Genomic DNA, 144,179 nt, shown 5'->3' with positions numbered 1-144,179 from the left:
AAGAGACTATTCAGTAAAGCCCTTGTATTTATTCTACTGGGACTCAGTCATCATTACACCAGCACCAGCACCTACACATATCCGTTACACTCCTTGGGTCATTTTCCCCTTTCTATGGGTGGCAGAACCAATAGTCCGCGTGGGTCATTTTTCCACTCCTGTAACAGGAGCCCAAGGGACCCATCACAGCCCGGCAGGTCACCGACCATTGGGGGACAGTACAAACTGGCCATATCTAAAACCGGTATAAACATCACACCTGTGTGCTAGACTAGCACTGGCGTCACAACAACCACCATCACTAGCAGTACACCACAGAATTGGCGTTACAGTTAGCTCAACTACTGGCCAAGTACCACACTGTCACTTATTTTCTCACAGAACATATCCTTACCTGGTCCTACAGCTGCTGTTTTTTTGATGATGGAAAACCTGTATCCTCATCTAACACATACAGCTCTTTGGCATTCATCCTCTCCTCCAACCTTCCAAATTTTGCAATTGTCTTAGGTTGTTCTGGGAGCAGTGGTGCCAAGGAGTTACCATCAATGAGCTGTAGGAGGGTGTTCATTCTTTCTACATATCCTCCTACAGCTCACTGCTGAAGGGGGGAGGGGCCTTCGATTTTATATTTTAAAGGGGTTTTCAAGCTAAAGCTTACTGGTGAACTATCCACAGGATAGCTCAACAGTCATTGATTTGTGCGGTGCAGACACAGAGCATTTTCAGCTGTTTGGCGCCACACTACACTGTGAACAGTTTGTCTCCATTCACTGAGTAGCAATGGTGACTTGTAACTGCAGCTCATCTCCTATTCACTTGAATGGTACCTGAGCTGCAGTTACACATAACCACCACTACATAGTGAATAGAGACAAACTATGTGAACTGTGTGATGTGGCACCAAACAGCTTTTTTTGATTTGCCCCTGCTAAAATCAGGGGGCATCTTATCAGGTGCATCTTAAAATGCGAAAAAATACAGTATATCCCTGTAGTAAAATATGTTCGAAAAGAATTCATAACCTATTTCTACAGTCACCGATCTCTTAGAATCCTATTACGCTAATATATAGAACAGCACATTTACAATATTAGGTCATGTTTACACAACTTATGTTTTGTTTAAATCAGGGCCGTTGTTGCCATTTGCAACAATGGCCGTGATTTATAGAAAAGATATGTTGTAGTTGAAAGAAAGGAATTTCATCCAGAGCGTATACTGCAGTACCGTCTGGGATGATCTTCAGTAACACTGGCCGGTCTTTCACAATGTGTGAACATGGCCTAAAAGAGGGACCGCCATTGTCATTGTGATTAGTACATATAGGTAGAATTCCTATTATGACAATGGGGTAAATTTTTCAAGCAGTCCTACTGTAAGAAAGTTCTTTGTTGACATTGCCAACCAATCCCAGCTCAGCTTTCATTGTACCATAGCTGGGGAATATTTGAAAGCTGAGCTGTGTTTGGTTCTTACTACCCACCCATTAGCCGACATAATAGCTAGCACGGATTACAGAACAACTTAACCATACATAGGAGGTTAGGGACCTGGTCCAGGGTGTAATTGGACCAGGCAGAAAGAACACAGGGCAGGATGTTATTCACAAGTAAAACAAAGGTTAACAGTTATAGTAAATGACCAGAGGGAACTCAGTAGGGAAGAGATGGGTGTGGTGGAGAATCAATTACGAAGGCAGAAGGAATAGAGCTATGTTCAGACTGGCGTAACTGAAACCTAGAATGTAAATACAAAATAATGACAAAGACCATAGTCTCGGCTGTATACCACGAGCCAAGGACTGCGCTGAGGTCCAAACAGGCACAGGCATGGCATGTATATTGAATTTTTTCTTTCCGCTGTCCTTAGTTGTGAACAGCACTCTTTTCGTTCTGTCCCTAGCTATTTGCTTCCAACTTAACCTTTTCTTCATTCTTTCCTTTCTCCCCTTCTCTTAATGGCCACTTTATAGGTCACTTCAAAACTTTAACTAACCAGAGAGATGCTCACAACTGCTCTATCATATGCACAAACAGAGAACCGATATTCTATTATTACAAGAAAGTCACTTCAAGACTGGACATATCCCTTCCATGCTTACCTGATACTTACTATACATAGTTATGCACTAATCCAGATGCAAAAACAAAAGGGGTTAGCATAGCTATATATACATCACTACCAGTGTCTGTCCTTGCTTTTTCTAAGAGTACTCTAAATGCAGGGCACCATTAGCTAATTTCCTCTAGCCTATGATTCCTCTACCTTACCCAATATTGTAAATTTCTATAAGGAATTTTATAATGTCCTGTACAATCTGAAAGGTCACTTGGCAGACATGGGCTCAATTACTTTTAACAATAGAGTAGAAATGTATGTAAGGTCTACAGATATCCATAGCTGACATAGCAGGACCTAGCAGTGGTTATCAAACACACTCCCAGGGGAAAAAGCCTGTTATATACTCCACAGTTTTTTCCACAACTGGTACCTTTTCCAAAGCAATATTCTACTCAATTTCACCTTCCTGTCCTTTCTTGCCCCAATATCTGATGGCCACTATCACGATAATACTAAAACTAAGTAAAGATACCTTTGTATGCTTTAACTATTATACTATATTATTCATCAATTAAGGGCGCTTTAATAATAATAATAATAATAATAAATTCAGACATCATATTTTTTTACAAACTAATCACCAATAGACTGCCCCCCTCATTGCCAGATATTACACACACTGAACAAGTGAGCTTCATATCACAACTTGAATAACACTCTTCTTTTATATCCGATGCCCAGAAAACTGGTGCCCAGACTGAATTTTTCTCAAGCCTACCATGACACATTCTTTCATTTATACTAATGTTATACTATAAGATTTTTTTTCTCTATTGGTAGCCTACTTTATATGATATATATATACACTTTATATGATATATTACAGTTTTATGCAACATATAGAAGTATAAAGGTAGTGAATTTTAAATATCAAACTTCATATGCATCAAAAATACAAAAAAAAAATCATATACTTTTTTTTAATAACTAAGCAAAAGCATATTAAATGAAATACACAGATTTGTCAGATTAGAAACTATATAATGCGGAAAGTATCAGTGCTACAGTATTTGATTTCGGTTAGTGTTCTGGACCAAAACTATTAAAACATTTTTATAATGCTCCACTAAAATGACCTATTTGAGAAAAGACATGAACCAGCCAGGTACATTCTTAATAACATGGAGGAACCCCCCACAGCTATCATGTAATTCATGCTTTTTTCATCCAGAGCTTACAGATGTCTCTTGCAATTTGAATTCCCCTTGTGTCCTCAGGGAGTCTTTATATTATTATATAAGCAAAAATAAATATATGCCTTTCAGTGTTCCAGCCCCTTCTTGTAAGAAGGGTTAATTTGAAAAATAAAAGGTGCAAGGCAGAATTCATGTGGAGAATGACAGAACACTTTGTCCAGCACAGCTTTGGCTGGTTGTTACAAGCGTCAGGACATTAGACGCAACAAAAGCTGGATTGGCAGTATCATCAATCACCTGCATGACAGTCAACTTCAGTTTGTTTGTTCCACTCTGCATAATAAGTGATTGGATCAGGTTTAATTAGATATTGGGTAATCAATCATTGCCAACAAGGCAAACCAGCGTGGGATCTAGCTTCCAGAAGAAGGGAAAAATAAAGAGCTTCTTGTCATCTTTATTGGGAGTAATAGGATTTGAGTGTACAGTATAGTAATATTAACTGAAAAGGTGGAAAAATTATTTGCTAAATATTGCAATTTACACCTAGAGGGTTTGTTTTTCTGATAACAACTGTATTATAGGTATTTTTCTTTGTACACACACACACATATATATATATATATATATATATATATATATATATATATACACACACACACCCATATTTGTCAATCTGTTGGTGACAACACATTTTTGTCTTAGATTCTAGGGGGCATAATCAGATAGCTCCAGAGGCTCCTTTCCCAGGGGCATAGTGGGTAAAGCTCCCTCACATGGCACCATTTCAATATTTTATTTCAGCCTCCTTTATTATGCCATTGCACCTTTGAACTGCTAAAACACCCCTTCACCATGCCAACAGGGACAGATAGGCTGGTTACTGAAGCTCTATGCTACTTGATTTGTACACCTCTCTCTAGCAAGACATACAGCCCACCATGCTAAATAAAAGTAATTCTAAATACATTGAATTACATAAAAAAAAACTGTTCTTCCTTTTTCCATATTGCTAGAAGGCTGTCCATTAACCTAACATGTGCAATCAAGGTTCTCGTGAGTCAAATACAATAAACATACTTGTGATTACTATATCGAAAAAAAAAAGCCAACCATAATGATACAAGCTAGAACAGCAATTGGGTGAGAACTTGTACTTTTGTTACCAAACCAGCTGCCGGTGTAGATTAGACACAAGTTTATAACATCTGCCAACTATTGTTTGATCAGGGATAAAATATGCCGAGGTGACAACATCTTGCTGCCCTGCATTTCAGGGACCTTCATTAAAAATTCAAGACTTCTCGTACAGGCCCAGAAGGTCCCGTTGTTCTCTCAAGATACAAGGGAGAGAGACAACTTCACAAGATGTCAAGAACAATATCCATTCATGTTTACTATTCAGATCCACTGAGTAATCTTCTCTTCCGCATTTGTTTTACGATAAAGGATTGGGGTACATTTAATTGGGACAACAATGACACTGGGATAAACAGCTCTGTCCTGCTAGGAGTATGACATTAGGTTGGAGATAAGAGGCAGCTGGGAAAAAATGAAAATATTTAGTTCAGTTTTCTTCTTGCTTGTTTGTTTTTTCCCTTTAATAATATATTGCTGTGAGCAGCTTGGTCATGCCAAACAAATTTTGTACATAAAAAACCAACTGTCGGAATGCAACACATCAATCTGGCAAAGTGCACTCAGGTAGAATGCCTCTTGGGGAGATTTCCCTGGCAGCCATATTGTTCAGAGGAAAGGGACTACTCCAGCTGACGAATCTCATAAATGTTTATTAAACAGTGCTCCTGCCAGCCTAAAAATAGCAGCTGTGCTGACTAACAGCGAACTCGGTCATTTACTTTTCAGTAATGGTGTCTTTGCATGAAGTAGAGCAATTCAGCACTGAAGGTTTTCAGTGGATTCTAGAATTAGAAAAAAAATCATGTACAAGTTACAAATGTGCTGACTTTTCATTATCTTTGTTGTTTCTTTGTTAGTAAATAGTCTTTTTTGTCACTTATGGGTCATTTCTTCTCACCCTGCCTCATGCACTGATCATTCCCTGTGAAAATCCTTCTTGAGAAACAAATCAGGTTACCGAGGGATCAGATGATATGCTGCCCATAGAGGTTTGTAAGAGGGGGCAATGAGAGAGAGAACTTCTGTAACTCCTGTATAATATCCTTCATGTTCTGTATATTATGTGTAATACAGTAGAATGGAGGAGCAGGATCTCCTAGTCTTTTCATATTCTGTGTGCAGGAGACAAGCAACTAGTGTCACTTACTGCGTAGCTAAGCTTAGGAAATCTGACAATTTCATGTAGAAGAAAATTGTTGACAAATTCCATATCAAGTAATATATTGCTATGTTCTAATATTTTGTAATAATGATCATTATTTACGGCTGTTGTTATTATATATATGTTGGCAGATGGCCTTGTCCGTTACCCCCTACCTGCTCTGGGTCATGCTGTGCTGTGATCACCTCCCTCCCAGGACAGCAGTGGACATTGGTGAATGAGCACCCAGTTATTAACCCCTTAACGGCATCGGGCGTAAATTTACGCCCCCGCGCCCTGGTACTTAGCGCAAATGGACGTAAATTTACGCCCGATGTTTCCCCGATCGCTGTGTGTTCACACACAGCGATCGGGGAAGATGGCCTGCTATAATGTATAGCAGGCCATCTCTGCTGGTCGGCACGGGGGGTGATTAACCCCTCCCATGCCGACGATCGCTGATATAGGCTGATCAATACAGATCAGCATATAGCAGCTAAATTCAGCTTTCCGGGTCATCGGTGACCCGGAAAGCACTGGCGATTGGTGCTGTCCGAGACAGCACCAATCACCGTTAGTGTCCGGGGAAAAGATGGCGCCGATGTCACCCCCACGATCGCCGTGATAGGCCGGCCAGTATCGGCCGGCCCATCACGGTGATCAAAGCGTTAAAAAACAATGTCCCCGGGTTCTGCACCCCTCAGCTAGGTAGCTGAGGGGTGCAGAACAGGTGTGTATAGTGTAGGTGCACTATACTCACCAGATCTGGGCGTCCAGAGCAGCGATCGGGTCCCGCGCGTCCTCGCGTCTTCACTTCCGGGTTCGGTCGGGTCCCGTCGGCAATTTCCGGCTCTTCGGGCTTTTCCAAGGCCCCTATCTTCGGCAGTCTTTGTCAGCTTCTCTGTACTGCCCCCTAGCGGCTGATCAGTGAATATCATTCACTGATCAGTTGCTTTAGGTTAAAAAAAAAGTTTTAGTTTTTTTTTTTTTCAAATTTTTTTTTTTTTACTTTTTATCCGCCCTAACGCCGCTGAGTGCTGATCAGCATCGCACGTAAGTGCGCCGCTGATCAGCAACTCTTCCTTTTTGGCGTAGGGGCGTTTTCCCCCCCTATATCCTACCGCCACTGTCTGCTGATAAGTACCGCACATAAGTGCGGCATTTATCAGCAGCTCCTATCTTGGCGTAGGGATATTTTTTTCTTACTGTCAAAAAAACGTAAAAAACACTACACTACATGAAATAAAGTTTTACACTACACCACTACACATTTACATACCCCATATACTAGTCCCTGTATAAAGATGGCCCCCAGGGTGTTTTCGGCGTCTGAGGCATACATTATTTTTGCCTCAGACACTGAAACAGCCAGTGAGGATGAATGGGGGGATCCTTTCCTCCATTCATCCTCATCATCCAGTGACGTGTCTGGGGGTAGCGTAGCGTACGCTGCCCCCCCAGACACGTCTTTTCCGCCAGTACCGTCGCAATAAGAGATCACGGTATGGCGTGAAATTCTACAAACTCTGTAAGAGTACCTCAGGGTACACTTACAGATTTAGGGTATGTGCACACTGCGGAATGGCAAAGGATAACCCTTTGTGCATTCCGCTGCTGGCACCTGCCGGCGGACTGATGCGGGCGCGTGTCTCCACCCGTGTCATAGACTACATTCTATGCACGGGCGGATTCCGTTGTCCGTCCAAAGAATGAACACGTTCATTCTTTGTACAGAGGGCGGAATCCCCCCGTGCATAGAATGGAGTGTGACATGAGCAGAGATGCACGCCTCCATCAGTCCGCCGGTGGGTGCCAGCTGCGGAATGCACAAAGGGTTATCCTTCTCCATTCCGCAGTGTGCACGTACCCTTAGAGTGTATGATGGAAGGGACACCCGAATCCAGCCCCCAGATGACCCCCCCCCATCCTCGGAGTTAGTGGGAAGATCGTTCGGGAAGTGATCTTCCCACTGCTGGATAAAGGTTACCACCTGTACGGGGATAACTTTTATACCAGCACTCCCCTCTTCCGGTCCCTCGCTGCCCGAGCTACTGTAGCTTGCGGCACGATCCGAAAATATCAGAAGTAGTAATAGAGCCCTAATATTTAGCAGCCATGGAGCGGACCAGCGCTTCTGGATATGAAGGACCCCGGATCGCACCAGGGCAACATTTTCCAGGTGACGTCCCCCACACTGGAGAATGGGAGACCCCAGAAGAAGTGCAGAGTGTGGGGTAACAGGGGGATCAGGAACGACACCATTTTCCAGTGTGACACCTGTCCTGATCACCCTGGCCTCTGCATACTGGATCGCTTCAAGGCGTACCACACGTCATCGAAGTTCTACATTTTCTAAATTCTGTCCCTTATTTATATTTCAGGGGTCACATTGATCCAGGGATTATTCTGATTGCCAATATGGAGTCAGGAAGGAATTTTCCCCCTGTGATGAAGCTATTGTCGTCTGCCTCACGAGGGTTTTTTGCCTTCCTCTGGATCAACACAGGTTGAATTTGATGGACACCTGTTATTTTCAACCTTATAAACTAATAATTGGCCTAATACCCCCAAATAAATTAGAATTGTCCCAGCTAAATAGGTATGGCCGCCATTCCCATTAGAGGATGCCATGATGCAATTACAAAGCCTCTGTGCGTCCAGGACAGTAGAAATCCCCCACAAGTAACCCCATTCTGGAAACTACACCCCATAAGGAATCTAACAAGGGGGGCAGCGGGGATATGACCCCCTGGTGACGGGCACATTTGTGCCGTGAAATTGAAAAAAAAATTTTTTTTTATTTTCACGGCACATGTTCTACACATGTGCCCATCACCAGTGGGGTCCATATGCTCAATGCACCCCTTGTTAGATTCCTTATGGGGTGTAGTTTCCAGAATGGGGTCACTTGTGGGGGGTTTCTACTGTCCCGGCAGCACAGGAGCTTTGTAATTGCGACATTCCAGCCTCTAAATGGCGCTCTGTCCCTTTGGTCGCTTGCCCTGTGCCCATATGGCACATTTTGTCCACATGTGGGGTATTTTCGTACTCAAGGGAAATTATCCTACACGTTTTGCATTCATTTTCTTTTTTAACCCCTTGTGTTAATGGAAAAAATCAAGGTTAGACCAACATTTAGTGTAAAAAATGTTTAATTTTTACACTAAATCATTGATCTTGTCTGGATTTTTTCATTTTCACAAGGGGTTAAAAGATAAAAAAAAACACAATGTGTAGAGCGATTTCCCCTGAGTATGGAAATATCCCACATGTGGACATAAAGCACCATGCGGGTGCAGGGTAAGCCTGCAAAGGGAAGGAGCGCCATTTGGATTTTGGAGGTTGGATTTGGCCAGAATGGATGATGAACGCCATGTCGCATTTACAGAGCCCTCCTGCTGCCAAAACACTGGAAACCCCCCACAAGTGACCCCATTCTGAAAACTACACCCCTCAAGGAATCTAACAAGGGGTGCAGTGAGGATATGTACCCCTGGATGAAAGGCACATATGTGCCGTGAAAGTGAAAAAATGAAAAATGTCACTTTCACGTCACATTTTTCTACATTTGTGCCCATCACCAGTGGGGTCCATATCCTCAATGCACCCCTTGTTAGATTTCTTAAGGGGTGTAGTTTCCAGAATGGGGTCACTTGTGGGGGGTTTCCAGTGTCTTGGCAGCACGAGGGCTCTGTAAATGCGACATGGCCCTTGAAATCCATTCCAGTGAAATCCAGCTTCCAAAAGCCAATTGGAGCCCCTTCCCTTTGGAGGCTCGCCCTGCACCCAAATTGCGCTTTATGTCCACATGTTGGATATTTCCGTACTTGGGAGAAACTGCGCTACACGTTTTGTGGTTTTTTTCCCTTTCATCCCTTTGTAAAAATGAAAAATTGAAGGCTAGAACAACGTTTTAGTGTAAAAAATATTTTTTTATTTTTTCACGCCATATTGTTCGGAAAATCTGTGAAGCACCTGTGGGGTCCAGATCCTCACCGCACCCCTGGTTATATTCCTTGAGTGGTCTAGTTTTCTAAATGGTGTCCCTTTAGGGGTGTTTTTTAGGTTTTGGCACCCCAGAGCCTCTGCCAACCTGAAGTGGTACAGTCAGAAATGACCAAATATAACGGAGCCATTGAAATTCACTAGGCGCTCCTTTATATCTGAGGCTTGTGGTTGTGTCAAATAGCGCAATAGGGCCACATATGGGGTATTTCTATAAACTGCAGAAACGGGGCAATCAATATTGGGGTGCATTTCTCTGGTAATAAGTTTATAAATATGAAAAATATTGGATTACAATAAAATCTCTGCACAGAAAATTAAAACTTTCAAATTTCTTGCACACTTAGCTTTTATTTCTGTGACTCTCCTAAAGGGTTAAAAAAACTTTCTGGATGTGCTTTTGCAGAGTTTGGAGGGTGCAGTTTCTGAAATGGGCTGCTTTGTGGGGCTTTCTAACATACAGGCCCCTCAAATACACTTTTAACGTGAACAGGTCCCTAAAAATATCTGATTTTGAAATTTTACAGAAAATTTGGACATTTGCTGCTTATGTTTTAAGCATTCTATTGTCTAAAAAAAAATGAAAGAGTTTAATAAATGCCGCCAACATAAAGTAGACATGTTGCTAATGCTATTTAATATATAATTTATGTGGTATAACCACTTTCTGTATAAGCAAAAAAGTTTCAAATTTGGAAAAATGCATTTTTTCAAAATTTTTCACATTATTTGGGTTTTTTTCATAAAGATTTGTATCGACTCCAATTTACCAGAAATGTAAAGTACAATATGTCAAGAGAAAACAATCTCAGAATCAGCCGGATAGGTAAAAGCATCCCGAAGTTATTATTGAATAAAGGGACACTGGTCATATTCATAAAATTTGTCTCTGTCATTAAAGGGAACCAATCACCTCAGAAATGCATATAAAGCTAAGTACATGTGCTGTTAGACCACACAGCACACTTCCCACACATGTATTCATAGCCTCCTTGCCTCCCCCGTGTAAGCCACAAAGTCACTTTATAAAACTGGCGCCCTGTATGCAAATTACCTGAGGTAGTCATCGGGGCGGTGTGCGGATAGCAGGTAGTCACGGTCTCCTGGGCGTCTCCTATCGTCCTGGGCGTTCTTCCACTTTAATCACGCCTCTGTGGGCGTGACTCAAATTGCACAGTAGCTGCAACGTCACTCGGGAGCGCGCCGTGCCCGACGTCGGCGTGCCTACGCTGTGACGCCGCCGCGCATGCGCAGTACAGCTGCTTCCATTCCGGCGGTACTGCGCCTGTGCAGAATAGCCTCGAACTCAGTGTGAGCCGGAGTTCGAGGCTATTCTGCACAGGCGCAGTACCGCCGGAATGGAAGTGGCGGTACTGCGCATGCACGGCGGCGTCACAGCGTAGGCGCGCTGACGTCGGGCACGGCGCGCTCCTGAATCACGTCACAGCTACTGTGCAATTTGAATCACGCCCACAGAGGCGTGATTAAAGCGGAAGAACGCCCAGGACGATAGGAGACGCCCAGGAGACCGTGACTACCTGCTATCCGCACACCGCCCCGATGACTACCTCAGGTAATTTGCATACAGGACGCCAGTTTTATAAAGTGACTTTGTGGCTTACACGGGGGAGGCAAGGAGGCTATGAATACATGTGTGGGAAGTGTGCTGTGTGGTCTAACAGCACATGTACTTAGCTTTATATGCATTTTTGAGGTGATTGGTTCCCTTTAAGGCCATTAACCCCTTAAGGTCAAAGCCTATTTTCGTTTTTGCGCTTTTGCTTATTCCATTTTAAGTTTAAAAGTCCATAGCGCTTGCATTTTTTCACCTAGAGACATATATGAGCGCTTATTTTTTACGAAACCAATTGTACTTTGCAATGACAGGCATTATTTTTCCATAACATATGCTGCGAAACCGGAAAAAAATCATTTGCGCTGTCAAATTGAAAAAAAAAACAAATTTGTTTTGATTTCGGGGAGTTTTGCATTTACGCCGTCCGTCCTATGGTAAAACTGACTTGTTATGCATGTTCCTCAAGTCGTTACGATTACTATGATATATAACATGTATAACTTATATTGTATCGGATGGCCTGTAAAAAATTCAAACCATTGTTAACAAATATACGTTCCTTAAAATCGCTCCATTCCCAGGCTTATAGCGCTTTTATCCTTTGGTCTATGGGGCTGTGTGAGGTGTCAGTTTTTGCGCCATGATGTGTTCTTTCTATTGGTACCTTGATTGCGCATATACGACTTTTTGATCGTTTTTTATTACATTTTTTCTGGATTTGATGCGACCAAAAATGCGCAATTTTGCACTTTGAAATTTTTTTGCGCTGCCGCCGTTTACCGTGCGAGATCAGGAATGTGATTAATTAATAGTTCGGCCGATTACGCGCGCGGCGATACTAAATATGTTTATTTATTTATTAATTTATATTTATAAAATGGGAAAAGGGGGGTGATTTGGACTTTTATTAGGGGAGGGGATTTTTTATTAATAAAAACACTTTTTTACTTTTTTTTTTACTGTAACTAGAAGCCCCCCTGGGGGACTTGTATATAGACAGCACTGATCTCTCATAGAGATCAATGCTGTGTATATACACAGCAAAGATCGATTAGATCGGTCATAGATTACTATGGCCTGCTGCAGGCCATAGCAATCTATTGCCGAGCCGGGATCAGCGTCATTCCGACGCTGAGGCCCGACACGGGCAGAAGAACGGATCTCCCCCCCGCGATCGCATCGCGGGGGGGAGATCCGTCCCACTAGACACCAGGGATGTGTTTACCTAAGCCTCTAAGTGCAGCTGTCAGGTTTGACAGCTGCACTTAGAGGCTTAATTAGCCGGCGCGGCAACGGGACCCGCGCCGGCTAATAGAGGCACTGCCCGGCTGCACGTGTCAGCCGGGATCAGCGCCGTTCAGAGCGGGGTCCCGGCGGGACCCCGCTCTGAACACCCTGAGCGGCACCATGACGTATCAGATACGTCATGGGTCGCTAAGGGGTTAAAGGCTCTGTCTTTAAGGGGTTAATATAGACACTATGGGGGAGATTAAAGTGAAACTAGCTCAGTTGCCCCTGGCAACCCATCAGATTCCACTTTTCATTCCTCACAGACTCTTTGGAAGATTAAAGATGGAATATGATTGGTTGCTAGGGGCAACTGAGCCAATCAGATTCCACCTTTCATTTTTCAAAGAGTCTGTGAGGAAAGTGAAATCCTGGGCAAAAATAATCGTGGGGCCCCAATTAAATGTACCATGTTTGCTGTGGATTTGATGCGGTGTTAATCATTTATTTACATTCACTTAGGGTATGTGCACACTTCGGAAAAGTGACGTAAAATCCATTGCGGAATCCACCCATGCATAGAATGGAGTCTATGACAGGGGCGGAAATCACAGTCTGCGAGTGGGTGCAAGTGGCGGATTCAGCAACAGATAGTCTGCAGCGTGAAATCTGTAGTGTAAACACAGAAACAATGGAGAAGATTCATCAAACATGGTGTAAAGTGAAACTGGCTCAGTTGCCCCTAGCAACCAATCAGATTCCACCTTTCATTTCTCACAGACTCTTTGGAAAATAAAAGGTGGAATCTGATTGGTTGCTAGGGGCAACTGAGCCAGTTTCACTTTACACCATGTTTGATAAATCTCCCCCAGTACATGTAAATGTCCCCTTAAAGTAGCGTCCATATGAAACAAGTTAGAAATGGATTTCATGCTGCATGTTTTGCAGCAAATCCGCTGCGATACTTGGTATGATTATGGTCTATCACCCTACATTCTGAAAATCCACTATGAGAATGTAGTGGCAGTGATGTTTAACTAATTAGCTGCCAGTATAATTAGCAGCAACTGCTTACCTGCCTGTGCTCCCTCATCACGCTCCTCCTTAATGCTGCGTTTACACGAAACGATAATTGGCCCGATCATACAATTAACGATATCGGAGTAACAATTTTTTTTTCATAACGATCAGTGTTTAGACGGTACAATATATCGTACGGAAAATTGTTTTGCGACCGTTTTGCGATCGCTTAAGCCTATCTCACACATTGGTTAAATCGGCGAACAACTGTTTACACGGAACGATCTGCGAATTTTTTGCGAAGACGATTTGAGAACATTGTAAGATCAAAATAAACGATTTCTCGTTCGTCGTTTGATCGTTCGCTGCATTTACACGTACGATTATCGTTCGAATTTGATCGTTATCATGCAAATTTGCACGATAATCGTTACATGTAAACGCACCATAAGTCTCTGCACTCAGTGTGCTATCCCGCTGCAGCTTGTGATTGGCTGAGTGGCCATCAGTGAGCAGGGACCCGGAGACTCAAGCAGGAGCGCGGGCAGGTAAGCATGGGTTGGTTATTATTTTTACTGGCAGCTAATTAGTTAAATATGGCTGTCACTACATTCTCACAGCAGAATGAAAATCCGTTGTAAGAATCCAGGGCCATTGACTATAATGATACAGAGTATCGCAGTGGATTTTCTGAGAAACTTGCTGGGTGAAATCCCCTGCAAACTTGTTACATGTGAACGCACCCTAAGGGTAGCTTCACACATACCGTATCGCAGCGGATTTTCTACTAAATGACTAAATGAATGAACACATGAATGAACAAAGCCTTAAATCTGCACTGTTAAATCTGCTGTGGATCTGCTGCTGATCAGCAGCAGATTTGATACGGTGTTCATTCATTTAGTCAAATCCGCTGTGATACAGTACGTGTGAAGCTACCCTAAGAGTGCGTTCACACGTACAGGATCCGCAGCAGATCTTCAGCAGATTTGATGGTGCAGATTTGATGCTGTGTTCAGTTATTTAGATCATATCAGCTGCGGATCTGCTGCGGAAAATCCGCAGAAAATCCGCTGCGATACGGTGTGTGTCAAGCTACCCTTAGGCTACAAACCCACTTGCCGGATCCGCAGTGAGTTCCTCGCTGCGTATTTGCAGCGAGACTCACTGCGAATCCCCGCCCTATACCTTCAATGGCAGACAAACATGCAGCAGAGATTTACATCCCTGCTGTCAGTTTGTCTGCAGCCCGCCCCGTTAACCCCCGGCCGCCAGAACTGATACTTTACCTGATCCCTGCCCTGGCTTCCTCCGGCGGCTCCTGATGTCTTCACGTCTCGCTCACCCAATCAGTGCGCTGCGGTGGGGCAGCGCACTGATGGGACGTGCCGGGAGCCACTGAAGCAAGCCGGGGCCAGGATCAGGTAAAGCATCAGCTCCGGCGGCCGGGGGTTAACGGGGCGGGCTGCAGACAAACTCGCAGAGAGAGAGACAGATGTTGTTAGCCAGGTGCAATCTGCATTGTACAATAGTCACTAATGATCGTGATTAGTCATGAGCGAGTACTAAAATGCTTGGGTGCTCGTTACTCGAGACAAATATTTCCCGATACTCGGGTGCTCGTTTCGAGTAACGAACCCCATTGAAGTCAATGGGAAACGCAAGCATTTTTGCAGGGGACCCAGGCTTGGTAGAGGGAAGGTCGTGTGAATACCTGTCAACCTCAGAAAATGATGGAAACACCACAGAAATGGACAGCAAACAGCAAGGGCAGCAGTGCCTCTGAGGCTGCCTAATCGCACTATTATGCCAAATTATGGGCAACAGTATGGCAGTAATCACACAGTGAAGGGTTAAAACAGAAGTAGCATATGAACCACCCCAAAATTTAGCCTGACACAAAATAGCAACATCCAAAGAAGGTAGAAGGTACTGGTGAAAGGACAGCAGAGGACACCCATAAAATGACATCAACAGATAATATGGTTCAAAATGGACAAGACATGGATGCTAAATTGGATTTGACTTTGAATTTGACTCTAGCAGTTGTGGCAACATTCCCTGCATCATGTGACTTACCACTTCTCCCCCCACCGCTGTTTTAAATTTGAATTTGACTGTAGCAGTTGGGGTAACATTCCATGCATCATGTGACTCACCAACTCTCCCCCCACCGCTGTTTTGAGTTTGAACTTGACTTTGACTGTAGCAGTTGGAGTAACATTCCCTGCATGATGTGATGTTCATGGGGTATGGCTGTCTCAGCACAATACTCAACATAACTGCAGAACGGATGTGGCTCAGGCATCCTTGTTTTAATTCCTTGAGCATCTGGCAATTGTCTCATGCAAAGGGATCATCACTTGAGGTCCTGCCTTACTAATTATGTGCTGCCCAACAACTAGAATTGTCATTTGTTTCTTTAGTTTGAGCAGGGTCTGATTTTTTTCCTTTTTCCTCTTTTGTTTTGTATCATTTTATGCCAGCAGACAGACACACAAAGGTCTGTATACAGACACACACTTAAGAACAGAATACTGACAAAGTTTACCACTCAGTTTCCAAATTGTACAAAAAAAAAAGAGTGAGTGAGAGAGAGAGAGACAAACACAGAATTAGACAGCAAAGTTTGCAATGTTCATTGTAGCACTATTTGGTAATAAAAGAAACAGGTTTGTGCATTTTTATGTGACAATCCTTCTCGTATTTCATTTGTAAAGATGGGCTTTCTTCATTTTATTTCCCGTTTTTGAAATGCAATTTTCTGCCATGTTCTGCCCCTTTTCAGCCAGAGGAGTATGTATCTCCTTGCAGTGCAAGGATCTGCAGGCCCCTGTGGCAGGGAATGGGCAGACAAAATCAATAATCCACTCTTAGGTTACAAACCCACTTGGCGGGTCTGCAGCGAGTCTCCATGCTGCGTTTTTGCAGCGAGACTCGCTGCAGATCCCGGCCCTATGCTTTTAATGGCAGACAAACACGCAGCAGGGATGTACATCCCTGCTGCGAGTTTGTCTGCAGCCCTCCCCATTAACCCCCCGGCCGCCCGATCGCCCCCCCGCAGCCCCGGCTGCCCGATCGCCCCCCCGCAGCCCGATCGCCCCCCCCGCAGCCCCGGCCGCCCGATCGCCCCCCCGCAGCCCCGGCCGCCCGATCGCCCCCCCGGCCGCCCGATCGCCCCCCCCCCCCCCCCCCGCAGCACCGATCGCACGCCCCCCCGCAGGGGGGGGGGGGGGGCGATCGGGCGGCCGGGGCTGCGGGGGGGCGATCGGGCGGCCGGGGCTGCGGGCGGCTGGCTGGAGCATATACTTCACCTGGTCCCCGCTCCAGCTTGCTGAAGACATCGGGAACCACCGGAGCCAGGATCAGGTGAAGTATCAGCTCCGGCGGCCGGGGGGTTAATGGGGTGGGCTGCAGACAAACTCGCAGCAGGGATGTACATCCCTGCTGCGTGTTTGTCTGCCATTAAAAGCATAGGGCCGGGATCTGCAGCGAGTCTCGCTGCAAAAACGCAGCATGGAGACTCGCTGCAGACCCGCCAAGTGGGTTTTTTAACCTTAGGGTACGTTCACACTTACCGGACCCGCAGCATATTTTCTGCTGCGGATCCGCAGCAGATTTCATTTAAATAACTTAGCACAGCATCAAATCTGCACCATCAAATCTGCTGCGGATCTGCTGCAGATCTGCTGCGGATCCTGTAGGTGTGAACGCACCCTTAAGGAGAAAGATATTGCCGCAACCTTTGGACAATTTGCAGAGCTGTGTATCACTGAGCTTCATCTTTTCGGAATGAGCAAAACACTGTGCAGTCTTTGTTACGATTTTGTAATAAATTTGTAATAAATTTGTAATAAATGGGCTCATATTCCGGTAGGCGTCCAGAAAAGAGTTCCTGGGAGCAAGGTGGTGGTGGTGGATCTGAATCCCTTCTTTCCCTCGAGGGGCCAGGCTGTGGGAAAGGAGGCTGAGCTGATGGAGCAAGGGTTCCACTCCCTTGGGTAGCGTGGGTGGACTGTGTGGAAGACTGGGTGGTAGATGGGTTACTGGACACATTATCCGCTATCCACGTGATCACCTGTTCACACTGCTGCGGTTTTAATATCGGTCTATGAGACCCCATAAGTTGGGCGAAGAAGCTAGGGAGTGGACGTCTGCATTGTGCCACTGCTACCTCCTCAACGGGTGCTGCTGTGTCACCCTGCCCAGAATCACTGCCTCTGCCTACTGCATCACTTGGAATCCCAAGTCCACACCCTAGTCCTCGAACCTTACCCCTGGGGTTCACCATTTTATGGACACTGCACAGTATGGAGCTTAAATATGCCTTGCGTAAGAAATACAGAAATCAAAAAATATAGTAGAGGGCCCACTAGTTTTTGGGGGACTGTGGGATACAATCTGTTGGTGGCTGCACCTCTACACACTCTGTGACACCCCCTGTACACTGAACAAGCAGTAGTGAACTTAGATATGCCTTGTGAAAGAAATACAGAAATCAGAAAATATACTAGTGGTCCCAATAAAATAGTACTGAGCGCCTCTTAGGGGTCTGTATGCAACTCCTAATGTCCCCTTTCTGCCAGCAGCCAATCACCACAGTGTGCTGCTGAAATCGTGGTAGCTGCACTGCAAGTCCCAGCCAGCAGTCTGTAGTAATACAATTTAAAAACAATTTGAAGCCCTTACAAGGGCTGTTTGGTTGTTTCGCTAGTATTCCCTGTCTACTGGAACGCAAATTCCCTCCCTAACGCTCTCCCTGACCAGCAGCAGCTCTGTCCCTAATCTCTTCCAGCATACATGTGAGCCGAGCCTTGCCGGCCACCCTTTTTTTATGGCAGGGTAATCTGATTTGGCCAACCAATCGCTGCTATAGACATGTAGGGGTCCCACGTGATCTCAGGATGTACCAAAGAGTCTCTTGCATGTTTATTGGCTAAAAAATAGCACCCAAACTTACAGGAAACGGATGATGAGATTTCCTCGAGTATCGCGAGATGCTCGTCCAAGTAACGAGTACCCTAATGCTCGAACGAGTACCAAGCTCGGACGAGCATGCTCGCTCATCACTAATCGTGATGTTTACTTGTACATGAACACATACACACATATACTGTACAATCTCACAGATACTTAAACGCATTAATATGCATAAACATCCAGTAAACACACATACACACCGTACACATTGACAATCCATCAATACACACACCCCAAACACATCATATAACAGTACACACACTCCCCATACGCATCATATAACAGTACACACACTCCCCATATGCATCATATAACAGTACACACACACCCCATACTCATCATATAACAGTACACACTCCCCATACACATCATATAATAGTACACACACTCCCCATACGCATCATATATCACAGTACACTCCCCATTCACATTATAATACAGTACACAGTGCATAGTTGCTTTCGAGGGACACTTGGTCCAGGGGCGTTGGTTAGGGGTGTGGCTTATTGTGGGTGTGGTCTTGTGAGGGTGTTGCTTATTGTGGGTGTGGCATGTCTCCAGTGTTTTTTTTTTCCAGAATTTTCTAGTTAGAATTTTACAGTCAGAACATAAAAGGAGCATTACACACCCCAATATCAGGACCCTAGTATATTACACACCTCAATATCAGATCCCCACTATTTTACACACCCCAATATCTGGTCCCCACTATATTACACATCCCAGTATATTACACACTCCAGTATCAGGTCCCCAGTATATTGCACATTGTATATACTGGTAGTTTGTGCCCATATGATGCAGCTGCACTCCATATCATCATACCACTACCCCCTTTATCTTCCTGCCCCTGCATTATCATACTACTACTCCCTTCCTTCTCCTGCCCTTGCATCATCATACTACTGCTCCCTTCCTCCTCCTGCCCCTACATCATCATACTACTACTACTAATACCCCTTCATCCTCCTACACCTCCACATCATACAGCAGGTGAGGTGTATGATGAGGTTCTGCAGCAGCTGAGGTGTATGATGAGGTTCTGCAGCAGCTGCTCCAGGGCCTCATCTGTGGTGCACAGATCAGTATTATCTAAAATTATGCTTTATACCCCCAAAAGTCAGTAACATGCAGTACATAAATATTCCTAGAGATCAGTAATAACCATTAATTCTAATAATCTTGAGATCACTCTGTATATTGTATACACCAAGAGATCAGTAATAATTATTAGCTGCCCCCATAGGACTAGTGCGTTGGCATCTTTTGAAGAGTAGTGGCACAGCACAGGTTAGGGTTACTGTATATTATACTGGCATACTGAGCAGTTACACTACAGTGCGGAGTGGCAGTGGATGGAGGTTACACTACAGTGCGGAGTGGCAGTGGATGGCGGTTACACTACAGTGCGGAGTGGCAGTGGATGGCGGATACACTACAGTGCGGAGTGGCAGTGGATGGCGGATACACTACAGTGCGGAGTGGCAGTGGATGGCGGATACACTACAGTGCGGAGTGGCAGTGGATGGAGGTTACACTACAGTGCGGAGTGGCAGTGGATGGAGGTTACACTACAGTGCGGAGTGGCAGTGGATGGAGGTTACACTACAGTGCGGAGTAGCAGTGGATGGAGGTTACACTACAGTGGGGAGTGACAGCATATTTTACTTTTTCAGCTGTAGAAACATAAGAAGGAGGACAGAAAGGAGGAATGTCTACAGTGCTGAGCAGGGCCGCCGATAGGGCAGTACAAGTGGTACTGCCGTATGGGGCCCGGACCCTAAGAGACACGGTAGGGGGCCCGGCGGGCCCGCCGGCCGCCGCCCCCCGACCGCTACGCTAGGGGGGCCCGCACGGCCCCCCTTGCCAACTGTTTTTGAGCATCCCGAAAAGCTGCGGCCACGCAGCTTCTCGGGATGCACTGATCGCTTTAAAGCGATCAGAATACAGGAGAAGGACCTGTCAGCGTCCTCCTCCTGTATTCTCTCCCATAGGCTGCCGGCACTTCATACCAGCAGCCTATGGGAGGCCGGGCCGTGGTCATGTGCCCCTCCGGCAGGCGTGATGATGTGACGTCATCACGTCTGCCGGAAGTCCCGTCCCTGCGGCTCGCAAGATGGAGCCCGAAGAGGAGGAGGAAGAGTTGCTGCCTGCACAGCGCGGATTAGGTGAGTAGGATGTTTGTTTTTTTTAGGGGCACCTCTGGGGGCATTATTAGTGTATGGGGGCACCTCTGGGGGCATTATTAGTATATGGGGCCACCTCTGGGGGCATTATTGGTCTACAGGGGCACCTCTGGGGGCATTATTGGTGTATGGGGGCACCTCTGGGGGCATTATTGGTGTATGGGGGCACCTCTGGGGGCATTATTGGTGTATGGGGGCACCTCTGGGGGCATTATTAGTATATGGGGGCACCTCTGGGGGCATTATTGGTATATGGGGGCACCTCTGGGGGCATTATTGGTGTATGGGGGCACCTCTGGGGGCATTATTGGTGTATGGGGGCACCTCTGGGGGCATTATTAGTGTATGGGGGCACCTCTGGGGGCATTATTGGTCTACAGGGGCACCTCTGGGGGCATTATTGGTGTATGGGGGCACCTCTGGGGGCATTATTGGTGTATGGGGGCACCTCTGGGGGCATTATTAGTATATGGGGGCACCTCTGGGGGCATTATTGGTATATGGGGGCACCTCTGGGGGCATTATTGGTGTATGGGGGCACCTCTGGGGGCATTATTGGTGTATGGGGGCACCTCTGGGGGCATTATTGGTGTATGGGGGCACCTCTGGGGGCATTATTAGTATATGGGAGCACCTCTGGGGGCATTATTAGTATATGGGGGCACCTCTGGGGGCATTATTAGTGTATGGGCGCACCTCTGGGGGCATTATTAGTGTATGGGCGCACCTCTGGGGGCATTATTAGCTCATGGGGGAACCTCTGGGGGCATTATTAGCTCATGGGGGAACCTCTGGGGGCATTATTAGTATATGGGGGGCACCTCTGGGGGCATTATTAGTTCATGGGGGCACCTCTGGGGGCATTATTAGTTCATGGGGGCACCTTTGGGGGCATTATTAGTATATGGGGGCACCTTTGGGGGCATTAATAGTATATGGGGGCACCTCTGGGGGCATTATTAGTATATGGGGGCACCTCTGGGGGCATTATTAGTATATGGGGGCACCTCTGGGGGCATTATTAGTATATGGGGCCACCTCTGGGGGCATTATTAGTATATGGGGGCACCTCTGGGGGCATTATTAGTATATGGGGGCACCTCTGGGGGCATTATTAGTATATGGGGGCACCTCTGGGGGCATTATTAACTCATGGGGGCATCTCTGGGGGCATTATTAGTGCATGGGGGTACCTCTGGGGGCATTATTAGTTCATGGGGGCCACCTCTAGGGGCATTATTAGCTCATGGGGGCACAGCTGGGAATCCTACATACAGGGGACATCCCACACAGCGCAGTTACTATGGGAGCCTACAGGGGGGAGAAAGGAAAGGAAGTTGCTAGAAATGTGCGGAGCCTAAATTGTTTGTCTCGCAGGTTCTAAGGGGATGAAACGTATCTGGAAGGAATCATCATGGAGGTCTGGGCCGGATGGAGAGGAAAAGGGAAAGTGACGCCTCAGATCAAAGAAGACGTCACCTGTGAGTCCCTGTATGACACTTTTCTTATTTTGTAGAACATCATTTAGTAGGGGCGCCCCGAGGTGACAGCTACTACATTATCTGTACTCAGAGATATCACTGTGTTATCTGTTTGTTACATAGGACTGCAGGTGACTACTACATTATCTGTACTCAGAGATATCACTGTGTTATCTGTAGTGTTACATAGGACTGCAGGTGACAGCTACTACATTATCTGTACTCAAGAGATATCACTGTGTTATCTGTGGTGTTACATAGGACTGCAGGTGACTACTACATTATCTGTACTCAGAGATATCACTGTGTTATCTGTGGTGTTACATAGGACTGCAGGTGACATCTACATTATCTGTACTCAGAGGGATATCACTGTGTTATCTGTGCTGTTACATAGGACTGCAGGTGACATCTACTACATGATCTATACTCAGAGGTATCACTGTGTTATCTGTGCTGTTACATAGGACTGCAGGTGAAATCTACTACATTATCTGTACTCAGAGATACCACTGTGTTATGTGGTGTTACATAGGACTGCAGGTGATATCAGGTGATTTCTCCAGGTTGCAGAAGTTCAAACTTCATCGTGCCCTGGTGTGCTGGTGTCTGTATACATGTGTGCTGGTGTCTGTGTGTGAGATCAATTCTAGAGAACTGGCTCATATACCCCATTTTCCCCAGTGGCTTAAAATGTAACCTCTGTTATACAGTTATAGAATTGTAGAAATTAAATGTGAACAAGGTGCAATTCAAAGAGACACTTACTTGTATAGCTGCCTCTTGTGCTCTGTATGCAGTGCATTATATTCACCCTTGCAACGTACAATTTATAGCGTGTCTACAAGCCCAGCGGGGCTCATTATAATGGAGACTAAAACTTATACAAGAGTGGGGTAGGGGTTCCCCTGTATTCAGAATGCTGTTGAGTGCTCGGCAATGCCCCATCTGGGATTATTGAATTTCGAGGGTCTATGCAGAGAAGGATAAAGACACCTCTGCTGCACAAACAGGATCTCCTAGAAAGCGTTCTCACCGCCATGTATTCGCTATCACTGGCTTGGGTGAGCTAAACTAGTCTGCCTGGGGGGGGGGGGGGGGGGGATGATTTGTATATGCTCACTAACATGGAACAGCCTCATTATATTAGCCTTATCAACATATTCTATGTTAGTGAGCATACCGGGGGGGATATTGGTGAACATATACAAATCAAACAGCCCCCCAGACCCTCGAAATTCAATAACCCCAAACGGGGCATTGCCTAGTACTCAACAGCATTCTGAATACAGGGGAACCCCTACCCCACTCTTGTATAAGTTTTAGTCTCCATCATAATGAGCCCCGCTGGGCTTGTAGACACGCTATAAATTGTACGTTGCAGGGGTGAATATAATGCACTGCATACAGAGCACAAGGGGCAGCTATACAAGTAAGTGTCTATTTGAATTGCACCTTGTTCACATTTAATTTCTACAATTTTATAACGGTATAACAGAGGTTACATTTTAAGCCACTGGGGAAAATGGGGAATATGAGCCAGTTCTCTAGAATTGATCTGAACCAAATTATACCTCCCAGCAAGGCGTGGGTCGAACACACAATTTTTTCTTTTTTTTTTTTATTAATGTGGGGGGGCCCAGACACTTTGGTTGTATGGGGCCCCGAAATTCCTGATGGCGGCCCTGGTGCTGAGGGTGTATATATAATGCAACAGGAAGGGGGTTTATACAATTATGGAGGACAGGGGATTTATACAGCATATACTGTGCTGGGGGAGAGGGGGGTCTCTGATGTGCTGGGGGGGGGACATCCCTAAAGTGTTGGGGGAAGGGATTCTCTAATATACCCAGGGAGGAGGAGCAGTGCTGTGATCATACAAACAACTTGGCAGCATAAGATGAAAGCAAGCAGAGATACTAAGTTTGCTCCTCACTTGCTCAGTGTGCTTGCTGTCACCTCATGAGCCCGGCCATTCTATGCAGCTACAGCAAGGTCTTATCAGATAAGGTAGTCGCTGCTGGGGGGAGGGGGGGGGGGCTCTGAAATGCTGTACTGGGGGATGGGGTCTCTAGTGAGCTTGTGGAGGCTACTTACAGTTCCTTCTCACCTGCTCCATGTGCCTGCAGTCATCTCATGAGCCCCTGTCCTGTGCAGCTACAATGAGGTCTGTACCATCTGTCTGCTATGGGGGAGGGGGGATCTCTGAAGTGCTGGAGAGCCCAGTCATACACTGCTGGAGGGAGGGGGGCTTGTCTGAAATGCGGGGAGGGCTTTTATACAGTACTGGGCAGCATGAGATGACAGCAAGCAGATAAACTCCTCACCTGCTCAGGCTGCCTGCTGTCCTGTGGAGATGTAGACAGCCTGTGCAGATAACACTGCTCCTGCTCCCACACTTGCACTGGGCATTTCCTCTCCCCTGCCAGCAGTCTGTCTCCTCAAATCCGGGACAGTCCTGGCAAAACCGGCTGTTGACAACTATGCACAGTGACACATACACTATGTACACTTACACTAGTAGCTGGTAGTGGATAGTATAGCAGCTGATGACAGGGCAGGGCTGCGACCCTCATGCTGCTGCCTGCTGACTTCCTCCTCTTTCCTGTTGTCCCGACTGCTGAGCAGTGTAATATTACACCAGCTTGCAGCAGCAGAACAGGAGGCCTGCTGTATACGGGACCTTGGAGAAGGAGGGGGTTGTGTCGGCTTCAGCAGCTTTGTGCAGCGTCTGAGGTGGCCTGTGCTGGGGATTAGTTACAGCAGAGCTCACTCTGCCACAGTGCAGGCTGCTGCCGTGTGTTCCTGCACCTGACCCACAGCTTCGGGGGCCCCTCTGGGAAATGGGGTCCCTTGGCAATTGCCCTGTTTGTCCCCCCCCCCTAACGCCGGCCCTTACCATGTTTGATAAATCTGCACCTATGTTCACTGTGACTTCCTATAATGGACACCCAGCAGCCAGTGATTTGGTATAATGAACAACATTTACCCAGTTACTTGGTATTTTGGACAATGGCTGCTCCCACAGAAAACCACCTACAATACACCTCCTCTCTTATCTGTCCCTATCTCTCTGTATTTATCTCCCTAAAGGGTCCATTTACACAAAAAGATTATCTGACAGATTATCAGAAAGATTATCTGACAGATTATCTGCCAAAGATTTGAAGCCAAAGTCAGAAACAGACTAAAAACAGAGAGCAGGTCATAAAGGAAAGACTGAGATTTCTCCTCTTTTCAAATCCATTCCTGGCTTTGGCAGATAATCTGTCAGAAAATCTTTCTGATAATCTGTCAGAAAATCTTTCTGTGTAAATGGACCCTAACTGCCTGCTGCAACCTGCTCTCCACTATACACAGCCGATTGGCTGCCTCCAGGAAGCGAATCGCCCTGTATAGAGGGTGAAGGGGCGTTGCTGACATCACAGTGGGGTTTCCAGCTGATTGGATGGGTGCAAGATATTGTGGATAATCCCTTGCTCCTGCCAAAAGACAGTACTATAAGCTAACATGTGCAGCCGCCATGTTTATCGAATTTGTGATGCGAATGTAGCGAATTTGAGAATCATTACAAAGCTAACATACAGCGAATGTACGATAAGGTACATTCGCTATAAGTATTGCCCATGTATAGAACGGAGCTGGAGCAGGGAAGGTCCTTTTTGTGTATGGTGCCTTTCTATTCACAGGCACCGGGCCGGAAATAAGGCACTGGAGGCGGGCCGGCCTGCCCCAGTGGGAGGAAACCCCCACCCCTCTATGACGCGTCTTCATTTATTCTAATGGCCCCTCCTGCCTGTGCATTTTGGATTTCGTGGGACTCCTTTAAGGTCTCATGTACACATAAGATTTTTCTGTGCGTAAATCAGGGATGCATCAGTGATATATTGTGTGTATCTCTCATACAATATTAGGTCTGTGATCACTATTGTGGCACTATAGTGTCATCACTCAGCTTTCCCAGCTGTCTGGATAAATATCTGTATTGCTGTATACAGGAGGATTTCTTAGTGTATGTGCACAATACAGAATATGCATGGAGACTTTGAATGGATTCCACTGCACGGCCTCCGCTTGAAGTTTCGCCCGTTCCATAGACTCAATGATATTCGCTGTTGAATTCCACTATCTGTTTAAAGAATTGACATGTCAATGTCAGGGGAAATTTTGCGCAGTATATCACAATTTGTTCCGGGACCGTGCTTGTAATCCAAATCACTCTTACACCAAATTTCCCATAAAAAATAATTGAAATGCAGACAATTGGTTCCACATGTGAAACAAATGAAACAAACATGATAGCAATCAGCATGTAGATTATAATGTATAGTAAGTGCATAAACCTGAAAATACAGCAGCAGTTTGGAGATACAGGATGGAGCTGCAGATCCTCATAATACAGTAGTGTAGTACAACAGGCTAGAACAGAGAAGCGGTGCTGCTGTCAGAGCTGTGCAGGAAAACAGTGACAGAAACTTTTCTATACAGCAGCGTGAATGGCTGAGTGTGAGTGCAGGCAGTGGCGTAGCTACCATGGAGGCAGGGAAGGCAGTTGCTATGGGGCCCCTGCACTCTGGGGGCCCGTGCCTGCCACCATGGTAGCTACATCTCACAGCACCCACATCAAGTGTCCGACTAAGCCATGTAGGATATGCTGATGGGCCGACCTCCTAATGTAATTACCTCTGCTGAGAGAGAGATCCCGTCCACCAGCCAGGGCCCAGCGGCTGTAATTCCTCTACACTGCTTCCCATTTCCTTCTGGCACATGTGACCTCACACAGACTCCTCTCCCTCCTCTCCTACCTGTGCGGCTTTCTGCTTGTCTCCAGCAGCCTGGGTCTCTGGTCATGTGATGTGTGCCCGACCCTGTTGAACTGTGAAGGAAACAGAGATGGGAGGGGGAGGTCAGGCTGTAGGTGAAGGAGAAGCAGGAAACTTTCCGCCCTGTCCCCTGCTCATCCTTCCAGTTGTACTCTGGATATGTGTATAGCTTGGCTGCTGCTCTCCTGGACTGCAGCTATGTTTAAACTAGCACAGTATTTGTGTAGGTAAGTGTGTGCATGTCATGTCTGTTCAGTTTGTATGCGATATGTAGAATAGGTGTTTTTTGTGTATGCAGCTTGTGTGTGTGCGTGTATGTGTGTGTGTGTGTGTGTGTGTGTGTGTGTGTGTGTGTGTGTGCAGTTTGTATCTTTGGTGTAAATGTGTGTGCAGTATGTTAGTATATATGTGTGCCATATGCATGTCATGTGTATATGTGTGTAAGCATCTAGTTATCATGTGTATATAAGTGTGTAGTATTCATGTTGTGTATATGTGTGTGCAGTATTCAGTTATGCATACATAAGTGTGTACTATCCAGTTTTATGTATAAATGTGTGCAGTGGAAATGGCATGTGTATATGTGTGTATATATGTACAGCATGCATGTCATGTGTATATGTGTGTGAAGTATATGTGTGTATGTGTGCGCAGTATGTATGTCATGTGTATATGTGTGTGAAATATATGTGTGTATGTGTATGCAGTTTCCCAGTACAAAAGGTTCATATATATATATATATATATATCAGTAGAAAAGTGGACGCGGCACTCGAGGAAAGTAGTGTGGTCGGTGCCAGCAGTATATACCCTTGAGGACCGTGGGTATAAATGCATACAGTAAAAGAAAATCACTGCGGCACTCCAATACAGCTCGTGTTCAAATCGTAAGGTTTATTTCTCCCACAAAGTGCATTAGCGACGTTTCAGCTCAATCCTTATGAGCTTTTCTCAAGCTGTGCAATATACATGTGTAACATCAAGCCTTAAATAGGTACAAAGTGGTTACTCCCACATATCACGTGATCAATCCAAAAAGCAGTGAAAAAGAGTGAAAAAGACATAGATCGCATCTAAAAAGTACAAATATACAAAACTTAATTTATGTGAAATGAGACATGATTTACATGTCATAAGGTATACATATCAGTAATGTGCTATAGTGTCCATAAATGATGAAAGTCCTTTAGACATTCACAATTGAAGACAGGTGGGATGATCGCTCACCAGATCGCGTCAGTGGGCCAAACAGTTGTCCATATGTCTCGTGTTTGGCCCACTGACGCGATCTGGTGAGCGATCATCCCACCTGTCTTCAATTGTGAATGTCTAAAGGACTTTTATCATTTATGGACACTATAGCACATTACTGATATGTATACCTTATGACATGTAAATCATGTCTCATTTCACGTAAATTAAGTTTTGTATATTTGTACTTTTTATATGCGATCTATGTCTTTTTCACTCTTTTTCACTGCTTTTTGGATTGATCACGTGATATGTGGGAGTAACCACTTTGTACCTATTTAAGGCTTGATGTTACACATGTATGCTGCACAGCTTGAGAAAAGCTCATAAGGATTGAGCTGAAACGTCGCTAATGCACTTTGTGGGAGAAATAAACCTTACGATTTGAACACGAGCTGTATTGGAGTGCCGCAGTGATTTTCTTTTACTATATATATATATATATATATATATATATATATATATTTATTTGCGGGTACATAAATGCAGCGCTCTCTGTCAAGGTAGAGACAGAGTCTTGTCCCCTGATACAAGCCCCAGCCTGAAGTGGATCTGTCATGATTTGGAAGGTGAGGGAGACTTCCTAGGTCAGAGTACAGTACTGTAGTTTAAGCTGTGCAGACCATGCCCCTCCCCACTCCCCTTCCCATCCAGTACAGGGAGCTCTTAAACCAAAGCAATGCTCTTACGAACCGAACCAAAAACGAACCTTGCAATAACGGCTGAACAATTGCAGCTACAATAGTGGGAGTGTGATAAGATATAGTTTCGTGTCATTGCAGTTGCTATTACAATGAAAAATATGGAAAAATCAAAGTGCAAAAATAGTGGGGAAAAAAAAAAATTGCCAGCAAATCGGCAATAATGTTTAATATATTTAATTAATAAAACACATTTTCATTGTAATAAAGTCACTTTCGTTGTTCAATAATTTAATTAAAATGAATCCATCATTGTGCAATTAAATATACTGTTAAAATAAATATATATATAAATAATTGTATAATAGCGCACATATAATGAGCAGGTCCGCAGCACAGTGACTTCATTGTGCTGCGGACCAGCGAAGAGGACACATCGGGACATCAGAGGGTGAGCATACAGCTCTCCCCACCCCCTCCCCAGCACTGCACCCATCCCATCAAGAAAGGGGGGTCACTTAACCCCTTCCTTGCTGGTATGGGTGCAGTCTGACATCAGTCTGGCCCCCAAGGGGTTAAGGGGGATGCAATGCATCCTCCCTTAACCCGTTGGGGGCCAGACTGTAAGCAGCGATCTGTAAAGATGCTGCATACTATAAGGTGCACAACACCGCTCACAATGATGGGTGTTGTGCTCCTGTTTGTGTGTTTTTTGTGTGTTTCTCCCTTTTTGTTTTTCAGATATCGGTATCCAGTGGATTAAGTCGGATTCGATGGACTATGTCGATGACCAGCGGTTGTTTGGATTTTTTAAAATAAAATGGTCAATGAGGGGTGTGGGGGTGTTTTTATTTGAATAAAAAAAAATTTCACTTGTGTCTTGTCTTTATTTCTTTACTTTATAGACTTAGTAGTGGAAGCCGTCTAATAGACGGAATCCATTACTAAGTCAGGGCCTAGTGTTAGCCGGTATAAAATGGCTAACACTAAGCCCCCATTATTACCCCAGTAACAAATGCCACCAGGGGTACTGGGAAGAGCCGGGAGCCAGTGGTCCCGGAGTGTCAAAGTTGGCGCTCCTGGACTGGGGCAGCAGCAGGCTGGTAATATTTAGGCTGGGGAGGGCCTAAACCAATGGCTCTTCCCACCATGGTGTTACCAGGCTGCTGTTGCTTGGTTTTTAACCCGGCTGGTTATGAAAATAGTGGGAACCCTACTCGTTTTTTTTTTTTTTTTTTTAAATGAATAAATAATTTTAAAAAACACACGTAGGATTACCCCTATTTTCATAACCAGCTGGGTTAAAAACCAAGCAACAGCAGCCTGGTAACACCAAGGTGGGAAGAGCCATTGGTTTAGGCCCCTTCCCAGCCTAAATCTTCCCAGCCTCCTGCCACCCAGTCCAGGAGCGCCAATTTTGACGCTCCGGGACCACTGGCACCCGGCTCTTCCCAGTACCCCTTGTGGCATTGGGTACTGGGGTAATAATGGGGGGTTAGTGTTAGCCATTTTATACCGGCTAACACTAGGCTCCGACTTAGTAATGGATTCCGTCTATTAGACGGCTTCCACTACTAAGTCTATAAAGTAAAGAAATAAAGACAAGACACAAGTGAAAAAAAATTTTTATTCAAAGAAAAACACCCCCACACCCCTCATTGACCATTTTATTTTATTTTTTAAAAATCCAAACAACCGCTGGTCATCGACGTAGTCCACCGAATCCGACGTAATCCACAGGATACCGATATCTGAAAAACAAAAAGGGAGGAACACACAAAAAACACACAAACAGGAGCACAACACTCATCATTGTGAGCGGTGTTGTGCACCCTACAGTATGCAGCATCTTTACAGATCGCTGCTTACAGTCTGGCCCAAAGGGGTTAAGGGATTATGCATTGCATCCCCCTTAACCTCTTGGGGGCCAGACTGATGTCAGACTGCACCCATACCATCAAGGAAGGGGTTAAGTGGCTTTAATAGTGTTAGTTCTGTAATAATTAATATTTAATTAATAAAACACATTTTCGTTGTAATAAAATTAGTTTCGTTGTTCAATAATTTAAACGAATTCATACTTGTGCAATTAAATATACTGTAAAAAAATAAATATATATATATATATATATAAATATACATTTATATATATATATATATATATTTTAACAGTATATTTAATTGCACAATGATGGATTCGTTTTAATTAAATTACTGAACAACGAAAGTGACTTTATTACAACGAAAATGTGTTTTATTAATTAAATATATTAACCATTAGAGGCATCAGCATTATTGCAGAGGATCGCTAACCCCGTAATGCTGATTCCTGTAATACTGTTTAACCGAAAGTTCGGTTCGGTGACTAACCAAACTTTTTGCAAAGTTCGTAACAAATCTGGTTCGTTACGGTTCGGTTCGCTCATTCCTAATTTCAGGTATTATTAATAGGGGGTCAGGCATAGGCTATGTTCACACAACAGATTTACCTATATGAGAACCCCAAAATTTTACAATCCAACACATTGAGATTACATTATCAATATATATGCCTACAAATAACCTAAAAAAAAAAAGTCAAATCAAGCCTATTTCAATTGATCAATACATTTTATTTAGACATAATCAATCCCCCCATAAAAACACACATGGGGGAGTTTATTTTTTATGGGGGGTTTGATTATGTCTAAATAAAATTTATTGATTAATTGGAATTGACTTGATTTGACTTTTTTTAGGTTATTTGTAGGCATATATGTTCACACAACGTTTTTTTGTTTAAAATGACGGACATTATTTCGCTGTTTGGCCGCCCTTCAGTGCAATTTTGGCTGTTGGTACATTATTCTAGTTTATCGTGCGTTTACACAGAGAGATTTATTTGGCAGATTTCTGAAGCCAAAGACAGGAATGAATTTAAAAAGAGGATAGATCCCAGTCTTTCCTTTATGGCCTTTTCCCTGTTTATAGTCTGTTCCTGGCCTTGGCTTCAAAGATCTGTTAGATAAATCTCTCTATGTAAACGTACCATTGGGTGGACTAATTGGCCTTTGGTGTGTCTTTAATTGAAAAGACATTGACTTTAATAGTAAAAAAGGTCAAAGGACGGTGAAAAAAGAAAAACTGTGTGTGAGCAACTAAAAATTAACGTCTGCTGTTTCCAAAAGATATCCAAAAATTATTGACCTGATCATTATTTTGACGTCCGCGCAGACAACATCTGTTTTTGTTATACACTATTTGCATTGGATGTCCATCATCCAATAATGGAAGTCTTTTTAAATAGAAAAGGAAGCCACCTTTTCTCTTTTTTTGACGTTGTGTGAACACACAGCATACAGTAGCCATAGAGAGAGGAAATTCTATACCAATATAATGCCCAATTTAATTATATTCAGTAATTAAGGGCCTTCTTAGGGTTTGGGCATTTTTATTTTTTTAACACACACACACACATACACCTACCTGTAAAGATAGATGTCTATGATACATACAAACTCCTTGCATCTTTCTTTTTTTCACACTACATTTATTTTCATATGCTTTAATGTGCATCTTTGTTTCAAGCTTGCATTTTTGTCGAATTTTTACATACAGTTTAAGTCTCAAGCAAAGTTACATCACGTTGCTTGTCTCTGTTAATATTTAAATAATATTTTATACATGATATGCTATAAATTCCCAACAAAGGTAGATTTCAATTGCATAGTTGTAGTGTGCGGTATATGTTTTTAACACATTTGTGGATGACAGCTAAATATTGCACAGACTGTTTCAGAATTTTATTGCATTTTTTAAAATAATTTTGTATGTCAAGTTATGTGAAGGTGTACATGGTTGTGTGCATATAACTTTCTGCTTGGGAAATTTTTGATTATGTAATATCAGTTTTATTTGTAATTTAAGTTTTAGATGTCAGAAGTATAAAATTGTCCTGGCTACTAAAGGTGCAATATTTCCAAAAACTCCTGGCAGTGACAGGGTTCAATAACTTAAGCATAATGGCTAGAGATGAGCGAACCGGCCAAGGTTCGGGTTCGTATGAACCTGAACTATCGGCTTCTGATTCCCGCTGTCTGCCCGCTCCGTGGAGAGGGTGGATACAGCCTGAGGACCGTCTAGAAAACTGGGATACAGCCATAGCCATAGGCTGTATCCCAGTTTTCCAGGCTGTCCTCAGGCTGTATCCACCCTCTCCACGGAGCTGGCAGACAGCGGGAATCAGAAGTCGAGAGTTCAGGTTCATACGAACCCAAACCTTGGCCGGTTCGCTCATCTCTAATAATGGCTTTAATGCAAAAAAAAAAATAAAATCTTTCCTTTCCCCTTTTGTTTCTGAAGAAAACTGGTTGGAGCAGACCAGAAATGTAATCATCACTAAACACTAGGGATGGTCCGAACCGTGCAGCGGGCGGACACAGCGGGAGGAACGCCTGGAAAACTGGGAGCCTATGGCTATGGCTGTATCCCAGTTTTCCAGGCGTTCCTCCCGCTGGATCCGCCCGCTGCACGGAGCGGGCAGACAGCGGTAATTATTGTAGAGGGTTCGGGTTCGTACGAACCCCGTCCGAACCAGGTTCGAACCATCCCTACTAAACGCAAGCACCATAAACACTAGCACCACAATCTCTGTAATACTGACTTTTTTTTGCTTATGGCACACTCAAGAATCTGCTATGACGTGGTTAAAAAAGAAAAGTTGATGAGGGAACCCTATTAAAGTTGGAACAAAATGTGTCAAAGATACAACTTACAAAAGCCAAAGAATTTCAAGCTGAACTAGAGACATCTGGAGTGATTATTTAAACCTTTACCATATAATAAACACTAAAGAATATGGTGCTGAGTGGGTAACAATGTTATAAAACACCTTAAAATAAAGGTGCCCAAGCCCCACAGTGAAATAAGGTGGAATTGTTGCTCTGCTGATTCTGGGACTAGCAAATTTGTAACATTGAAATAAGAGAATTATCAGAGTATAAATGTGCTGCTAAATGTAAGAAAACTATGTTTTAGTTGAATAAAATGGCTTCTGAAGCAGGATAATAACCACCAGATATATCAATGTAGCCACAACCAAAATATACAAAAATGTTAGGGTGAAAAAATGGTGTCTTTTATCTGGTCAGTAGTGTTGAACGAGCATGTTAGGATCAAACTCGATGCTGAACCGAGCACCTGGTGGTGTTGGGTCATAGTGCAACGTGTTCAACTTCTGCTGTCTCAGGGTTGTAAGGAGGGGGTGGGCAACAAAGCGACTGGTCCAACTGGTGATGCGACTGGACACAGCTTTTCTGAGGGAGAGAGATCTACAGCACCAGCTGCAAGAGGCCAGAAAGAGGAGGGCCATTCCAAGTAGTCCCACAAATGTTCTCTGGATCACCCTTTTATGCCTGGCATTATTTTGAGCAAAGTGCCAAAGTACACTTGCCACCACTATCAGGCTGACCACCACTAGCATGCGTTGGCACAGCTGGGATGAAGGTCATGTTTCTCAATGAGCACCTGTAAGTCACACCACTGCCTCCTGCCTTACATCCCCCCCACACACACAATGTATGAGAGGGTCACACCAGGCTCTCTCCCCCAAATCTTTTAAGAGGGTCACACCAGGCTCTCACCACCCAAAATTTTGCAAACAAAACTTTCAAGAGGGTCATATCAGGTGCTTACCCACAAATATAAGGAGGGTCACAACAGGGTCTTGCGCAATAATTTTTGACAGGGTTATACCAGGTGCCTACCCCCAATTATAAGGAAGGTAACAACAGCCTCTCATCCACAATTTTAACAGGGTCAAACCAGACACTAAGGCCTTATTCACACGTCCCGTAATTTACGGATCCGTATTTCCGTCTCCGAGTTAGTGCACATTGATGTCTATAGGGCTATTCACATCAGTAGATCAGTAGATGAAACGGATGAAAATCAATGCCGAAAAAAAAAAAAGGACATGTCCTAGTGCGGACCCAGATTTTTTTTACGAATCCTCTAATTGAAATCAATTGTTTACGGATTGTTTACGGATTGCAACATGTTTGGCATCCGTATTTTCGTATTCCCGTAAAAAAATACGGATGACTCATAGGTCACAAGGTTCTGTTTCTAAGCAACCACAGGCTGACAAGCGATCATGTGACTTATTTTAGGGGTTGGGCAAACTGGTGCTATTTTTTTTAAAACCTACTCAACTTTATTAACTTGTATAAAGCAGTCAGTAGTAAAAAAGGATTTACGGAAATATGGATGTACTACGGATGTCCAATCCGTAATTTTTAGTGGGTGGTTTCAGGACTAGAAAATATTACTGAACATGTGAATAAGGCCTTACCCACAATTATAAGGGGGGGGGGGGGTCACAACAGGTTCTCACCACAATTTTTCAGCAAGTCACCACTAGGCTTTTGCACAAACTTTTTCTAGAGTGTGCATAAGGCCCTCCTTTTTCTGTATGAAAGTGAGAGATGGGCCAGCTTTTAGGGGTGTAGCGGATTTTTCTTTTCTTTTCCTTTCTGCTTTCTCTAAAAGGAAATGTACCATAAAAGCATCTACTAACTTTTCTCCACACTTTAAATTGGACTTTATCTTGGGGTGTGTGCATAATGTTGTCAGTCTGTAAAAGTGGCGTAATTGAGGGACCTGTGAGTTTTAATTGCATCCATGCATGTGCCCTCTGTGTGCCAGTTCTATTTCCATGGTGTTTCCATCACTTTTTAAGGTTTTCAGCTGCACAGACACCCTCCCCTCTGCCAAATAGGAGGCCCCAGAAATAATGCTGGAGTCTCCTATTGACTTTAATTCCTTCCCCCAATATGACGTCCAGGGACGTCATGAAAAGCAGTGCCAGAACGCATCATGACGTCCCTGGACGTCATGCTTTTCCTGCCTCCCCCCTCTGTCCCTAGTTGAGATCGAGCAACAGGAGGAGGCTGTGTCACTCAGCCTCCTCCTGCTGCCACTGCCCAGAGAGGAGCCGCGCTCCCCCCAAGCAGTTAACCCCATAGACGCCGCGGTCTGTGCAACCGCAGCGTCTATGGGGAGATATGCTCCCCCTGCCGATCGGGTGCCTGGGAGGAGGCTGCGGCACATGCTGCTGCGCTCCCCCCAGGCTCCCCTTCTCTGCTGTCGAGCCCCCCCCCCGTGTGGCCGCCCCCTCCTCGCGTGGCCACCCCCTCCCCATGTTTCCCCATCCTCAGCCGGCCCCTCCTGTCGATCGGGTGCCTAGGGGGGAGGCTGCGGCACATGCTGCTGTGCTCCCCCAGGCTCCCCTTCTCTGCTGTAGAGCCCCCCCTTGTGGCCGCGCCCTCCCCGTGCTCCCCCCCCCTCCCCCGGCTCCCTCTGCAATCTCCCCCCCCCCATAGCAACCCAGACGCTTTCCAGTGCGTCTGGGCTGCTATGATTTCTAATGATCAGGCCCCTGCACTGAGGCAGGGACCTGTTAATTTGAATGATCTGTCAGTGTGTAACAGTGTGTAATGACCCCGTCTATTAACCCGTTACATTAATTATTCCCCCCGATTAACGATATAAAAAAGATAAATAAAAAACTAACAAAAATGACAATTTATTGTTAATCCCGCCCCCTAAAAAATTAAGGAAAAACCTATCAAAAAGTCACATGTACCCAAAAGGTGTACCACTAAAAACGTCAGCTTATGCCGCAAAAAAAAAAGCCCTCACATAACTCCATTGGTGAAAAAATTTAAATATTACCACTCTTACAATATGCAAGACACAAACAGTATTTATAGTATAAATGCCATAAACTATAACAAAAGCTATATAACATGGATATCACTGTATTCGTACCGACCTGATGAATAATGATAACATGTCATATGTGACGTATAGTAAAGGGCGTACAAAAAAAATGATGAAAAACAGCTGCTAAATTGTGTTTTTTATTCATACCACCTCATAAAAAAATAATTAAAAAATGATCAGGGTATAACATGTGCCCCATAATGGTACCGATGGAAATGTCAACTTGTCTTACACAAATATTTTGGCACTGCAAGTCCTCCGTGACATGGTATAATGGCTAAAAAAAACTCTGAAATAAAAAAGAACCCCAAAATTCCCCAGGTCTCTGTCATGTCTGCAGCCTGTGGTTGAGTCAGGTGACGCACTGCGGCCACATAAGGGGGATTTCTAGAAACATTGGAATATGGGGAATAAATAGTGAGTGGTATTTCTCGGTTAGTATTTGCTGTGTAAGAGGAAAAAAATGGATTAAAATGGAATATCTGCCAAAAAAATTAAAATGTTAAATTTCCCCTCCAACTTGCTTAAATTTCTGCGAAACACCTAAAGGATTAATACACTTATGAAATGTTACTTTGAATACTTTGAGGGGTGCAGTTTTTATAGTAGAGAGATTTATGGGGGTAACTACCATACAGGCCCCACAAATCCACTTCAGAACAGAACTGGTCCCTAATTAAATCAGAATTTGCTGCAAAATTTCTAAGCCCAAGTAACAAGTAAAAGGACAATCACCAAATGACGTCACCATAAAGCAGACATGTTGTAGATGTTGCAGTAGTAATTAGTTCATGTGGCATGACTATCTTTCTTATGAAAAGAGAGTTTTGAATATACAGAAACATACGTTTTTCAAATTTCAACCAAAAATCAACCAAAGTGTGTCAACCAAAGTATACCACTAAAATAAAGAGGAATATGTCAAGAAAAAACAATCTCAGAATAACCGCAATAGTTAAAAGCATCACAGAGTTACCACTACATAAAGAGAGACAGGTCAGATTTGAAAAATAGGCCCTGGTCATTAAGGCCAAAACAGGCTGCGGAGGCAAGGGGTTAATGTTAACTTTAATTGTTACTCGTATCGAGCACTTGAGCATTGCAAAATACTGAACTCATGTAACGAGTATTCGACCATTTTAGTACTTGCTAATCTCTAATCATTAGTGTTATTTCTCCCAAAAATGTCTTTTTGTACAAATGCCTTTATAACATATAAGATTTTATCATGCAACATTGTAGCATTTTAATGTAATATACAATTACTATTTATTTTTATATAATGCAATGTTCATTATTTTTTTAATCTTTCTGTAAATTAAAAAAAATATTTATTTTACCAAAGCAGACATTTTTCACAGCCTGAAATCTTTAATATGCTCTCTCATAGTGTATTAACTATATTTATTTTATTTTTTCAAATATAAGCCTAATGCTTGTTCAGCCAGAACCCATGCATTTCCTAGCTTCAAATAAATAGCACATTGTTATGGATCCATCAGCCTTGTTGGTGACAAATGTGTGTACAGAGTAATGTGAAGTGCATTAGTACAGCATCCAGCTTTGTCAATAATGCATGCTCACTAGCATTTAATTATTTTGAAAACATCTGTTGATGTAAAGTTTTCTTCTAAAGGGAATAAGGAAGTTAAGCATTAGTGACTAAATTAACCACATTTCACTCTGCAATGTAAAGAGCCTAAAGGGAACCCTTAGTCAATGAAGGCTTACATAGTTCGCCAAGACTGGATAAAAACAAAGTGGCTGATTAATTCATATAGATATTTGCTGTTTTAACAGCAATTCTGATTCTACTGTTTGTGACAAAAGCTTTCGGAATTTTAGGTTTGACAGTTAGGGCAGCTTCACACATAACGGATTCGCAGCACACTGCGAGTTCGCAGCAAAATCAGTAGCAGTAGCAGTTTCAGTAGGCTTACATACTTGCAGTGGCATTGTCATCCTGCTAAGAGTATGTAAGTGTCAGCCGCCTTAACCCCTTATGACCTGGTGCATACATTATCCAGTCCGCACTCCGGCTTGTTCTGTGGCTCGCAGCGTCTAGACGTCCCGCTGAGCCAATCAGTGTTCTGTACCGCCGCAGCCACTGATTGGCTGAGCAGGACCTCCAGACGCCAGGAGCAACAGGACAAGCCAGATTGCGGACCGGGTAATGTATGCACCAGGCCACAGGGCGTTAAGAGGGCTACTGCGTGAAATCCACTGCGATCCTGTTACGTGTAAAGCTACCCTTAAGGTACCCTTCTGTGTGTTTGCTGAGTACATGGTAAATTAAACTCTCATGTCAAAGGGGTACTGTGAACCCTATCTGAGCCCAGACCTCTGTCCCTACCAACTTGACATACTGCCCTAAGCAAACCCCAACTAATTGACGGTCACTACACTGCTATGTGCTGGGAGCTTCAGGAAAGAATTGTCAGCAGTCCGCCTCAAAGCCACTGGTAACGTATAAGCCACAAACGCGCCAAAGGGTCACAAGCCAGGAAAGACAATGCAGTACAAAGTAAGAATCAAAGGAAATACTGTAAAACTAGCCAATGCCAGGAGCGAGGTACAAAATTAGAAGATGAAGGTCAGGGAACAAGTATCATAGGTCATGAACACAATATAGCAAACACAGTAATAACGCTGGTGAAGCACAAAAGTCTAAACTATCAGGCAGCTATGGAAATTAGATGCCCATTTAACTTGCTCCCCTTGATTTGCATGGAACGCCGGGCCACTTATGATTGGCCTAGAGCTCCTGCACAGATGATGGCCAGCTGCCACCCACATTGCTAGGCCAATTGTACATTTCACATTTTCAACAACAGTGAAGAATAAGCTGAAGATATCACCTTCTAGGAGAGATCAGGAGGTACTAATAAACATCAACTGGTAGGAACCTCAGGAGGCTTATCAGTAACAGCTAAGATAAAGATTGGATTGATGATATGGGCCGAATCCCTAGCAAGAGAAATAAATAGATAAATAGAATATTAATAATCTCCTATAGCTTAGATGCATATATTTGATATCACCGCAACTGTAAAGACTAGAGATGAGCGAACCGGGTTCGGGTTCGAGTCGATCTGAACCCGAACGTTCGGTATTTGATTAGTGGGGGCTGCTGAACTTGGATAAAGCTCTAAGGTTGTCTGGAAAACATGGATACAGCCAATGACTATATCCATGTTTTCCACAGAGCCTTAGGGCTTTATCCAAGTTCAGCAGCCACCGCTTATCAAATGCCGAAAGTTCGGGTTCAGATCGACTCGAGCATGCTACAGGTTCGCTCATCTCTAGTAAAGACCCATCTATTAACCCGTTACATTAATTATCCCGCCTGATTAACGCTGCAAAAAAAAAAAACAAGCCAAAATGACATTTTGGTTAATTCCACCCCCTAAAAAATTGCGAAAAAAAGTTATCAAAACGACACATGTACCCAAAAGGTGTACCACTAAAAACATAAATTTTATGCAAAAAAAAAAAAAAAACGCCCTCACATAACTCCATTGGCGAAAAAAATATCACTGTTCTTCCAATATGCAAGACACAAACAGTATTTATAGTATAAATGCCATAAACTATAACAAAAGCTATATAAAATGGATATCACTGTAATCGTACCAACCTGACGAATAACGATAACATGTCATGTGTGACGTTTAGTAAACGGCGTACAAAAAAATTATTAAAAACATCTGCTAAATTGTGTTTTTAATTCGTACCACCTCATAAAAAATGAAATAAAAAATGGTTAGGGTGTCACTTGTCCCCCTGAATGGTACAGATGGAAATGTCAACTTGTCTTATACACATATTTTGGCACCCCAAGGCCTCTGTGACATAGTATAATGGCTAAAAAAAATAAAATAAAAAAATGTCACAAAATTCACCAAGCCTCTGTCATGTCAGAGGTCTGTGGTTGATTCAGGTGACGCACTGCGGCCACATATGGGGGATTTCTAGAGACATTGGAATAAGGACAATCAATTAAGTGTTATTTCTCAGTTAGTATTTGCTGTTTTAGAGGGAAAAAAAATAAAAAAATTTGTATGTTGTAGAAAAATGTTGTAGATGTTGCATTAATAAATATTTCATGTGGCATGACTATCTTTCTTAGGAAAAGGGAATTTTGAATATAAAGAAATGTAAATTTTTCTAATTTTTGTGGAAATGTTTTTTTTTTTTTTTTTTTCCCCCCTCAAAAACTACTGAGGGTAGCAACCAAAGTATACCACAAACATAAAGAGGAATATGTCACGAAAAAACTATCGCAGAATAACCTCGATACTTAAAAGCATTGCAGAGTTATAACTATATAAAAACAGTCAGGTCAAATTTGTAGGCCAAAACAGGCTGCGGAGGCAAGGGGTTAAGTATGGTTGTTGATGCTTATATCTAATCTTTTTATTGATTATAGTTAGTGCTCACTATATGTGTTTATTCACTTGATTACTCCATTTCTTTACCATATAGGTGCTAGTGTGGTAACCCAGGGGTGCTAGGTGGTGTAAGCTAGGGCAGGTGTTATGGTACTGTGATATATGCCCTCCCTAGTTCCCAGCACACACCTGTCAAAGACGAAAGTGTAGTCTCTGGTGTCCCTTGTAGTGTGGTGTGTATTAGTAAGCACAAAGTCCATGTTCTTAACTAAAAATGAAGAGTGCAGAGCATGATATTTCTAGTAAGACATCTAGCTTTTCAATAAGCAAGGCAGGGATGCAGACTGCTTGGTGGAATAGTGAAAAGGAGCAGACAGGGCTTCCAGAAAACAACTGAAACTCAACCAACCAGTAAGGGTTACTTACACCAGTAGATAATCTGCCTATTAGGCAAATTTGGCAGATTATCGATTATCCGTGTAATGAAGACAGCGTTCAGCTGAAAAAACGTTTATCGGCTGTTTGTTGTCATTTAAACCTGCTTATAAATCCTCAGCCGCAGTCCACACATCATTACGTGTGGTGGTGTTCTTTCATTAGCATAGTTTATCACAAGATATAAAAAGAGTATGTGGAGCCTCATTTAAAAGTCTCAAAACACGGGACTAGCCAGATATCCCTACAGGGAAGGACCTAGCCAAGGGGTGGCTGCTGGAAGGAAACCCCCAAAACTACCATATTAAGTGGCCCTATAAGTCGATATCCAGCTCAATTTAGAGTCTGACAAGGACATGACGAGGGAAAACTAAAGGCACGTATCCATACAGAGACAGCTGTTTTGAGGTGTTGCCCCTCATCAGTTATCACCAGGCAGCATGCTGTAAACACTTCTCTCTCTCCCTAACTGTCCCAATAAAGATGTGTGTGTGTGCATTTGTGTGTGTTTGTGTGTTTTTATGTGTGTGTGTGTGTGTGTGTGTGTGTATGACAGGGAAATTGTGGTGTAGGCTGGAGAAACTGGTCAGAGATGGTGAGGCTAGACTTCAGAGACATTATCCAGCAAAGCCTCCTGTGACACCAGAGAATGACGCATTGTCTAGGGAGAGAGAAAAAAACTGGGGAGCTGTAGAGAATAAATACAATATATATTATGTAGTTCTTTTGTTTTAACCTCCTGTCAGTGGTCAATCACAAAAAAGCACACTGAAATATTCACTCAATATTCAAGTATTTTTTAATGCTTGAGTGCCCGATTCACGAAACAAACCCCTTAAAGTCAACAAGAGACTTTTTTCAGCATTTTTTCAGTTGTATCCTACTTGGTAAAGGGGAGGGTGTAAGGTGCACCTAAAAACCTCAGAAAGCAATGGAAACACCACAGAAATGGAATTGGCACAGCAGGGAGAGCATACATGGATGCGGTCCTTGTATTATGTCATTTTAAAGACTGACAATAATGCGCACCCAACCCAAAAGAAAGTCCAATTCAAAGTGGAAAAATCGTGGAGCTGGAGCTTCCGGCCAGCCCCTTCCTGACAGTGTCCCTGGCAGCCGACCCTTCCGGGTTATTAGGGGTTAATTAATTATGCCGGGGCTGCCTGTCCCCAGCTGAGCCGCACAGCTGTCCTACGTTTAGGCTGAGTGATTGGTGGCCGACACCGCCAGTTATACTATTGTATTTGTCCTGGAGCTGGAGTCTAAGCCCCAATTACACCTGGGACTCCAAGCCCCAAACGTATCCTCCCATGACTGTAATTCCCTCCCTGCTATAGAGCTTAGTTTACTAGTGTGTCTTGACTAGAGATGAGCGAACCGGGTTCGGGTTCGAGTCGATCCGAACCCGAACGTTCGGCATTTGATTAGCTGGGGCTGCTGAACTTGGATAAAGCTCTAAGGTTGTCTGGAAAACATGGATACAGCCAATGACTATATCCATGATTTCCAAAGTTTATTTTTTAAAAATACATTCTTATTTGTGAATTGGGAAAGGAAGGGGATTTGTAAAAAATTTTAAAACTTTTTTTTTTTTTTTTACACCCCTAGGGGATATTAATAAGCAGTCTTTAGATTGCTTATGCCAAACTATAGTAGCTATAATAGTAGGACTATGAGGCTGCATTCAGACATCTCATGTTCTGTCCATGAAGCATGGTTGACGAATGCTAAGCCTGATCTGTATCCCCGGAAATATCATTCATTACAGTGCCACTGCGATTCAAAGAGTTTCCCCGCTGCTGGCATGATGTTGATACTTCATGCCATCTTGGGAAACAGAACAGGGTTTGCATTCAACGTCTATGTCGTCCGTGTTTCACGGACAGAACATGGGACATGTAAATGCAGCCATACACAGTAGAGATTTTTCAACATATTTTGTTGTTACAGTGTCAAAAATTGGAAAATAACAATTTAAAAAACTGTCAATCTGCCAGTCAATTTCGCCAATGGACAGCAGAGGACATTGGTGCATCAGCGGCACCAGGAGACTGCCAGCTAGAGCACGCTGTCAGCCCCTTAGGCAGGGCCTGGGAGCTGAGAGATTCCCATTTAAGTGTCATTTTTTTCCCTCATGAGCCACCAGGGCTTAAAGGGGAACTCTGGATAAGGAAAACTTGTTTTCTATTAAAAGTACATTAAGGCTATGTTCACACTGCAAAACAGGAGTCCGTGGAGCCTCAGTTGCGAGTCTCAAAACACGGGATAGCCAGATATCACTAGCCTGTTGCCACGGGGTGCCTCCATGATAAGGAGAGCACCACACCACCCTGATAAATAGCCCCTTAAGTCCCACTCGGTTGCGAGTATTGGAACATAAATAGGGAAATACCAGGGTGGCCCCTTTTTGTCAATGTCTAACTCAAGGTGCGAGTATTGCGATCATGACAAGGGCTTGCCAAGGCAGGCTTCCATCCACAGACAGCCGTTTCTGGCTTTTTGCCTCTCGTCAGTGTGGAGTAGGATTCTGGCTAGTTGGGGCAATAGCAAATCGACCAACAAAACACAGTTATCACTGAACTCAAGGAGAACAGTGAAAAAAATTCCAATGAAGTACTCAATCAAGAGTCTCCACTGATGCCCCCAAAAATCTAATTTTTGGGGGCATCAGTGGAGACTCTTGATTGAGTACTTCATTGGAATTTTTTTCACTGTTCTTCTATGTTCACACTGCGTATGATTCTGTCCGTAGTTCGTACGCCGCCGTACGTGTGCGGCTGAAACTACGGGCGTGGGAAAAATAGACATGCGGCCGGATGCGTACGAACCGCGAACATACGCCCGTAGTACAGTTATGCTTCCCATAGCTTGTTTCGAAGCGATCTGAGGCAGGTCATTTACTTGGAAATCTTTGCCCAGCCCCGCAAACCACACAGAACCTTTTGGATCGAAAAATCAAGTTCAATTTGGCTGAAATAAGTACTTTGTACGGGACCGCACTGAAATCCACGGCCGTGAGTTTCAACATTTCCGTCCTCAAACAATGGTCTTGTTAATTTTTCACGGCGCCGTATACGATCCGGCCGTAAGCTCATACGTAGTGTGCACTGTGCGGGCATATATCGTATACTTTAACCCCTTGCCTCTAAAGCCTGTTTTGGCCTTAATGACCAGGCTCATTTTTCAAAATCTGACCTGTCTCACTTTATGCGCTCATAGCTCAGTGATGCTGTAACGTATGCTAGCGATTCTGAGATTTTTTTTTCGTCACATATGGCACTTTATATTAGTAGCAAAATTTGGCCACTACTTTCTGTATTTTTTGTGAAAAACATCAAAATATCATGAAAAATTTGAAAATTTTGCATTTTATGAACTTCTGAAATTCTCTGCATCTAAAAAAGCAAGTCATAGCACATAAATTAGTTGCTAAATCACATTACCAATATGTCCTCTTTATTCTGGCATAATTTTGGAAACATATTTTACTTTTTTAGGGTGTTATGGGGCTTAGAAATTTATTAGCAAATTATCACATTTTGTGAAAATTTCCAAAACTGATTTTTTTTTAGGGACCAGTTCTTTTTTTAAATGGATTTAGAAGGCTAGTATACTGGAAACCCCCATAAGTGACCCCATTTTGGAAACTAGACACCTTAAATAATTAATCTAGCGGTATAATGAGCATTTTAACCCTACAGGGGCTGGAGGAAAGTATTCACAATTAGGCCGTAAAAAAATCGAAAATTTAAATTTTCAAATAATATAAATGTTTAGATTAAAGTTTCTCATTTTCAAAAGGAACATGAAAAAAAAGAATGCCAAAATTTGTAACGCAGGTTCTCCTGAATACAACGGTACCCTAGATGTGGGCGTAAACCACTGTATGGGCACACAGCCGGTCTCAGAAGGGAAGGAGCGCCAATTAGCTTTTTTAATGCAGATTTTGCTGAAGAAGTTTCTGAGCGCCAGGTGCGTTTGCAGAGCCCCTGTAGTGTCCGCAGAATAGAATCCCCCCAAAAGTTACCCCATTTTCGAAAGTACACCCCTCAAAGAATTCATCTTTGGGTAGGATGAGCACTTTGACCCCACAGGTATTAGAGGAAAGTATTCAGAATTAGACAGTAAAAATGAAAAACTCGAATTTTTCCAATAATATGTTTGTTTAGTTTGAAATTTCTCAATTTCACAAGGAACAAGAGAAAAAAAGTACCCCAAAATTTGTAACGCAGGTTCTCCTGAATACAAAGGTACCCCATATGTGGGCGTAAACCACTGTATGGCCACACAGCCGGGCTCAGAAGGGAAGGAGCGCCAATTAGCTTTTTCAATGCAGATTTTTCTGAAGAAGTTTCTGAGCGCCAGGAGCGTTTGCAGTGCCCCTGTAGTGTCCGCAGACGAGAAACCCCACAAAAGTCACCCCATTTTGAAAAGTACACCCCTCAAGGAATTCATCTTTGGGTGTGGTGACCATTTTGACCCCACAGGTATTAGAGGAAAGTATTCAAAATAAGACAGTAAAATTGAAATACTAGAATTTTTCCAATAATATGTTCGTTTAGTTTGAAATTTCTCAATTTCACTAGGAACAGGGGAGAAGCTGCATGCCAAAATCTGTAACGCAGGTTCTCCTGAGTAGAATGGTACCCCATATGTGGGCATAAACCACTGTATGGGCACCCAGCCGGGCTCAGAAGGGAAGGAGCGCCAATTAGCATTTTCAGTGCAGATTTTTCCGAAGAAGTTTCTGAGCACCAGTTGCGTTTGCAGCGCCCCTGTAGTGTCAGCAGAACAGAACCCCCCCAAAAGTCACCCCCATTTAGGAAAGTAAACCCCTCAAAGAATTCATCTTGGGGTGTGGTGACCATTTTGACCCCACAGGTATTAGAGGAAAGTATTTAAAAGTAGAGAGTAAAAAAGAAAAACTCAAATTTTTCCAATAATATGTTTGTTTAGTTTAAAATTTCTAAATTTCACGAGGAACAGGAAAGAAAATGTACCCCAAAATCTTTAACGCAGGTTCTCCTGAGTAGAACGGTACCCCATATGTGGGCATAAACCACTGTATGGGCACACAGCCGGGCTCAGAAGGAAGGGAGCGCCAATTTGCTGGAGCAAAACCGCAGCTAGAAACAGTTATTAGAATAGCGCAGTTACTAAAATACAATAAAAAAATTAGATTACAGGTAATATGGGGTGGTTACGGGTAATTTGGAGGTGGTTACGGGTAATCTGCGGTGGTTACAGACAATCTGGGGTGGTTACATGTAACCTGCTGTGGTTACGGCCAACGTGGGGTGGTTACGGACAATCTGGGTTGGTTACGGATAAACTGAAGTGCTTATATGTAATTTGGGTTGGTTACGGCAATCTGGAGGGGGTCTTTGGCAATTTGGGGTGGTTAGAGGCAGTGTGCAGTGGTTAGAGGCAACGTGCGGCGGTCAGTGGCAACATCGGGCAGTTAGTGGCAACGTCGGGCAGTCAGTGGCAACGTGCGGCCGTCAGTGGCAACTTGCGGCCGTCAGTGGCAACATGCGGCCGTCAGTGGCAACGTGCGGTGGTTACGTGTAATCTGGCGTGATTACGGGCAACCTGGGGCGATTAGGGGCAACGTGCAAGGGTTACGGGTAATCTGGTGTGATTACAGGCAACCTGGGGCGATTAGGGGCAACGTGCGGTGGTTACGTGCAATCTGGCGTGATTACGGGCAACGTACGGTGGTTACGGGCAATGTGCGGTGGTTACGGGCAACGTGCGGTGGTTACGGGCAACGTGCGGTGGTTAAGTGTAATCTGGCGTGATTACGGGCAACCTGGGGTGGTTACGGGTAATCTGTTGTGATTACATGCAACCTGGAGTGGTTAGGGGCAACGTGCGGTGGTTAGGGGCAACGTGTGGTTGTTACGGGCAATCTGGCATGATTACGGGCAACGTGCGGTGGTTACGGGCAACGTGCGGTGGTTACGGGCAATGTGCGGTTGTTACGGGCAACGTGCGGTGGTTACGTGCAATCTGGCGTGATTTCGGCCAATCTGGGGCGGTTATGGGCAACGTGCGGTGGTTACGGGTAATCTGGGGGGGTTAGAGGTAATTTGGGAGTAAACTGCAATTATTACTATAATAAAAAGTGTGTGTTTTATTTTTTTGTGTGTTTTTCACTTTTTGTACTTTATCCATTCATTTTCACTGTAATACTATGATTACTGTGATATTTTCTATCACAGTAATCATAGTTTAGTGACAGAGACCAAATTGGTCTCTGTCACTTTAAATTTTCAGAGCTGGATGCTTCTGGCGCGCATGCGCACATCAGAATCAGCCAGGATACCGAAGAGGAAGGAGCTCCAGGATCAGGTAACGTATAATGGGAAGGGGGGGGTGACTGGGGGACGGGGGTGACTGGGGGGGTGGGGGGCGACTTGGGGGGCGACACTGTAACACTTTTTATCCCCTGTCACCAATGATTTATGGTTACAGGGGATAAAAAGTGCCGGCAGCACTGGGAACAGGCGATCGGCGGTATATAGTATATACCGCCGATCGCCTGCTCCGGGACCACACGGGGGGGTCCCCGATCACTGCCCCATGCTCTCCGCTACCTCCGGTGGCGGAGAGCATGGGGCTTTGATCATTCTTTCATTTCCATCCCTGCGAACAAACATCGTTTGTTCGCAGGGATGGGGGCGGCCATCTTGGATCTGATGGCCGCCCGGGGAGGGAGCGGGTTAGTGATCGGGGCACTAGGGGGGCTGATCTGGGGTCTGATTATTACATTTTCATCTCCCCCCACCGTGGATTCACGGTGGGGGGAGATGAAAGCTGTCGGCGGCGCCGCTACCGGAGATTGCCGGTATAACGTTGATATCGGCGATCTCCGGTACCGGCGGCAGTGGGAGGGGGGCCGGGGGACACAGTGACAGTGGCGGCGGGAGGAGGCAACGTCCTGCAGCCTCCTCCCGCCGCCCGATCGGCGGCAAACACCACATCTCCCCCATAGACGCTGAGGTCGCATCGACCGCGGCGTTTATGGGGTTAACTGCCCAGGGGATCGCGGCTCCCCTCCGGGCAGAGGCAGCGGAGGATGTGGTGTGATACTGCCTCCTCCCGCTGCCCGATCTCACTTACGGGCTGCGGGGGGAGGCAGGAACAACATGACGTTTGGGGAACGTCATGTTGCATTAACTACCTACTTTACATGACGTTCCCCAAACGTCATTTTGCAGCAAGGGGTTAAAGCGAACGCATCAACCTCAAAACTACGTGCGTATATTCACGGTTCGCACTACGGACGGAAACATACGCAGTGTGAACATAGCCTAAAAGTTATATAGATGTGTCCATACAATGTATTACTGTATCTGTACGGTTCTACCAAACTGGTAGCTGATAGAAATCCAGGAAGTGATAAAAAAATTGCCTCTGTGCCAATCCACATTGTCTCCTGCTCCCACTGCTCTCCCAGCTTAGGAGACAAATATTCCATGCCTCTCTCTCACATTGTGTGTGTTTGCTAGACACAGGCTGATGATGCAGAGAGGGGGCAGGGCGTGATTCACCATCTCTGACCAGCCAGAAGCAGGTGTTTCAACTTTGCTGATTGTGCAAAAGTCTACAGAGAAATTAGGGCTATGTTCACACATGTTGGAGTGTCATTGCAGTACTGCAGTATCTGCACAAAAATGATGCAGTAACACAAATAGATAATGCTAAACAGCAGAGAGGATAAGAGCCGGCACTGCCAATCCCATCTGCACAAAAAACAAGGCATAAACAGTATATCCAATGTAAGATAGTATCGAATAAAGTCTTTTTTGTGGGAATCAACTTCAAAGATAAAAGATGCTTGATCATATTATGTGTGTGGAAAGGAAAAAAATATTAATTTAAAAAGTTATTCCAATATCAGCATTACAGGTAGAGAATACAGGGTGCTGTGCGGGTGGGACCACAATGAAATGATAAATTACTGCAAATAATTCAGTAACACAATGAAACTGCAATGTGTGAACACAGCCTAGATGTTCTGCAACAGCTTTGGGCGGGGAATAGGCAGGGTGGAGGACTGTGATGAACAGCTGAGGGAAAGCATTGCATTCTGGAACCTGTAGTACTGTGTACAACTGATAAACCAGGAAGTGCAGAAACACAAAACAGAACAAAACCCCCCAAATGGATTTTTGGTAGTTTCAAAAATGGAATAGATAGGTAAGTAATGCTTTATGCTTCTGCAGAAGTTTCATTTTTTTAATCTCTACCTGGAGTTCCCCTTTAATAAGGCTTATCCGCCATGAACTTTCAATGATGCCCTACGCGTTTGACATGATGATCAACGACGTGTTGTCCCTTCTATTAATGTTTGTAACAGATGTGTGATCAGTCTCACTTAATGACCTTGTCTCATTGGCTATTGTTTTGCCTTGTGTTTTCTTTTTGTTAAGATTTTTTTTTTTTTTTTTTTTAAATCTTCAATAAAAATTATTGAACCGTTAAGTGTCAATTTCATTCCCATTTTAATTATTTAAATTAAATTTTATTTATTTTTGTTGTATTTAAACTATAGTTTTAATTCAATTTTTATTTGATTTAGGAAATTTTTTTTAAATTTATTTTGAACGTCCACTGCATTGGTTAATGAGTGGTGTAAAATGACACTTTCTCCCAGGACAGCAATGGACATTGATGGACCAGTGGCATAACATCAATTTTTTCCCAGGACAGCAGTAAATATTAGTGGACCAGTGGCATAACATTAATTTTCTCCAAGGACAGCGGTGGATATTGGTAAATGAGTGGGTAAAATTACACTTTCTGCCAAGACAGCAGTAGACATTCTAAAGCTAAAGCCCCATCAGGGGCAATGGTCATAGAAGACTCAAGAACAGACACAGGGAGGTGGCAGTGGCAGGACTCTGACTTTCTTTGACCCTGGGGGGCCTAAGACAGACACAGGGAGGTGGCAGCAGAAGCACTCTGACTCTCTTCAACCCTGAGGGGCCTAGCACAGACAGTTGAGGATAACAGAACCTTTTTTTTTAAAAGTAGGGCAGAATGGACCATCCAACCGGCAAAAAATGGAAATGAAAACTTCAAATGTCAATTGGGATACACTTAAATAAACCATGGCATAGGCCATGTGATGGAGAATGGAATAGAGAAAAGCCCAGATTCAAGAAGGTTTTACACTGATTATATTAAATAAAAGAGTGGAAAAATTGTCCACAACCTTAAGTTGAAGATTTCCCCACTGTATTGTATTTTGTTAACAAACAAAGATGATGGAAATAATGTGATGAAAAACCTTGCTCAATCTGGGCCTCTTGCTTTTTCCAAGACAGGCATACATATCAACACCGGGCTAGTGATTCGACAAAGTGCTAGATGCAACCCATGCGTACATCTCTTGGGTGGTTTAAGCTGTATGGGAGTGACCTTCCCATGTTTGCTATGGTCATTCGTAAAAAACCTCACCCTAATAGTGCATTCACATTTCTCTCTAGGGCTGTTGTGTAAAACCAACAGCAGATCTTTATGCCGGTCAGTACTATGTAGACTTTGGGAAATACACAGTGAGGCTGGGTTCACACTACGTATATTTCAGTCAGAAAGGATCTGTTCACACAATGTTGAAATTGAGTGGAAACCCAACAGCTATGATAACAAGAAGGGAAATGTCCTCTTTGTGAACCATAGTCATGGGGATGTTTGTCTGGATAATCCTGATCTTGGAGCAAGGGTTGCACATTGGACTGTGGCAAGGCAAAGCTGGTGTGGATAGCAACCAACCCTAGCAACCAATCAGATGCCACTTTTCATTCTTCCCAGATTCATTGGAAAATGAATCTGATTGGTTGCTTGGGGAAACACCCAATTCTACCAGTTTCTTCCTGGTTTATATATATATATATATATATATATATATATATATATATATAGTTTACTAGGGGTATTTACTAGAGATGATTGAACATCGGAAAATCTAAATCTTAGGTTCTATAGAACTCAAACCTTGTTGAACCTTTCGCATTTGATTACCGATTACCGATACCTTCCTATTACCTAGGGTGTATCCCGGAATTCCAGGCGGTACCCGGGCACTCTCCTCCTTCCCGGCGGACCGGGAAGGTATCGGGAATCAAATGTGGAAGGTTCGACAAGGTTCGAGTTCTATAGAACCTAAGATTTTCCAATGTTTGATCATGTCTAGTATTTACTACAGGAATATCCTAATACATTGCTCAAAAAAATACTACACAATACTTCACAATATAACTCCAAGTAAGTCAAACTCCTGTGAAATCAAACTGTACAATTAGGAAGCAACACTGACCGACAATCAATTTCACATGCTGTTGTACAAATGGAATACATAACAGTTGGTAATTATTGGCAATAAGCAAGATACACTCAATAAGGAAGTGGTTTTGCAGGTGGGGACCACAGACCACTTCTCAGTACCTATGCTTTCTGGCTGATGTTTTGGTCACGGACGGACTCTACAACCCAGACAAGTGGCTCAGGTAGCGCAGCTCATCCAGGATTGCACATCAATGCGAGCTGTGGCAAGATGGTTTGCTGTGTCTGTTAGTGTAGTGTCTAAAGGCTGGAGGCGCTAACAGGAGACAGGCCAGTACACCAGGAGATGTGGAGGAGGCCGTAAGAGGGCAACGACCCAGCAGCACCACTACCTCTGCCTTTGTGCAAGGAGGAACAGGAGGAGCACTATCAGAGCCCTGCAAAATGACCTCCAGCATGTCACAAATATGCATGTGCACAAGCAGTTAGAGATCAAACCATGAGGATGGTATGAGGTCCCGACGTCCACAGATGGGGGTTGTGCTTACAGCCCAACACCAGTATTGGCAAATTCACCACTGGCGCCCTGTGCTCTTCACAGATGAAAGCAGGTTCACACTGAGCATATATGACAGATGTGACTGAGTCTGGAGATGCAGTGGAGAACGATCTTCTGCCTGCAATCTCCTTCAGCATAACTGGTTTGGCAGTGGGTCATTAAAGGTATGGGGTGGCATTTCTTTAGAGAGCTGCACAGCCCTCCATGTGCTCACCAGATATACCCTGACTGCCATTAGGTGCCGAGATGAGATCATCAGACCCTGTGTAAGACCATATGCTGGTGTGGCTGGCTCTGGGTCTGGCTCCTAATGCAGAACCATGCTAGACCTCATGTGGTTGGAGTGTGTCAGCAGTTCCTGCAAGATGAAGGCATTGAAGCTGTGGACTGACCTGTTCGTTCCCCAGACCTGAATCCAATTGAGCACCTGGGACATTATTAGTGATAAGTGAGCATGCTCGTCCGAGCTTGGTACTCATTCGAGTATTAAGGTACTCAAAGGTGCTCGATGCTCAGACGAACATCTCGTGATACTGGAGAAAATGGTATCATCCTTTTCCTGTAAGTTTGGGTACAATTTCTCAGCCAATAAACATGCAGGAGACTCTTTGGTACCAATCGTGCGATGACGTGGTACCCTACATGTCGATATCAGCAATTGGTTGGCCAGATCAGATGACCCCGGCATATAAGGATCTGGGCCGGCGGTGCTCGCCTCACACGCATGCTGGAAGAGATTAGGGACAGAGCTGCTGATTGTCAGGGAGAGCATTAGGGAGGGAATTAGCTTTCCTGTAGGCAGGGATACTAGACAAAGAACCCAACAGCCCTTGTAAAGGCTTAAAATTTTTATTTTGTTTGGAGTACTCCAGGCTACTGGCTTGGACTTGCAGTGCAGCTACCACGATCTTAGCTGCACACTGTGGTGATCGACTGCTGGCAGAGAGTGTTAGGAAGGGAATTAGCGTTCCTGTAGGCAGGGATACTAGAAAAAGAACACAACAGCCCTTGTAAGGGCTTAAAATTTTTATTTTGTTTTTCGGAACTATAAAACCTGTCTTATTTAGAAGAATTACCTCCCCCTGAAACCCGGCAAACCCTCATAGACAGATTCCTAGCAGACTTAAGCCTACCAACGGTAGATTCCCTAACGGCGGACAAATTGCTTGCCCCAATCACCTCATCTGTCCTTCTTGGTATTGATGCCGAGAAGGCATTTGACAGAGTAGACTGGCTCTATATGAAATCTGTTTTAGGCAAATTTGGTCTTCCCCCCTCCTTCATATCCGCCATCTTCTCGCTGTATGACCAACCGCATGCCAGGCTAAAAATCAACAATTCTTTATCCCCCCTTTTAGCATTTCAAATGGCACTAGACAGGGATGTCCACTATCCCCCACCCTGTTCATCTTAGTAGTGGAAACCCTCTTGCAGAAGGTTAGACAGGACCCCCTAATCTCAGGAATTAAGATCAGTGGCCACGAAGGAAAGGTCCTAGCTTTTGCAGATGACCTTCTCTTCCTGATCTCGGACCCCCTCCACTCCTTCCCCCAAATTGAACGCCTACTTCTAAATTTCCGATCTGTCTCAAATTTTAAGGTAAATTTCTCTATGTCCGAACTTATGAGCATATACACTCCTCCGCCACTTAAAACCCAAATCCAATCTCTCTCCCCCTTTTCTTGGTCCACTCATGCAATAAAATACTTAGGTATTCGCATCTCGCCACATCTCTCTGACCTATATCAACTAAATTATATCCCTATTCTAACAGAAATCACATCCCTACTCAAGGAATATGACATCCCACTGATCTCCTGGTTAGGAAGAAAGAACCTATTAAAAACCTATATCTTACCTAAAATACTATATGTCCTGCAAATGGTTCTGATTAAACTCCCCAACACCTTCTTTCAATCACTACGGAGCACCTTCTCTCGTTTCTTGTGGAAGGGCAAGAGGCCTCGCACCGCTCACTCCCTCCTTACTCAACAGAGACACAAGGGGGGCATTGGTCTACCAGATATCGCGACTTATTACCTAGCCATACACCTGAATATATGGGTCAATATGGCCTTTCCTGTGCTTGCGAAACATGACTCTGCCCCTTCCCTCCGCCCCACGCACTGCCAGCCTTCCAGGAAATTTCGCAACGGGACCTATGGCTCCCATCCAGGTCCCTGCCCCCACACATCACATCCCTACCTACCCTAGCGGGAACTTTACATGTTTGGAGGTCTCTATCCCCCTCTCTAACTACACTCCCCTCACTCATAATGCCAGCAGCCTTAGTCCCGAACTTAACTGGCCAAACACAACCTGCGTTCCTCGCAACCTGGAATAAACTAGCCAACACCCCGTTAGATGAACTGATTTCCAGCGACTCAACCCTAAGGGAGACTTCATTATGGGACACACTAAATGAACCCCAATTGACCTTCCTCCATAAGGCACATTTCACACAATCCTTCACCAAATTACTACGGGATAAGGCCCTTCCAAGAACACTGACGGATTTCGTAAAGATCTGCAGATGCCCTATGGTCAAAATGAGATCAGTATCCTCCATATATCGCCTCTTGATTGATCGTTCACATACCCTCAAACCAGGTTTTATCACTTCATGGGAGAGAGAATTGAATCTCACTCTCTCTGACTCTGAGATCACTACCATTCTACAACACTCACATGGCTATTCGCGCTGTGTGCTGCTGCAGGAAAACCATTTTAAGCTGCTTTCAAGATGGTATAAAACCCCTGAGTGGTTACATGCGTACAAACTCGCCCCATCAGACAGATGCTGGAGATGCCTTGCTCATAGGGGATCCCTCTCTCATATTTGGTGGTATTGTCTGCTTATGATCCCCTACTGGGAAATAGAATCTGCTATAAACACAATCACTTCATTATCACTGACTATCACGGTTGACCTTGTCATCCTTGGTAGACCGAGCGCGAATTACTCCCCTTCTCGTCGCAATCTGGTATCACACCTCCTAGCTGCTGCCAAATCACTCATTCCCCTTAAGTGGAAACAAGTGTCCCCTCCCTCGTTTACCGAATGGACCTCTAAAGTAAACCAGATCTGCCGCTTTGAGCAACTCTCAAGCTGGGCCAGCAGAACACATGATACCTTCCTAAAAGTATGGAAGCCTTGGCTAGAGTCACAGTATTATCTTTCATGGCTGCCTACCACGTCCACTCCCCCGGCTAGCACCTCATCTCCACCATCTCCATCTGGTGATGTATAGGAGCTTTAGAGAACCCAGCTGGGCGCAGCTTAACATTGCTCAATATTGACACCACATATACATCGACATCCTGAGCTCTCACCTTCCCTCCCCTTCTTCCCAATACCCCTCTCCCCTACCATTGCCCATCCCAAATCCTCCACCCATCCCCTCTCTCCCTAGTCGCCCCCCCCCCTCACGTGCTTCCCCCCTCCCTCTTTTTCTTTTCTTTTGCTTTTCTCTTATGTTATTCCCTTAAGCTCTCTACCCCCTCACTTATCCCTCTCTCCCTTTTCCACACTCCCCTCCCATACACCCTAATTCTCCAAATCGTGGAACCTATATAAAGTTCACATATTTGCCTTACTGTCTCTGAAAACTTGTTTTTTGGTTAATTCACGTTATTTGTAGTCATGTTATATCTCTACTTTCTACACCCTTTGAATTATATACTTTGACTAATGTTTGTTCACTATTCTATATATATTGAAAAATAAAAAAAAGTGAATTATAATTTTTTTTTTAATTTTGTTTGCAGTACTCCAGGCTGTTGGCTGGGACTTGCAGTGCAGCTACCATAATCTTAGCTGCACACTGTGGTGATCGACTGCTGGCAGAAAGGGAACAGTAGGTGGTGCATACAGACCCCAAAGAAGTCCTCAGTGGTATTATTTTTTTTTGTGGCTGGTGCTGCTGCTGTTGTACATTGTATTGCTGTGATTTGTAGTACAGCTGGATAGAACCTCACTTCTCATTGTCCTGTTTAAGAGGTGGCATACACCATAAACCCCAGACTCTATACGACTACCTCCAAAAAACAGTCTGACCAGTATCTTTTGTCATCTGCAGCAAGTCTGCAGGGTTGCTTTCTTTTTTAGTGCAGCCATATCCAACCTCACTCCTATATAAATAAAAAAAAGATAATAATTTCAAATTAGGTCGCCAGAACAGAAACGGTGGGGAGAAGTGGTGAGTGACATGATACTGAGAAAAGTACCCCAACTGCTAAAGTAGTCAGGAGGTGCCCCAGCCCTGGTCAGTCTATTAATTTAAAAAGACAAGTCAGTTATTAAGGGGGGGAGCAGTCAGCTTGTCAGGCACTGGCAGGGGAACACTCTCCAAGGCCTTTGACCTTCAAAGGGACTTTCAGGCCTTTGAGCTTGGTCGCATGTGCCTTGCACATCTTGGTCTGGGTCAGACCTATTGTCTTGAGGTTGACCACCAGGCTGTTGCCCAGAATTTGGTGTAATGGTGCGATTAGGCAGCCTCAGAGGCATCCATGCATGCTGCCCCTGCTGTTTCCTGTCCATTTGGGTGGTGTTTCCATAATTTTCTGAGGGTGACAGGTTTTCATGCAACCTTCCCTGAGCTGAGCTTGGGTCCCCTGCAAAAATGCTTGAGTTTCCCATTGACTTCAATAGGGTTCGTTACTCAAAACGAGCACCCAAGCATTGGGAAATATTTGTCTCGAGTACCGAGCACCCGAGCATTTTAGTACTTGCTCATCACTAGACATTATGTCTCGCTCCATCCACCGTCACATTGCACTACACACTGTCCAGGAGCAGATCCCTGTCTGGGAAGAGATCCCCCCGGGGGCCATCTGCCACCTCATTAAGAGCATGCATAGGCATTGTAGGGATGTCATACAGTCACATGAAGGCCACACACAATACTGAGCCTCATTTTGACTTTTTTTTAAGGACATTACATCAAAGATGGATCAGCCTGTAGTGTGTTTTTCCACTTAAATTTTGAGTGTGATTCCAAATTTAGGCCTCCATTGGTTAATAAATTTGATTTACATTGATGATTTTTGTGTGAATTTTTTGTCAGCACATTCAACTTTGTACAAACAAAGTATTCACTGAGAATATTTCATTCATTCAGATCCAGGATGTGTTGCTTGAGCGTCCCCTTTATTTTTTTGAGCAGTGTAATTAAAAATGACTTATTAGGTTGAAAAAAAAACTTAAAGTGATTGAATATTTTATTGGGGACTTTTCTATAAGTGCCCTGGGTGACACGGTTCTTCTAATCAGTGGAGTGAGGGTGCTCCATATGTTGATGCTTGGAAGTGATGCCTGGGTTTGAAATCAACCGCCGACCCACTTTCTGGTTACAGATGACGGAATAGTGTTTTCCGCCACCAAGACTGAAGAACTGCAACACCACTTATGTCATTGGGTCATTCTTCCGAGCAAACACACCGGGGAATGGGTCAGTGCCACAGACACTGCTTCATCCACTGATGATGCCGAGGATGTCATTTGTGGATGTGGAACCCATGTAGGATCTACGTTGTCATCATCATCATCCTCTTCATAATCTGGAACAAACATGTCCTCTCCCAAGCTTAATTGCTACATAGCCATGGAGTACGATCCCATATTTTGGCTATAAGCTGCCCCTGCATTGCTCTCCTGATTGCTCTGTGGTGTGTCCTCTACAGCTTTCTAATCCTTAAAGAGGTCCTCCACATCCAGTGTCTCAGCATCCAGCCATTCTGCAAGGCTCAGCAAGAGCTGTCTTGCTGATGGCACTGGCAACTGGAATTAGGTCTCATACACTCAATCACCACAGCCACAAATCCTCTATTTGGCTGGGAACACCTTTTGTGCCACCTTGATCAGATTTTTTGCCACACTTGGACATGTTTTTTTGGGGGTATGTACACTCACTGTCTTCCTATAATGTGTATCCAGCACACAGTGACTCACAAATCAGAAACTACTGACTTGTGAGACGTTCCAGTACAGGTGGTTTTGTAAGCGCCCAGTTTACTTGGTACACTGGACACTGGCTGCACAGCTGTCACAACAATGTACCCACAACCCACCCAAAATCCAACCTCCTACGCTCTCCTTTCTGTCCCTATATCTCTCTGTTATTCTCTCCCTGCTTTATCTGTCTGCTTCCACCTAATATCCACTACACACACAGACTGGCTGCCTCCAGGAAGGGAATCACTTTATATAAAAGGTGAGAGGGAGGTGCTGACATCACAGTAGGGCTTGCAGGTGATTGGGCGGGTGCAAAGGATTATGAATAATCCGCCAAAAGCCAGTACAAGCTAACAAGTGCGGCTGCCATGTTTAGCTAATTTTGTTAACAAATCCCTGTGAATTTACTTCATTAAATGATAATACCAGCCTGCTGCCGCCCAGACCAGGAGCGCCAAATTTGATGCTCTGGGACTACTGGTACCTAGCTCTTCCCAGTACCCCTGGTGTGATGGGTACTGGGGTAGTATTGGCGGGGTTAGTGTTAGCCATTTGATACCGGCTAACACTAGGCCCTAACTGGTAATGTATGCTGTCCATCCAGGGCCGCCATCAGGGCAGTATTGGCGGTACAGCTGTAAGGGGCCCGGCCTCAAACTAGGATCCAGGGGGGGCCGGCCGTCCAGACGGTACAGCTGCACCGCACAGGCAGGAAGAGAAAGAGACACAGGGCCCCGCAGGCGCAGTGTGAGGAGCAGAAAACTGTAGCACGGGCCTGGAGCTTCCCTTTATAAAGTAAGTGTGTGTGTGTGTGTGTGAGAGAGCGAGAGTGTGTGTGTGAGAGAGAGAGTGAGAGAGAGTGAGATTGAGTGAGTGTATGTGTGTGTGTGTGTGTGTGTGTGTGAGAGAGAGAGAGAGAGTGTGTGTGTGAGAGAGAGAGTGAGATTGAGTGAGTGTATGTGTGTGTGTGTGTGTGTGTGTGAGAGAGAGAGAGAGAGAGGGTGTGTGTGCCCATCCTGGAATAGTATATAAATCTGCTACTGCTGAACCAGTCCCTACCACACTGACAACTCAGCTCTGCTGTGCCTGCCTATAGCTTAATGTAACACAGCTTATTGTCCATGTCATTACTACAGTGTATGGGGGGCTGAGGGGGCTCTGCTATGGCATATAAGGATATAGGAGGGATTATTACAGTGTATGAGGGGCTGAGGGGGCACTGCTATTGTATATGAGGATATAGGAGGGATTATTACAGTGTATGAGGGGGCTCTGCTATTGTAGATGAGGACATAAGAGGGATTATTACAGTGTATGAGGGGCTGAGGGGGCACTGCTATTGTATATGAGGATATAGGAGGGATTATTACAGTGTATGAGGGGGGGTCTGCTATGGTATATGAGGACATAGGAGGGATTATTACAGTGTATGAGGGGGCACTGCTATGGTATATGAGGACATAGGAGGGATTATTAAAGTGTATGAGGAGCTGAGGGGGCTCTGCTATGGTATATGAGGATATAGGAGGGATTATTACAGTGTATGAGGGGGCACTGCTATGGTATATGAGGACATAGGAGGGATTATTACAGTGTATTTGGGCTGAGGTGTCTGCTATGGTATATGAGGATATAGGAGGGATTATTACAGTGTATAAGGGGGAATCTGCTATGGTATATGAGGACATAGGAGGGATTATTACAGTGTATGAGGGCTGAGGGGGCCCTGCTATGGTATATGAGAACATAGGGGGATTATTACAGTGTATGAGCGGCTGAGGGGGCTCTGCTATGGTATATAAGGATATATGAGGGATTATTACAGTGTATGAGGGGCACTGCTATGGTATATGAGCATATAGGAGGGATTATTACAGTGTATAGGGGGCTGAGGGGGCTCTACTATGGTATATGAGGATATAGGAGGGATTATTACAGTGTATGAGGGCTGGGGGGCCCTGCTATGGTATATGAGAACATAGGGGGGATTATTACAGTCTATGGGGGGCTGAGGGGGCTCTGCTATGGTATATGAATATATAGGGGGGATTATTACAGTGTATGAGGGGGCACTGCTATTGTATATGAGGACATAGTAGGGATTATTACAGTGTATGAGGGGCTGAGGGGGCTCTGCTATGGTATATGAGGATATAGGGGGGATTATTACAGTGTATGAGGGGGCACTGCTATTGTATATGAGGACATAGTAGGGATTATTACAGTGTATGAGGGGCTGAGGGGGCTCTGCTATGGTATATGAGGATATAGGAGGGATTATTACAGTGTTTGAGGGACTGATGGGGCTCTGCTATGGTATATGAGGATATAGGAGGGATTATTACAGTGTATGAGGGGGCTCTGCTATGGTATATGAGGACATAGGAGAGAATATTACGGTGTATGAGGGGCTGAGGGGGCTCTGCTATGGTATATAAGGATATAGGAGGGATTATTAAAGTGTATGAGGGGGCACTGCTATGGTATATGAGGACATAGGAGGGATTAATACAGTGTATAAGGGGCTAAGGGGGCTTTGCTCTGGTATATGAGGATACAGGAGGGATTATTACAGTGTATGAGGGGCTGAGGGGGCTCTGCTATGGTATATGAGGATATAGGAGGGATTATTACAGTGTATGGAGGGCTGAGGGGGCTCTGTTATGGTATATCAGGATATAGGAGAGATTATTACAGTGTAAGAGGGGCGAAAGGGGCTCTGCTATGGTATATGAGAACATAGGGGGGATTATTACTGTGTATGAGGGGGCTCTGCTATGGTATATGAGGATATAGGAGGGATTATTACAGTGTATGAGGGGGCTCTTCTATGGTATATGAGGATAAAGTAGGGATTATTACAGTGTATGAGGGGCTGAGGGGGCTCTGCTATGGTATATATAAGGACCAAGGAGGAACCATTAGCGTGTGAAGGAGTAATGGGGATGCCATTACTTTGTGAAGCACTATGAGGGCAATTCAAGGGGTAGTGAGGTGTATAACATTTTTTTTACTAAATAACACACATTACAAAGTTGTACAACATTGTAATGTGTGTTATTTAAGTGAATGGCCCCCTTCCCCATGTTTCCACCCTCCGATGCTTAACCCGGAAGTGTATACTAACGGAATCACTGTCAACCCCAGCTGCCTTCTTGGGATGAACAAGTCCTCTTAAGTAGGCCGGCCGGACCGCACCAGCCCTCCCTCATGCCGCCCCCCCCCCCCCTCCAGCGCGTCATCAGCTGCTCAGCCGCCATTGGCTGAGCATAACAGAAGATGTCTGAGACTTTCCTGTATACAGTGTGTGTGTGTGTGTGTGTGTGTGTGTGTGTGTGAGAGAGAGTGTGTGTGTGTGTGTGTGGATTTGTGCTGATTTCTTTGGACATGGAGTCTGGAGAGGTGAGGCTGTATGGCTATCTGTATACTATATCCAGGTTGTATGACATTTGTATACTATATCCGGGCTGTATGGTATCTGTATACAATATCCAGGCTGTATTGTATCTGTATACTATATATATATATCAGCAGTGGCTGATGCTGTTTGTCTGCCAGAGCACCCACTTCCCAGCTAGCTGGGAGTGACGCGCGCTGTGCAACCGCACAGGTCGCACCCCCCAAAGGCCATCCCTGAGTCAAAGATAAGTTCCATAATTTTTTGTTAGGTGGGGGGGCAGACACTTCGGCTGTATGGGGCCGAAATTCCTGATGGCGGCCCTGTGTCTATAAGACAGCTTCCACTACTAAGCCTGAAATAAAATAAAATAAAATAAAATACAAAAGTATTTTATTTAAAAAAAAAAATCACCCCCACACCCCCTTGACAATTTTTATATTAAAAAAATGCAGGTCATCGAGGTAATCCACCAAATCCAATGTAATCCTCTGGATATCAATATCTAAAAAACAAAAGGGAAAAACACAAAAAAGGCCAGGAGCAGAACACCCATGATTGTTACAGGTGTTCTTCACCATATAATAAGCAGCATCTTGGCAGATGCTGCTTACAGTCTGCCACACAAGTAGTTAAGTATAGATGCATGCAAGGGGTTAAATATGGATGCATACAATAGGGGTTGAGTATGGATGCATACAACAGATGTTTTTGTTACAGTGTCACTCAGGGGTCATGGTAGTGGCGATCCCAACAGGTTTTGACCAAGGCTGCACCTCCCAGTTAGACCCATTGGTCAGGCGAATACGAGTTAGGCTGGTATTATGGAAAAGTTCCAGCTCCACGGCAGTCAGTACTCAATCCCGGAGCCAGCACTCATCAGAATGGTCCTCACAAAGTAATGCCAACATGAATTCATGCCAAGGACAGGATGTTTCCTCTGCCTTGTGTCCTATCATGTTTCGGCCACAAGTTGGCTTTGAAGAACCATCGGCGAAAGAGCTTCTGTCAAGCCTAGCACTCCCCCCAAGAGTCTCCGCCGTTCCCTAAGGGTGGGTTCAGACTGAGGAATTCTCGCGAAAAATGTCCGCGGAATTCCGTCAGCTGTCTGCCCGCACATCTGGGCGCCTTTACGCCGGCCCCATAGACACCATTCTATGGGCCGGCGTATTCCGCTATACACTGAAAGAAGTGTCATGTCAGTAATAGTGTCATGTTAGTAATAGTCGCAGTACTTTATTGCCCAGTAAAACACCTGGCATCTGTTGACATACTGTATATTGTGTTTGGAGTGTATTGTTAAGAACCTTTGATATTGGTGTAATACTGCAACTTGGGCGTGTTAGATGCACCCAGGCATGCTTCCGCTGCTGTCCCAGTTGCATTACAGAGGTGTGTGCATCATTTTCTGAGGTTCTATTGTGGACTTGGAAACCTTGGAAACCTATCACTTGGAGGTCACCAAGAAATAAGCATTTTTATCACATAGACTTTAATGGGGTTCGATACTTGATCGAGTAGACAAACATCGCGGGCTGTAACACCTATATTTTACACCCCAAAGTTGTTGTTTTTTTAATTCGTTTTATTGAATTTGTGCAGAGATCAATAAACGGACATATTCACGCAAAAAGAGTACAAGGGTTTTCTTTCAGCCCACGCAGGGGCTCTGCACATGCTTAGCAACAAAAGAAGAAACCATACAATCTTCAGCATAAGTCATAAGAGAATCAGCATTATGCAGTCTCAATGAACAGATGTAACGGAGTGAGCATTACTGCACAATAAACGTTTAACCAGAAAATGCTGCTAACATGGAGTCTATGTTTAATCTATAACTGCGTACCGAGAACTGTGTCAACGGGTGTTCCCGCCATAGGCCCCACACCTTATTTCTTAGGGCAACCACGATTTTTGTACACAATTTTAGAAAAGGGAAATATACTATTTACAATTTTCTTCCATTTGGAAACCGTGGGAGGGTGGGAGTCCATCCACCTTAGGGCAACTCCCTTTCGTGCCAGGAAGAGCACCTCTTTAAGAAAGGTGCGCTCATAGGGATTCCAGGCCTCTTCATCTAATACTCCAAAAAGGCAAATAAGAGGGTCCATCTGTAAGGGCCTGGTCAGGACCTCTGACAGTAGTGACGTAACATCTTGCCAATATGAGGATAGGTATGGACAAGACCATATAAGATGCCAAAAATCGGCTTGAGGCGCATTACATCTATGGCACTCATCTGTACCCACGCACCCCATGCGGAAAAGCCGCGTGGGTGTGAGATAACTATGATGAATAATATACAATTGAATAATTTTGTGGTTGGCTGCCGGAGAAACCGACCGGTGTGAGGCCATAACCTCCTGCCAATCCTCCGCAGTCATGGAAGGAATGCAAGACAACCAATAGGTCTCTGCCCTGAGGGGTATGTCAGATGTCTTATATGTCAGTAGGTGAGAGTAAAGGATAGAGACGAGTCCCTTCGGTCCCTGGGTCTTAAGGACTCAAATCAAGGGATAGTCAGATATAGGCCTTCTGGGGCTAGGGAATTGACTGGCAATTGCGTGGCGAATCTGCAGGAACCTAAAGAAGAAGCCTCTGGGCATGTTGTACTCTGCCTGTAGTTGGTCAAAGGATTTAAATACATCCTGACTAAATACGGTTAAAGGAAGTAAAAGAGTGCTGCACCTCACACCTATGGCTGATAAAAGTACCTCTCTGCTGCATAAAAAACTCAGAATTCTGTATGTGAATTGATCAAGCCACACTGCCCCATGTACCTCGTGCAGGTATCTGATACACATGGGTCCCTACACTAAGTCCACACTGTGCCAGTCAGTGACTACCACCCCTGCAGGCGTGCACAGTCAGGGAAGGGAGGCCATGGAACGGCCCTGCAACCCCCATGCCACAGGACCAGACCCAAAATTGCCATACCAAAGCCCAGCCAGCACCACCGGCGGAGGAAGCTGCCCCCAAACAGCACAAGTCTGGATAAGGTATTGCACTCTCCATAGCTATCAAAGACAGAATGGGACAGACAGGAGGGATTAAAACCATGAGCACTCAGGTGTCTCCTGCTAATTGCGGTCATGTGGGTCTCACCAGGAGGAGTGCAAAAAAACGGAGAAAAGAGAGAAAGCAAAATGCGGTTCAGGGAAGAAAAAGAGTACTGCACCTCACATCTATGGCTAATACTAGTACCTCTCGGCTGCATAAAAAACATCAGAATTCTGTATGTGAATTGATCAAGCCACACTGCCCCATATACCTCATGCAGGTATCTGATACACATGGGTCCCTACACTAAGTCCACACTGTGCCAGTCAGCGACTACCACCCCTGCAGGCGTGCACAGTCAGGGAAGGGAGGCCATGGAACGGCCCTGCAACCCCCATGCCACAGGACCAGACCCAAAATTGCCATACCAAAGCCCAGCCAGCACCACCGGCGGAGGAAGCTGCCCCCAAACAGCACAAGTCTGGATAAGGTATTGCACTCTCCATAGCTATCAAAGACAGAATGGGACAGACAGGAGGGATTAAAACCATGAGCACTCAGGTGTCTCCTGCTAATTGCGGTCATGTGGGTCTCACCAGGAGGAGCTCAAAAAACGGAGAAAAGAGAGAAAGCAAAATGCGGTTCAGGGAAGAAAAAGAGTGCTGCACCTCACACCTATGGCTGATACTAGTACATCTCGGCTGCATAAAAAACATCAGAATTCTGTATGTGAATTGATCAAGCCACACTGCCCCATATACCTCATGCAGGTATCTGATACACATGGGTCCCTACACTAAGTCCACACTATGCTAGTCAGCGACTACCACCCCCGCAGGCGTGCAAAGTCAGGGAAGGGAGGCCATGGAACGGCCCTGCAACCCCCATGCCACAGGACCAGACCCAAAATTGCCACACCAAAACCCAGCCAGCACCACCGGCGTAGGAAGCTGCCCCCAAACAGCACAAGTCTGGATAAGGTATTGCACTCACCCTAGCTATCAAAGACAGAATGGGACAGACAGGAGGGATTAAAACCATGAGCACTCAGGTGTCTTCCCTGAACCGTATCCTGACTAAATAATTGGCCAATTGTCAATATCCCATGGGCTTTCCAGAACTCGGGGTCCAATGCTGAGGTCATGTGAGGCAGTGCCAGGTTCCCCCACAGTGGTAGATCCGACATAATATCATAGAATTTATGGATGTGCAGGGCAGCTCGCCACACCTGTCTGGCTAATTTATGGATGGGGAGCAGCGGTTTAGTCGGGCCATAAGCAGATTCCAATAGAGGCCGGAGAGTGGACCATCCCAGATAGTGAGCTAAGAAGAATTCACTAAGTGGCAACTCATCAGTGGACAGCCAGGACCTCAGATGCTTCATTTGACCAGCAAGATAGTATATATGCATGTCTGGCAGTGCATAACCCGCCTCATCCTTAGGTCGCTGAAGGGTAGTGAGTTTTAACTTAGAACGTGAGGAGCCCCAGATAAAGGAAGGAAGTAGAGAGGAGATAGATCGAAAGAAGGTCATAGGGACAGGCACCGAGGAATGCTGTAGGGCATATAAGCACTTGGGGAGAACAATTAATTTGACCAAATTAATACGGCCAGGGACATTTAAGGGGAGCGTACTATAAATTTTAAATTTGTCTTGAATATACGGGATAAGGGGCAGTATGTTCCCCGCCAGGTCCAGCGTAGTATCTCTATAGATGTTAAAGGGAACCATTCACCCCGTGGCCCCCGGCAGAAACTGACATACAGTGACATAAAGGTCAATATACTTACCACATTGCTCCCGGTCCCGTCCCGGATCCCGTTGTTGACACGGAGAAATCGCCGATTCTTCTTCTCCCGCCCATTATGGTAATGAGCTGAGATGAGTCCAACGTCCATAGGAAACGACGGACGAGTCCAACTTATTCATGAGGTCCTCTTCTCGTCGCCGCCCATCCACGCCTCCTGGAACTTGATTGACGTCTTTAGTCTTCAGTTTTCTGCCGAACTCCCGCGCAGGCGCCGCTGCGATGGACTCGTCACCTCTTCTGCGCCTGCGCGGTAAACAGGAAACGTGTTTGAGCCAATCGGCGCACGCGCAGTAAACAGTGAAGCTGCGGAGCGGCTTCAATAGTGAACTGCGCATGCGCCGAAAACGACTGTCACGGCGCCTGCGCGGGATCCGGCGAGAAGAAAGAAGACGAGGAGGAAGAGGACCTGGCGTCAATCAAGTGTCGGAGGCGGGGAGAAGGCTGGACTTCGGACCCGGCGTCGCTCATTACCATAATGGGCGCGAGAACAAGAATCGTCGATTTCTCCGTGTCAACAACGGGCTTCGGGACGGGACCGGGAGCGATGTGGTAAGTATATTGACCTTTATGTCACTGTATGTCAGTTTCTGACGGGGGCCACGGGGTGAATGGTTCCCTTTAACACCCAAATAGCGAAAGTGGTTACACCCCAAAGTTTAATAACGACAAAATACCACAATTTCACAACATATTAGTATTGTTATTAACACATGATCCAATTATTAAAAACACCCATTAAAATACGGTTGGGGGGACTGGGTACCGGTATAATCTGGGCAAGTAGATTAGGTCATGTTAACCACAAGTGCTAAATATATGATTATATCAGTATAACAAAAAGTACATAAATATCATTATCAGAATTAATATTGTGAGGTGCACACGGTATGGGGGTTTGTTGTACTGGTCCGGTATATGATGTGGACTGAAGGGAGATTGCAGTGGGATACGATGTTTATGTGCTTAGACCCATACTATATGAAGTAATATACTATTTATCTATATGTACCTCATTATACATGGCACTTTATTTGTACTTAGTCTATTTGTGACATTTTTGATATACATAGCAGCATTATGGTGGGGTGAAATTGGGTATTTTGTCGTTATTAAACTTTGGGAGTGTAAAGTATAGGTGTTATATGTTGCAGTTTTTAAGGTTTTCACTAGAGATGAGCGAACCTGCCGGATTTCTGGTTCGTACGAACCAGAAATCTTGGCATCTGACTCCCGCTGTCTGCCGCCTCCGTGCAGCGGGTGGATACAACATAAGTAACGCCTAGAAAACTGGGATACAGGCTATGGGATAGGCTGTATCCCAGTTTTCTAGGCGTTCCTTAGGCTGTATCCACCCGCTGCACGGAGCCGGCAGACAGCGGGAGTCAGATGCCGTACGAACCAGAAATCCGGCAGGTTCACTCATCTCTAGTTTTCACCCTCATAAAATATATAAAAATTGCGATATTTTTGAAACCTGTAGGTGTAATAAAAGTTGCGGTCTGTTTGAATTGAATTTTGAGCTTTCGGATATTTCACTACTCAAACTATAATAAAACACACCATGGGGGACACTTATGAAAAGGCATACATGCCTTTTTTAGGCACAGATGGGGCAAATTGGCGTAAAAATATTTGCAAACTGAATTTTTGCGAATATTTTTTTCGCATCTGCCTCATCTGCGCCACCTTCGCCAGCGGGGTGGAGAGGGGGCATTACAGGGGATGCGACAGCACGCAGAAGGGGCCCGGCCTCTGTGTGCGCCGCATTTATCATTTTTTTCGTGAAAAAATTATACTGAAACCTACGCCAGCTCTGAACTGTCGTAGGTTTCATAATTTTCACACGGACTGGCTCTGTGTGATCGGGATTTATGTAGAGGCAATGCACCTCTACATAAATCCCCTGAGCTACGGAGCTACGGGGACACTTGTAAGCCCGGTGTAAAAAAACGATGAACTTCATAAATGTCCCCCTATAAGTCCATCCCCTTACTTATTCCTCCCCACTAACAAACTATACAATTTTTATATACAATATATCCACCAAAATGTTTTACTACCACTAACCATAACATGAACCATGAACCATGAACTATATACAGTACACTACATGCAGCCATCTGTAGCATGTATGAGCATAAATTGGGTCAGGTTTTGGTTAAAACTTAGGTACTACATCTATGTGTCAGCACATGGAACGCCATTACCCCACGCCACATCTTCCCCATAAACAATAACTGATGCATTTACCATCACACAGTCCAATCTCTGCAAGTACAAATTGTTACAAGGCCAAATCTTAAATTCACTAGGTTAAGTAATAGGGAAAGGGTTAATGAGTAAGGGAACCTTATTTGCTACTAAAAACTACACACAACAATATATTAATAATAACCAATATAACTAACTAAATGTGAACTCCCTGGGGCATTTGCATTGTGCATAACGACTACAATGCAAATGGCGTCATCACCCTGCTTCACGTCATGGAGACTGCATTGAAGAACATGATCGCTGAGGGGAGCAATGCTACAGTCTACCATGTGAGCCTGAGCCCTGAGAAGAATGAAATGATGGTGGAGAAGTTAGGGCTCAAAATCTAAATTGACGAACACAAACATAGGTAGAACATTTGGGGTTTGAACCCAGGACCCCAAAGCTGCAAGGCTACAGTGCTAACCACTGAGCCAACATCAGCCAGCAAGCCTCAAATGGGCACTTGCCTGTTTCTCTTTAAGAAAAGTCCCCATACATATATTTGCTCGCCAATAATGTTTAAACACCCAACAATACGACAATCTTCTAGAAAACACAAATAGTTAATTTGCATACTTTTAAAGAACCAGATCTTCAGATTTACTGCCCATTGGCTAGACCAATTAAACCATTTGCAGCACAGGCATATATTATCCACAGCAGCTCAACGCTTCCACAAAGTGCACCATGTAACCCATACCCCCAAAACACAATTATCCAGGCACAAATCCCCATGGCTGTGTTTCTCAAAGAGGACATTTCCTTTCTTGTTACCATAGCTTTTGGGTTTTTAGTCACTGGCACTTGTGACAAGAAATAGTAGCATTCATGTTCCATTTGTACAGATACGCATGGAGACTAGCTGATAAATGTTCTTGGAGTTTTTACAATATGACCAGGATATTAGTAAGTCCCACAATGGTTCAACAAAGGGTAATTATTGTGTGAGTTGTTAATGGCTCTTGTGGTTTCTTGAATGGTTTAAGGCTGTAGCAATGTTTTGTCCTTGGGTATATATCACTGAGGATCATGGTGTCTAACTGTGATTGAACAACCTCCCTAGTTGGGATTGAACAGCAATTTGTTGCTGAGAGGCAACTTACTTTGCATGATTTAGTGTTTATTCACACTTGAATGGTAGAGGGAGTTACATAAATTAACCCTTTGAGGACCACGCCCAAAATGACCCAGTGGACCGCGCAAATTTTGATCATTGCGCTTTCGATTTTTCCTCCTCTTCTAAGAGCTCTAGCACTTTCAGTTTTCTATCTACAGACCATATAAGAGCTCGTTTTTTACAGGAGTAGTTGTACTTTGTAATGGTGTCTTTCATTTTACCATAACATGTATGACAGAATCCCAAATATATATTATTTATGAAGATATAAATTAGTGAAATCGTAAAAAAGAATGGAATATGGTAATGTTTGGGGAGTTCCCGTGTCTACATAATGCACTATACGGTAAAATTGACATAATACCATTATTCTATAGGTCAGCCCAAACACAACCAAATGCAGGTTTACACAGATTCTCTTATGTTATATATATTTTTTTAATGAAGTTATTTTTTTGGGGGCAATTAATTATTAATAAAGTGTCCCTATTGTGACGCTTATAACGGTTTTATTTTTTCACCTATGGGGCTGTATGGGGTGTCATTTTTTCAGCCATGATCTCTAGTTTTTACTAATACCATATTTGTGAAGATTGGACGTTTTTATCACTTTTTAATCAGCGAACTTTTTTTCATGTACGTGGTTTTCCGTTCGCAATGACGCTTATTATATTTTAATAGATCGGACAATTAAGCAGGCTGCGGTATATTATATATATGTTTATTTGTTTATTTATTTTTATATGTTTTATTTATATAATGGGAAAGGGGATGATTTAAACTTTTATTGGGGGCTTTGGGGTAGTGTATTAGTGATTTTAAGTGATTCTTTTTTTACACATTTTAAGCCCCTTTGGGGGACTTCTACATACATTAGTTTGATTACACACACTGATCATTGCTATGTCATAGGCATAGCATTGATCAGTGTAATAGGCGATCTGCTCATTGAGCCTGCCTGTGTCCAGGGTCGTCTAGAGGTTAACCCCTTGCTGCAAAATGACGTTTGGGGAACGTCATGTAAAACAAGTAGTTCCCGCAACATGACGTTCCCCAAACGTCATGGCTTCCCTGCCTCCCCCCGCTGTCCCTGACGGTGATCGAGCAGTGGGAGGAGGCTATGTCACATAGCATCCTCCCGCTGCCTCTGCCTGGAGGGGAGCCGCGCTCCCCGCGGGCAGTTAACCCCATAAATGCTGCGGTCAATGCGACCGCAGCGTCTATGGGGAAATTTCCATGGTGGGGGGAGATGAAAATGTATAAATCAGACCCCAGATCAGCCCCCCTAGTGGGCAATCACTAACCCTCCCCTGCCCGGGCGGCCATCACATCCAAGATGGCCGCCCCCATCCCTGCGAGCAAATGATGTTTGTTCGCAGGGATGGAAATGAATAAATGATCAAAGCCCCATGCTCTCCACCACCGGAGGTAGCGGAGAGCATGGGGCAGTGATCGGGGACCCCCCTGTGTGGTCCCGGAGCAGGCGATCGGCGGTATATACTATATACCGCTGATCGCCTGTTCCCAGTGCAAAGAAGCACTTTTTATCCCCTGTCACCATAAATCATTGGTGACAGGGGATACAAAGTGCCAGTGTGTCGCCCCCCCAAGTCGCCCCCCACCCCCCCCAGTCACCCCCGTCCCCCAGTCACCCCCCTTCCCCATATACGTTACCTGCTCCTGGAGCTCCTTCCTCTTCGGTGTCCTGGCTGGTTATGAAGTGCGCATGCGCTTCACAACCAGCCAGCTCTGAAAATTTAAAGTGACAGAGACCAATTTGGTCTCTGTCACTGAACTATGATTACTGTGATAGAAAATATCACAGTAATCATAGTAATATAGTGAAAATTAATGTATAAAGTACAAAAAGTGACAAACATACAAAAAAATAAAACACACACTTTTAACCACCTCTAACCACCGCACGTTTCCTCTAACCACCGCACGTTGCCCCTAACTACCGCACGTTGCCCATAACCACCGCACGTTGCCCATACCCACCGCACGTTGCCCATAACCACCGCACGTTGCCCCTAACCACCGCACGTTGCCTCTAACCACCGCACGTTGCCTCTAACCACCGCACGTTGCCTCAAACCACCGCACGTTGCCCATAACCTCCGCACATTGCCTATAACCACTGCACGTGTCCTGTAACCACCACACGTTGACCATAACCACCACATGTTGACCGTAACCACCCCGAATTGCCAGTGACCCCCTCCAGATGGTGTGTAATCAGCCCCGATTGCCCGTAACCCCCCAGATTGCACGTAACCACCGCACGTTGCCTTTAACCACCGCACGTTGCCTCTGACCATCGCTTGTTGCCTCTGACCACCGCACGTTGCCTCTGACCACCGCACGTTGCCTATAACCACCGCACGTTGCCTATAACCACCGTACGTTGCCTCTAACCACCCCAAATTGCCAGTGACCCTCTCCAGATTGACAGTAACCACGCCAGATTGCCTGGAACGACCCCAAATTACAGGTACTCCTCCCAGATTACCTATAAGCACTTCAGTTTATCTGTAACCACCCCACGTTGCCCGTTACCACCCCACGTTGCCCGTTACCACCCCACGTTGCCCGTAACCACCCCACGTTGCCCGTAACCACCCCACGTTGCCAGTAACCACCCCACGTTGCCCGTAACCACCCCAGATTGTCTATAACCACCGCAGGTTGCCCATAACCACCTCAGGTTGCCCATAACCACCCCAGGTTGCCCGTGACCACCCCAGCTTGCCCGTGACCACCCCAGGTTGCCCTGACCACCCCAGGTTGCCCGTGACCACCCCAGGTTGCCCGTGACCACCCCACATTACCTGTAATCGCATTTTTTATTTTATTTTAGTAACTGCGCTATTCTAATAACTATTACTAGCTGCAGTTTTGCTCCAGCAAATTGGCGCTCCCTTCCTTCTGAGCCCGGCTGTGTGCCCATACAGTGGTTTATGCCCACATATGGGGTACCGTTTTACTCAGAAGAAGCTGCGTTACAGATTTTGGGGTACGTTTTTTTCTCCCATTCCTCGTGAAATTAAGAAATTTTTAACTAAACAAACATATTATTGGAAAAATTTGAGTTTTTCATTTTTACTGTCTTATTTTAAATACTTTCCTCTAATACCTGTGGGGTCAAACCGCTCACTGCACCCCAAGATGAATTCTTTCAGGGGTGTACTTTCAAAAATGGGGTGACTTTTGGGGGGGTTCTATTCTGCTGACACTACAGGGGCGCTGCAAACGCACCTGGCGCTCAGAAACTTCTTCGGAAAAATCTGCACTGAAAATGCTAATTGGCGCTCCTTCCCTTCTGAGCCCGGCTGGGTGCCCATACAGTGGTTTATGCCCACATATGGGGTACCGTTCTACTCAGGAAAACCTGCGTTACAGATTTGGGCATGCAGCTTCTCCCCTGTTTCTAGTGAAATTGAGAAATTTCAAACTAAACGAACATATTATTGGAAAAATTTTAGTTTATTAGTCTTATTTTGAATACTTTCCTCTAATACCTGTGGGGTCAAAATGGTCACCACACCCCAAGATGAATTCTTTGAGGGGTGTACTTTCCAAAATGGGGTGACTTTTGGGGGGGTTCTCTTCTGTGGACACTACAGGGGCACTGCAAACGCACCTGGCGCTCAGAAACTACTTCAGCAAAATCTGAACTGAAAATGCTAATTGGCGCTCCCTTCCTTCTGAGCCATCCTGTGTGGCCATACAGTGGTTTATGCCCACATATGGGGTACCGTTGTACTCAAGAGAACCTGCGTTACATATTTTGGGGTGCGGATTCTCCCATGTTTCTTGTGAAATTGAGAAATTTCTCCTTTCCTTCTGAGCCCGGCTGTGTGCCCATACAGTGGTTTACGCCCACATCTGGGGTACCGTTGTATTCAGGAGAACCTGCGTTACAAAGTTTGGCATGCTTTTTTTCTCATGTTCCTTTTGAAAATGAGAAACTTTAATCTAAACGTATATATTATTTGAAAATTTTAATTTTCGATTTTTTTACGGCCTAATTGTGAATACTTTTCTCCAGCCCCTGTAGGGTTAAAATGCTCATTATACCCCTAGATTAATTCTTTACGGTGTCTAGTTTCCAAAATGGGGTCCGTTATGGGGGTTTTCAGTATACAAGCCTTCTAAATCCATTTTAAAAAAGAACCGGTCCCTAAAAAAAATCAGTTTTGGAAATTTTCACAAAATGTGATAATTTGCTGATAAATTTCTAAGCCCCGTAACACCCTAAAAAAGTAAAATATGTTTCCCAAATTATGCCAGAATAAAGAGGACATATTGGTAATGTGACTTAGTAACTAATTTCAGAAGTTCAGAAGTTCATAAAATGCAAAATTTTCAAATTTTTCATGATATTTTGATGTTTTTCACAAAAAATACCCAAAGTAGTGACCATCGCTAGCATACGTTAAAGCATCACTGAGCTATAAGCGCATAAATTGAGACAGGTCAGATTTTGAAAAATGAGCCTGGTCTTTAAGGCCAAAACAGGCTTTAGAGGCAAGGGGTTAAAGGGGTTAACCAGCGCTACAAAAACATGGCCATTTTTCCCCCTCTCTTGTCTCCAGATTAGGTGGGGTTTCAAACTCAGTTCCATTGAAGTCAATGGAGCTTAATTGCAAACTACACCTGAACTGGAGACAAGAGAGGAGGAAAAGTGGCCATATTTTTGTAGCGCTGGATAACCCCTTTAAGAGGAAGCCAAATAAGTAATTTATATGGTGGATAGTGCCTCTATGGCTAAGTTCACACAATGTCAAAAAATAGAGAAAGAGCGGCCGATTTTCATATTTAAAATAACAACCATTTTTGCCACGATTTAACTGACTGCAATGGCAATGTATTGAAATCAATGGGAAGACGAACGTCCAATGCACACAGTGTATTGAATAACAGACGTTTTGCCGTGGACGTCAAAATAATGAACATGATCATTATTTTCGGACGTCTTTTGCAAACAGCGGACGTTTTTTATTAGTAGTTCACACACAGTTTTCCTTTTTTTTACCGTTCTTTCTCCGTTTTTTACTATTAAATTCAATGGACTTTTCAATTAAGCCGCATCCAAAGAGCAATTAGTAATCCCAAACTAGAATAATGTGCAAACACCAGTCATTGCACTTAGGGGAGGCCAGGCTTCTAAATAATGTCCGTTATTTTAGACTCAAAATAACGGCCCTCATTTTAAACAGTGCTGAAAAAACGTATGAGCATAGCCTACTGGTGCCTCAATAGTTGTAACAGGCTGCAGATTTAACCAGATTTCAATGTATTTTTTAGTATATTTAGATTTACATGAACCGACTATTCAGTAATCCGACTAAGGCTCACAATGTGTTTTCAGCATATGTTTAACGGATGCGTTTTTTTTTAATGGTCAAAAAAGTAGTGTCAACGGTACTTTATTGTGCGTAAAAAAACGCATCCGTTTTGATCCTTTTTTTTATAATGGCAGTCAATGGAAAAACAGATCAAAAACGGATGCACACAAATGCATCCGTTTTTTGCAAAAAAATGATCCGTTAAACGGATGCTGAGAACGCAGTGTGAACCTAGCCTTAGCAGGAACTCCAATGAGCAGGGACACTGGGTTAACTTCAAGTACCAAACCCACAGACTGGTTTAAATGGACACTGAATTCAAGCACACTGATAATAGCAACTCTTTTTACAGCACCCAATGACTGATAGTAGGGAATGTTTCACAACACCTAGAAAACTATTATAACCCCTTCTAGACCGGGCTAATTTTCGTTTTGCGTTTTTATTTTTTCCTCCTTGTGCTTAAAAGACCATAGCAGTTGCCTTTTTACACCAACAGACCCATATGAGCCCTTATTTTTTGCGTCACTAATTGTACTTTGCAATGACAGGCTGAATTTGTGCATAAAATATGCTGCGAAACCAGAAAAAAAATTATATGCGCGATGAAAAAAATAAATAAAATCTTTTTCTTTGGGGGGAATTCGTTATGTCCTATGAAAAAACTTACATGTTATATATGTTCCTCAAGTCGTTACGATTAAAACAATATGTAACATGTATAACTTTTATTTTATTTGATGGCTTGTAAAAAATTCATAACATTGTTAACAAATATATGGTCCCTAAAATCCTTCTATTCCCAGGCTTATATCGCTTTTATCCTTTGTTCTATGGGGCTGTGTGAGGTGTCATTTTTTCGGCCATGATGTTTACTTTCTATCAGTACCTTGATTGCGCGACTTTTTACTCGCTTTTTATTAAAATTTTTCTGGATTTGATGCGACCAAAAATGCGCAATTTTGCACTTTGGGATTTCTTGGTGCTTACGCTGTTTACCATGCGAGATCAGGAATGTGATAAATTAATATTGTGGGCGATTATGCACGCGGCGATACCAAACATGTTTGTTTATGTTTTTTATTTATTTATATTTATAAAATAGGAAAAGGGGGGTGATTCAAACTTTTATTAGGGGAGGGGGCTTTTTATTAATAACAACAACAACACTTTTTTTTTATACATATATTAGAAGCCCCCCTGGGGGACTTCTAGTATATGCACACTGATCTCTCATAGAGATCTATGCTGTATAGTTATACAGTATAGATCGATGAGAGCCAAAAGCAATAGAATGCCGAGTCGGGATCAGCGCCATTACGGTGCAGACCCCGGCCGGCACCAGACGCGGAGATCGCTCCTCGGGGGGGGGGGGGGGAGAACTCCCCACTAGACACCAGGGATGAGGCCGCAGTAATTATGGCACGGCGATTGGACTGTGCCCGCTAATAGCCGCGGTCCCGGGCTATATGCCGCACCCAGGACCACGGCAGTTCAGAGCGGGGTTGCCGCGCTCTGAACTCCCCCACCCGCGCGAGGACGTACAGTTACGCCCTCATGCGGGAAGGGGATAATTCCACACCAGCACCCACTGACTGGTATAATGCACATCCAGAGAATTGGTATAATGCTCTGACAGTACCCAGAGAATTGGTATAATACACACCCAGAGAATTGGTATAATGTCACGCCAGCACACAGTGACTTGGTACAAGGCACACCGAGAGAATTAGTATAGTACACAAAACCAGCACCAAGTTAATTGTGATACTGGACACTGGCTTTCCAGCAGCCATAGAAAACCACCCACAATCTACTCACAATCAACTCTCAATCCACCCTCCTATCCTCTCCTCTCTATCCCATAGAGCTGATTGCCCACCGCCTTGATTGGACGGAAGCAGGGCCGGGACAAAGGGTAGGCCAGGGTAGGTGATGGCCTAGGGCGCCATCTAGTGGTGAGTTACAGGGGGCTCAATTTCAAAAGAAAAAAAAAATTACTACAGGCTCCTGTACTCCTGGTAGCCTCGGAGCGCTGCCCCTCCCTGCTCACAAACCACCAGCACCCTCATGACCTCCCACTCTCTCCCCCTCCCCGACAGACAGTGTAGAAATCCCCTCACCCACAGCAGGATCATGGTAGAAACTAGAATGGAGTGTCCGGAGGGAGGTGTAAAGAACCTTTGATGACGTCATGGCCATGTGACCAGTGTGGGAGGAGATATATTCCTCTGCTAGGCTTTCTATGAGGCAACTGGTTTCCTGGGTTCAGCAGGAGGTAAGCCACACTGAGGGCTCTGTTCTGCAGGTTAGGGGTGTGTGGGTGTGATGTTCTGCAGGTCAGGGGTGCGTGGGTGTGATGTTCTGCAGGTCAGGGGTGTGTGGGTGTGATGTTCTGCAGGTCAGGGGTGTGTGGGTGTGATGTTCTGCAGGTCAGGGGTGTTTGGGTGTGATGCGCTCTGTTATAGGGTTGTAGTGATAGGGGTCATGATGTGGCGCATCATTGGTGTTATCTTCCTGTTTTGTTCAGAGCAGTTTTCATGTAATATGTAATCACTGTATGGTGGTAGGAGGGTTATAAGAGAACTACCGTATGTATTGGGGATCCTAATACAGTGTGGGGGTGCATTCAGTACATTATACTGTGTGGGGAGCACCGATTCTGATGGGGGGGGGGCGCCATTTGCCTTCTCTGCCTAGGGCACCAAAACTCCTTGTCCCGGCCCTAAACGGAAGAGATTATGGATAATCCCTTGCTCCTTCCGATATCTGAAATCGCTGTGAATTCACTTTGCAAAAGGAAGCAAATTGACAGTGTGATTCGCAGCAAATCTTTAGTTCTTACATCATCTTTTCCATATTACGTTGATGTAACATACAAAAATCTAATGATTGCAACCACAATATTTCTAACCATTTAGATATTGCATCTTCGTGAAAATTGGCAAAAGTAATATTAACCCCTAGTTGCACCAGGACGTTACTGTACGTCCTGGTGCCACTAGGGGAGCTCAGGACGACAGCTGCATCTAAATGCTTGTTCTCCATCTTCCCTGATGGTCTAGTGGGGGGATCGCCTCCCCCCCACGACGCGATCTTGGAGGGGCGATCCCTGCACCTGCTTTGGACTGGGATCTGCGCCGTAATGGCGCTAATCCCGGCCCGGCATTCTATTGCTTTCAGCTGCAGCAGCCGGAAGAAAAAAGAGCACAGATCTCATTGATCTATGCAGTATATCTATACTGAATAGATCTCAATAAGAGATCAGAGCAGTCATACTAGAAGTCCCCTACCATACAAAATCACCTCCCCTAATAAAAGTCAGAATCACCCCCCTTTCCCCATTTTATAAATAAAAAAAAATAAATAAACATGTTTGGTATTGATGCATGCATAATCGCCTTAACCAATAAATTATCACATTCGCAATCTCGCATGGTAAATGGCTTAAGCGTAAAAAAATTCCAAAGTGGTCGCATCAAATATAGAAAAATTGTAATAAAAAGCGATCAAAACGTCGTATATGTGAAAACAAGGTACCGATAGAAAGTACAGACCATGGCGCAAAAAAATGACATCTCACACAGCCCCATAAACCTAAGGATAAAAGCGTTATAAGCATGGTAATAGAGCAATTTTAAGAAACATATATTTTTTTTAAAAAGGTTTTAATTTTTTAAAAGCTATCAAATAAAATGAAAGTTACATATCGTTGTAATCGTATTAACTTGAGGAACATGTATAACAAGTCAGTTTTACCCTAGGGAGAACGGCGTAAAAAAAATAAATAAATAAATAAATAAAAAAAATTGTGTTTTTTTTTCCCAATTTCACCACACACATAATTTTTTCCGGGTTTCACAGCATATTTTAGGCAAAAATTACATCTGCCATTGCAAAGTACAATTAGTGACGCAATAAACAAGGGCTCATCTGGGTCTCTAGGTGGAAAAATGTATGCGCTATAGCCTTATATACACAAGGAGGAAAAAACAAAAGCTCAAAAATTATAACTGGCTGTGTCCCCTAAGGGTTAATGCTGCAAAAAAAAATATTTTTCTATATTTTTCTACAATTCTATTCTACATTAGTATAAATAGCAAAAATATTTTATGACTTGCAAACCATGAGGCTGTACATTTTACCATTGCTGACATCGACGAGCTGACATCTTTTGGAAAGATAGAGTTTTACTATTAATAAACCATTATGTTACTAGAAAAAAAGCGTAAACATAGCTGTTATTAAAGAATTACTTACAGTAAAATAAAGGTTGCACATTTTTTCAAGCGTTGCTATTAAGACTCAGAGAGCCAGGAGATGGTGCTGTGTAGTAGTGTAAACACCAAAGCTAAATGTGTAATATTTATTTCAGTCTCTGTCGCTGGGCACTGCTATTATCATATTATCAAACAACTAAAGAGATTTCCCTTTACAGTGCTATAAAAGTGTACATTAATTTAAATTAGAGACTAAAGAAAAAAAGACACTTTAAGCAACCAATAGCATGTAATGTGCTAGATACTCATACATGATTTGACTATTTAAAAAATGCTAAAATATATATTTTAAAAGTATCATATCAATGTCATGTAATTATCAGATTTTTCTAGAATCAGTCGAATGTTACATGTAAAATGCATGTGAAAATATTTAAAAACCGACTAAAACATTACCATCTAACTTTGTCTACAGGTTTTTAGCAAATTTAGCAAAAATTGTTGTTTAAAATGCATACCCCTTAAACATATTTAAAGGATTTGATCATATCCCCAATTTCCATTCTTTCCTCCAGACTATTAAAAAGTATTAGTTTTCTAAGTCTTTTCTGAAATGTTTAAAAGCGTGACTGTTGTTTTACATAGAGACATGTCAAAAGTTTTGATCGGTCAGTGTCTGAGTGTTCAGACCCATACGAATTGTGAGAACGAACAAGGAAAGGACCACACTTACAGCGCTGTCCACTCCCTGCTCTGTGTGAGTGAAAGAGTTGGGCTCCATGCACTTACATTATAACCCTTACTTATCACGTGACACAGAGCCGGGAAAGACTTGTACTGAGCCTGGACTTCTGGCTTGTTCTCGTGATCGGTATGGGTCTGAACACTCAGACCTGGCCCGATCAAAGCTTTTGACATGTTTCTATGGTGTCATAAGTTTTCTGAAACAACAGTGACACTTTAAGTTTGAGACTGTCTACTATTTTTGCATCCTATCTTTGGTCTGGCTCCATCTTATCAGTATCTTTTTGTAGGTGAGGTTTCTGAACGGAACACAATAGTCCAGATGTGGTCTCACTAGAGCTCTCTACTGCAGGATCACAATCTCCCTCTTCTTACTGATTATACACTATTTCTAGCAATACAGCCCAGCATACATTTAGCTTTTCTTACTATCTGACTGGTGACTCATTTTAAGGTAGGGTTCACACAACGTATATTTCAGTCAGTATTGTGGTCCTCATATTGCAACCAAAACCAGGAGTGGATTGAAAACACAGAAAGGCTCTGTTCACACAATGATGAAATTGAGTGGATGGCCGCCATTTAATGGCAAATATTTGCTGTTATTTTAAAACAACGGCTGTTATATTGAAATAATGGCAGTTATTTACTGTTATATGGCGGCCATCCACTCAATTTCAAAATTGTGTGAACATAGCCTTTCTGTGTTTTCAATCCACTCCTGGTTTTGGTTGCAATATGAGGACCACAATACTGACTGAAATATACGTAGTGTGAACATAGCCTAAGGCTGTCAGAAATCACTACCTTTAAGTTAATCTCTTCTGATGTCTTCTCCAAGACAGAAATGGTTATTAGTACACCATACAATACAAATCCACATAAAAACAGTTACAAGAAACAAAACAGAATATGGTGAGAAAACACATGGCAATGTTTATATATATATATATATATATATATATATATATATATATATATATGTGGATAATATGAGATGACAACAGTAAAAATGTAAGAACAGTAAGTGATTGCAAGTCAAAGTCCAAGAGTAATACCGTAAGATAACCCAGTAACCCCAGCCAAACAATCAATCAACTAAATTCAATCATACTATAACAACCCCGAAACAGCCCATATATGCAAGAAAAGCTGCCATAAACCACACATAATCCTGCATGTTCTCCCAGATTCACCCAATGCTGTGTTTCACATGCAACCCTTGAAAAAGCATTGCATGTTATACGCAGCATTGGATGAGTCTGGCTGGCAGAACAGGCAGGATTATGTAGTGTTTATGGTAGTTGTACCAGGTGTTTAACTTGGCCACTCCAAAACTTTAACTTTATTCTTCTTTAACAATTACCCAGAGCATCTCTTCCTCAGGTAACTGACACAGCCAGCCATGTACATCACCTTCACATAAAAGAAAAAAAAAAAGATTTTTCAGAATAGATAACCTTCCTTCATTGCTTCATGTTCAGTTATAAAGCTCTTGCGCCCATTGTAAGTGGATAGAGCTCCGCATGGACAATCTGGCCTGTCGTTACACAGCCCCACATGCAGCAAACTGATATATACAGGTTGTTTACAGACCTTAATATAATAAACATTAATAACCTCTTCAGCAATTTGTGTTACAGTGGCTTTTCTGTGGGACCTGTACTACATAGACTTTATTTTGATCCTTATGTGGATCAATGAACCCTGGGTACAGTACCTATGACCAGCTTCAGATTTTGATTAATCCTATTTTTTGTTCTAATATCAAAACAAATTTGATTTGTTTTAAATCAATTCAGTCATGTCTATTTACAAATATGTGAAGAGCTTCTAGTGATCATACCTCCTGAACTATAAGTAACTAGTATGTTAAATTAATTGTTTCTGTTGCATACATGACTTGTTTATGGTCTTGGTTGGTGGTATTGCATGTATATGTTTTCAGCATGTTTTATTCATTCTTGTTGGTTTGTCTGCTTCTGGTCTGATGCTTTAATTAAAACCACTTGATAAATTAAAATTTTATAATAACTTTAGTAAGATTGATGCATCCAAATCCAGTGAGGATATAACTACACATTGCATTATCATTTTAAACATAATCTAATGTTCACATTGATAAATACATAATTATTAAAATATTCATGCAGGGTTATTCAATATTAAACTTCAATGTGCCTTTAAATGTATTTGCTTAGCTTTCATATAACTAAAGATGGTAATTTATAATATGTATTTTCAATCTTGCATGTAAAATGTACATTGCCAAATCATTTGTCCATCCACAGAAAAGTGCCTAACTAGCTGATTGGTAGGAGTCTAGCGGTTGGACACCTACAGTTCAACTAGTTATTCATTATCCCGTTGACAAGGGGTGGCTTGAGATAACTCTTTTAATTTTATGTATGTGTGCCTATATTTTTTATATCATGTCTTTACAAATACATGCATGTGTACATGCACATGTTCTGTGTAATAGGCTCTTAGATTAACTTGGTGGGTGGGTGGTTCCCCTAGATTTTTCTTTGATTTTCTGGCCATGTACACATCCTCAAAACAGTTAGAAAATATTATTTTGTACTCTGCTGTCAGGAACCATGTTTTGGAAATTAAAGAGCTTGGCTACTTAATAAGGGTTTTAACAAAACATGCATTAATTAAATTGGAAGATAATATATTAATAATAATCATAGATAACTTACTCAATGTCATTTAATATTCTTTTGGCTCATTATGCATATCTTCACCCCCTCCAAACTTCTGTCCCAGCCAAGTGGCTCTCCTTTACATGGCACCTAATGTTGGAGCATGTGACCATCCAACAACATCAGCCTCCTCCCCTGCCTAGATTCTTGCATTTAGCGTCTCCTAATGAAGGAGGCTGGGAGAAATTGTAGTCACATGCTCCTTATAGGGAGTCATGTTAGGTATAGGTAGGCCATCCTGTCGGGACAAAAAGATGAGAAGTCAATGGGGGAGGGGCTTTCTTATTATGCATGTTGAGTAAAAAGTACAGTATATTAAAGCACATTAAGTGATCATCATTAAAGATTTTTGATAAATAACGAAAAAGAAGAGGTCAACAATTTTAAAGGGTAGTGCGGCGCTAAACATTTATTCACAAAATAACACACATTACAAAGTTATATAACTTTGTAATATGTGTTATGTATGTGAATGGCCCCCTTCCCCGTGTTCCCCCCCACCCATGCTAGACCCGGAAGTGTGGTGCATTATACACCGCATTCATGGCGACCCCCGGCGGCCATCTAGTGACATTGACGTCATTTTCGGGAGGCTGGCCGGACCACTCCAGCTGTCCCTCATGCCGGCTCCCCTCTGCCGCATCATCAGCTTCTCAGCCGCGATCGGCTGAGCACAGTTATGCTCAGCCAATCGCGGCTGAGCAGCTGATGATGCGCAAGAGGGGGCCGGCATGAGAGAGGGCTGGCCGGCCTCCCGAAGATGATGTCATTGTCACAAGATGGCAGCCGTCGGTCGACATGAACGCTGTAAGTATAATGCACCACACTTTCGGGTCTAGCGTGGGTGGGGGGGAACACGAGAAAGGGGGCCATTGTATAACTACCCCTTTAATGTTTACTCAGTTCAGCAAATTAAATCCCTAGGTGTTGATTTCCACATCATGAGGCTGTGTTCACATATTGCATGTTCACTGCAATTTTAGAATATGAGGCAAAATGGAAAAGAACCTTAACCCATCTTCAGACCGGGTTTACACAACGTTGTAAGACGCTGAAGTGAAGTTAATCCCAGCCGCAATGAATAGCGGCCGCACAAAACTGACATGTAAGCTTTTGCTGCGGCCACTTGGGATCCCAGCCGGAGTGTATACAGAGTGTATACACTCCGCCTGGGATTCCTTAGACTTTAATGCAATGTATAATTTCAATTAATCATGCCAGTGTTGCAATTTGCAACGGCTGTGATTAATTAAAAATATACATTGTGTGAAAAAAGCCATAAGCTAATATAATTCCTCTCTTAGGCTAAATTAACAGGGGCAGATTAAGTTTTAAATATTTACTTATTGTAGATATATGTAATGCATGCTTCAATTTATGTTTCTCCAAAATGTTTTCTCCAAAGAGTTTTGTATAAGTTAAAATACTTAAATAAAATGGAAGTAGTTGAGTTAGGCTACGTTCTCACAACAAGATTTTAGCGTTAAATGATGGCCACTAATAAAGTTTATGAACATAATTTGCAGCCATCATTATCAATGCCATTTAGTGCTAGAATCCTGTGGTGGGAACATAGCTTTATTCTGTGCTTGTCTATAATTTGATAACATTTGATAATAAGAAACCTCCAAAAATGTAAACTCATATGAACAAAGTTATATTTAATTTATGTAAAAGTAAGTATAGCTTGCCATATGTTGCATTTAGCTAAAGTTTAATGAATATTATCATTCTGTATAACTGGTCAAGTCTTGCAAAGGACATTTGCATTTTATCAGAAGTACTTTAATAAACTCATCGTGACACACTTTTGTATGATTTTCCCATTGGAGGTAACTGAATATTTTACATGTCAAATATGACACTAGCAAAACATGAAAAGTGAAACTTGAAGGCATATTCCCAACTGATTTATATTTAGCATAATCAAAAGTGCTATTTGCCTTTATTTAAATACTAAAACAAGATATTTAACCGGTATTTACATTGAGTGTTCTGTTTCTTTAAGAGTCTTCTTTTCCTGTCTAGAAGGCATAATGATCAATAATTCATTAGCAGCAAGAATCAGCATATCTTACAGCATATTTGATGTGCCAACAAACAGACTGGAGATTGTTTCATTTCAATTAGCCCTTTTTGTTGGCAACAAAAGACTGACAAACTCATTGAGAAGGGGCCAAGAATATGGCACTTTCGTTTTCAGGTTGTTTTTTATTTGTTGCTAGATCTCTTATCTCAACCTCTCTCCCTGCTTTGTCATCCTCAGAGATGCCCTCTATATCACCATGCTTTATCCTCCATTGTTTTCCTTGTATTATTTTACTTGGGATCAAGTGACTTCTCTCAAACACAATAATGAGGGTTGGTATTCCTTTTCAGGCCTCTTCTGATCTTCTAAACTAATTGGCTCAGGTGTAAACTAAGCCAGCAGGACTGTGACTTTGATGTGACACACAAGAGTGGCACACCTGGTTACATCCCTGTTTGTATGTCAAACACCAGCCGGCCCTCCCTGCTGCTCAAGACTAGCTAATAAAAAACTCTAGTAATCACATTGTATTACAAGGCTCAAATTCATGCTGCTACCTTATTGCGTAGTTGTCATTAATTTTGCAAGGTGAACTTGGAATTTGATCTGACTTGATTTTAATAAGTGTTGGGTCTGCACATAAGTGTGCTATTTTGAGTGACATGGAGGTGACTGCCAGCTGTTTCTTCTTTACATAAGATTCAGCCTTTACTTTGATCAATAATGCTGTTTCAGAAACTCATTCAGAGAAAGATGCAAGAATGTATCTCCTCCACCCCTTTTCCCTGTGGTTTGCTTAAAACGGAGACACAATTATGGAAAGGTCAGTCAACAATAAATAGTACCTCTTGCTGATTTCCCTCTTACTAGTCACACAAAGTACAGGGGCATGATAAAGAATCTGCTTCTATCTTTATAAAGCGGTATATGTATTCAGGGTTGGAAAGGAACATAACTGGGCACATCAAGATAAATATTTACAAGTCAACTGTAGTTAGCTAGATCCCCCCCCCCCCCCCCTTTAACTTTACCTGTCCGGCTGATTCTGAGATTGTTTTCTCGTGACATATTGTACTTCACATTTCTTGTAAATTGGAGTCGATACTTATAACGAATCTTTATGAAAAAACCCAAAATAACGTGAAAAATTGTAATAAAATGCATTTTTTCAACTTTAAACCTTTTCTGCTTATACAGAAAATGGTTATGCCACATAAATTATATATTAAATAGCATTAGCAACATGTCTACTTTATGTTGGCGGCATTTATTAAACTATATTTCATTTTTTTTAGACAATAGAAAGCGTAAAACATTAGCAGCAAATTTCCAAATTTTCAGTAAAATTTCAAAATCAGATATTTTTAGGGACCTGTTCAGTTTGGAAGTGTATTTGAGGGGACTGTATGTTAGAAAGCCCCACAAAGCACCCCATTTCAGAAACTGCACCCCCAAAATTCTGCAAAAGCACATCCAGAAAGTTTTTAAACCCTTTAGGGGAGTCACAGAAATAAAAGCTAAGTGTGTAAGAAATTTGAAAATTTTAATTTTCTGTGCAGAATTTTATTGTAATCCAATATTTTTTATAATTATAAACTTATTACCAGAGAAATGCACCCCAATATGTGGCCCTATTGCGCTATTTGACGCAAGCCTCAGATATAAGGGAGCGCCTAGTGCATTTCAATGGCTCCGTTATATTTGGTAATTTCTGACTGTACCACTTCAGCTTGGCAGAGGCTCTGGGGTGCCAAAACCTAAAAAACACCCCTAAAGGGACACCATTAAGAAAACTACACCCCTCAAGGAATGTAACTAGGGGTGCGGTGAGCATCTGGACCCCACAGGTGCTTCACAGATTTTCCCAACAATATGGCGTGAAAAAAGACAAAAGTATTTTTTACACTAAAACGTTCTAGCAATTTTTCATTTTCACAAAGGGATAAAAGGGAAAAAAACCACAAAACATGTAGCACAGTTTCTCCCGAGTACAGAAATACCCCACATGTGGACATAAAGTGCCAAGCGGACGCAGGACGAGCCTCCAAAGGGAAGGAACGCCAATTGGCTTTTGGGAGCTGGATTTCACTGGAATGGATTTCAAGAGCGACGTCGCATTTACAGAGCCCTTGTGCTGCCAAAACACTGGAAACCCCCCACAAGTGACCATTCTGGAAACTACACCCCTCAAGGAATCTAACAAGGGGTGCAGTGAGCATATGGACCCCACTGGTGACGGGCACAAATGTGGAACAATGTGACGTGAAAGTGAAAAATTTCATTTTCTCACTTTCACGGCACAAATGTGCCCGTCATCAAGGGGTCCATATCTTTATTGCACCCCTTGTTAGATTCCTTAAGGGGTGTAGTTTCCAGAATGGGGTCACTTGTGGTGGGTTTCCACTGTCTTGGCAGCACGAGGGCTCTGTAAATGCGACATGGCGTTCATCATCCATTCTAGCCAAATCCAACCTCCAAAATCCAAATGGCGCTCCTTCCCTTGAGAGGCTTGCCCTGCACCCACATGGCACTTTATGTCCACATGTGGGGTATTTACAGACTCGGGGGAAATTGCTCTAAACATTTTGTGTATTTTTTCTCTTTTAATACCTTGTGAAAATGACAAATTCAAGACTAGACCAACATTATAGTGTAAAAAATTTAATATTTCATTTTCACGCCACATTGTTCCACATTTGTGCCCGTCACCAGTGGGGTCCATATGCTCACTACACCCCTTGTTACATTCCTTGAGGGTTGTAGTTTCCATAATGGGGTCACTTGTGGGGGGTTTCAACTGTCTTGGCAACATAGGGGCCTTTTAAATGCAACATTGCCCCTCGAAATCCATTCCAGCCAAATCCAGCCTCAAAAAACCAAATGGCGCTCCTTCCCTTTGGAGGCTTACCCTGCACCCGTATGGCGCTTTATGTCCACATGTGGGGTATTTCCGTACTCAGGGGAAATTGCTCTACAAATTTTGTTTTTTTTTTATTTTTTAGCCCCTTGTGAAAATGAAAAAATCAAGACAAGATTAATGATTTAGAGTAAAAAAAAATTTAAAATTACACTAAATGTTGGTCTAGCCTTGATTTTTTTCCATTTCCACAAGGGGATAAAAAAGAAAATAAACGCAAAGCGTGTAGGGTAATTTCCCCTGAGTACGAAAATACCCCACATGTGGACATAATGTGCCATATGGGCACAGTGCAAGCCACCAAAGGGACAGAGCGCCATTTAGAGGCTGGAATGGAGGATGGAGGCCATGTCGCAATTACAAAGCTCCTGTGCTGCCAGGACAGTAGAAACCCCCCACAAGTGACCCTATTCTGGAAAGTACACCCCATAAGGAATCTAACAAGGGGTGCAGTGAGCATATGGACCCCACTGGTAACAGGCACATATGTAGAACATGTGCCGTGAAAATAAAAAATACAATTTTTTTCATTTTCACGACTAAAATGTGGCCGTCACCAGGGGGCCATATCCCCGCTGCCCCCATTGTTAGATTCCTTATGGGGTGTAGTTTCCAGAATGGGGTCACTTGGGGGGGGGGGGGTTTCTACTGTCCTGGCCGCACAGAGGCTTTGTAATTGCATCATGGCATCCTCTAATGGGAATAGCGGCCATACCTATTTAGCTGGGGAAAAGGGACAATTCTAATTTATTTGGGGGTATTAGGCCAATTATTAGTTTATAAGGTTGAAAATGACAGGTGTCCATCAAATTCAACCTGTGTTGATCCAGAGGAAGGCAAAAAACCCTTGTGAGGCAGACGACAGTAGCCTCATCACTGGGAAAAATTCCTTCCTGACTCCATAATGGCAATGAGAATAATCCCTGGATCAACGTGACCCCTAAAATAGGAATAAGGGAAGGAATTTAGAAAATGTGTGTACACGCAGCGATCGGGGAAACCGCAGGCATAAATGTACGCCCCTTTGCCTTAAGGCACGGGTTTTGGGGGCGTTCACTTACGCCCACGGTCGTTAAGGGGTTAAAGAGTTGACAACAGATGTGATGAACAGCTCCATAAATGTTCCATGTCCCAAAAATGTAATGATGAAATTTTTAAATTTTAATTTCTTCTTTTTTTTATCCATTAGTTTCTTATAGGAGGTCACTTGCCAGTCATTCAGAATGAATACTATTCATATGAATGAAAATATTACATCAATTTACAAAAGCACAATGAATAGTTTCCTGATATGGATTGATAGGGCATGGTTCACTGAAGAAGATATTATCTCTAAAATTCAATTTATCAATATGCAAATTGAGGCGTTTGGTGCACAGGGAGCATTACTTTATCCCCAGATAAAATGATCTGCCCACCCACTACTCTTGTAACAACGCCTCCTTAGCATTTATCTCGCCCTTAGCAGTTAAAGCGCAACTATAAAATATTTTGACCATTCAGTTTTAGTTAGCTTAGGTCATGATAAGACTTTTTGCAATACACATTAATAACCTAAAATGAACAGTTTTTTTAAATACATAAGGCTGACTATGCCCTTACAGCTCTGTCTGGCTCTAACTTATTTCTGCATTCCTGCTGGACACGCCCCCTCCCTGCAGATCCGTCCTGAGTGTACGGACTCTGACAGGAGGATCAGATAACAGCCCTGACACAGACAGAAACAAAACCTCCTCCCCCCTCCCCTCACCTCCTAGCAGCATGTTCTCCTCCCTCCCCTCACAGAGGTGACTAAGCAGAGCTGAGGGTGTTGTGTGTGAGGAGCAGCGCAGGGGAAGAGCTGGATGGAGAGACAAGTGTTTCCAGTGCCACCATCACTCCAATGTACTGCATGAGGGAGAGTGGGTGAGGGGAGGACTACAAGTCCCAGTACAACACAGCTGTAGTCCTTCCATAGTACATATAACATTCACTATCAGATGTCTGCAGCAGGTGCCCCCACCTCCATGGCTGACATTATCCTACAGTGTAATGAGAGCAGATGACTGTATCTAATCCCACTGTGTGATACCATCTGCTGGGACTCTGTATCTAATCTTACATTTTGATACTGTATGCTGGGGCTGTATCTGATCCTGCTATGTGTGATACATCTGCTAAGGTGCTGCTCAGTGAATGGAGGGACGCAGCCAGGGAGATGAGGGATAGGCCACGCCCACATGGTCTCAGCCAGAAGAAAAATTCATTTATTCCTCTGAGCCAAACAACTGGGGATATCTCAGCGAGCGTACACGCTATCAACGCAGTTTAGGGCTCTTTTTAAAAGGTAATACATGGGCTTTTTATTTGAGGAATTTGATTTTTTGGCTACTGAAATTATAGTTGCGCTTTAAGTAGCTCACATCTGCTCTGAAGTCTCTCGCTTGTGCAGTAATTGCATTGGCACAACAGTGCTGGATTATAACTGTGCATGTACAAGACTTCATAATGGACATGAGTTATGCCACTGCAGAAAAGTACTGGAATATTCATCGCAAGGTGTAAGGCTATGTGCACACTGAGCAATTCTCGAGGATTTGTAGCTGAAAGTTTTTAGGCAGAATTCAAGCAGAATTTAAGCTCCCCATTGACTTCTATAGGATTCCTCTAGCAGATCTACAGCAGAAAATTCTGCTCGGAAATTCAGCAGTGTGGACAACAGAGCAGAAAACCCATTGAACACAATGGGACTTTACTCTGTACATTTTTTACGGGAGGAATTTCAAGCTGAATTTCAAGTTGAATTTCAGGCCAGGTTCAGACTATGTAACTGTGCGGCTGTATTTGCGTCTGTAATTGTGCGGCGGTATTTTTGGTGGTTCATGCGTACGCTGGAAAGTATAGGATATACGGCTGCACAGTGCACACTAAGTATGAATCTACGGCCCGATCGTAAACGGACCCGTAAAAAATGAACAAGACCATTGTTTGCGGCTGGACATGAGACCGAGGATTGACAGGCGGTCCGTACGGAGTACTTCAAAAATAGCCGGCAATGATGCCGAATGCCGATGCCTCTAATAGTTAATATATTAAATTAATAAAACACATTTTCTTTGTAATAAAGTCCCTTTCGTTGGTCAATAATTTAATTCTAACGAATCCATCATTTGGCAATTAAATATACTGTTAAAATAAATAGATATATAAATAAATGTATATTTATATATATATATTTATTTTTTGACAGTATATTTAATTGCACAATGATGGATTCGTTAGAATTAAATTATTGACCAACGAAACTGAATTTATTTCATCGAAAATGTGTTTTATTAATTAAATATAAATTAGTACAGGAAGCTCCATAAGCCGTTAATTCATATGCCGGCAATAGAGCTTTCTGTACTAATCATCACTTTACTTTAATGAAAAAATCAAATGTTTCTTCTAATTATGTTATCACAATAGCATTATTAGAGGAAACATTTAGAATTATATGTGCGCTCAGCTGATTGGCTGATCGGCTCAGCGCACATATAATGAGCCGGTCCGCAGCACAGTGACTTCATTGTGCTGCGGACCAGCGAAGAGGACACATCGGGGTGAGTATAGAGCTCTCCCCACCCCCTCCCCAGCACTGCACCCCTCCCAGCAAGGAAGGGGGGGTCAGTTAACCCCTTCCTTGCCGGGAAGGGTGCAGTCTGACATCAGTCTGGCCCCCAAGGGGTTAAGGGGGATGCAATACTCCTCCCTTAACCCCTTGGGGGCCAGACTGTAAGCAGCGATCTGTAAAGATGCTGCATACTGTAAGGTGCACAACACCGCTCACAATGATGGGTGTTGTGCTCCTGTTTGTGTGTTTTTTGTGTGTTTCTCCCTTTTTGTTTTTCAGATATCGGTATCCTGTGGATTCCGTCGGATTCCGTGGACTACGTCGATGACCAGCGTTTTTTTAATGTTTTTTTTTAATAAAATGGTCAATGAGGGGTGTGGGGGTGTTTTTATTTGAATAAAAAAATGTTTTAACTTGTGTCTTGTCTTTATTTCTTTACTTTATAGACTTAGTAGTGGAAGCCGTCTAATAGACGGAATCCATTACTAAGTTGGGGCCTAGTGTTAGCCGGTATAAAATGGCTAACACTAACCCCCTATTATTACCCCAGTACCCAATGCCACCAGGGGTACTGGGAAGAGCCGGGTGCCAGTGGTCCCGGAGCGTCAAAATTGGCGCTCCTGGACCGGGCGGCAGCAGGCTGGTAAGATTTAGGCTGGGGAGGGCCTAAACCAATGGCTCTTCCCACCCTGGTGTTACCAGGCTGCTGTTGTTTGGTTTTTAACCCGGCTGGTTATAAAAATAGGGGGGACCCTATGCGGGTTTTTTTTTTTAAATAAATAAATAATTAGAAAAAAACGCATAGGGTCCCCCCTATTTTTATAACCAGACGGGTTAAAAACCAAACGTCAACAGCCTGGTAACACCAGGGTGGGAAGAGCCATTAGTTTAGGCCCTCCCCAGCCTAAATCTTACCAGCCTGCTGCCGCCCGGTCCAGGAGCGCCAATTTTGACGCTCCGGGACCAATGGCACCCGGCTCTTCCCAGTACCCCTGGTGGCATTGGGTACTGGGGTAATAATAGGGGGTTAGTGTTAGCCATTTTATACCGGCTAACACTAGGCCCCAACTTAGTAATGGATTCCGTCTATTAGACGGTTTCCACTACTAAGTCTATAAAGTAAAGAAATAAAGACAAGACACAAGTTAAAAAAAATTTTTATTCAAATAAAAACACCCCCACACCCCTCATTGACCATTTTATAAAAAAAAACATTAAAAAAACGCTGGTCATCGACGTAGTCCACGGAATCCGACGGAATCCACAGGATACCGATATCTGAAAAACAAAAAGGGAGAAACACACAAAAAACACACAAACAGGAGCACAACACCCATCATTGTGAGCGGTGTTGTGCACCTTACAGTATGCAGCATCTTTACAGATCGCTGCTTACAGTCTGGCCCCCAAGGGGTTAAGGGAGGATGTATTGCATCCCCCTTAACCCCTTGGGGGCCAGACTGATGTCAGACTGCACCCATCCCAGCAAGGAAGGGGTTAACTGACCCCCCCTTCCTTGCTGGGAGGGGTGCATTGCTGGGGAGGGGGTGGGGAGAGCTCTATACTCACCCCGATGTGTCCTCTTCGCTGGTCCGCAGCACAATGAAGTCACTGTGCTGCGGACCGGCTCATTATATGTGCGCTGAGCCGATCAGCCAATCAGCTGAGCGCACATATAATTCTAAATGTTTCCTCTAATAATGCTATTGTGATAACATAATTAGAAGAAACATTTGATGTTTTCATTAAAGTAAAGTGATGATTAGTACAGAAAGCTCTATTGCCGGCATATGAATTAACGGCTTATGGAGCTTCCTGTACTAATTAATATTTAATTAATAAAACACAATTTCGTTGAAATAAATTCAGTTTCGTTGGTCAATAATTTAATTCTAACGAATCCATCATTGTGCAATTAAATATACTGTCAAAAAATAAATATATATATATATAAATATACATTTATTTATATATCTATTTATTTTAACAGTATATTTAATTGCAAAATGATGGATTAGTTTAAATTTAATTATTGAACAACGAAAGGCACTTTATTACAACGAAAATGTGTTTTATTATTTTAATAGATTAACCATGAGAGACATCGGCATACTGCAGAGGATCGCAAACCCCGGTAATAGCAATTCATGTAAACTGTGTTCCCTGCTTTCCCAGATGCATCCAGAGGTGTTTGCATCACTTTCTTAAGATTTTTTTTGTTATTTTTAGTTGAACCAGATTTCAAAGTAAATGACCGTATGTTTTGAGCCGCATGTCTATTTTTTCCCACGGCCGGAGTTTCATCTGCACATTTACAGCCGCATAAAAAATACAGCCGCACAGTTACATAGTGTGAACCTAGCCCCAGGCTGTAAAAAAATGGAAAATGTAAATTTTCCAATAATATATTCATTTAGATTAAAGTTTCTCATTTTTAAAAGGAACATGAAAGAAAAAGTACCGCAAAATTTGAAACACAGGTTCTCCTGAGTAAAAAGGTACCTGATATGTTTAGAAGGGAAGGAGCGCCAATTACTTTTTCAATGCAGATTTTGCTGAAGAAGTTTCTGAGCACCATTTGCATTTGCAGCGCTCCTTTAGTGCGAGCGGAGTAAAATCCCACCATAATTAACCCCATTTTGGAAAGTACACCCCTCAAAGAACTCATCTTGGGGTGTGGTGAGCATTTTGACCCCACAGGTATGAGAGGAAAGTATTCAAAATTAGAGAGTAAAAATGAAAAACTCGAATTTTTCGAATAATATGTTAATTTAGTTTGAAATTTCTCAATTTCACGAGGAACAGGAGAGAAAATACACCCCAAAATTTGTAACACAGGTTCTTTTGAATACAACAGTACCCCATATGTGGGCATTAACCATTGTATGGGCACACAGCAGGGCTCAGAAGGGAAGGAGCGCTAATTAGCTTTTGCAGTGCAGATTTTGCTGAAAAAGTTTCTGAGCGCCAGGTGCGTTTGCAGCACCCCTATAGTGCCAGTGGAGTAAAATCCCCCCATAAGTCACCCCATTTTGGAAATTAAACCCCTAAAAGAATTCATCTTTGAGTGTCGTGAGCATTTTGACCCTACAGGTATGAGAGGAAATATTCAAAATTAGACAGTAAAAATGAAAAACTAGAAATAATTTTTCCAATATTATGTTGGTTTTGTTTAAAATTTCTCAATTTCACGAGGAACAGGAGAGAAAACGCACGCCAAAATCTCTAACGCAGGTTCTCTTGAGTACAATGGTACTCCATATGTGGTTATAAACTACTGTATGGGCACATAGCCAGGCTCAAAAGGGAAGGAACGCCAACTAGCATTTTCAGTGCAGATTTTGCTGAAGACGTTTCTGAGCGCCAGGTAAGTTTGCAGTGCCCCTGTAGTGCCAGCGAAGTGAACCCCTCCCATAAGTCACCCCATTTTGGAAAGTTCACCCCACCTGTGGTGGTTACGGACAACCTGTGGTGGTTACAGACGATCTGGGGCGGTTACGGGCAATGTGCAGTGGTTACGGGGATCGTGATTTCATAACATAAGTTATTAGCAGACATTGAGCCACCATGCTGCTCAAATGACACTTGTAGTATGGGTAGAGGGGGTTGAGCTAGATTCAGAGAGGAGGGGGTGGAGCTACAGGCTTGCAGACCTGTGATGTCACTGCTGACCCCTGTGACCTGGAAGTTCTTTATGTAAACAAACACAAATCCAAAAAGCAGCAACAGAGGAGGAGGCCCAGGGACACAGAGGAAAAGGTTAGAGGAAACAACTAAGGGAAAGGGGCAGATTACAAATTATTCACATTTCCAATAAGAAAAAAATGTTGGACAACCTTTTTAAGCAGATTTTAAAGGGGTTATCCTGTGTTAGAAAAACATGGCCTCTTTATTCCAGAGACAACATGACTCTTGTCTCCAGTTTGGGTGGCAACTCAATTTAAGTGACTGGACCTTAATTGTAAACCACACCTAGACTGGAGACAAGGGTAGTGTTGTCTCTGGAAGGAAGCAGCCATGTTTTATGCATCATAGTACATAGTACAAAGGTTTAGAAGGCTAAAAAGACATCCATCCAGTTCATCCTGTTATCCTGCAATGTTGATCTAAAAGAAAGCTAAAATATATTAGGTAAAAGCTCACCATGGGTAAAATCTAAATCCAAATATGGCAACCAGTATAAATCTTTGGATCAATATTTGTTGTGTCTCACTCCTTTTATAGAGACAACATAACATCTGAAAAGTAAAAAGTGAAAATGTAGCTTTTTTAAAAAAAAAATTTTTCCTTCGATTTCAGTCTCCTTAGTTTAAATAATTATAACCTAATGTAAATGTGAAACACTAGCTATGCTCTTACCTTTTACTATAAATTGGATAAAGTGAAATGTATGGGTCATTTGAATAAGATATTAATTCAAATCCCTATTTTCATAGTCCTGGGATTCTGAGCTTTTCTTGTGGTTCTTTGAAAAATTACACCTTCTGCACTCTTGACATTTTACGGTAGAAGGGAGAATTGCATTTAAGGAAACATTTAATAACTTGCCCCTTAGTTTTTAATTATTTCAGTCTTCGGAAAAGCCTTGGGAGTGTAGATACCTTCTCAATCCACCTTGAGTCCCAGATCATCATTAATAAGTGAACTACAGCTCAATAAATGTTCTTTCAGCACAACAGGGATGGCAACAGAGAGCATAGGTATGAACTCACAAATCTTAAGACCTCATTGCTGAGGGCAGCACTCTAGAGCAAGACTGACACAGAATGATGTGAAAATGACAGAGCATGCTCTAAAGATTAATTTTAATGACTTAATTAGTTATACTTCCAAGATTAAAATCAAATTAATTTAACATAAATTAAAAAAATATATATTTTATTTCAAAGTGAAAAACACATGGATCACTGCTGTCAATCATAGTTAACACATTTCATGCAGTGGTGATATTTTTTCCCTTCAAAAGATTTTGTCGTTCATCATACCTGTAAATTAATTTATATATTTTGTAAGTACAGCAAAATCTATTGGTAGTATTCTTAAAAGAAAATATTGATAACTTTTAGCTATATAGGTAATTTGTATTTGTTGAGAAAAATAGAATCTCCTGTGCAGAAGAAGAGATCTTCTGCTTCAATAATGTTTTAAAACTTCAATGCTTTATGCCATCATGTTAAAAAAAGGGGAGGTAAAACATGAATATCCAGTAAAAGAAACAACTATGTGATTCAGGTGATACCTTTTTGTCATGGCATAACATGGATAATAATACTACATGCTTATATACATGAAGTGCACAACATGTCCATGCCTGTGGTTCACCCTACCACACGCATTTACATTTAACAGCATCCGTTGCATAGCAACAGACGCTATAAGGCTATGTTCACACTACGTATATGTCCGGCCGTAGTTTTTATGCGGCCGGACATGTGCGGCTGAACATACGGGCGTGTGAAAAACAGAGACATGCGGCCGAATTGCATACGCCCGTAGGAAGCAGGTCATTTACTTGGAAATCTGGTTAAAATAAAAATAAAAAATAAAATCAAAGACATCCAAGACATCTTTAGAAAGTGATGCAAACACCTCTGGAATGCATCTGGGAAAGCAGGGAAACAGTATTACAGGAACCGCTATTACCGGGGTAGCGATACTCTGCAATAATGCCAAATGCCGATGCCTCTAATGGTTAATATATTAAATTAATAAAACACATTTTCGTTGTAATAAAGTCCCTTTCGTTGTTCAATAATTTAATTCTAACGAATCCATCATTGTGCACTTATATACACTGTTAAAATAAATATGTATATCAATAAATGTATATTTCTATATATATTTATTTTTTTACAGTATATTTAATTGCACAAGTATGGATTCGTTTAAATTTAATTATTGAACAACAAAACTGATTTTATTACAACTAAAATGTGTTTTATTAATTCAATATTAATTATTACAGGAAGCTCTATAAAGCAGTTAATTCATATTCCCGGTAAATAGAGCATTCTGTAATAATCACAACTTTATTTTAATTAAAACATCAAATGTTTCTTCTAATTATGCTATCACAATAGCATTATTAGAAGAAACATTTTGATTCATATGTGTGCGCAGCTGATTGGCTGATCGGCTGAGCGCACATATAATGAGCGGGTCCGCAGTACAGTCAATACATTGTGCTGCAGAACAGCGAAGAGGACACATCGGGACATCGGATGGTGTGTATAAAGCTCTCCCCACCCCCTCCCTAGCACTGCACCCATCCCAGCAAGGAAGGGGGGTCACTTAACCCCTTCCTTGCTGGTATGGGTGCAGTCTGACATCGGTCTGGCCCCCAAGGGGTTAAGGGGGATGCAATGCATCCTCCCTTAACCCCTTGGGGGGCCAGACTGTAAGCAGCAATCTGTAAAGGTGCACAACACCGCTCACAATGATGGGTGTTGTGCTCCTGTTTGTGTGTTTCTCCCTTTTTGTTTTTCAGATATTGGTATCCTGTGGATTACATCAGATTCCATGGACTACGTCGATGATCAGTGGTTGTTTGTTTATTTTTAAATAAAATGGTCAATGAGGGGTGTGGGGGTGTTTTTATTTGAAAAAAAAAAAAAATTTTCACTTGTGTCTTGTCTTTATTTCTTTATTTTGTAGACTTAGTAGTGGAAGCCGTCTAATAGACGGAATCCATTACTAAGTCGGGGCCTAGTGTTAGCGGGTATAAAATGGCTAACACTAACCCCCCCCACTATTACCCCAGTGCCCAATGCCACCAGGGGTACTGGGAGGAGGCGGGTGCCAATGGTCCTGGAGCGTCTAAATTGGCGCTCCTGGACTGGGGCGGCAGCAGGCTGGTAAGATTTAGGCTGGGGAGGGCCTAAACCAATGGCTCTTCCCACCCTGGTGTTACCAGGCTGCTGTTGCTTGGTTTTTAACCCGGCTGGTTATGAAAATGTTTTGTTTTTTTTTATAAATAATTAAAAAAAAAAGCATAGGGTCCCCCCTATTTTCATAACCAGCCGGGTTAAAAACCAAGCAACAGCAGCCTGGTAACACCAGGGTGGGAAGAGACATTGGTTTAGGCCCTCCCCAGCCTAAATCTTAGCCTGCTGCCACCCCAGTCCAGGAGCGCCAATTTAGATGCTCCGGGACCACTGGAAACCGGCTCTTCCCAGTACCCCTGGTGCCATTGGGTACTGGGGTAATAAAGGGGGTTGTTAGTGTTAGCCATTTTATACCGGCTAACACTAGGCCCCGACTTAGTAATGGATTCCGTCTATTAGACGGCTTCCACTACTAAGTCTATAAAGTAAAGAAATAAAGACAAGACACAAGTGGAATTTTTTTTCTATTCACATAAAAAGGTAAATACTGTGTATGAGAGATAATTTAAGTTTAGACCCCTGTGGAAATTTTTATCCAATTCAAGTATCCAAAATGCTTCCCTTGTTAATACGGCCCCAGACCAGTCACCTCAACATAGGGATTTATTAACCTTTTCAATGTCACATACTTTTAAGACAGACCTATCCCTCTCACAGGGGTGATGATTAGAGATCCAGGATAGACACCTGTGCACATTCGACCTCATTGCAGCCGATATATTAGTGAGATGTTCAAATATGTGAAGCATATACACAATATGAGTGAGTTGCAATTAACAAAAGATTTTATACTGTATTTTTCGCATGAATGTTTAGATAGAAAAAAAAAATTGTTCTAATGACCTACGTAAAGTAGATTTACACTTCTCATCTTCTGAAAGAATAGGAAAACGTTTCTTCAAGATGGACTGTATTTTGGAAAATTCAAAACTGTATGAGGTGGAGAATGTCACAAGATGGCTTACATTATCAAAGAATTTACTCTTCGATTGCCTATCCATGAAATTATGTTGTCTATTGTGAGCTTCAGCTATGTTGCTTGAACTAATTATTGAATTATACACAGCTGGATGGCAGGCAGCAAGCAAGTGACAATCAGCGCTTTTGTAAAACCTTTACAAGGCATGATAAATTGTACTGTGTTTCCTCGTTTATCTGCTGACCGCTGGCTCTTTTACACAGGCAGATTATCGACTAAATGAATGCTTTCAGGAACACTCAATACCAATAATCACCCTGTGTAATGCTGCGTTTACACGGAACGATTATGGTTCGAATTTGCACGGTAACGATCAAATTCAAACAATAATCGTATGCGTAAACGCAGCGAACGATCAAACGATGAGCGAGAAATCGTTCATTTTGATCTTTGAACATGTTCTTAAATCGTCGTTCGTAAAAAATTCGCAGATCGTTCCTTGTAAACAATTGTTCACCGATTTTACCTATGTGCGAGATAGGCTTAAGCGATCGCAAAACGATCGCAAAACGATTTTTCTGTACGATATATCGTCCCGTCTAAACGCTGATCGTTATAAAAAAAATTGTTACTTCGAAATTGTTAATCGTACAATCGGGCGAATTATCGTTCTGTGTAAACGCAGTGTGCCTTTACACAGAGAGATCTATCTGACAGATTTTTGAAGCCAAAGCCAAGAACAGACTATAAACAGAGAACAGGTCATAAAGGAAATACTGAGATTTCTCCTCTTTTCAAATTCACTCCTTGGCTTCCGCTTCCAAAATCTGTCAGATAAATCTTTCTGTGTAAAGGGACCCTTAATGAACTTACAAGCCATTCATGTTCCACTGGAAGAACTTATAACCGCTTTTTCATCCCAACTTTCAATGTCTTAAAACATGAATAGGCATTAATGCGAAGCAAAAAAATCTCTCCAGAAGGAAAGATTACCCATCTTTAGACATGTTTTGGAGTTGCCACTCTTCAGTACAGACCCAAGGGGTAATAGAAAACGACTGGGACTGTATGACAAGCCAGCATATCCTTAAGCTGATAATTAATAAAATGTTCTCTCTTATCAAAAATAGGACATTGACCTGAAGATTTTTTCTGATATCTTTAGAATTGCTGAAAAACTTCTCTTTTGGAGTTGGATTCTTTGTATTAAAAAAACAAAAACAAAGGGGTTTTCTTTAAATTAAACCACAATTGCCCTCATTGTTAACATTTAGAGGAGAGTTACACAGTGTGGCTTTCTGTAAAAACAAAAAACAAAGGTTTTTTTAAAAAAAATTGAACGACAATTACACTCATTGATAATAGTCGGAGAAAAGTTACATAGTTGGGCTCTTTGTATAAAAAAAAAAAAGTTTCTTCTTTATACTGAAACACAATTGTGTGCACTTTAAAGAGTCAGCGGATAGTTACATAGTTGGGCCATCAATTTCCGGTGCTGACTGTCCTGAGTAGTTTTTCAAGGATTGTTTCAGATCTGCCACTGTAAATTGGTGGTTCAGAGAAAGTTTCTGATTGGGACTAACTTTGGGCATGGGTAAGACCTGCAGGTACCGCTCTATTTCCTCATCCATCCTGTTAGAGTCAGACTTATAAAGGGCTGAGGAAAAATCAAGAACAACCTCTCTTAAATTGTGGCTCTTCTCCCTGAGACTTGATTCGGCCCAATAACTCATGGTTTCCCGGATTCTAAAAATACATTCCTCTATGTTTCTCCCATATGGATTCCTAAGACATTGTTTAACCCCTTCCCGTCAGTAACATGTATATATACATTACTACTGCACATACCCTGTGCAGTAGGAATGTATATATACGTTCCTGTACTGACAGGGGCTTCCTGATGTGAGCTGGACCACTGCAGTGAGAGCGATCCTGCTCACATGAGTGTCCGGGCCGGAGATAATGAGTCAGCTGCGATTCCGCAGCCGACTCTCATTAACCCCTTAAACACCGCCATCTACAGCGATAATGGCGTTGAAGGTGCTCAGTGACAAATCAAGCCATCTGTCTCTGAGTGATCGGAACCCCTGCAGCATGGCTGTCCCGATCGCATGTGCCGACAGGTGGGTTAAGATTCTTACCTCCGTCCTGTCAGATCGGCAATCTATGTGCAGAGCCTGCTCTCAGGCAGGATCTATACATAGATAGCCAATAACACTGATGTATGCTTTGGCATAGCATAGATCAGTATATGCAATCTAATGATTGCATACTTTACAGTAAATAAAAATGTAAAGAAAAAAGTGTAATAAAAAAAGTTTTTAAAAGTAATTTTTTTTAAAAAAAACCTTATAAACCCCCTCCCAATAAAAGGTAAAAAGACCCCCTTGCCCATTATAAAAATAAAAATGTAAATAAATAAATAAACATATATTCATAATTACATATTGAATCATGCGGAATTGTCCGATCTATTAAAATATAACATTTTTGTTCCTGCACGGTGAGCGGCGTAAATGGAAACACACACAAAAAAACACCAGGATTGCTGATTTTTTAAATTATATATCACAAAAAAAAATTAATAAAGAGCTATTAAAAAAAAATTCTGCTACACCAATTTGATATTAATAAAAACTAGAGATCATGGTGCAAAAATTGACACCCCAATCAGCCCTGTAGGTGGAAAAATAAAAGCGCTGTGGCTCTTAGAAGGTGGGGAGGAACACTGCATTAATCTGACCCGGACTTTTTTGCATCAAAGGGCTCCGTCTTGAAGGGGTTAAAAACTTCCAGTATTGTTAAATCACTTAATTTGGAGCATTAAAAAAACAGAATAAATTACAGTGCCTGGATTGCATTGATGGGCGACGGTGGGATTTCTCAGCCGGACTTCCAGCCATACTAGTTAGCAATTGGAGCACAAAATCTAAAAAAGTAGCGTTCATTACCGGTCCTTACATTATACTTATAAATAGGTAAAATGGAAGTATTCTGATATTTTTCAAGGGGTGAGGGTAGATTTTGGGGGTGCTAGTTGTAGGTCACAAATAAAAATTGTAGGTTAATACTTGGAAAGCATTTACAAAATTTGCAGAATCAAAGGCAGTATGGAGTTCTTTCGGTTTTCGGCAAACTCAAATTTAGAAGAATTTATGAAAATACAAGAAACACATTTTTGGATAAAGAAAGGGGTAAAACTAATATCCCAGATAGTAGATAATGGGAATTTGCTGTCACTCACAAAATTAAAACAAAACCATGGTACATTAGAGTACGGTCATTGTTTTAAAAATAAACGTCGTTATTTGCCATTAAATGACAAAAGTGTGTGTACATAGCTATTCTGTGTTTTCAATCCACTCCTGGTTTTGGTTGCAAAATACTGACCAAAATTCTGAGCAAAAATACTGTGTGTGAACGTAGCCTTAAAAATGATAAAATAATGTGGAAAAAAAGAAATACCTATGTTTAATTTCAATCAGGGGATTTAAACCAAAGAACTGCTGGCAGGTTTCTAGACAGGTGAGTTACCCCTAGACCACAGCTTCAACACATTTGGGCTCAGAGATAAACCTTCAGATATAAACTGTATACAGAGGACTGATCTGCAATCAGAGATACTGTCTGGCAGCTAAGTGAGCAGGAGGCCAGGACGCATTGATAATTCCTGAAGAAGAGGGAGTAGGAAAGAGTGGTGAGGTGTGCCAGAGTATGGCACAAACAACTCCTCTTTGACTCTTCATTACAGTAGGAGACCTGATATTGTGCATAATCCACTGCACGGAAAAATACCAAAAGGTACCATGCTCACAAGGGGACTGCCAGCTACAGCACACTGTCAGCACCTTAGGTAGCCGCGGGACCTGACAGATTCCCTTTAATAGGTGCAAAACTGATGAGGTTTTTATTACAATTTCGGACCAGAAATATAAATATATTTTTTTTGCAGTACGTTTTATAATAAAATGAAAGATGTCATTAAAAAGTCTATTTGGCCTGCAAAAATAAGCCCTCATATGGCTCATTATATGGAAAAATGTACGAGGTATGATTTTGAATGTGACAAGCTAAAAATTTGCCAACAGAGCACCCACTCACACTGAACACTTTTCTTTTGAAAAGTTCCAAACTAAACTCATTTTCTTGGCTGACTCTAATTTCACCTTCAGGCTATGTTCACACAATAAACTCCAAAAAGACCAAAACAGCCTGTCCAAAGGCTTAAACCATATATCCAAAAACCAGGACTAAGTTTCAATCAACAATACATAATCTTTATTTAAAAAAATTCTTGTTAAAAATTCATACAACAACAACGTTTAAAAGTTGATCATATAGCCAAACACACAAGTAGTGGCCACCCCACAGGAGATGTAAACATATTAGTATAAAGTGCAATAAAACAAAGTAACTCTGTTTCCCATCGTCTATGTCTACAAATAATGCACTAATCCCCCAATACTGACATCCTTGTAGCACATTGCACCAAGCCCAGTGGCCTAATTAGCAGAAAGAAGGAAATAAAGTGTATAAAGTATATTACCTGTGAAGTGGGTATATTACCTGTGAAGTGTGCCGCTCCTCCAACGCACGTTTCGCGTCTAGCTTTTACAGGAGGCTCAACTTTTAAACGTTGTTGTTGTATGAATTTTTAACAAGAATTTTTTGAATAAAGATTATGTATTGTTAATTGAAACTTAGTCCTGGTTTTTGGATATATGTTCACACAATGTATTTTTTAGAAAAGAACAGCTGAGGTTTTCCATTGAAACAATGGCCATTCTTTTCATAATGAATTCACTTGCATTGAGGTCAATGCACATGGCAACCATTATTCACACAATGTAGCAAACAACGGCCATTGTTCGATGGAGCCACAAATTTACCGCACATGTCAGTTATTAACCCTTTGAGGACCAGGCCCAAAATGACCCAGTGGACCGCGCAAATTTTGATCTTTGCGCTTTCATTTTTCCCTCCTCTCCTTCTAAGAGCTCTAGCACTTTCAGTTTTCTATCTACAGGGCCATGTGAGGGCTTATTTGTTACAGGAATAGTTGTACTTTGTAATGGCATCTTTCATTTTACCATAACATGTATGACGGAATCCCAAATATATTATTTATGAAGATATAAATAGGGGAAATTGTAAAAAAGAATGCAATATGGTAACGTTTGGGGGTTTCCTGTGTCTACGTAATGCAGTATATGGTAAAAGCGACATGATACTATTACTCTATAGGTCAGTCCGAACACAACCATATGCAGGTTTACACAGATTTTCTAATGTTATATATTTTTTTAATGAAATCCTTTTTTTTGGCAATTAAATATTAATAAAATGGGCCTATTGTGATGCTTATAACGGTTTTATTTTTTTTATCTATGGGGCTGTATGGGCTGTAATTTTTTCCGCCATGATCTCTAGTTTTTAATAATACCATATTTGTAAAGATTGGACTTTTTGATAACTTTTTATTATTTTTTTTTATATTTACAAACAGAATTTTTATTGTGGAATTGAGCAATGCAGCAAGAATATCAGTAAACAGACGGTACATTGATCATGGACACGTAGGTCCTAATGAAGCAATCGGCATGAGAATACATCTGTTAAAAGGGAATAACATTTTCCACATGTTTGAAAGTTTTATGCTGAAGATTGCTGAAATGACAGTGGGTAAACCATGAAAAAAACAAAACAAAAACAGAGAACCAAAACTATGACTGGGTATTGTTGTTCCGAGATAATGGTATTGCCATATAAGAGATGTCCCCCAGTATAATTTAAGCAAAAAAGAAAAACAAAGTAAAAATACTACTACTAATAATAATAATATTAGGATCGTGACAAGTTTACAAGTCGTGTGACCTAAAAAATAGTCAGAATATGGCTGTGAAGGTGTAGGAATGTTAGGGTCATGGAGAGAAAGTCGTGCTTGTAGAAATAAATTTCTGGTAGAAATCGCTCCAGGGTCTCCACAAGGAATTGAATCTCTCATGTGAGCCTGTTTCCCAGCTACAAAGTTCTTCTAAGCGATATATCTGTTGTATTTTTTCAATCCATTCCCTCACTGTGGGAGGGGATTCCTCTCTCCAGCGAAGCGGAATGAGTAGTTTGGCTGCAGTAAGTAGCTGAGTTGCCAATTGATTTTTAGCTGGGGTGAATGAATGTGTAGGTACCCAGAGCAAGATGAGTGATGGTTCAAGTGGTACTGTGATGCCAGTAATATTAGATTTTTTTTATATATAATGTAACATAAAATCGGTAATCCGCACAATTTTTTCTCTATTTCCATGTACAGCGTTCACCGTTCGCAATGGCGCTTGTTATAGTTTAATAGATCGGACAATTACGCACGATACGGTATATTATATGCTTATTTATTTTTTTATTTTGATATGTTTTATTTGTATAATCGGAAATGGGGGGTGATTTAAACTTTTATTGGGGGAGGGGTTTTGGGGTTGTGTGTTGGTGTTTCAAACTTTTTTTATACATTTTAAGTCCCTTTGGGGGACTTCTACATACACTACTTTTATTTTAGACACTGATGATTGCTATGCCATAGGCATAGCATTGATCAGTGTTATCGGCGATCTGCTCATTGAGCCTGCCTGTGCAGGCTTAGTGCAGCAGATCGCTGATCGGACCGCACGGAGGCAAGTGAGAGACCTACGGCGGTCCGTTTTACCGATCGGACCCCCGCAGTCACACTGCGGGGGTCCCGATCGGTAAGTGACAGGGGTCTTCCCCTGTCACTCACACTTAAACGCTGCGGCCGCGCCGCGATCGCGGCGTTTAAGGGGTTAATGACACGCGGCAGCGCGATCGCTGCAGCGTGTCATTACCGGTGAGGTCCCGGCTGCTGATTGCAGCCGGCCCCCACCTGCTGTGAAGCGCGCTCCGCTCCGGAGTGCGCTTCATAGCTCAGGACGTACCGGTACTTCCAGGGTCGTCTGGGGACAGACTTCCAGGACATACTGGTACGTCCTAGGTCGCCTAGGGGTTAATGGCTTATGTGTCACAAATAGAGATGAGTGAACCTGCCGAGTTTCGGGTTCCTATGAACCTGAACTCTCGGCGTCTGATTCCCGCTGTCTGCAGCCTCCGTGAAGAGGGTGGATACAGCCGGAGGACCGCCTGGAAAACTGGGATACAGCCTATGGCTATGGCTGTATCCCAGTTCTCCAGGCGGTTTTCCGGCCATATCCACCCTCTTTACTGAGGCTGCAGACAGCGGTAATCAGACGCTGAGAGTTCAGGTTCATACAGACCGGAAACCTCAGCAGGTTCGCTCATCTCTAGTCACAAACAATGGACAATTGAAAGAGAGTGGGGGTAGTTCAACAGAAAAGAACAGGGGTATGTTATAAAAAGGAGCACACCAACAAAAAATTGCAAAACTATGAAATTATTTATTACAAGTTCCAAAAAGCAAAAAATCAATACAATGGCATAGGAACAAAACAGAATCCCTATACACTATTAAAAAAAATAAATAAAAATAAGCATGTTAAATATCCACAACCATGAGGGACCCATACAATAAAAGGACCCCCCGGGCCTGCAACTCGGTAAACAGTACAACCTACAGACCCTCCTCCTAAAGCATATAAAGTACCATGTGCTGAATAAATAAGTGTGACCACTATATCAATCAATGAACCACAGTGTATACCATATAATACCACATATCATATGAAAAAATACAATATATAAGTAAATAATCAAAATAAGCTAGTGCAAAAAATCTAACACATAACCACAGGAAAAAGAGATATTATTTCACCATTTTAAGAGAGGGGCATACACGTGGCAACCCAGGATACCCTACATGTTACGCTCATACAGGAACCTTGTCAGGGGTCACGTGTCACAAACAATGGCTTTTTTTTTTTAACTGTTCAAACAGTATTTTTTTTTTTTACCAATCTTTTGCATTAAAGTCAATGGAATTTTATTGTGGGACACACCCAAACAGGCCAGCAGCTAATATTGAGCTAAATTAATGTTCCTATGGCTTAAATTGGAACATGCTAAACAACGGCCCTTGTTTGATATTAAAAACAACGGCCTCTGTTTTGAGTGCCAAATAACGGTCATTGTTTATACATTCTGTGAACATAGCCTCAAAGTGTGTGAAAATTTTAAGGTGAAATTTATTCAAAAATATACCAATTCAGAAGGGTTGGCAAACTTTCATGAGCTACTGTAAATATAATAATACTAATACTAATAATACTACTAATAATAAATTTTACAATTCTGAAACTACATAAAAACACTCAAACTTACTTACAATCTGAGATTGCCCTATGCCCTCTCTATAAAGTATGCCCCTACATGCTATAAAATGATCATTGATTTTGAAGATACAGTAAATACAGTATGTGTAAAATTTCTACTTAAGTCTCTGTTGCTTTGTGTCTTATGTCATTTTTTTTCTGCCTATTAATATTCTGTAAAAATGTAAGAATGTATATTTATTAAAATCTTTTATAGGATTGTTGAAGTTTCAAGCAAACTTTACATCTGATTGAAAAGCAAGTGTGTATTATATTGGTAGAGTGAGTAACACTGTAACACTACACAGCGCTGTATTCTCTACCTGTAACACCACACAGCACACTGTATTCGCTACCTGTAACACCACACAGCACACTGTATTCTCTACCTGTAACACCACACAGCACGCTGTATTCTCTACCTGTAACACCACACAGCACGCTGTATTCTCTACCTGTAACACCACACAGCATGCTGTATTCTCTGCCTGTAACACCACACAGCATGCTGTATTCTCTACCTGTAACACCACACAGTGCACTGTATTCTCTACCTGTAACACCACACAGCCCACTGTATTCTCTACCTGTAACACCACACAGCACACTGTATTCTCTACCTGTAACACCACACAGCGCGCTGTATTCTCTACCTGTAACACCACACAGCACACTGTATTCTCTACCTGTAACACCACACAGCACGCTGTATTCGCTTCCTGTAACACCACACAGCACACTGTATTCTCTACCTGTAATACCACACAGCACTGTATTCTCTACCTGTAACACCACACAGCACACTGTATTCTCTAGCTGTAACACCACACAGCACGCTGTATTCTCTACCTGTAACACCACACAGCGCTCTGTATTCTCTACCTGTAACACCACACAGAACACTGTATTCTCTACCTATAACACCACACAGCGCGCTGTATTCTCTACCTGTAACACCACACAGCACACTGTATTCTCTACCTGTAACACCACACATTGCTGTATTCTCTACCTTTAACACCACACAGCACGCTGTATTACTGCAGCAGTAATGCAATGACACTCCAACATGTGTGAACACAGCCCTTATTTCACTGCACACTTCTGCACAATTAGAGAAATCAGTGCAACAGCTGCTTCTGGCCGGTCAGAGATGGTGAATCCCTCAGGGGATTGGGGGATAACACCACACAGCATGCTGTATTCTCTACCTGTAACACCACACAGCACACTGTATTCTCTACCTGTAATACCACATAGCACACTGTATTCTCTACCTGTAACACCACACAGCACAGTGTATTCTCTACCTGTAATACCACACAGCGCACTGTATTCTCTACCAGTAACACCACACAGCACACTTTATTCTCTACCTGCATTTTAGTTCTCCCTCAACATTAGTCCGGAAACATACTTGGCCATGCTACCACCTTTACCCTCAGTTTCTTTAGACAGGTAGTGGTCTCCTTAGAGATGTGTTTGGGGTCAATATCATGTTGGAAAACTGCTCTGCAACCTAGTTTCTAAGGGGAGGGGCTCACTCTGTGCTTCAGTATGTCACAGTACATGTTAGCATTCATGGATTCCTCAAAAACTGTAGCTCCCCATTAACTACCTTCCAGCACTGATCATCAACCATCTTCCAGCTTACCATACATGTATGGCACAGAGCGGAAAAGTGTTAACAGTACAGAGCGGAATGGGGCTAATGTGCCACTTATGTCTATGTAGTTATGCTCCTGAGAACACTTTCATGCCTTGGATAAACTTGACTGATTGCATTCAGCAAGTTGTGGGGTTAGTGATTTTACATTTGTAACTAATAGTACCATTTAGCTTTATTGTAATATCTACTCTCCCAATTATTTTAATACTCCATGCACAGCTTTTATCTGTTTGATTTGGCACTGGAAGAAAACACTTAAAGAAAGACTTCCAGACCTACAGGCAAGCAATCCTTAACCCTTTGAGGACCAAGCCCAAAATGACCCAGTGGACCGTGCCAATTTTCATTTTTGCGCTTTCATTTTTTCCTCCTCCCCTTCTAAGAGCTCTAGCACTTTCATTTTTCTAGGTACAAGGCCATGTAAGGGCTTGTTTTTTTCAGGAATAGATTTACTTTGTAATGGAGTCTTTCATTCTACCATTCTACCATACTTGTATGATGGAACCCCCAAATTATTATTTATGAAAATAAAAATATATGAAATTGGAAAAACTTATGGGGGGTTCCTGTCCCTGGTGGGTTTACACAGATTCTCTAATTTTTTTTTTTTTTATAAAATCTTTTTTTTTTTTTTTGCAATTTAATATTAATAAAATGGTCCTATGGTGACTCCTTTACTGGTTTTAGTTTTTCACCTACAGGGCTGTATGGAGTGTCATTTTTTGCGCCATGATCTCTAGTTTTTATTAATACCATATTTGTGTAGCTCAGACATTTGGATCACTATATATATATATATATATATATATATATATATATATATTGTAACAAAAATCGGTAATCTTGACGCCTTTATCCCTCTTTTTGTTTAAGCCGTTCACTGTACGGGATGGCGATTGTTATATTATAATAGATCGGAAAAACACGCACGCTACGATATATTATATGCTTATTTATTTAATTATTTTTATATATTTTATTTATATTATGGTAAAGGGGGGTAATTTTTTAAAAACGTACGTACGTCCAATGTCGTCTAGGTGTTAAACTTAATCCCATCCCACCTTATCCCCTAACTGATCTCTTTAGTCTCTCACTAACCACTAGCATCTGTATTTTTTCATATCAAACACAGCCATCAAAACCATTTAAAAAAAAAATCTTCATTTTTTATGTACAGCCCATCTCACTTCCCTCTTTGCCTCAAAGCTCCTTTATCAACATCTCTTTCTCTCACCATCTACAATTTCCCTCAAACTTTTCTGGCTCTTCCGATACTATTCTACGGAAACTGCCCTAAACCAAAGTGTCCAATAATGTTACCTGTCAAAACCTCACGCTAACACTTTGTGTGTAAGCCAAATAAAAGGAAAAGAAAAAGGAACACAGTCAAATATTCCCTCCTCCTACAAGCTTTTTCTTGCCTTCGTGTCACAGGCTTAGAACTCTCTTGATCTCATCATACCTCTCCAACTCCACATTCAGTATCTCAAGCACCACCACTTCCTTTAGTCCCCCTCCCCCCCATCTATAAATTTGGCCTAGCAAAAGTCATAGAATCCCATGGCTTTAAGTACAACTCCTATGCTGATGACAAATCTCTCTGGTCTGGATGTCACCAGATATTCATTATAGGGATCAGCCATATCTTCCTTCTGCTCCTCTTGTTTTCTAAAACAATATAGACAAAAGAGAATTCATCAATTTACCCACATCTCGCTCCCCCCACCCAATCTAATCTGAATTACAGTCAATGGCTGCATTCTCTCCTCTGTCCCACAAGTATACTGCCTTGGGATCTCCTTTGATTATTCTTGGGTTGAGTCATATAAAGTACATATCCAGACCACATGTACCATCTCCTTCCACCTACAAACATCTCCCGCTTGGACTACTGCAACATCCTCCTCTAAGGCCTTTCATCTAAGGGTCCTTTTACAAAGGCTAATTATCAACAATGAGCATTGCTAGAAATACTTATTTGACCCATAATCAGCCTGTGTAAAAATGGCAGCGATATAGAGGAAAACGCCCTCTCGTTGACTAATTGCATCTTTTGAGCAGGCCAATAAATCATTGTTTACCAGCCAAAAATCTCCCTGTGAAACCGGAGATGTGTGGCCAATATCAATGTATTCAAATGGCTGCCCAAACGAACAAAGTAGTTGTGGCATGTAAAGGAACTGCAAGCGAGCGCTGATATTGCTGAATGATGTTCATTTGCAGACGTGGATGGCCGAAGATTATCTAATTTAAAAGGACCTTTGCATCTCTCCAATCCATTCTTAAGGGGTCCTTCACACATTCCGTGTACAGTGATATGCTACAGAACACAATTCGGAACTCAGAACATCATCATTCATGATGATGCCAGGAGCTCAGAAATCTATCTTTGTGCTACTGTCCTGACAGCAGTACAGCTATACAGCCATAAACTGTGTTTGGAGCTGATTGTATGAATGATAATGCAGAGAGTTCCGATTCCGGTCCAAAGCACATCTTCTGTGCACCAACTGTAATTGTGGAACATGTGAAAAACCTCTCTTCTTGCTTCTCTTCCTGCTTCTCCCCTCTTCCAGTCCCTTAATTGGCTACCCATTGCCCAATGAATTTATTTTAAATTGTTAACTATGACATTCAAGGCCAATCACAACCTGTCCCCTCCATTAGAAATGCGCGGACCGTCGGACTTTTGGTCCGACGGCATCTGCGCTCGATAGTGATGCCTGTGATCCTGGGTGCATAGTTGCCATACCGGGAATATGCGGCCAGGATATTACAGGGAATTCCAGGTCGATTCCCTGGAATATCCTGGCCGCATGCTCCTGGGATCGCAACTATGAACCCGGGATTACAGGCATCACGATCAAGCGAACTGCTTTCGGACCAAAAGTCCGAAAGGTTCGCTCATCTCTACCCTCCATACATCTCTGATTTGATATCCTGATATCGTCCCTCACTCAATCTGTGATCCACACAAGACCTTTGTCTGTGCTCTTCCTTACCCCAAGATTGCTCCTGAGCTTGCTCCTTACTCTGGAACTCACTACCCTTACACATCCGTCTCTCACCCACCATCACAACTTCCAAAAGCAACATGAAAAGCTATCTTTTCAGACTAGGCTACAACCTACAATAACCCTGCTGCCACCTTACCACATTATTACCTGCTGTAATCTTCACCTACAGTACTATCTACCTCCACTCACCTTGTAGATTGTAATCTCTCACTATTTCTTTATGTACCAGGCTTTCATTTACTTTTTTTTCTGTATATGTACATTCTGTATGAAAACCCCATTATAATATATATAGCCCTATGGAATCAAGGGAATAATAATAATAATAATAATAATAATAATAATAATAATATCAATTAAATCTCCCTGTAATTTGTAGAGTCCACTTAGACAAAATAAAGACTTCTACACTATAATATCATAAAGAGGATCCCAGGGTATAATTATCTATAATTACTCAGGTGTTCAGAATCTATTTCTTGTGTCCTGCTGTTGTGACTAAGGTTATAAAGGATTTGGTATCACTCATGCCTCCCCAATGCGGGGATCAAAAGACAAATCCTAATTATAATGAATTAAATTGTTTGGTTTAAAAAAGGGAAGAGTGACAGGAAACCTAAGTGAAAGAGATGCCGGTAGATTATTACAAAAACAAAGTAATTAGATTACACATTGAAAATATAATAAACAATCATTAAATTACAGTAAAGAGACAGTAAAAAGAATGTGATTAATGACTGTTTACTATCACAGAGGTGAGTTTATCTAGGTTTTATAAACTCACCATTTTACTATGTTAAAAATGTCTCTGTAAAGTAAAAGTTTATCCAGCACACGATTTTAGTGTATGTAAATAGTTATTCTAGAGTTGTTATTGTCCACAATGGTTATTTCAGAATTGTAAAAAATGTTTTTGCTACCAAGAGTGTACCTAGTTTAAAATGAAAAATCTTAGTTTGTGGTCTTGCATGGATGGTTACCAATGTCACTGTCAGGTTCTGCACAATTTTTGAAGCAGATATGCTCCATTATGAGGCTATAGAGTTTGTCTCATGCAGTAAGATGAAAAAGGTAGTGAGCCAGGGAGTGGAGCTCATAATTGTGCACTTCTTGCTGGTTCTAAAGATTGTGGGAGCCAGACCCAAACCGATCAAAACTTTTGACATGTCCATATTTTTCCAAACCGATGCTGCTGGATCCTAAAAATAACATCTTCCGCAGATGCCATATTTTGTTTGAATGTAAATAATAATAATAATAATAATAATAACTCTTATGCTGTTTTTTTCATGAAAACTACTATACAGTATAAAATAAATGTTCTCAATTCTTCCTTACCCCTTGTTCAAGTGTTGATTCTTCTTCACTGAAAAATAAGACATCTGTCTTATTTTCGGGAAAACACAATATATATATTATATAATTTATTTATTTATTTATTTATTTATTTATTCATTCATTCTCCTCAGCTATTCTCTATAATAACCTTATATTTTATTTTCAATACTGTTCTTAGGAACTTATAAGAAAATGTTTGGAAAAAATTTGCATGTGAAAAGAAACAGTAAACATATACCACATATTTTCAAAATGTCAAAGCCTATATATTTGGCTGGTTTCTGTCAGATTTTTTTTTTTCTTTTGTCTCTCCTCAGTCTACAGTATATTATTAGAATATTCAACAATCTTCTGTCATCCTCAGGATCTTTTTTCCCCATTTGTGCATATTCAAATGTTTGGGTTGTATGCTCAGTGTGATCAGTGATCCGTTTCCTTTGTCATCTCTGCTGTGACATTTTAGTTGTTTTATGCATTTTGCTGAAAAGACTATGTGCAGTTAAGAAGCCATAATAAGCACTCAGGTGAAGTAAAAACAGTCCCATCTCAAACTTTTCCACTTGTTATGCCACTAGTAGGAACAATAAAGAAAAATATAATAAAAAAAATAATATAACTGTTCCAACATTATTTTAATAAGTGCAGTTTTGTTTCTGTATTCATTAAAGTGTTGTGTAATATCTGTTTCATCACATGTCTGGAAAGTCTACATACTTGGCTGAATTGATGTGACTTTAAGAATACTCACCTGTTTCCATTATTTTAGATTAGCTTTTCTTTCTTTTCTTTTTTTTTTACTTCACCTCTCATCTTTTAGAGCATCAGCATTGCTTTCTTGTGCAATGCCATGTGTTTAAAACAGGTCTTTTAGCAGTAGGAGGGAACACCATAGAAATGACTTTCAGGATATGAGATGGCTGCAGAGACTAATAAAGTTATTTGATGCTGATTACAAAAACAGTTCCTTGATAATAGTTACCAGTGAGTGTTACATTTTTTGTATTAGCCACATAGATTTTACTTCTTTTTATTATTTTAAACTCAATTAGTGAATATTAGCTATTTGCTATAGAACAATTACCAATTCAAATGTTTATATTTCTGTAGTGATATAGTAGTTATTTCTAATGCATACTCTTACATGCATTTATATTTTTATTTCTACATGTCTATGCAGACACCAAAAAGTTGTGACCTTAAAGGGACTCTATCAGCATCCGGGCCCTACCTCAGATGATGACAATGTACTATAGTTAGAAGTTTCCTAGTAACCCTGGTACCATTTGGTAATTTTTCCATGCAGGGGATTTTACTGTAATGAAGAGTCAATGAGGAGTTGTGCCTTAGTGTTTGTGCCACACTCTAGCACACCTCACTACTACTTCCTCCTCCCTCTTCTTCAGGAATAATCAATGCTACCCCATCTCCTGCTCGCTCAGCTGTCAGTCAGTATTTTGCCAACCAAGGACTGATCTGCAATCAGAGAAAATTGAATTTCCTAGCCTGTGTTAGAGCTGTAGTCTAGGTGTAAATCACCTGTCTAGAAACCAGCAACAGTCTGTTTTCTTTGGTTTGATTCCCCTTATGGAAATTAAATATATTTATTTTTCATTATTGTATCATTTTTAAATGTGCAAAGAATTCCCAACCAGGTCCAAATTAGTTTTTTTATACAATGAGGAGAAAAAAATAAATATATTGGTGTTTTCTGTTTATTTTTCTCATGATTGCATCAAAAAAAATAATTTAGACCTTATTGGGAATTTTTTGCACTTTTAAAAATGATACCATAATAAAGAAAAAAAGTAATAACTATATTTTATATCCATCAGGGTAATCAAACCTAAGAAAACAAACTGTCACTGGGCTCTAGACCGATGAGTTATCCCTAGACCACAGCTCCAACACAGGCTAGGAAATGCAATTAAATCTTATTGCAGATTAGTCCTCTGTTGGCAGATACTGACTGGCAGCTGAGCGAGCAGGAGGCCGGGAAACATTGGTTATTCATGAAGGAGATGGAGGAGAAAGCAGTGTTGAGGTGTGCTAGTGTGTAGATGGAGGAACAAACTGGCTAAATCAAAACTCCTCATTGATTCTTCATTACAGTAAGAGATGCAAGTCTGTTCATAATCCACCTAAAAGGAATCACCTGTGCAGACAGGCGGTAGGAAAAACTGATTAAATGCTGAGCTAGAGCTAGAAATATAACCAGTAGGATGAGGGACATTAGTGAGACCACATCTGATAATAAAACAACAATAAAATAGAACAGGTGCAAAGATGGGATACAAAAACTGTAGATGTCTGAAGCATAAAACATGTAATCAAAGATTTGAAGGGAGTGTGTCACCTACATTTTCTTTTAGTAATTAGAGTCAGATACTAAAACTCATTCTTTTAGTCTATTTTTTCTATTTTCTGACTGTAATTTTTTTTATTTCACTTTGTTATGAAAGCTACCATCTTGCCTAATGTGTTCCTAATAGCATTTTGAGGCCCTTGAGGTGAGCTGTCCAAAAAATGAGTTTGAGGCCCTTGAGGTGAGCCCACAATAATTATTGAGTTTAGGCCCTTGATGTGATCCTCCTAAAATTTATTTTGAGGCCCTTGAGGTGAGCTCTCCAAAAATTGTGGAAGCAAGAGTCTTGTGGTGTCCCACCGTAAAGAATTAAATGCAATTGCATGTTAATCTGGTGGTTGAGGAGGTGGAGAAAGAGGAGGAGAAGGAAATGGTCTAAACCATGCACTTCATACACTTTGTTGGGGTGATAGTGGTGCATGGGAATTGAATGGCAGAGCTTAAGAAGACACATGGCACTTTATGTTTTGCTGCTTTCCACCGGTGAACAAATGGAATGGTTCCAACTTGAGTGCTACCCTCTGCAGTATAGACTACAGCCTCCTCCTCCTCAACAGCCAAGGAGGGTGGCAAGCTTCGTTATGCCTTCTCCTATTCCGGCCTCCTCCATACTCAATGTGTTCTCCCTTATAGTTATCAGAAAGTCTTTGAGTACACAGAGAAGTGGTATTGGTAAGTTGACAATAGCATCATCGCAGCTCACCCTCTTTGTTGACTCCATAAAGATGCGTAACAGTTCATATATGTCAGACATCCATGGCCACTCATAGCAAACTGTGGAAGCTGACTGAGTGGGAGGCACATGGGGGTTTTGGAGCTGATTCTCAATTAACACTGTTTGCTGCTCACAAACCCTGGCTAACATGTAGTATGAGTTCCAGCATGTGCTGATGTCACACAACAGCCGGTAAGCGACAAGTACAATTTAAGAGCAACTACTGTAGGTCAACTCAGACATATAAAATAAATAAAATTAACACATTCAGATTTATATTATATTTGTATTATATTGTATTTTCAGATTTATATTATATATTATATAATATATTCATCAGTAATGTAAGGAAATTAATATAATAGTTTTTTTCTAATGATCAAAGAAATTGTATGTAATAATGAAGAATAAATATATAAAATTCATCATAATATTCAGTATATCGTTTTATTTGACTGCTTGTCATTGAGCTAGCATATAGTAGAACTGAGACTCCAAACTCAAATCAATGAGGCCCCAGACAACACCATACACAGTTTACTGGGTCACACCAAAAAACTTCATCAGTAGTATAACATGTCAAAATTAGTCACTTAAGAATGTAAACAGCTACAGAAACAGGAATGAGCAGACCTCCAGCCATCTGCTTTGTGTGTTTGTTTCATTTCTTCACTATAGGCATTGATTTTTACGCATTCAACCAGATGATCATTACCTTAGAATCGGCTGAGTGTCCCACAGTAGCACAGAGCTAGAGATGTCAACAGATTGCCATGCCTTCTGGAGAGGGCACAAATCTCGAGACTCAGCAGGGAGGAGCAACAGCAACAGCTGGTGTCTTCTGGTACCTCTATTCCAGCTTTATTTTTTGTGTTGTTTTGCTGAACATGCAGGCAAATCTTGTCACACTTGTATTAACTGTACAAACAGGCTGTTTTTATAAATACTTTGTAATGGTTAATATTACCTATGGGGGGAGATGTCACTCTAAAAGACATGTCAATATATGTACCATAAGCTGAATTTGTATTATTACATGGTATACGGTGTACAATGATGTTTTGCAGTGTTAGAATATTTTTTAATGTTACATTTCCATGTTCTTGCCATATGATCCTTTTTCTGCAAAACAAACAGGGATCCCATACAACATATTAGCAAATCTTTTGGTGAGGGAATTTTTCTTCTTGGAGTAGGCTTGCAATAAACTACATCCATAGATAGCACATCTGCAGTTGTTAAAGCGACTTTCTACCCACAATCTGACCCCCCCAAACCACTTGTACCTTCGGATAGCTGCTTTTAATCCAAGATCTGTCCTGGGGTCAGTTCGGCAGGTGATGCAGTTATTGTCCTAAAAAACAACTTTTAAACTTGCAGTCCTGTGTCAAATTGGGGTGGCTTAGAGTGTGTATGCCCTAGGATTGCAAAGCTCCTCTGTCCCTCCTCATCACTAGGAACACCCCTGGGCAGAATTTTCCCTATTCCTCACTTGTCTGAACACTGCACAGGTGCCAGTGGCGGAACTACCACTGTAGCAGCAGTAGCTGCTGCTACGGGGCCCTCCTCATCAAGGGGCCCGGCAGTGAAGACTGCCTGTGTGATGTCCCCTGGTTAGCCGTTCAGGTTTGTCCTGACACTAGCTAACCACGGGAGAACAGTCTTTGTAGAAATGCAGGGCAAACACTCACCAGCAGGGGGCGGCATCACAGAGTACCGGGGGAGAGAGAGACTGGCCTGTCAGCTGCTGCACGGAGCATCCTGTGAGGTTGGATGACCTCTGACCCCTAGCCCTCTCCCGCCTGAACCTCGGAGAGACAGTTACAGCTCCCTCCTCCTCCTGTAAGTGTACACTGTCTCTGATAAGAGAGGTTTGTGTGTTTGTTTTTTATTTGTACAGGAGCTGTGACATTATAAGAAAACAACTCCCAATGTGGTCTGTCTGCTGTCTGTGCCTCTCTCGCCCCAAAGACACAGACAGACCACACTGGGAGTTGTCTATATAGAACACAGCACACTGTCTATATAGAAAGCAGCCCTGTGACTGCAGCTCTTGTAGGACTAAAAAACTCCTTATGCATAGTAGTGCCAGGCTGAATAAATATATATATATATATATATAAAGAGAGAGAGAGAGTGCAGTTGCAGGCTGTATATATATATATATATATATATATACACACACAGCAGCAGGTTCTATATAAATATACAGTATGTACAGTGTGTGTGTGTATATATATATGTTACGTGCAGTTGTAGGGTGGTAGGTAGGCAGGTCACAGTATAGTGGTATCAGGTCTGGTATGGTAACGTTATCCAGTCACAGTATAGCCGTATTCGGTATTGGTCAGGTCTGGTATGGTAACGTTATCCATTCACAGTATGGTGGTATTGATCAGGTCTGGTATGGCCATTTTTTCCAGTCACAGTATGGTGGTATTGGTCAGGTCTGGTATGGCGGTGTTATACAGTCATAGTATGGTGGTATCAGGTCTGGTATGGCGGTGTTATCCAGTCACAGTATGGCGGTGTTATACAGTCACAGTATGATGGTATAGTTCAGGTCTGTTATGTTGGTGTTATCCAGTCACAGTATGGTGGTATCAGGTCTTGTATGGTGGTGTTATACAGTTCTAGTAGGGTGGTATCATACAATGGTCTGTTATGTTGGTGTTATCCAGTCACAGTATGGTGGTATTTGTCAGGTCTGTTATGTTGGTGTTATACAGTCACAGTATGGTGGCATTGTTCAGGTCTGGTATGGCTGTGTGCTTTAAATGAGAATTCTCTGAAGCTGTTGCCTACCAATCCTGGGGGGGGGGGATTGGAAAGTTTGCTATGGGACCCAGACATTTCTAGTTACGCCCCTGACAGGTGCCTTAATTATGCAGCACATGTGCAGTGTTCACGCAGGTGAGGAATAGGAGAAATTGTTCTAGGGGCATTCCTAATGATGAAGAGGGCGGGGACGAGGGACAGAGGGGTGTTGCAATCCTAGGACATGGGTACTCTAGGTCAAGCCAATTTGACACAGAGCTACAAGTTTAAAAGTTGTTTTTAGGACAATAATTGAATCAGCTGCCAAACGAACCCCAGGACAGATCTTGGATTAAAAGCAGCTATCCGAAGGTACAAGTGGTTTGGGGGGGTCAGATTGTGGGTAGAAAGTCGCTTTAACAACTGCAGATGTGCTATCTATGGATGTAGTTTATTGCAAGCCTACTCCAAGAAGAAAAATTCCCTCACCAAATTCTCAACCACCTTAGCCAAATGTCCCACAAGGGTCAAGAACAAATACTCTACAAAGGCTTAGAGTAGGAAGCTGTAGCAAAAAAATTATAAATTATTTTATTTTACAGCACTAGTTTCTGTGTGGTCCTGGAGGACTTTTGAAAAGTTCGGTTCGGTTTGATCCGGCGAAGTTTCGTGAAGTTCGGATTTGTACGAACCGAACCTAAAACCTTGCAATAACGGCTGAATAATTGCAGCTACAATAGTGGGAGTCTGATAGGGTATAGTTTTGTTTAGTTGCAGCTGCTATTACAATGAAAAAAGTGAAAAAAATGTAAGTGCAAAAATAGTGAAAAAAAATTAACCAAGGTGTAAGTGATTACACGGGGCATAGGACACAAAGTTCCTTGGACCGGGTAGGGTGGAAAACAGACATTTGACAGTGGAACCAGCAGCAGTAATAGTACTGTATTGGACCCAGCGTGGAGGAGGGGGGGGAGGAGGAGGCAGTAGCACTTGTATGCAAACAGCCCAGTATGGTTGAAAAGAGACTATTAGAGGAGGCGGCACCACTTGATTGCACCAAGACCAGTTTGATTGGGAACAGACTATTTGAGGAGGAGGAGGAGGCAGTACCTGATTGCACCCAGGCCAGTATGATTGCGAACAGACTATTCATGGAGGAGGATGGTCAGCATGGTCAGTGTATAAAATAAAAGTAATGTATGTAAAAGTCCCCCAAAGGGACTTAAAATGTATAAAAGAAAAAGTTAAAAACACCAACACACAACCCCAAAACCCCTCCCCCAATAAAAGTTTAAATCACCCCCCATTTCCCATTATATAAATAAAACATATAAAAATAAATAAATAAACTTATAATATACCGTAGCATGCGTAATCGTCCGATCTATTAAAATATAACAAGCGTCATTGCGAGCGGTGAATGGCGTACACGAAAAGAGGGAAAAAAGTGCGCGGCTTAACGATTTTATGTTACATTATATATTTAAAAAAAAATTAATAAAAAGTGATCAAAACGTCCGATCTTCACAAATATGGTATTATTAAAAACTAGAGATCATGGTGGAAAAAATGACACCCCATACAGCCCCATAGGTAAAAAACCTTAACCGCTATAAGCGTCTCAATAGGCCCATTTTATTAATATTTAATTGCCAAAAAAAGGATTTCATTAAAAAAAATATATAACATTAGAGATTCTGTGTAAACCTGCATATGGTTGTGTTCAGACTGACCTATAGAGTAATAGTATAATGTCGCTTTTACCATATAGTGCATTACGTAGACACAGGAACCGACCAAACGTTACCATATTGCATTCTTTTTTACTATTTCACCTATTTATATCTTCATAAATAATATATTTGGGATTCCGTCATACATGTTATGGTAAAATGAATGACGCCATTACAAAGTACAACTATTCCTGTAACAAATAAGCCATTACATGGTCTTGTAGATATAAAACTAAAAGTGCTAGAGCTCTTAGAAGGGGATGAGGGCAAAATGAAAGCGCAAAGATCAAAATTTGCGCGGTCCACTGGGTCATTTTGGGCCTGGTCCTCAAAGGGTTAATACTCACAGACAGCTGTCACATTACATTTTTGATTAGGCAGCACCCAGGTATATCTGAGGAGACTAATTTAAGGTCTCACCCTAACAGGGGTGACGTCACATCTTGATATTCACAGAAAACCAGGATACAAGGGATTATAGGAGTAATAGTCCCCTGTCTCCTGGTCTATTCTGTGACAAAAGTACAATTTTGCATCGCTGTTGTTATTTTTATCAGATTCGTAACAAACTTTCTTAAAGTTTCGGTTCGCTCATTCGCTCATCCCTACATAGGATACTTCTTTCTTGGGCCTAGATCTCCAAAATGAACTGAGGGCAGTCTCTCAGCCTCTCAGATAAGGGCAATACATTTAAATATACAACATGTTAGGGGCCTTTTCTTTAGCACAGCCATGCTTGGTAGATGGCCTTCTTTTCCAGGATGTATGTTCCATTCTGCATATGCCTATGCTATGCCTGACTTGGCTCCACCAAGACCAAAGCCTTTCTTTGCATTGGGAATCTCAAACACTAAAGCTGAGTCCTCTTCTGTGGCTGCAGGAACAGGAACTGCTAGTAATCACTCCTCTTCTGGCTCCTTAAAGGGAAATGAACTATTTTACAGATGCTGGCTTTCAGACTGCGCTGTTGCTGCTTGTGGGTTTCAAGGTCTATTTTAAAGGCATGTTAATAAAAGTGTATATTCATCTAAAAAATTACTGTTCAACTTCTGTTTCAGATTTTTGAATGCAGATTATCCCTTTCCACCATCCACATTGGATGAGCGAATACAATTCGATCAAGTAGGTATTCGATCGAATATTGCGGTATTCGAAAGTTTCGAATTCAACCGAGTAGTGAGACGAATACGTGGGAAACATTCGAAAGCTCTCCCATCGCAGTTGGCGCTTTTTTTAATCCAATGACCATGCAGGGAGGCTGTAAGGGACCCTGGGAGTAAGCACGCAGCGCGAAAACGGCGTCTACCCTCATTGGATAGATGAACCACATGACCTCGAATCTTATATACTTGGTTCCCGCCTCTCGACCGCAGATAAGCTTTCAACCTAGCCAGGGAAAGATCTTGCAGCAGGGAGAGATAGGTTTTAGTAACGTTTTGGTTGGCAGGCTTATTACAGAACAAAAAAGTCCTTTTCAGGGCTAAGATCAAGTGGAAAAGTCATCTCTGAATCAAAAGCACTTCTCAGTGCTAAGAAATAGATGATTTAACTGCAGCATCAGCATCGGCAGGTGTATTCATTCCAGTACCCTGTGTGTACAAGTGACTTATAGTGTCCCTGTTTAACACCATTAAGGGCACGTTATACATATTGTTCCAGTAGCCCACTAAGGGCACCTGATATATACTGTTTCAGTAGCCCAGTAAAAGGCACGTGATACATATTGTTCAAGTAGCCCAGAAAAAGGCACGTCATACATACTGTTCCAGTAACGTTCGTACAGCTTTACGTGTTATACAAGCGAATATGACGTTCTGCGGACGCACATTGGAATCATGTTTGTAACACTGCGCAAAAAATACGAACAAAATGTGTGAACATTGCCATAAATGTTCGCATAGTGTTCGCAAATATTTGTCCTTCGCAACTGCAGAGAGTGGCATTATACTGCGATTTTGGGGTGTTAGGTGTACCCAGGCATGCTCCCCCTAATGTCCCAGTGTCATTCCAGAGGTGTTTGCATCGTTTAGGGAGGTTTTATGAGGGACTTGGTGACCTCCAAGTGGTCGGATTTTGATTTCCAAGCGGCACAATTTTTTCCCTATAGACTATAATGGCATTGAATACTCGTTCGAGTAGTCGAATATCGGTGCCTATTCGATTTGAATATTACACTACTCGCTCATCTCTCTCCCTCTCTCTCTCTCTCTCTCCCACTCTCTCTCTCTCTATATATATATATATATATATATATATATATATATATATATATGTGTGTATGTATATATATATAGAGAGAGCATAGGTATATATATATATATATATATATATATATATATATATATATACTGTATGTACATATTACACACACACACAGGCACACACAGGCACACACACATTTTGTAGGTATATTCTGTTGCATACAGTTATTTTTCTAGGGTCATAGATTTTATGAGCTAGTATTGTTATTGTGGACAGTAGCTGAAGACCTCTCACTGAGGCCAGATGCATGTACCTTCTCTAGAGGTTCTTTGATTAATTGGGGTGATCCACCCTGGATATCAGGGTCAGCACACACAAGCTTTCATTATTTTCTTAATTTACATCAATTAGAATTATGGTATGCCCAGGGCTACTCCTGACTTCTAAAAACATGATCTACTCCTATGTGATGTTTAAATAGAGCACTAAAAGGGCTATGACATATTTCATTAGCAAATAAAGCTCTGTTTCAACTGCTAACCATACAAAGATTTATCTCTGAATGCATTAATTAGGCATTAGCATAAATCATTTAAAGTCTGACCAAACAAATTTTAAACCATCTGCAGGCAAAAACAATCCATTCCAAAACAGAGCATTTTATTTCAGCATGTAACCTTACAAGAACTGAGCACTCATTGCATTACTGTAATTCAATTTTTAAGGTGCATTTTTATTTTATTTGCATAATATTGCATAATCAATATACATTTTACTTACAGCAATCTGAAGTTTATGAATTCTGCATATCAACTGAATTGCTTTAATTGCAGAGATAGGCTATGTTCACAAAACATCAAAAAAAGAGAAAAGGCGTCCCATTTAGCTATTTAAAAAATCTTTTTTTTTCTGCGATTTAACTGATTGCAATGGCAATGCATTGAAGTCAATGGGAAAACTGACGTCCAATCCACACAATGCACTGAATAACGGACGTTTTTACAGCCGACGTCAAAATAATTAACTTGATCATTATTTCGGACATCTTTTGCAAACAGTGGACTTTTTTATTAGTTGTTCCCACACAGTTTTTCTTTTGTCACAGTTCTTTCTCCGTTTTTACTATTAAATTCAATGGACTTTTAAATTAAAGCCAGGCTGCTAAATGACGTCCGTTATTTTAGACTCAAAATAATGGACGTCATTTTACACGGAGCTAAAAAAACGTTGTGTGAACATAGCCATAAACTGATCTGAGATAGATAGATAGATAACCTCAAATTGTACTTGTTTGGGGCAAAAGCATGTTTGGAGGAGATGTACAGCATATTACCACCAACAGTGTTCAGTTATTTTACAAATAGCAGTTTACAAAGGTGTTACGTGAAACTCATGAACTCAAAATTACTCATGAATGCAAAATTAATACCAGAGAATTATTGATGTGGCATAACATAATTAGGTCATGTCAGGTAAGGGGGCCAAGGGTTTACAATGACTTTTGTACCACATATAACTAAAATATCTTTTCTGGCTCAGTTTATAAAAATGATTTGGTGAACATTGTGAAAATTTTACTTTTTTTTTGTAATATGTATAAAACATAAATGTTTCACTGCATTACAAGAGCTAAGCTGTAAGAAAAGTTTGTACAAGTTTAAAGTGTTACTGTCTTTGTCTAGTTGATGAGCGAACTGATCCCGTCGAACCCGGTTCAGTTCAAACTTGGTCAAAAGTTCGGTTTTTAAACGAACTGAACTTTTGGCAAACTTTAGGCATTATCTTTCTAATTCCATTGCTTCACAGCCACCTGCAGAAGAAAGTTGCCAACTCCTTGGGATTTTCTGTGACCAACCAGGTGCATCTCTGGGCTAAGTTGTGGAGCTCCAGCTATTTTAATGGCAATATATGTCCTTCACTGCTCACTGTGCCCAGCAGCAACAACTGGTCAAGGCCTTAAGGGGCTGTTATCAGGATCCTCAGCCTCTTCCTCCATCATCTTGGCCTCAGCTTCTCAGTCGGGAGTATACTCTGTCCAATGCTCTTACCAATGCTGACAAGTTCGTTGTTGTCAGGCTGTCCTGCATTTGCGGAGCATGGGTGAATGCAGCCACACACTGTAGGAACTGCTTGGCTTCATCCGAGAGGAAATCGCTAACTGGTTTACTCCTCAACAACTTCAAATTGGAACTGTAGTCACCGACAATGGGCAAAATAATGTGTCAGCTAAAGGAGCTGATGAAGATGTCATGCAAGCTTTGCACACATTTCAGCCATTTTTACTCTGAACAAAATGCCCTCCTCCAGATTCAATGACAGCGTGGTCTACCAGAACATCGGCTGATCTGTGATATGTTGACATGATGGAACTTAGACCGGCTGTTCGAGCAGAGAATGTCGCAGCTGGCAGAGTTTGCTCTGTCCATGCTGTCATGCCAGCAAGCAGAGTAGCATCAGAGATGGTGTTTAGCATGGCAGGGACCATTGTAACACCCTGAAGGACAAGGCTGTCTTCCACCAGTGTTTAGAGGCTGACATTCATCAAAACAAATCAAGTCTGGATAGCACCAGATTTTACCATGCCTGTGCCTGATGTAAAGGACTAATTCTTTTTTTTTTAAAATATAAAGTAAAGACCCCAAATAATCTGATAATGATGTAAAAAATACCCAAAGTCAATTTAAATACATGTAAATACGCAACCCCAACATCAAATAAATTACCCTTTGTTTTTCCCAATCAAACTCTTTACAACACAGGCATATGTAACCAACACCAGCTTTATGCCTCTACAAAGTGCACTGTGCAACCCATGCCCCAAGAACAGTAATATCCAGACTCAAATCCCCATGACTGTGGTTCACAAAGAGAGCATTTCCCTTGTTGGTAACCAAGGATAGTTAGAGGTTGCACAATGGCTGCTGATAGGGTACTTGTTGTGTGAGGTTTTAACTGTTCTCATGGTTTCTTGAGTGGTATTACTGTCCTCTAACTGTGATATAAGAAACTTCTAAAGTTACTGGCAGCAGCAATCTATTGCCTTATTTGTTATGCATTCATTCGTGAATGGTTGCTGCTGACTAAAACCCGCAGCTGATGTGCAGCTGTTTTTCAGGCACCGTCAGGACTAAGGGGCGGGCGGATAAAATAAAGTTCAATGTGGACCTACCTAGTTCAAAACTGAAACTGCGTATTTCCGAACTGACCGGCATATAGATCCTCTGTAGGTTTTACACAGCAGCCCTGGAGCGACATGTGAATGCATCATTAGGGTGAGTTTTTTTGGAAAAGACAAAAGCGAGGGTGGGAGGGTAAATTGCAAACCCTATCAGGGGTTTCCCCCTTCCCAATTTAAGCTGGACTGCCACCAATCTGTAGATATAGCTGGGAAAAGCGCATGGCAGCACAATCTGTCTTATTGCAGGGTAAAAGCTTCATTATAAATCATCTATGGAGTCCATCTTTTGCAAAGAGACACACTGTGAATTGAGTCAGAGAGCTGTTAATTCTTTTTATAGCTATATTTAATGATAAGTGGAGGTCTCAGCACTGAGACCCTGATTGGTCAAAACTTTTGACAGGTCTGCATGACATGTCAGAAGATTTTATACATGTAAAACATTGGAAATTAGTAACTAGCTGGATTGTGAATCGTAAATGCAGCGGGCTATAAAGGACAATTTTGTTCCAGAATTTTTTTTTGACTGACCCATTCATCTTAATGAAGTTTTCAGAAAAAGACATGTTTGCTGCATGAAATTTCTTTTAATTACAGAAATGTGTGCAACAAATCTGTTTGTTAAAAATTTACTCTAAGGGTAGGTTCACACTACGGAACCCGAGCAGAGAATTTTCGATGGTTTCCGTAGCTTGTACCTGTTCATGGCCGTGTGCCTCTCCGCCCGTGAAATAGACACTATTCTATGCATGAGCGGATTCCACATTCCGCCGAAAGAATTGACATGCCACTTCATTTGGCGGATAGTGGAATCGGGCCGCCCATAGAATGGGGTCTATGGAGCTGGCGGAAAGGTGCACGGCCATGAATGGATTCGAGCTATGGAATCCGTCGAAAATTCTCTGCTCGGTTTCCGTAGTGTGAACCTACCCTCTACTGTAGTTTTAATGCTCAAATACTCACTGTAGATGCCTTTGGAAGTGGTCAGAAATCAGCATGAGCACTAAGAACTGTGGTTATGAAGTCTTATATGCCTCAACCTGTGATGTACTGTATATATTATTTTCAGGTTAAAACTTTCTTTGGGCCACAATTGTTAGGTAGTAACAACTGCACATTTAAAAAAAAAAAAAAAACAACACCCCCACAAAATTGACTATTTTAGATATAGTCTCCAGTGATCACAGTTTGGCTTTCATCTTAGATCTATAGGACAGCTTATTTTGCTGGCTTCCAAATCACAATTGTGAATTTGCTGTCCAATTTATCAATGTTACTGATCCTGATTTAAAGTCTTTATTAGACAAGGAAAGATCAATCATGTTGAAGGCCAGGTATGTGCATTGCTTAGGTAGCGAAACGAATGATCAAGATGCAATATTGGTAGAAGGCACTGATGCTCATGGCAATAATCTATTGGGAAACCCTGGGCCCTGATGTTCATGTGAATGTAACTGTAGCATATACTTCTAACAAAACATTGTTGCATACCAAGTATGTTCTTTCATGGTAACAGCTTTAAAGGGGCTGATAGCCCCCGATTGAGGAGCTGTGGATGAAAGTATGTATCTTAATTTCATCCTCTGTGCTGCTCCAATGCACTTAGTAGTTAGAGAGAGAGAGAAAGATTCACCTTAAGTCAGAAGGGAGAAGAAAGGAACAATTTCCCTCCTTGCAACTTCTGAACTCCTAGTGGGCCTTCAGATGAAACCAGTGCTACGTGACCTCCACACAAAAAACCTCATTGCCTTACACCCTGCTATAGGGAATCATACTGCACCAAACCATGAGTAACAAAAGTATACAAGAGTATACATAAATATGCAATCTTTATGTTAACACCTAAAGTGCTAAAGGACTGAAACTGGTCTTTGTCACCTGTCATATCCTAAAACTAAATTCTTTGTGAATCTTTACTTTATCCAGTGCCTTTGTCACGGCCGCCGCGGCGTCCCGTGCTCCGGACCGCCGCCGCGACCTCTCCTTGCAGCTGCCGGGGTCCATGTGCAGGGACCCGGCGCTGCTACTAGTTCGGCCCCGGGGGGCGCCTTACCTCGCCCCGCTCCTGTCACCCGCTGGAGGAGGCGTGGACGTGCGCGCGCCGGCTGTCTCAGATTTAAAGGGACAGTCCGCCCCTTATTGGAAGGTGCACTAATCACTTCCTATAAATTCCAGCCCTGCCCCACTACAGGTGTTGGAGCCTCTACATGCTTCCCATAGCGTTTGGCCCAGCTCCCTGTTGTTCCTGATTCCTGTCCGCTACCTGGTCCCTAGTCCTTGTTCCTGATTCCTGTCCGCTACCTGGTCCCTAGTCCTTGTTCCTGGTTCCTGCTCCTCTGTTACACTATTGCTCCTGTGTTCCGCCTGTCACCCGCGGTTACGCCTACAAGCCTCTGCCAGCACCATCTCCTGCCTACTGCTCCTGCCACGCCTCGCCTGCCGTCACTAGCAACCAAGCCAGGGGTAGCGACAGGGCCGTTTTAATACACTGGTGGGCCCAGTGCACAGACCTCAAGAGTGGGCCCCCTCTCATTATAAAGCTTAACTGAATTATATTTATCAGGTATTATCACTGGTGCATTATACTCAGTGCATCAGGTTTTATGACAAGTTATAAAAAGGGAATATGGTCGGGGAGCATTCCTATGTCAGGTACAATACCCCTAAAGGTTTATGAATAATGGAGAGTGAAGCTAGTGGGGGCACGTACACACCTAATATCACCACTGGAACAGTTTCTGGCTATAACAGGTTCCCACTGTAGGGAGTATGGGTGTGTAAGCTCTTGTGTTCCCCCAGTCCTCCTCCTAGTCTGTAGGAGGAGGACTGGGGGCACAGGAGCTTACAGACTAGGAGGAGGACTGGGAGGACCATAGGAGCTTACAGACTAGGAGGACTGGGGGGACACAGGAGCTTACAGACTAGGAGGAGGACTGGGGGGACACAGGAGCTTACAGACTAGGAGGAGGACTGGAGGGGCACAGGAGCTTACAAACTAGGAGGAGGACTGGTGGGGGCACAGGAGCTTACAGGCTAGGAAGAGGACTGGGGGGGGGGCACAGAAGCTTACAGACTAGGAGGAGAACTGGGGGACATAGGAGCTTACAGACTAGGAGGACTGGGGGGACACAGGAGCTTACAGACTAGGAGGACTGGGGGGACATAGGAGCTTACAGACTAGGAGGACTGGGGGACATAGGAGCTTACAGACTAGGAGGACTGGGGGACACAGGAGCTTACAGACTCGGAGGACTGGGGGGACACAGGAGCTTACAGACTAGGAGGAGGACTGGGGGGCACAGGAGCTTACAGACTAGGAGGACTGGGGGGACACAGGAGCTTACAGACTAGGAGGACTGGGGGGACACAGGAGCTTACAGACTAGGAGGACTGGGGGGCACAGGAGCTTACAGACTAGGAGTACTGGGGGGGACACAGGAGCTTAAAGACTAGGAGGACTGGGGGACACAGGAGCTTACAGACTAGGAGGAGGACTGGGGGACACAGGAGCTTACAGACTAGGAGGACTGGGGGGACACAGGAGCTTTCAGACTAGGAGGACTGGGGGGACACAGGAGCTTACAGACTAGGAGGAGGACTGGGGGGGGGCACAGGAGCTTACAAACTAGGAGGAGGACTGGGGGGGCACAGGAGCTTACAGAATAGGAGGAGGACTGGGGGACATAGGAGCTTACAGACTAGGAGGAGGACTGGGGGACATAGGAGCTTACAGACTAGGAGGACTGGGGGGCACAGGAGCTTAGAGACTAGGAGGACTGGGGGGACATAGGAGTTTACAGACTAGGAGGACTGGGGGGCACAGGAGCTTACAGACTTGGAGGACTGGGGGGGCACAGGAGCTTACAGACTAGGAGGAGGACTGGGGGGACACAGGAGCTTACAGACTAGGAGGACTGGGGGACACAGGAGCTTACAGACTAGGAGGAGGACTGGGGGGGCACAGGAGCTTACAGACTAGGAGGACTGGGGGGACACAGGAGCTTACAGACTAGGAGGACTGGGGGGACACAGGAGCTTACAGACTAGGAGGACTGGGGGGCACAGGAGCTTACAGACTAGGAGTACTGGGGGGGGACACAGGATCTTAAAGACTAGGAGGACTGGGGGACACAGGAGCTTACAGACTAGGAGGAGGACTGGGGGACACAGGAGCTTACAGACTAGGAGGACTGGGGGGACACAGGAGCTTACAGACTAGGAGGACTGGGGGGACACAGGAGCTTACAGACTAGGAGGAGGACTGGGGGGGCACAGGAGCTTACAAACTAGGAGGAGGACTGGGGGGGCACAGGAGCTTACAGACTAGGAGGAGGACTGGGGGACATAGGAGCTTACAGACTAGGAGGAGGACTGGGGGACATAGGAGCTTACAGACTGGGAGGACTGGGGGGCACAGGAGCTTACAGACTAGGAGGACTGGGGGGACATAGGAGCTTACAGACTAGGAGGACTGGGGGACACAGGAGCTTACAGACTAGGAGGAGGACTGGGGGGCCATAGGAGCTTACAGACTAGGAGGAGGACTGGGGGGGCACAGGAGCTTACAGACTTGGAGGACTGGGGGGGCACAGGAGCTTACAGACTAGGAGGAGGACTGGGGGGACACAGGAGCTTACAGACTAGGAGGACTGGGGGGCACAGGAGCTTACAGACTAGGAGGACTGGGGGGACATAGGAGCTTACAGACTAGGAGGACTGGGGGATACAGGAGCTTACAGACTAGGAGGAGGACTGGGGGACCATAGGAGCTTACAGACTAGGAGGAGGACTGGGGGGACACATGAGCTTACAGACTAGGAGGCCTGGGGGGACACAGGAGCTTACAGACTAGGAGGACTGGGGGCACAGGAGCTTATAGACTAGGAGGACTGGGGGGGACACAGGAGCTTACAGACTAGGAGGACTTGGGGGACACAGGAGCTTACAGACTAGGAGGAGGACTGGGGGGACACAGGAGCTTACAGACTAGGAGGAGGACTGGAGGACACAGGAGCTTACAGACTAGGAGGACTGGGGGGGACACAGGTGCTTACAGACTAGGAGGAGGACTGGGGGACACAGGAGCTTACAGACTAGGAGGAGGACTGGGGGGACACATGATCTTACAGACTAGGAGGAGGACTGTGGGGACACAGGATCTTACAGACTAGGAGGACTGGGGGGACACATGAGCTTACAGACTAGGAGGACTGGGGGGACACATGAGCTTACAGACTAGGAGGACTGGGGGGACACAGGAGCTTACAGACTAGGAGGACTGGGGGGGACACAGGAGCTTACAGACTAGGAGGACTGGGGGGACACAGGAGCTTACAGACTAGGAGGACTGGGGGGACACAGGAGCTTACAGACTAGGAGGACTGGGGGGACACAGGAGCTTACAGACTAGGAGGAGGACTGGGGGACACAGGAGCTTACAGACTAGGAGGAGGACTGAGGGGACACAGGAGCTTACAGACTAGGTCGAGGACTGGGGGGGCACAGGAGCTTACAGACTAGGAAGAGGACTGGGGGGACACAGGATCTTACAGACTAGGACGACTGGGGGGACATAGGAGCTTACAGACTAGGAGGAGGACTGGGGGACACAGGAGCTTACAGACTAGGAGGAGGACTGGGGGGGCACAGGAGCTTACTGACTAGGAAGAGGACTCGGGGACACAGGAGCTTACAGACTAGGAGGACTGTGGGGGCACAGGAGCTTTCAGACTAGAAGGAATGGGGGGACACAGGAGCTTACAGACTAGGAGGAGGACTGGGGGGACACAGGAGCTTACACACTAGGAGGACTGGGGGGACACAGGAGCTTACAGACTAGGAGGAGGACTGGGGGGACACAGGAGCTTACAGACTAGGAGGACTGGGGGACACAGGAGCTTACAGACTAGGAGGATTGGGGGGACACAGGAGCTTACAGACTAGGAGGAGGACTGGGGGACACAGGAGCTTACAGACTAGGAGGAGGACTGGGGGGGACACAGGAGCTTACAGACTAGGAGGAGGACTGGGGGGCACAGGAGCTTACAGACTAGGAAGAGGACTGGGGGACACAGGATCTTACAGACTAAGAGGACTGTGGGGACACAGGAGCTTACAGACTAGAAAGAATGGGGGGGACACAGGAGCTTACAGACTAGGAGGAGGACTGGGGGGACACAGGAGCTTACAGACTAGGAGGACTGGGGGGACACAGGAGCTTACAGACTAGGAAGAGGACTGAGGGACACAGGAGCTTACAGACTAGGAAGAGGACTGGGGGGACACAGGAGCTTACAGACTAGGAAGACTGGGGGGTCACAGGAGCTTATATACTAGGAAGACTGGGGGGACACAGGAGCTTATAGACTAGGAGGACTGACTCAGACCTTCTAGTCTGTAAGATCTTGTGACCCCCCATCATACTAAGACTAAGATCCTGGGACAGCTGGGTGGCCTCAGTCATACAACAATATAAGATGCAGGAAAGCTGGGTGACTTCTGAATGGCAGTAAGTGTTAAAATACCAACTGTGGTCTGTGCCGGGGGCGGGGCTTGAGACCAGGGGGCGGGGCTTATCGGGACATACTCCGGACAGGTCTGGTGGGCTAATCCTCTGTCAGTGGGCCACAGCTTCAATTCCCCCCCTCCACACCCCCCCACCTGGCTACTACTTACATCCTTTGTGCAGGTGCTGCTCCCCAGCCTCCACACACTCTGCCTGGGGAGAGGCTGGATGCTTGTGAAGTCGGCACTGCCTCGTGGGCTCCCCCGCAGACAGGGCCAGCAGAGCATGGAGTGCAGCCTGTAGCTGCTTCCTGTAAGATCCGGTCACTCTGCACTGTGCACTGTCTCACAGGTTTTACAGGAAGCAGCTACAGTCCTCCTCCTTCCCGACCACCACCAGCCCCGCACTGCCACAGGTGTCACAGAGCGCCGAAACTTGTGTCTTCAGCTCCTTCCCCTTCACTGCTCTCCTCAGCCGGGGGGCCCCTGTCACGTGATCTGAACTAGGGGGCCCGATGCACCTGCACCATATGCACCTAGGTTAAAGCAGCCCTGGGTAGCGACCTGGGGGTCGCCTGCCGCAGCAAGTCCATCCCGCCTTGCGGCGGGCTCTGGTGAAAACCAGCGGCCCCTTAGACTCCGCTCCCTGGTGAGGTCAGTGCCATCGCTAGTGACGGTCCAGTGGATCTACTACTCCAGGCGTTACAGCCTTAGGCCAGGTTCAGACTATGTAACTGTGCGGCTGTATTTGCGGCTGTAATTGTGCGGCGGTATTTTTGGTGGTTCATGCGTACGCTGGAAAGTATAGGATATACGGCTGCACAGTGCACACTATGTATGAATCTACGGCCCGATCGTAAACGGACCCGTAAAAAATGAACAAGACCATTGTTTGCGGCTGGACATGCGGCCGAGGATTGACAGGCGGTCCGTACGGAGTACTTCAAAAATAGCCGGCAATGATGCCGAATGCCGATGCCTCTAATAGTTAATATATTAAATTAATAAAACACATTCTCTTTGTAATAAAGTCCCTTTCGTTGGTCAATAATTTAATTCTAACGAATCCATCATTTTGCAATTAAATATACTGTTAAAATAAATAGATATATAAATAAATGTATATTTATATATATATTTATTTTTTTACAGTATATTTAATTGCACAATGATGGATTCGTTAGAATAAAATTATTGACCAACGAAACTGAATTTATTTCATCGAAAATGTGTTTTATTAATTAAATATTAATTAGTACAGGAAGCTCCATAAGCCGTTAATTCATATTGCCGGCAATAGAGCTTTCTGTACTAATCATCACTTTACTTTAATGAAAACAGAGTTCCGTGACCGGACGGATCATCCGGCCGGCACTTAAGTACCAGCCGGGATGATCCGGGCAGAGACCGGCCGTTCCGTGACCTGGCCGGGGTCACGGAACGGCTGGTCTCTAGCGGTGTGTGAACATAGCCTAATGGTGCATGTAGCCCTTTTTCTGGAAGGGAACCTTCTCTCTATATGTCCCTCTCTGAGCTCTCTGAATTAGGCCTCTCACATGGCTCTTACAGCAAACCACCTAATGATTTGTTGCAGAATCTACAAAAGTGACAAAGAAATACTGGGGCATCAGTCTCTTCCGGCATCCCTGCCCCAGGCAACCTTCCTTGTTACTGAATAGTTTCCCAGCGGTCCCTCTAACACACTTATATCAATAATTACAGGTTGTTTGCCTTACTGTTGCTTTCAGTAATGCTGCGGCCCTAATATGGTACCAAACAAGGTATATATATGGGTCTTTCTCAAAGGGGTACTCCAGAGATTTTTTTTATTCAACTGGTGTCAGAAAGTTAGACAGATTTGTAAATTACTTCTATTTAAAGAACCTAACCCTTCCAGTACTTATCAGCTGCTATATGTCCTGCAGGAATTGGTGTTTTCTTTCCAGTCTGACACAGTGCTCTCTGCTGCCACCTCTGTAGGTGTTTGGAACTGTCCAGCGCAGTGGATGGGGATTTGCCTCTGCTTTGGACAGTTCCCAACATGGACAGAGGTGGCAGCAGAGAGCACTGTGTCAGACTGGAAAGAAAACCCCACTTCCTTATTATACACAGACTATACACAGAGAACAGGTCAGAAGGGAAGATTAAGATTTCTCCTCTTATCAAATCCCTTCCTGACTTTGGCTTCAATAATCTGTGAGATAAACCTATGTATGTAAACATACCATAACCCGGGGTAGACACACTAAGTGAAAAAAACTGATGGGTGCCAATTGCCATTACACAACAGTGGATGCAACATCACAAAGCCTGGCAGTCTACAGCTCCTGTGGACACAAGCTTCATAATGAAGCAAAACCCATGAAACAATACTATGAAACTTTTTAGAGCATTAAAACTTGAAAAAAAAACACCCCACATGCACAGACAAACCCCCACACACACATAACATAGGGCAACATATTTAAACACTATAAAACACACAATATTTGGTTAGTGAGCAACGTGTACCTACATATTGTATATCTTGACAGGCCACATCTGTAGGTGGCACGAGGGAGATCTACAAATATTTTAATTTTCTGCACTATGACCATCATTTTCCTTGTGACAATCTTGTAGGTACTTCCATTAGGTCCAATTTCAGCTGCTAGGATCAGAGAAAATCTTGATCCTGACAGTTAACGCTTGTAGTGCTGCTATGAAACCTGACTACATCACTGTATAAGGGAGATATCAAGAAGTATATGCATAATAGAAAAATTTAAATTGAAAATTAAGAATTTAGGGCAGAAAAAAAGCTTAGCTTAATAATAAAAACAAATTAATAAAAAAACTTTATATTTTATTTATGTAAAACCATATTTTTGCATATACGATCGTAACAACATATTCTATAAGTATACAGTACTTAGTAAGAAAAGGATTTTTCCAAAAAAATTATAGAATAAAATAAAATGATGGAAAAAAGGTATTTTCTACTTAAAGGGGAATTAACTGTCTTCTGCTCCCAGGTGCTGAATGTTTTTAGCTCCCCCTCCTTCAGAGACGTGGAGGGACAGGTCTAGTTCACGATCATTGCATGCAGGCAATGTTCAATAGCTGCACAGTGTCACAACAACACCTGTGAGACACTGTGCAGCTGTTAGACATCACGTGTGAGCATGGTTTTGTCCCACACATGATCGGGACTTAGACTTAGGTACTTCTGAGTCGTGGAATAACAACTGGTGCTGACATAGTTATAAAATACCTGATTTTAATACTGACCAAATGTCATGACTGCACCTGATAAACCTTTGGTTTTGAGCTGTGGCCGCCGGCTATAGCTGTTGCGACAAAAGTTTACATTCTTGCTTGGCTCATGTTTGCATTTTACTGGCCGAATTGATCACATTCTGCTTAACGCCTTGTACCTTCTGGAGTGAATTCTACCAGCACCTTAACAGTTAACTTCTTGCCTGGCCAGTGATTGACAGCTCTATCCCCCTTTCAAATGGTGCATTTGTACAGAGAGATTTAGCTGACAGGTTTTTGAAGCCAAAGCCAGGAACAGACTATGCACAGGGAACAAGTCATAAAGGAAAGACTAAGATTTATCCTCTTCTCAAACCCATTCCTGGCTTTGGCTTCAAAAATATGTCAGATAAATCTCTTTGTGTAAACACACCATTAGTTCTTGTCTTTTTTCCCCAATCATCTCTGAGATAAGGAACTGGCTTCCTTTAAGACTCATTTACTCATGTACTGTGCTTGTTGCCTTCTAAAGCATTCACCTTGTGTGCCAATACTCACTTCTTATCCTGTGCTAGCTATTCTGATTTATTGTTTTCCTGACTTTGGCTTGTGTCCCTGACTAAGTGTTTGCCTTCGCTGCAAAAAAGTAAAAAAAAATTTAAGCACAATTCCATCACCATTCCAGCACCATTTGTGAACACTGCCTAATGGAAAGCAATTACAAAACAACACCCAAAAGAGAATGGCAGGTGGTGACCACAGACATTTAAAGTGACACTGTCACCCCCTTTTTGCAATATGACTTCCCTACACAGGTGTAAAGGGTAAATTTTGCAGTTTTCATACCTTATTTTATATCATACATCATAGTGTTTGTTCAAGTAAAAAGTGATCTTTTATTATCTGAGGATTGTGCTGCCTGGGCGGGGCTTCACAGGTGCAGCCCACTTAGTCCCACCATCACCGCCACCATAGCCCTGCCCCTCCATAACATTATCGATGGCCTTTGGAGCTGATGGCCTAAAGGTCTAGACCCCACCCCCTCCAGGTCGGCCCACACTAGTGACTGCTGAGGGGTTAGGGCCTATGTGCCAATGATGTCATGGAGGGGCTTGACCTATGGTGGCGAAGTGGGTGGGGTTAATTGGCACTGCACCCGTGAAGACCCGCCCAGGCAGCACAATCCTCAGATGATGAGAGATCCCTTTTCACTTGAACAAGCACCATCACACATTATATAAAATAGGGTATAAAAACTGCTAAATTTACCCTTTACACCTGTGTAGAGAATTCAGAATGAAAAAGGGGGTGACAGTGTCTCTTTAAGCCCCTGTTACACCAAGCAATTGTCATTTAAAGATTTGCTGTAATGATCGATCGCTAGCGATAACTAACGATTTTATAGTGAAAGATTTATGTGTTATTAGACGGAACGTTTTCTGTACTGAAAGATCATTTTTGGGGTCGTTACATGGTCGCTTAATCATTCGTGCAAGAGAAAAATGGTTGTTCATTTAGGTTTTCTTCACAAGCAACTGAAAGATTTCTTATTACACAACAAGATTAGCAAATTATCCTAAAAACACCAATGATTTGTTTTCGACCCACTAAAAGATCATGATGAAAAAGAATATAACAATTTTGTGTTCATTGTTCGCTTGTTTACATTTATTACACCTAAAGATGTTCGCTAACAATCGATCATTTTAGCGGGCTTTTGAACTATAATCACACAGTGTAATAAGGCCTTTACTCCCATCTTATCCTTCCTTCTTGATTGACTCCTCTCTAGTATTTTACTTACGTCCATGTTACTATTGGTCACTAAAGGAGGTGTCTGCAGCCGGTAGTCGGTTTTCACAGGTAATCCAGCTTCTCCTTTATCCATATGAAGCAATGCAGGCAGGCTTCCTGTGTCTCCCAACCCATGGAGAGCTTTACAGGGACTATGAAAGGCATAAATCAAGCAGGAGGAGATATATCTGCTCCCCTGTGAAAGGAGGAACAGTAGAATCCCTAACAGAGCCCTTGAACATAACAACTAACAGGCTGTTAGTTTGCTTGTTTCTGGCCAAATTGTCAAAATCAGACTCTGTGAGAGTGGCATGAAGGCTCAACATCCTCTACTGGGACCGGGGTTCACAGCTCAACACTAGAGTTAGAATTCATCACAGAACCCCAGAAATGGTGGTTTGCCACCAGTGCCCAATTCTCTTAACAGATAGGGGATGGTTCATCACTGAAACAGCTGAACATTCTACCATATATTAATCAATAAATTCCTACAGCAATTGATAGTTCACACCAAAGTATATTTAACAATTTAAACTTTATTAAAAATTCATATAGCATGCATAAAAAATCATATCTTTAAAAATTAAAGCAGTTGTAATCACAGATTTGCACAGATGGCATAGGTGTGCCACATAGATCACCAGAACATGATTGAATAAATAAGGAAGCACAATGTAGTTAATATAGCAGCCAATAGGAACTTAGTAAGGTGCACAGTGCTGCAGGATCAAGTGTCCTATATAAAAGATGATATTACAGCAGTATGATATATACTAAAGTGCACAGTGCTAAAAGGGTAATGTACACAAACTCTCAAGTTGACTGGCAGCTAGAGGGATAATAAACACATGAAATAATAGGAACAGTGCCTGGCCAGCTTCCAAACTAATAACATGCAAAAGTGCAGAGTATACCCCGGATCCGGTGACTTTTTGGCCTTCTTCTTCCCCAACGCATGTTGGGGAAGAACGCAAGCGAACGCGAAATGTGCGTTGGGGGAGGAGGAGGACCATGCAGTCACTGGATCCGAGGTATACTCTGCACTTTTGCATGTTATTAGTTTGGAAGCTGGCCAGGCACTGTTCCTATTATTTCATGTGTTTATTATCCCTCTAGCTGCCAGTCCACTTGAGACTATGGGGGAGATTTATCAAAGGGTGTAAAATTTAGACTGGTGCAAATTGGCCACAGCAACCAATCACAGCTCAGCTTCCAGCTCTAGTGAAAGGAAAGAGGAGCTGTGATTGGTTGCTGTGGCCAGTTCACCAGTCTAAATTTTACACCCTTTGATAAATCTCTCCCTTTGTGTATCACCCTTTTAGCACTGTGCACTTTAGTATATATCATGCTGCTGTAATACCATCTTTTATGTAGGACACTTGATCCTGCAGCAATGTGCTGTAAGTTCCTATTGGCTGCTATATTAACTACATTGTGCCTCCTCATTTATTCATTCATGTTCCGGTGATCTCTGTGGCACACCTATGCCACCTGTGCAAATCTGTGATTACAACTGCTTTGATTTTTAAAGATATGAATTTTTATGCATGCTATATAAATTTTCAATAAAGTTTAAATTGTTTAATATACTTTGGTGTCAGCTATCAATTGCTGTAGGAATTTATTATTTCATAGATAGCCCTGTACATTTGTTTTGGTCTATTTAGGAGACATATACAGTATGAATCAGCCAGAATAAAAATCCTGCTGTCTTTCATTTAATATCATAATAAATATTATGACTAAAAACAGAGCTTGTAGAAACTGACAAAGAAAAGCATGTTGCAGAGCTGTAGGCCTTGTGTGCCCCACTTGCCCACAGATCATGACCACTGTGTCATTTTTATAAGCCCCACAGGAATCCATAATCAATCAACATAAATTTAAAAAGTAACACAATATAATATAATATAATATAATATGAACTCAGGTCTCTTTAATAAGTTACTCAGTATGTGGTGAAGTATTATTTTATGGGACACAAAAATCAAACTGAATGTATAAACGATATACTGATCTCGATAAATCCTCTCAATGCCAGTTGTGCTTTGTAGCAAAAATCAACACTAATAATGGCTTAATAAAGATATTTCTATCCCTTACTTTAGTGAGTGATCTATAAAGTAAACAGAATGAACTCAAATGATAAAAGCATTAATTTCCGAAAGCTCTATTTCCTTTTCAATCAATTAATTGTACTTAAAGTCATATGCTGTATGTCAAATGTTTATTAATGTTAACATTGAAGTGTGCAGAGCATTAAGGGGATTAAACTCTTAAATCTTCTGAATACTAAGCTTTATTACAAACATGGCTGAGATAAAGAATCTTTTAAGTGATTGTTTCAGAGTACTTTTTTTTTCTTTTACTTTTTCAATTGTGAATGTTCTTTTCTTTGAAATTATTATTGGACATCTGTTCCATCTGATATCCTGTGCTAAACTATCTTTTATGAGGTTGAAAGGTTTTTCTCCTCACAGTGGCAGTGCATCCAAGACCCTCAGCTGATATTACAAAAATGGCTCTTGTAATTTTGCTCTCTTTATATATTAGATCAGATAGGTAAGATGGTGACAGTAAGTTGGAACATATGTTTCTTTCTGTAGAAATTGACAGCATGTGATTATTTCCTCTATAATAACAGTTTCAATTTCCTGTTCACCATTTTACCAGTTCCTGGTGAGACAATCATGAGCATCTTTGGGAGGGAGCAGTGTTTGATTTCTAAAGATAGTTAATAACTTAATGATTACAAATACATTTCACAAACAAAAGTAACCTCCAACTAAGCGGAATCCTTATATCATTGCACTGCCCTTTGTTTATTGAATGCATTTTCTAGAGTGCGATATATCAAACATTTATTTATTAAAATATCAGCTTTTCAAAAAAAAAAAAAAACTGTAGCAGAATGGCAAAAAGAATTTTACTGCCCAAGGAAATTGTATATTTAGGTATTTTTATGGGAGTAGTAAATCATAGCTATTGAAATGCAGTTATCAGGTAGTGTGCCAATTTCCCATGTGCAAACATAGACAGTTTTTTTAGACTGCTGTATTACTAACCAGAAAATGCCACTAACCACACATATTTTGGTACACTTGTAATCCAGCATCAAAGCAAAACAAGCACAATGTACTTTAAATCACTTGACAGGGAAGAGGCGAAACTGGGCCCTAATGCAAAATCTGTAGAAAGTTTCCTAGCTGCTATTTACTGATCTACTGATCTTCTCAACCTGTTCTACTGAGTTCAGTCGTATGTTCATCTTCAGGACAGGCAAAGAAATGAACAAACATCTGGGCAGGGACGGCTCTGTAGTGTAGTGCAGTGCAGGGTGAGCGAGCTGAACATCAAAAGACAGAGAAAAAACAGGGCCTGTGAGCATGCTGCACAGATAGAGAGAAAGATGAAGGACCTGATCCCATGACTGGAAGGCCCTCAATACCACAGTGTGGAGATCGTCCGGGAAGAGAGGAAGTGGGAGAAGAGTGATCTGTAAGTGCTGTGTGTGTGTGTGTGTGTGTATGTCAGTCAGTCAGTAATGTGTGTCAGTAATGTATGTCAGTCAGTAAGTGTGTGCCAGTCAGTAATATTTGTTAGTAATGTGTGTCAGTCAGTGTGTGTGTTAGTCAGTAATTTGTATCAAACAGTAAATCTCCACATTTTTTATGTTGGTATGTCCTGGGTACCGTTTTTATTTTGGTACTGTCCCTTGTATTTGTTGTTTTGAATTGTGTGTCTGAACTCTGGCCATACATAAGTTATATAACTTTGTAATTTACAGTACTTTTAAATTCCGCAGCACTCTTGTTTTTTCATTCCCCGCTACAGCTGCCGGAAATGACAAAAGCTGCCGTCACAACCTCTAGTCCGGTCTCTGGCACCATTTTGAGTTGTGACATGAGCCGCTTTTCTCCTGTGGGTGCTTTACAGTTTGAATGGCAACTCCCTCTAGAGAGAAAGGTGCCACCTCTTTGCACATGTCATTCACCAGCCCATATACATTACGGTACAGTGTCCTGTAATGTGGGAGACAACTGAAGAGAAGGATGCTAGGAGCCACAGAAAAAGAGCAGCTTAAAGCGGAGGTGAGGGCAGAATGGAGCATTTTTGAAAATGGCATACTGGGGTGTTTTAGAGTAGTGATTTGGGGCTGTAAATGATACTTGGAAAAAAGGATCCCCTTTCGAATGAGCATTTTTTTTATATAGGCATTTTATATATAAGTTTTCCTTTAAATAAAGGAAGGCGTGCCTTGCCCTTTTGTTTTACAGTGTTATATCCTATGGCACAGTATGTGGTAGTGTTATTTTGTGGGGGCACAGTGTAAGATATCTATATTGTATCTCTGTAAACAAAGTCTATAGGGAGCAGCCAGGCCTGTATTTGAAGTACATGCTGCCCTAGGCACCTTTGAGTGCTGACATCCCCCACCCCAAAGAAAAAAAAACAAAAAAAACAAAACATTGTGTTTTTTTTTTTTTTTTTTGGGGGGGGGGGGTTGTAGGTTGTGGAATTGTCCCTATATTGTTTTTATTGTATAGACCTAGCCGAGTGTCTCCTTCATGCTGAGTATAAGATGCTGGGAAAGCTGGGTGACCTCCATCACACTGAGTATAAGATACTGGGAAAGCTTGGTGACCTCCATTATACTAAGTATAAGATGCAAGGAAAGCTGAGTGATCATATAAGATGGTGGGAAACTGGGAAACCACATCATACTGAGTATAGGATGGTGAGAAAGCTGGGAGACCACATCATACTTAGTATAAGATGCTAGGAAAGCTGAGTGATCTCCATCATACTGAGTATAAGATGTTGGGAAAGCTGGGTGACCTCCATCATACTGACTACAGGATGCTGGGAAAGCTGGGTGACCTCCATTATACACTGACATGCAGGATGCTGGGAAAGCTGAGTGACCTCCATTACACTGACATACAGGATGCTGGGAAAGCTGGGCGACCTCCATCATACTGACTGCAAGCTGTAAGGCTACGTTCACATGTAGCAAAATTATCGGAATTGTCCGCAGCGGAATGCCACCAGCCTCCCTGACATATTGGGAGTCTATGGGAGGCTCGGGCTTCAGCGTGGAGAGATGCTGTGAGAGCAGCTGCCCGAGCCTCCCAGAGAAGAGGTAGAGGATCCTGTACACCCCATGCTCTCCCCCCTCCTCATCCTCACCCCCCTCACCTATGTACTGTTCAGTGCCTGGTGCCTATACAGAGGCCTTGAACAGTACATGGGTGAGGGGGGGGGTACAGGATCACCTCCCCATCACCATACTGCTTACCAGGCCATGGTGCAGGGGAGAGGGGCTACTGTATAAAGATCCCACCAAGATTCTGCTCATAGCCTATTGGATGCCCTTAGCCCCATGAGACTCCGCCCCCGCAACTTTGCCCCCGCCCCCTTACAACCGCGACCACCCCCATTTTCCTTACCCAGGTGATGCCAGATGGTGGTGGTGGTGGTCTCCTTAAGTCAGGCAGGAGTAGGGGCTCCATCTTCTCATCCAGGGCAGCAAGGGGCTGCTCTCACAGCTCTTTGCTTCAGTAGTGGAGCAGGGAAGTTGTGAGCTGCGCTGCAAGCTCCATCACTGAAGCAAGGGGCTGACAGCAGGGAGTGCTCCACACTCTCTCCCGGACGCGATCGTTACTCCGACGCCTCGATCATGGCCCCGCCCACTCCCACTGACGATCATGGGGGAAAATATTTTTTTTTACTATTTCTCTTTTTTTTTCTTCCTCTGAAGATGCTGCCCCCTACAGGGTGCCGCCCAAGTCACCGGACCACGGGTGACTAGTGGCAAATACGGCACTGGGAGCAGCAAATTGATTATGGACAAAATGTAAAACGGTAACAAAAGGTAAAAAAAAACCTTTTCCATTACTTTGCTGTATATGTACCACATTCCCACATCCAGGGGTCTACAGACCATAGTACTTCTTGTGTAACTGAAAACAAATGTTAAATTGATAAATGCAAATTTCTGTTTGCGAGAAGGTATTATTTTCACTCATATGGCTCTAGTTTTTGCAATTCTTTTTTATAAAACAAATGCTTATAAAGGCTGCAGAACAGAAAAGCCATTTTTCACTAGGCTTGTTTAATTCCGCATGGGTTAGCCAGACAGTAACAAATAATCGTATCAATTTGTAGGAAAGTAAACCCAAACACTGTCTCACTGCTATGCTTATAATGGTCATACCGACTATGAAACATTTTGGTAAAAGCAGCACTATGGGATATATGTTTTTCTCTGCTTTTTTCACAAATCTATTTTTACACAACACAGC

Source organism: Dendropsophus ebraccatus, chromosome 2 (assembly GCF_027789765.1).
Source record: "Dendropsophus ebraccatus isolate aDenEbr1 chromosome 2, aDenEbr1.pat, whole genome shotgun sequence".
Taxonomy (NCBI): Eukaryota; Metazoa; Chordata; class Amphibia; order Anura; family Hylidae; genus Dendropsophus; species Dendropsophus ebraccatus.
The sequence above is the reverse complement of the archived record's forward strand: the minus strand, read 5'-3'. Positions refer to the sequence as shown.